The sequence below is a fragment of the Malus domestica genome, chromosome 13 (assembly GCF_042453785.1).
Source record: "Malus domestica chromosome 13, GDT2T_hap1".
In the NCBI taxonomy this organism is placed as follows: Eukaryota; Viridiplantae; Streptophyta; class Magnoliopsida; order Rosales; family Rosaceae; genus Malus; species Malus domestica.
In genome coordinates, this window is record NC_091673.1 from 33,924,839 (window position 1) to 34,069,017 (window position 144,179).

Sequence of the window (144,179 nt, forward strand, 5' to 3'; positions counted from 1 at the left end):
ATCATCTATGCCTTATATGTATATTCTCATTTCTACCTAGCACGAGGTCTTTTGGGAGCTCACTGGTTTGGGGTTCCATCAGAACTTCGAAGTTAAGCGAGTTCGCGTGAGAGCAATCCCATGATGTGTGACCCACTGGGAAGTTCTCATGTGAGTTCTCAGAAACAAAACAGTGAGGGCGTGCTTGGGGCCCAAAGCAGACAATATCGTACTACGACAGAGTCGAGCCCGGGATGTAGTGGAGGTCCGGGCCAGGATGTGACAGCATAACTCCTTACTTTGGTTCTTGATATTTAAAATCAATATAAGTGGCCCTTGAGATTATCTATCATCAATCATTTTAGTTCTTGGGTGAAAAATTAGGTTAAATAATGATCAACAACAACAACAAAGCATTTTCCTACTAAGTGGGGTCGGCTATGTGAATCCTAGAACGCCATTGCGCTCGGTTTTGTGTCATGTCCTCCGTTAGATCTAAGTACTCTAAGTCTTTTCTTAGGATCTCTTCCAAAGTTTTCCTAGGTCTTCCTCTACCCTTTCGGCCCTGAACCTCTGTCCCGTAGTCACATCTTCGAACTGGAGCGTCAGTAGGCCTTCTTTGCACATATCCAACCCACTCATTCTTAATCTTATCCTTTCTCGTGAGCCAACACCTCCAACGAAACATCCTCATCTTCGCTACACCCATTTTGTGTACGTGTTGATGCTTCCCCGCCCAACATTCTGTGCCATACAGCATCGCCGACCTTATTGCCGTCCTATAAAATTTTCCCTTGAGCTTCAGTGGCATACGACAGTTACACAACACGCCGGATGCACTCTTCCACTTCATCCATCCCGCTTGTATTCCATATATTATGTCTTTGATCGGCTTAGGCGAAGACCTTTAGATTCCAACACTTCTCTCCAAAGGTTAAGCTTCGCATTTACCCCTTCCTGAGTTTCATCTATCAACCCTATATCGTCTGCGAAAAGCATACACCAAGGAATAACATCTTGAATATGTCCTGTTAACTCATCCATTACCAATGCAAAAATGTAAGGACTTAAGGATTGTTGATGCACAAAATCAGTGAGGACTTTAGTACAACAGAAAGTATTAAGTTTGTGACCTTCGCTAGATTGCTCCGGTCATTAGTGTGGATAAGTATGTAAAAGGATAGAGACAGGAAAGCAAACACAAGATGTACGTGGTTCACCCAGATTGGCTACGTCCACAGTGTAGAGGAGTTCTCATTAATTGTGAAGGGTTTACATAAGTACATAGGTTCAAGCTCTCCTTTAGTGGATACAAGTGAATGATTAGGAAATATTTTGGGAGAATGATCTCCTTTTATAGAAGAGAGTTTCTCCTTTTATAGAAGAGAGTTTCTAGCCTTGATCTGACATTGACACGTGTCATATTGTGATTGGCTTTCGATGTTAACACATGTCGCGCTATGATAGTCATTGGATGAAAAATTATGTTAAATAAGGATCAAAATAATAAAATTACTCTTAATTTAATAAACAATAAACCAAAATGATTTGACAAAAATTGAGGATATTTTTGTCATATTACCCTTATTTGATGGATATTTTTCACAAAATGACCAAAATAATTGATTGTGGACAAACTTAGCGACTAAATTTATTGATTTAGAATCTCAAGGACCAAAGTGAGGAGTTATACAAATTTCATAGACCATTTTAGTTAACAGTCCTTTATTATTTAGGTGTGTAGGATTTTAGCATGCAATATTTGGTGTTGTAGACTTTTGCATGTTAAGTGCTCCATACAAATAGCATGCAAGTATGATAAAAAACTTAAGAGAAGAAACAGAAGAAGTGAAAAAGAAAATAGAGAAAAGGCAGAAGATAGAGCAGAGAAAAATATTGATAGTTATTTTTGTACTTCTATTAGTTCAGATAATGAAAGAAAGTACTATTGCTGTTCTGAGGACGTAGACACTCTCTCATAACGTACAAAATCCCAGAAAGATCCACCGATTAACTTAATCAAAGTCTTAGAAATACTGCTATAGATACAAAATTCACAGAAGTTGACAGCCATGTTAACGACTTTTAAACTCCAACTTCCTAACCTCATATTGTCACAGCCCATCCCGAAAGATATTCTTTGTGGGTGTGAAATGTCTAAATTACCCTTGGACGTCGAGTACATTATATAGTGGTGTGGTTTGAGCTTAATATTTTGACCAATTATTTCCTTTACTAAAGATTTGGAACTTAAGTTTTATTTATTTTTAGTTTGGTTGGCCAAACCTGGACCACACACACACACCAACCAATCATATTGACCATCTATCTCTCTCTCCATCTCGATTTTCTTCCATTATCCGTATAATACGTATGGTCAACCTTCGAACCTAGCTCACTAATCATGGATCGAGGTTTTGGAAGCCATCTTCATGTTCCTTGTGAGCTCAGGAACACACCCATACCATTTTTAGAACGTGAATCCTTCGAAAACTCGAGAACCCAGAAATCCAAGATTTTGAGCACTGTTCATGTGATCGTAATTGTTGAATTTTCAGCGAGTTTTAAGGTCATATGAAGCCTTAAAACATCTTCACGAAGCTCGAGGAGTAACTTTGGAGTGATTTGGATGTCGGGAAGCTCGGGTTCGACGAGTTGCAGAGGTGGCCAGATTATCGTGCTTTTTCCAGTAAGATTTCGTGGATTTTAGAGCTTAAAATTGGTAAGGTTTTGTTCTACTCGTTGTAAGCTTCATTGTGGTATAAAATTCTTGAATTTTGGTTGAAAAATGAAGAAGATATGAAGGTTTAAACTTTTTCCCAGTTTCCGGCAACGGTCTCCGGCGAACCAAGGAAGACGAAGGAGAAAATTCTATCAAGTCTGACGGAATATTCTAACGCCATCAACTTTTATTAAGGTTTTAACGGAATATTCCCAATGGCCGTTAGGCTCAGTTAGGGTTTGGCCGCACGTGGGGGCACGTCTGGTCGTGCCTTAGCCAGGGTGTGGGTGGTTGGAAAATTTTGCTAAAAATATGAGGATGTTTGTGGTGTTGAGTAGATCACGTTGATATATTCAAACACCCCATTTGAGCATTGTATGAGAAGTTATTAGCTAGTTTGGTTATATGCTTTAATAATGTTTATTTAGTTATTTCGTATATAGGTGGACCTATCCTGAGGATGAGTGCCATCAATCGAGGCTTGGGGGCTACGACCCTTTGACATATCAGTGAGTGGGCTTTTGGTTTTCCGTATATACCTATATACTTGAGATTTTTTCCTAGAAAATGAAATTGAATGATTGTACGTTTTGGAATGCGATGAAAAATATCTGCCTATTTTTATTTATGCGTTAGTAGTTGTATATATTTATGATTGGTGTTGCGGACGCACAAGTAAGTGCCAGGTAAGTTCATAAATTAAAGATATGAGATTGCTTCAGTTATGCAAGATATAATATGATGTATTGAGAGCTCATAAACCTGCATCTCGGTGTTAGTGCTCTCGCCTAGAGTTAGGGCACATTCCTTCATGTGATGTTCACCTTTCGCACCATATGCTCACCTTGGATCCAAGTTAGGTGCATAGGCTTGTCTTACAGACCATTATAGGTGGTTCTGACTTGTAGGTGACCCGTGATCATTCGCATAGTCTTCATGTGATCGTAGCACTAGAGTATATTTATTTTACACCTAGTCTTGTCGTACATACCACTTTAGGTGATTCCGACTTGTGTGCAGGATTTGATATGGTTAAGATTGATTATGAGCTATAGACTCAGCCATGCAGGTTAAGTTAGGTGGATCCGGCTGATATGGTATCTAGCATTGATATATTTTAACTAGATTACTTATAACATTTTATTAAGATACTTTGGCATGATATATTTCTATGGATTTCCATCCTGAGCATGATTTCTGATATAGCATATATTATATTTTCTGGGAAATTATACAGGTTTTACGGCGAGGGTTAGAACTTTTGAGAAATGAAATGATTTTGAAAACCTTTGTTTTTGCCCACTCACACTTTCTGTTTTGCGCCCCTCCAAGTTTTAGGTAGAAGTGCTTGGTGGCTCATGGGGATTTCGGCAGTGGTTCTGACAGAACATCATAAATGTAGGATCACCTTTAGGCGTTATATAATTAATACTTGTCCAGTCGGACTGCACTTAGGCTATTTATGCTCTGATTGTGTATTTCACACTTAATCTCGCACTAGCACTTATCTTATCCATTACTGCTAGTAGTTGGTTTTTATTTACTCATATTTCTCTATATCAATTTCGCTTCCGCACTGTGCACATGGTTACGTCACTCTCACGTAGCCAACACGCCCTGATTTAGGTCGGGATGTGTCACATATGCAAAACGCTTTCTTCATTGATGTTGTTCATTATCCCTATAATTCGCAGACATTACTCTTTGATACATGACTTGTCACATCCCAGTCTCGGCTCCGCAGTAGCACGATATTGTCCGCTTTGGGCCATGCCCTCACGGTTTTGTTTCTGGGAACTTAGACAAGAACTTCCCAGTGGGTCACCTATCTTGAGAATGCTCTTACTCGAACTCGCTTAACTTTGGAGTTTCGATGGAATCCAAAGCCAGTGAGTCCCCAAAAGGCCTCATGCTCTATGGAGGTGGGCATGTACATATAAGGCACATCACCCCCTCTCCGTTGGTCGATGTGGGATATTACATGACTACTGTTAGAAAAGAGAAAGGGAGTATAGTAAGCTAATACTTTTCCCTTATTTTTATTAATTTTGTTATTAAAATGAATAGTGCAGTATAAATACGTGATGGCACGACACCGTTGCCCTTCTTATAATAACAATTATTATCTTTAACCTTTACTCATTTAAAACAATTTATTTATAGTAGCAGGAATTACTGCTCTTTGCTTTAGTTTATTTAGGGGTTTTTGAACACTAGTCCTTGCAAAGGATTCTAATTTAAAATAAAAACCTAGTGCTATGATACGAAATTTAACTTAACACACAAATTAAACCCTCTTGTATCAATTGTAGTAAAGAATGTAAGTAGGGATCGTTCTGGACCGGAAATTAGGAGGGCATGCTAATAACCTCTAAACTAACTTGAAAACAAATAAACAAAGTTAAAAACACTAAACTAGACTCAAAGAAATCAAAACAAACTCAAAGAACTCAAAACAAGCTAAAAACGCTCAAATCTGCCTAAAAACACAAACTGGGCAGATTTGGACTCTAAACACACTTTTGGACGAATTTTGGTTTTAACTTGGTTCGAAACACTTAAAAACATAAACTAAATCAGTTTCTAACTAATATGACTCAACAAGGTAGAGGGGGTTTTGGTTTCGACGAATTTGAAAACAAAACAAGTAAATTAAAGAACTAATGAAATATGCATGAATTTGAGTAAATTGAATGGATGGAAGGCTAGCTAGGAGGTTCTTCTCCACACATGACACACTTGCAAACAAAACGATTTCCAGTTGCTTTTCAATAAACTACGAATTCTCAACGCCCTAGATTAACTGTGAATTGCACTAATTAACCCTCAGATTTTCCTAATTTCATTGAATTGGATGATTGCATACAACAACCCAAAGCATTCCCCACAAGCTCCCAACATGAATTGCATAATAGAGATACAAGCAAGAATCATTAAGTTCTATGAAAATCATAAGTATTGACGAAACACTTGTAACTATGAATTGCATGAAACTTATGCCAAGAATTTACTTAACACGATTGTGACAAGCAACCTTTACTACTTGTGAATATAAGTTCATAACGATTAGGTGAAACTCCCTTATATCCTCGCATCAGATTTATGCATGAAAATTAAGCGTGCACTCTCAACCAACGTACACAAATCAGTTTTAATTCAAATGGATAAGTAAACTGAATTCACAACTTATGAATCACAACTAAAGGTAATCAAATCATATTGCAAGCATGAACATGGTTTCGAATTCCCCCCTAGCTAAGGGGGGTTTAGTTCCTCATACTTACAAAGCAACGATAAACAAATTTAGACATTGAAAACAAAAGAAAGAAGACACCTAAACGCTCCAACGATCCAAGTTGGACATCATACACGTCCAAGCATTTTCCTTCCCTTCCTTTGCTACGGCACAAGGTGTTGGTGAGTGTTTGAAGGTTTGGTTGTATGGTGGAATGGATGTGTTTGGATGAAAGTTGTATTGGAATGGGGATGAATTCTCAAGCAAAAACTGAATGTAATGGCTGCCACACACACTTCCTTTTATAGAGGAAGTGCACGGCATGGAGGAATGGATGGTGGTGTGAGCAATGATTCAAAGGTGAAAGTAAAGTAATGATGCAAAGCATGGGGGGTGAAATGGAGTGGTGTTGCAGCTATGAATGCAAGTAGGGAACATGAATGATTGTGCACATGGTAGATAAAGGAAAGAGAGGTGGAATGGTGCAGAAATGAGTCATAGGTGCAGGTTGATTCATGATGCACGGCATGGGCAAGGAAAGTGAAGGAGTGGTGCATCAATGAGTGCATGTAGTGGAGGTAAAAGTGAATGAAATCTGATGGGTGAAGGGGACAAGGGATGTTCACCAATTGAGTGCAATGATTCAATGTAATGGTGTATGAAAACAGAAATAATACAGGGGACAAGGGTGATGCATGGCATGGGCAAGGAAATGTGATGGATAACACCCCTTTGCAGCTGTCCATGTGCCTTCAAACTTGATTTTCTGCACTCTTTGCCATGTGTTCCAGCTCACTTCTCATGTGTGTGTGCTGTCATGTAATCATCATTTCCACATAACATCATTTCAGCTAGCAATCAAGTCCATGCCGTGTATGAATGCTGTCTCTCTGTTCTTTGCATGTGTGTGTGTTGTTTTCTATCTGTATTTCCACATGTACCAGCTATTACACTTGCACACACATATGTTCTTCTTTATTTTAGCTAGCAATCAACATATTTTCTACCCATGCCGTGTATGAATATTTGTAGTTGTAGGTCAACACACTTGCACACACACATGCTGATTTCTAGCCTTCTAATCTTCAAAAATGTCCATCCTCATGTCTCCATGCTTGCACCATCCAATCTTAGCCCAAAAATGCTCCAAATAGCACTTTGTTGCCAACTTTGTTATTTGAACCTACAAACACACGAAAATAGCTTAAAGTACTAAAATAACTAGAATTAAACTAAGTAAATGCCAAGAAACAAGCTAACTAAGTTGTATAAATATGCACCTATCAAATTCCCCCACACTTAGCTTTTGCTAGTCCTCGAGCAAAACAAAAGAAACAAAACGAAACAAACAAAACAAACAAAACACAACCTAGACCTTCCAACATTTGCCTCAGGGATTTTCAATGAAACATGACATGTTAAAAATCATCATTCCCACAGATTTTGGTCATCTTTACACTTAAGCACATACTTAATCACATTCACCACTTACTAGTTCACAATTAACCAATTAAAATGATGTTTTGAATGTAGTAACATGCCTTAGAGAATTTGCTCAATTTCTTACAAGATACTCTCTATTTTCACACACAATTTCTAACTACACACCTTACACTAGTACACGTGAGAAGATTAATGGAAGCACGAAAGACTAGGACTCACATATGTTATAACAAAAAAAAGCAATTTTTTGGAGTTATTAAGCATGGTTAGATATGATCTCATGAATGGAATGCTACTACTTAGATGCGAGAACCAGTGACACCATATGCTCATACAAATTTCGAACTCCACAAATTGAAAACACAACACTCAAAATTGAAGTCAAAGGTTGTAACAGGGCTTGGGGTAATGGCTAATAAAGAAAGGGTAGGAATAACAAACGTTCTTAAAGCGATAGCAAGCAAAGCAATGAAATAGACACTTGGAATTCACTTTAGAATGTAGAATCAACTTTTATATACAAAGGGAAGATTCATGCAACACTTAGGGCCGAATTCAATGTTTTGGACCCTTTTTTAACAAACAACACTTTAGAGCTTTTTTTCATACTCTTTTTTTTTTCTTTTCTACCCGTGCCTTATTAAGGACTTTGGCACACACACACACAAAAGAATCACTTCCCCCACACTGCTTTCTGCAATACATTGATAAAAAAGGAGTTCATTTTAAGTCATGTTTTACTATGCTTCAAGAATAAGGGTATGGATGGTCCTAAAACTAGGTTAGGTAAGGATAGTGTGGGTTAACAAAGAACATAGGCTTAACAAGGTTCAACGGGGTTAAACTTAAACACATAATGAAATAGGGGCACGACAATTTGGCTTTGGTGGTCACTACACAACTTCATCTTGAATATGTGTTATGCAAATCAATAGCATGCTTTGAATGAAATAGGCATGAGTTCTAGCATTTGGAACTAAATGATGAAACGCCTTCTAAATAGCAACCAAGCAAAGAATAATGAGATCATGCAACGACTTTAGAACACAATGGTGCACAAATTATTAACTCTCCAACTAAACATTTTAGGCTCAAGTCTCACAAGGTTGTAGTGTTCATTTGAGTTCCTTCCTTCAAGCATGTTACAAAAACTGAATTTCCCTTTATGATTGCAAGTGAATTTATAAATTATAACCACAACCAAGCATACACCAAAGAGTAAATCAAATTTTCATCCATGTTTATAACTCTCTTTAACAGTCATGTACTTAAAAACCAAATCCTCATCATTGTGTTGGAAGGTACCCTAAGACACAAATAAACACACAAAAACAACTCTTTTTGGGTTTTTCAAAACAATTTTTCAAATTTTTATGAGATTTTCAGATTTTTATGTCAAAACACACTAAAACACTCCAAAACAGCTTAAAAACACTTAAAAACAGCAAGGAACAACACTAGAAGTAATGGGTGATAAACTCCTACGAATTTCATGCAAAACAACTTGGTTACCCCCCCCACACTTAAATCAAACATTGTCCTCAATGTTTCAAGCATAAACTCACACAAAAATAAGCAAACAACAAACAACGAATAAACATGACAAGTATGGCAAAGTAAAAACCAAACATAGTAGAGTTTAAGAACGCAAATCTAGTTTTGGAGATAGATGATCTTGTTGACTTTCCACAGCTTTGATCTCGAACTGGTTTGGAATTCTGAGCGAGGAATATCAAAGTTCTTTGGTTTCAAATCAAACTCTTTTTGCTGGGTTGATTTGATTGTGCAGTCTTCATTCTTCTCTGCTTATTTCTTCTGCACGGTAGGCAGGCACGAGGTAGAGGTGATGGTCTGTTTCTTTCTTCAATCTTTCCAAGTGCCCACCTCTTGCTTTCTTTCTCCTTGTCCCTAACTGAGGATGAATTAGTGTTGAAAATGTGCCCTAAAGCCAATCATATGATGATACTTTACGGACATTTCACATGTTAAACTAATCTAGTTTAATATAAAGGGCAAAGATTATTGTTTGAGCCGTCTCATATAAATGTTATATGCTTAAACGATAAAGTCCAAGGAATATGTGATTGGGAGAATGTAATCTAATGAAGTTAGATTCATGAGACCATTCTTTCGTAGACACATCCTAAATGTTCCTGATCATAGGATTGCCAATTGGGCATTGACAGTCCGTCAAGATCGGTACGTGCTATGTCTTCTCTCAGGGAGAGTGACTAGTCTCGAGTCATTGGTGTGTGTGACATCAAGACAAGTACGTAGGTGCTCAATAGAGAATGAGTTCACTGAACGCGATCGACGAAGAGTTCTCATACTCATGTCACATGAGAACTCATGGTTGGGATAATGCAAAGTAGTCCTTTGACCTGAGGCATCATAGTTGTCTTGTGGTTAAGTCCTTGATCTTTGATTATGTCAAAGTCACTCCATCAGGAGGGTGTCCACGGCATCGTTGGGGTTAAGCTACTTAGCCATGGAGGCAAGTGAATGCGCAACAAGGGATCTCTAACCTTCAAACTGTTTGAGGGAGAATACTCTATGATATGATTTTGAATCTTTGGCCAGAGTATGAATGAGATTTGGGAATGCGTTCCGAATCACATTCAAGGTAATCATATAAGCACACGACTCACATTGGATAGTAGACATGAACAAATAAACTATCATACCAAACAATGTGGTCAAGAGTATTAGATTAGAGAAAGACCGTATTGCATTTGTAATCCCAAACTGAATAGGTTTTCTCTACCTCTTCTGATTAGCTTGGGTAACCATGATATGCTGCAAGGTGTCACTCATGGTTTGTGGAAGCCCTAAACGTGTGTAATCACTAAAGGGAGAATTGAAAGTAAGTTTCAATTCACAATCGATATAAAATGGTTTTAATCGCCCACTGCCTCGCTAAAAGGAACCTAATGGATCGCACACCGTGTAAGGTGGAGATTGAAGAAATAATGGAGATGAGTAAGAATGATTAAGGCCTCGTTTGGCAGCTCGGACTGTACTGACTATTTCTGTCGGATAGGATAAATAGCCATCGGATAGTACTGACTAAATTAGTCGGGCGTTTGGTGCAGTATCGGACTAATGACCGTATTATTTATACTGTGTTTGGTTTTATACCGGATAGGCTAAATCAAACTTAAAATTAAATTAAACTTATAAAAATAAAAAAAAAAAATCTGAAACCATCCCTTCTTCTTCCCCGTTCTCTCCGCCGCACCCCTCAAACGTCCTCCCTCTCACTCCCTTCTTCTTCCCCGCCTGCCTGCACATCTGGTGAGCAACCATGAGTCATCAGATCCACATCAACCCAAATCAAGAGTGCATGCTTCTTCGCAAGACCCAGTTGCAGGGGAGGACGACGACGGCGACGGGGAGGACGCCGATGGACGACGACGTCGACGGGGAGGACGAAGACGGCGACGGGGAGGACGCCGATGGTGAGAGAAGGTGACCGGGGGGGGGGGAGGACGACGACGCCTATAGAGAGAGAGAGAGGGCCGACTAATAATCCCGGCCTTTTGGTTGGTTTTATTAGTCCGGTGTATACCGTACTAAATAAACACACCGGTTAATTTAATCCGGCGCTTATTTAGTACGAGTGAACGCCAAACACCCGCGTCCGTATAATTAGTCCTATCCGATCCTCTATCCGATCTGCCAAACAGGGCCTAAATGGTTTAATCATTTATTTATGGCAAGGATTAATTAATATGTTAATTAATCAAACAAATAAGTTCGTTAAAGACCTCGGGATAGTTTTGGACATTAAGGCCCAATGGGCTTTGAACGTCAAGCCCATTGACTTAAGTTGTATGACAACTTAATGAATAATGATTCACAAAGGCCTAATTAGCCCAAAAATACCCTAGGGCCGGCCATGATGCTAAGGGTAGTGAACTTGGACTTATTTACAAGTTTGCCACTCAAATGAATAAAGGTATAAATATGACTTTATAGCCTAAAATTCATTAGGGTTTGTTTTGGAGAAAATTGGTGAGAACTTGTCTCTCCATTTCTCTCTAAAGAGGCCGGCCACCTTGGGGGGTGCATCTTGCAATCCCACTACTCCAAGGTCACTCATTTCTTCTCCAATCTCTCCTTGGTGAAGAGACTTAGAGGTTCTCAATTTTGGGAACTTGGAGAAACCTATTCATCCATCCAAATCCATAGATTTTAGATGCAAGGAATGAAGGCCCTCTCTTTGGGTGATTAGCCTTTGCTTATGCAAAGAGGAATCTACAAAGGTATAAATTTCAACTCACTTTGTTTTGAGTTGAGTTTTGGTTCACCAATCTACTAGGCTTTGAATTTCATGGTTAATGTTTTGTTTTTAAGTGCATGCAAGCATGATTCCGCCTTTAATTGTTAATTGCATGCTTATTGATGTTGCTTAAATGAACATGTTTTCACAAAATAATCCTTCAATTAGCACATTGTCTCCACATGCTTCGAGATATCATTTTCACTTCCCTTATCTGTTCCCCAGGCAGATGTGGTAGACGAAGAGGAAGCATAAGATGTTGAAGATGAGTACTCGAGAGCAAGGCTAGGTAAGCGATCAGGAAGGGGTTCCAGGCAGTCGGTTCCAGATCGGAAGATTGATACCAAATGATGGCTGGTTGCTCTCTTTCTCCTTGTCCCGCAGATGAAAACAACGACAAGGAGAAAGACAGGGAGAAAGCATGATATGAGATACTCTTGCTTTCAACCTTCATGATATGAAATACTTTTGCTTTGGATGAGTTGTTTGCAGAGGTAACACTGAGTGACTCGAGAGGCTTCGTTGGGAAGGCATTCTCGGAGATGAAGAAAGGTTATGTATGTCTGCCTTGCAATGGAGGGTGAAGGTTGACATTTATAGGAATTAATAACCGGTACTATTCTTTCACTCTTGTCGGCAACCGTTGGATGATTTAACAGTAAACTTCACGTGCTTTCTACTTCACAAGAGATCTTCGACAGATTGCCCATAATTTCCGCAAGGCTGAGTGTGCATGTGACAGGTCCTGACATGTCTGGAAAAGCAAGTGCCTCTTCGATATCTGGAATTGGCGTTTCGACAAACTCCTCGTGATTTTCACAAAGCTGAGTGTGCATGTGACAGATGCTGACACGTTTGGAAAAACATATGCCTTTCCGATTTCTGAGCTTGCCTCTTCGAGTTCTGGGCTCCGTCGAGTGCAGAGGTTGCATGTGACAAGTGCGGACAAATCTGGAAAATAAGATTGGCCCGTGGTTTCTGAGCAAGCCCAGCTTTTAAGAAAGTTAGCGCCTCTTCGATTTTTGAATTGGCCTCTTCGATTTCTGAGCTCGCCTCTTCGATCTCTGAAATCCCGTCGAGTGCTAATTTTTATAGAGGCACGCATTACGTTTCAAAGCACATTTGAATTTCTGCCTGTAGAAACTCCCTTCTTGCAATTCTACGATCTTGACTTGTCCGACCTCTTCTTTCTTCAACACCCTTGAAAATGTCTGGCCCCTCTGACCGTCATTTTGATTTGAACCTTGGTGAAGAGGCAGCCATGCCTTCTCCAGACAACATATGGCGCCCATCCTTCATATCCCCTACTGGTTCTCTTACCGTTGGGGATTCGGTGATGAAGAATGATATGACCACTGCGGTGGTGGCCCGGAACCTTGTCACTCCCAAAGATAACATACTCTTTTCCAAACGGTCTGATGAGTTGGTTGTTAAGGATTCTTTGGCTCTCAGTGTGTAGTGTGCGGGTTCTGTGTCTAATATGGCCCAACGCCTATTTGCTCGAACCCGTCAAGTTGAATCATTGGCGGCTGAAGTGATGAGTCTCAAGCAGGAGATTAGAGGGCTTAAGCATGAGAATAAACAGTTGCACAGGCTCGCACATAACTATGCTACAAACATGAAGAGGAAGATTGACCAGATGCAAGAATCTGATGGTCAGATTTTACTTGATCATCAGAGGTTTGTGGGTTTGTTCCAACAACATTTGCTTTAGTCTTCTGGGGCTGTACTGCGTAGTGAAGTTCCAAATGATCAACCTCTGATACCTCCTCCTTATGTAGCTCCGCCGACTACTGAGACCTCTCCCAAACAACCTTTGTGAACGCTCCCTCTTGTATTTTTCTATCTCCTGTTTATTTTCCACGAATTTTAATGTGAAAATACATTGCATATTTGTCAATGTCTCAAAAATAAACCCATACCCAAAAATAATTAAATGAGCAACAAATAAATAAAAAAAATGACAATCATGGCAAAATAAAAATGTAGAAAATGGAAGGTTTTTAGAAACACAAAACTAATTGTGGAGCGATTCAGAAATCTTCCTTATTTGAATACATGGGTTGCCTCCCAAGAAGCGCTTGCTTTAACGTCTTCCAGCCGGACGATACCTCCATTTAAGCTTGAACAGGGCCCACGGCATGGAGGGGTACATTCTCCACGACATGCTCCTCAAAGGCCTCATAATAGGCTTCAAACGATGCCCATTTACCTTGAATTCTTGTTGCGTCTTTAAACTTTGTATTTGGACTGCACCATGAGGAAAAACATTAGTAACCACAAAAGGACCAATCCCTTTGGAACACAACTTACTAGGAAACAAGCGAAGGCGGGAATTAAAGAGTAACACTTTCTACCCAATGAAGAATGATTTGCCTCGAATCATCTTGTCATGGAAAGCCTTCGTCTTCTCCTTGTAAATTCGAGCGTTTTCATAAGCCTCATGCCTAATCTCTTCAAGTTCATTTAATTTGAGCTTTCTATGAATTCCAGCGGCATCAAGGTCTATGTTGAATGTTTTGACGGCCTAATGCGCCTTGTGCTCCAATTCTACGGGAAGATGGCATGGTTTGCCATAGATGAGCCAAAATGGGGACATGCTAAGGGGTGTTTTATATGCCGTACAACATGCCCACAACGTGTCCTCCAAATGCAAGCTCCAATCCTTCCTTGTTGGCCCAATGGTCTTCTCTAGAATCTGCTTGATCTCCTTATTAGACACCTCGGCTTGCCCATTGGTTTGAGGATGATAAGGTGTTGAAACCTTATGTTTGACATTATACTTCCTCAATAGCGCCTCAATGGTTCGATTGCAAAAGTAAGAACCTCCATCACTTATGATTACTTTTGGCATTCCAAACCTTGCAAATAGGTTAGTTTTAATGAAATATGCAACTACTCGAGAATCATTAGTTCGGATGGCTTTTGCTTCCACCCATTTCGACACATAATCCATAGCAAGTAAGATATAAAGGAAGCCATGTGAGGAAGGGAAATGACCCATAAAATCAATACCCCAAAAGTAAAAAATTTCAACATTGAGGATGGAAACGTGCGGCATTTGATCCCTTGCACTTATATTTCCTGTTCTTTGGCATTTATCACATGTTAAGCAAAAAAATCTAGCATCCTTAAAGATACTAGGCCAATAGAACCCACATTGTAACACCTTAAGTGCTGTTCTTTATGTGCCAAAGTGACCACCACATGCATATGTATGAAAAAAGTTTAAAATGGAATGAAACTTAGAATCATGCACACATCGACAAATATTCTGATCCGGGCAATATTTCCACAAATATGGATCATCCCACACATAAAACCATGCATCATTTCTAAGCTTATCACGTTGGTGTCTAGTGAGAGTGCTTGGAATTTGTTAAGTTTACCAAATCAGCATACCAAGGTTCACTTACCTTAATGGACATCAATTGTTCATCAGGAAACGTTTCAGCAATGGGTAGGGACTCCTCCTTATGCATCATACGGCTTAGGTGGTCAGCCACCACGTTTTCACTTCCTTTTTTGTCTCGAATCTCAATATCGAACTCTTGAAGAAGTAATATCCATTGAATTAGCCTTGGCTTGGCTTCCTTCTTGGAGAGCAAGTACTTTAGAGCTGCATGATCAGTGAAAACAATTACTTTAGTACCAATTAAATATGATCAAAATTTGTCTAAAGCAAAGACAACAGCAAGAAGTTCTTTTTCTATTGTGGAATAGTTTAATTGGGCATCATTCAACGTCCGTGACACATAGTAGATGACATTCGGCCTCTTATCCTTCCTTTGTCCTAAAACAGCCCCTAAAGCATAATCGGATGCGTCACACATGAGCTCAAAAGGAAGGCTCCAATTCGATGGAACAACAATGGGAGCCGTGGTCAGCAACTCCTTGAGTTGTTTGAAGGATGCCGTGCACTCCTTATTAAAGTCAAACACCACATCTTTTTTAAGGAGACAGCAAAGAGGTTGGGAAACCATTGAGAAATCTTTCATAAATCTTCGATAGAAACTTGCATGTCCAAGAAAAGAACGAACCTCTCTAACCGAAGTAGGAGAGGGTAAGTGACGTACAAGATCGATCTTTGATTTATCAACCTCCATTCATTTTTCAGAGATGATATGTCCTAAAACTATGCCTTGTTTAACCATGAAATGACATTTTTCCCAATTGAGAACAAGGTTAGTTTCGACACATCGTTTTAAGATCAAAATGAGATTATGCAAACAACCATCAAATGAATCACCAAAAACGCTGAAATCATCCATAAAAACTTCAATAATCTTCTCAACATAATCAGAAAATATGCTCATCATGCATTTTTGAAATGTGGCAGGTGCATTACATAAACCAAATGGCATACGGCGATAAGCAAATGTACCAAAGGGGCATGTGAAAGTGGTTTTTTCTTGGTCCTCCGGTGTTATGAGAATTTGATTATAACCAGAATAACCATCAAGAAAACAATAGAAAGCATAACCCGCTAACCTCTCAAGCATTTGATCAATGAATGGCAAAGGGAAGTGGTCCTTCCTAGTGGTGGCGTTGAGCTTCCTATAATCGATACACACCCTCCAACTTGTTTGGATTCGAGTAGGCACAAGCTCATTTTCAGCATTTGTCACCACAGTTACTCCGGATTTCTTTGGAGCACATTGAACGGGCGAAACCCAATGACTATCAAAAATAGGATAGATCACTCCATAATCTAAAAGCTTGATTATTTCCTTCTTCACAACTTCCATCATTGGAGGGTTGAGTTGGCGTTGAGCCTCTCGAGATGTTTTAGACCCCTCTTCCAAAAGTATGTGATGCATGCAAGTGGTGGGACTGATTCCTTTTATGTCGGCCAATGTCCACCCAATTGCTGTTTTGTATTCCCTTAGCACCCTTACCAACTTGTCCTCCTCTTGTGCCGTGAGTGTGCTTGAGATGATGACGGGCAATGTCTCATCATCGCCCAAGAAAATGTACTTTAAATAGCTTGGCAATGGCTTAAGTTCAAGTGTAGGTGGCTGCATAACTAAGGGAAATAACTTATTAGCCGAAACTGAAATGGAAATTGGGTCCAAAAACTTACCAAATTGTAGTGGCAATGATTCGAGGGCAGTCACCATCCCAATCACGTCTTCATTAGGGGGCACGGTAAGGGAAAAATCATTCATGCCGTGGGGATGCATGGTTACTGCTTCATTATTTTGAATGTCCATTCCTCGTACAATGACCAATTCAAATGTATCGTCATTCAATTGTTCAAAATGGTCCTGCGCCAAAGAAGCAAATACATCAATAGAAAAACATGGGTGATCCTCACTAGGATACTTGATAGAATCAGAAAGATTGAAATTGATAACTTCCCCATCAAATTCCATCGTCAAAGTTCCATTAAACACATCAATCTTAGTACGGCAGTTTTCATGAATGGCCATCCAAGGAGGATGGGTAATGTAGGGTAGTGGTCCGACTCGTCCATTTCAAGCACGTAGAAATCCACTGGAAAGATTAAGTGATTGACCTGGACTAAAACATCTTCCAAAACTCCCTTTGGATAGGCATTAGATCTATCGGCCAATTGTATAATCACACCATCCTTTTTCAATTCGCCTAAGTGCATAGATGCATAGATTGAATAAGGCATGACATTTATAGATGCACCTAAGTCTAACATGGCAGATTCAAAATGAATATTCCCAATTACACAAGGAATGGTAAAACTACCCGGATCCTTGCATTTAGTGGGCAGTTTACGCTGTAAAACAGCAGAGACATTTTCACTTACCTTGACAACCTCCTTGCTCGAAATTCTCTTCCTAGTTGTGCAAAGTTCTTTCAAAAACTTGGCATACCTTGGAACTTGCTTAATTGTATCCAAAAGTGATATATTGACTTGAACTTTTCTAAACGTTTCCAAAATATCCTTTTCCGCGTCCTCCTTCTTTGATTGCATAAACCTACGAGGAAATGGTACATTTGGAGGAACAACGTTAGAATTAATCAAAATTGGAACTTCCTTACCTTTGTTGGCCGAATTGGATGGCTTAGGAGCTTTTGGGGCCTGCGGCAAAGATGTTTCCACCCTTGCCGTGGGGGTGCTTTGCCCCTCCTCTTCAATTATCAACTCTTCAACCTCGTTGGAACGTGAATTGGACGGTTGGGGATCAGATCCAACTTGTTTTCCATTTCGCAAACTTATGGCTTTTGCAGATTCGAATCCTCCCTTCGGGTTGACAACGGTTGAACTAGGCAACTTACCTTGCTCTCTGAATTGTCCTACAAACTCTGCAATCTGCCCAATTTGCTTCTCCATTTGGTCCACCCTTTTGTCTTGGTTTTGCATTGCTTTGGCTTGATTTTCTTGCCCCTGAGACAAATTGGTGAGTAACTTAAGAAGTGTGTCATTATCTAAAGATGTACCTGAGGTGTTTTGGGCAGGTTGTTATGGGGCTTGTGTTGGTGCGTATTGCTTGGTATAGAAGCCCAAAGGTTGTTACCTAAAGCTTCCTTGTTCTTGGGGTTGTTGGGGCTCCCTCCACTTGAAATTTGGATGGTTTTTCCAACCTGGATTATACGTATTAGAATATGGATCGTTCCTTGGCTGGTTGTGGCCTTGAAATTCAATTGCATTGGCGCCTTCTCATCCACCATTTTCAATCAATTGAGGGCACTTTTCAGTGGCATGTCTTTGGATATAACACACACCACATACATTTGGTTTTTTCATCCTCATTCCTTCAGCCATCTGAGACACAATGGAAGTAAGATTAGCTAACTACGATTGAATGTCGGATGTGGAACTTACCTCATTCACTTGCTGTCGTGGGGTGTCCCTTTGACCAACGCCTTTATATTGTTGAGCATTCAATGCTCGGTTAGCAATTAAGGTCTTGGCAGCCATGGGTGTTTTGTCCACCAAAGCTCTTCCTGCTGAGGCATCTAGCATTTGTCGTTCAATTGGTAGAAGCCCTTCGTAGAAATATTGAAGAAGAAGCTCCTATTTCATCTGGTGCTGTGGACATGAAGCAACAAGGGTTTTAAAACGCTCATAGTAAGTGGGAAATGATTCACCTTGGTTTTGTTGAATGCCACTAATCCCTTTGCGTAGTAGAATGACTCGAGAAGTTGGGAAAAACTTCTTTAAAAATGCCCGTTTCATACTCTCCCATGATGTGACAGTTCCGGGGGCTAGCTCATACAACCAATATTTAGCCTTTTCTAAGAAAGAAAAGGGAAAAGCCTTCATTTTCAGAATGCTCCCATCAACATTCACAGGGGTCATGCTCGAACAAACAACCTCGAACTCCTTCAAGTGTTTATTAGGATCTTCCATGGACATCCCGTGGAACTTAGGAATGTGATGCAACAAACTTGATTTCAATTCGAACTCATCCGTCTTCCCTAAGGCAGCCAGGGGGTATTGGATGCATAGGGGAGCGGCATTGTCCAATCCCGAAGCGGAAAGCTCATTGATTGTTCGATTGTCCGCTGCCATGTTGGGATATTCCTCTTTTTCTTCAAGTGGATGTTCTTCAAACTCAGGTTTAGGAATAGGTGGGTTACGATCTTGCTGATTCCTATTCCTTCTCAAAGTCCTCTCAAAATCATCTTCAAAGTCCAAGATATGCTCACAAATCGGATGAGAACTCCGAGTCATAAACTAGTATCTAAAACAAGAAAACAAACAAGGTCAGTAACTAACATAAAAACACACGAAAATAAACAAAAACACAACCTAGACCTTCCAACATTTGCCTCAGGGATTTTCAATGAAACACGACATGTTAAAAATCATCATTCCCACAAATTTTGGTCATCTTTACACTTGAGCACATACTTAATCACAGTCACCACTTACTAGTTCACAATTAACAAACAACACTTTAGAGCTCTTTTTCATACTTTTTTTTTTTCTACCCGTGCCTTATTAAGGACTTTGGCACACACACACACACAAGAATCACTTCCCCCACACTTGCTTTTTGCAATACATTGATAAAAAAGGAGTTCATTTTAAGTCATGCTTTACTATGCTTCAAGAATAAGGGTATGGATGGTCCTAAAACTAGGCTAGGTAAGGATAGTGTGGGTTAACAAAGAACATAGGCTTAACAAGGTTCAACGGGGTTAAACTTAAACACATATTGAAATAGGGGTATGGCAATTTGGCTTTGGTGGTCACTACACAACTTCATCTTGAATATGTGTTATGCAAATCAATAGCATGCTTTGAATGAAATAGGCATGAGTTCTAGCATTTGGAACTAAATGATGAAACACCTTCTAAGTAGCAACCAAGCAAAGAATAATGAGATCATGCAACGACTTTAGAACACAATGGTGCACAGATTATTAACTCTCCAACTAAACGTTTTAGGCTCAAGTCTCACAAGGTTGTAGCATTCATTTGAGTTCTTTCCTTCAAGCATGTTACAAAAACTGAATTTCCCTTTATGATTACAGGTGAATTTATAAATTATAACCACAACCAAGCATACACCAAAGAGTAAATCAAATTTTCATCCATGTTTATATCTTTCTTTAACAGTCATGTACTTAAAAACCAAATCCTCATCATTGTGTTGGAAGGTACCCTAAGACACAAATAAACACACAAAAACAACTCTTTTTGAGTTTTTCAAAACAATTTTTCAAATTTTTATGAGATTTTCGGATTTTTATGTCAAAACACACTAAAACACTCCAAAACAGCAAGGAACAACACTAGAAGTAATGGGTGATAAACTCCTACGAATTTCATGGAAAACAACGAATTTCATGCAAAACAACTTGGTTAACAATTTGATAGGTGCATATTTATGCAACTTAGTTAGCTTGTTTCTTGGCATTTACTTAGTTTAATTCTAGTTATTTTAGTACTTTAAGCTATTTTCGTGTGTTTGTAGGTTCAAATAACAAAGTTGGCAACAAAGTGCTATTTGGAGCATTTTTGGGCCAAGATTGGATAGTGCAAGCATGGAGACATGAGGATGGACGTTTTTTAAGATTAGAAGGCTAGAAATCAGCATGTGTGTGTGCAAGTGTGTTGACCTACAACTACAAACATTCATACACGGCATGGGTAGAAAATATGTTGATTGCTAGCTAAAATAATGAAGAACATATGTGTGTGCAAGTGTAATAGTTGGTACATGTGGAAATAAAGATAGAAAACAGCACACACACATGTAAAGAACAGAGAGACAACATTCATACATGGCATGGACTTGATTGCTAGCTGAAATGATGTTATGTGGAAATGATGATTACATGATAGCGCACACACATGAGAAGTGACTTGGAACACATGGCAAAGAGTGTAGAAAATCAAGTTTGAAGGCACATGGACAGCTACAAAGGGGTGTTATCCATCACATTTCCTTGCCCATGCCGTGCATCACCCTTGTCCCCTTTATTATTTCTGTTTTCATACACCATTACATTGAATCATTGCACATCCCATGTCCCCTTCACTCATCAAATTTCATTCACTTTTACCTCCACTACATGCACTCATTGATGCATCATTCCTTCACTTTCCTTGCCCATGTCGTGCATCATGAATCAACCTGCACCTATGACTCATTTCTGCACCATTCCACCTCCCTTTCCTTTATCTACCATATACACAATCATTCATGTTCCCTACTTGCATTCATAGTTGCAACACCACTCCATTTCACCCCCCATGTTTTGCATCATTACTTCACTTTCACCTTTGAATCATTGCTCACACCAACATCCATCCCTCCATGCCGTGCACTTCCTCTATAAAAGGAAGTGTGTGTGGCAGCCATTACATTCAGTTTTTGCTTGAGAATTCATCCCCATTCCAATACAACTTTCATCCAAACACATCCATTCATCTTCACATCCATTCCTCCATACAACCAAACCTTCAAACACTCACCAACACCTTGTGCCGTAGCAAAGGAAGGGAAGGAAAGTGCTTGGATTTGCATGTTGTCCAACTTGGATCGTTGGAGCGTTTAGATGTCTTCTTTCTTTTGTTTTCAATGTCTAAATTTGTTTATCGTTGCTTTGTAAGTATGAGGAACTAAACCCCCTTTAGCTAGGGGGGAATTCGAAACCATGTTCATGCTTGCAATATGATTTGATTACCTTCAGTTGTGATTCATAAGTTGTGAATTCAATTTACTTATCCATTTGAATTAAAACTGATTTGTGTATGTTGGTTGAGAGTGCACGCTTAATTTTCATGCATAAATCTGATGTGAGGATATAAGTGGAAACTAAATAAATATATAAAATATAAGTGGAAACAACGAAGCCAAGGTTTCCTTTTCTCCCTCATTACACAATGGCACCGCCAATGTTCAAGACTTTCTTTGACGATTTCTTGCCATTCCCGGCAAAGCTAAGCCTAAAAAATTCCCAAGATCTTCGTGGATCATGTTTAGAAGTACAATTAGGATTTTTTGAGATGTTTTGGTGTTATTTGGATGCAGAGATAACTCGGGGGAAACTTCCTCAGCTTTTCGACGAGGAACCCGGTCTTTGTAGGCATTTTTCTGCCAACTTTGGCTACGACTCAGTCTCATTTAGGTATATTTTGAATTTTGATCTCCCTAGCTTCATTTCGGCTTTTGAATGGATTAAAATGGTTGAGTTTTGAACCCATTATGGCCCTTTGAAGTTTTTCGGCCATCCCTTTACGAGTTCCGGTTTTCTTCTTCGCAGAAATCGGCCGACCCGTAGCCTAGATCGGGTCAACCCTACTTGATACAAAAAAATGCCAAACCCAGATCCCAACCAGGATCTATTTAGGAATCTGGCTGGAATATTTCATTAACTTCTAGTTAAGTTTAATAGAATATTCCCTTAAAGTTAACTGTTGACCATTAGTTGACTTTTGTTGACTTTTAAAGAATTTTCTCGAAATTCCTTGTAGGCTAATTTTGATGCCTCAAGTCCTTTTTTGGCATCCATTTAGTGAAATTTTGAAGTTTTAATGTAGTTGACTGCCTCGGCGGCTTAGTTGACTTTTTTGTTGACTTTTTACAAAATTTGCCCGAGACTCTTCTTAGGGTATTTCAACGTCCTAATTCCAAATCCACGTTCCGTTTTCCCAAATTTTATCATTTTAGTTGAGTTTTACGAATGAGTCTCATCATTATGCTTAGGTGCGATTACTCTTGGAGACTTCGGCTTTCCTAGTCCGAATAGCTGCGACCTCGCAAATATTTGTGAGTGAGTCTTTACTTTTAAATATTTTATATATTTATTTAGTTTCCACATATATATATATATATATATATATATTTTTTATAAAGTATCTTCTATGTATGCCCATATTACACTAATGTTTATAAGAATTAGCAAAATGATGGAATTTACGAAATTATGCTAAATCCTACAGGATGCACATACATGCATACTATTATGGAATTTTATTTACGGCCATGATTAATATTCTATTAAATAGTATTATGTCGACTAGAATTATAGATTTACCATTGTATCTGCTCATCGTGTGCTACACTGGTGTTAGTACTCACCCGGGTCAGGGCCAGTCTTCACGTGTATGTTCACATTGCACCGTACGCTCACTTTGGATCCATGCAGGTGCCAATCATATCCTAGATTGATATAGGCAATTAGGACTTATATGTGATGCGCCTAACGCCAATCTTCACGTGATTGTAGTTTTAGAATATAAATCATTATTACACCCATCATGTTCATGTCAAAATATCTTTGCATGAACTCGTGTGTCAACATATGTTGATGAACACTCGATATGATACGTTTGTTTATGCGATATATTGTGATTACCGGACGTTATGTGTTTATTTACGAAATATTGTGAAGTATTGCATTCTCGAGATATTACTGTCAACGGTGAGTATTTTCATACTTTACGTAGTATGTTATATTTGCAAACTATACTTGTTTTACAGTAAGGGGTTTTTATTTTTCAAAAACGTTTTACAAAACTTTATTTTCAGGCCCGCTCGCCCGTGTTTTTCACCCCTCCAGGTTTTAGTGGTAGAGCTCTTTTGTCGACGAGGATTCTTGGCAAATGTTAGTATAGGGGAGTACCTTCGATAGTATAATCCTTATCCTACTTTTACTGTACTTTGCTTATGCTCTAACATAACGTGTGAAATGAGTTCAATCTCACTCACATGTGCACTCTTGCATTTAGTCACTTTTAGGTTTAAATTTACTTGCATTTTCCACATCACCACTACACCTTGTGTCTTCGTCACCTTCCTGGTGTTGGCCAGCAAGGCTCGACTCGAAGTCCAAGTGGACATTCTGGGTTGGTGTGTGTCAATATAGATTTGGAAGATTTTAGAAGATTCATATAACATATTGCTATGGATTTTGATAGACTTTGCAACTTTGAATCTTTACCATCAAATAAATCAAAGGGTGATAAATGTATCTTCAGCTAACCAAATTTTGAAAACAAATACAATTTCGTTTGATTTTCAACAAATACAAAATTGGGCATGAGATAAAATGATCCTTATAACAAGTCTCTGAAATTTTTAATTTTCGACAAATACAAAATTAAGCATGAGATAAAGATTACTGGTTTGAAGGAACCCAACAATGAAATGAGACATGCCGACCACACACTATACCAATTACCAATTACCAATTACCAAACAAGCTGATGAAGGAAAACGATGAACCCAACATCATATTTATCCTTAAATGACTTAAATGAAGGAACCCAGCAACCCATATACAACCCATATGAGAAATGATGCAACCTAGCATCCTATTTATCCATAAATGATGCAACCCAGCAATGAAAATTGAAGAAAAAATTGCAGGGATGAAAGAAGAAGAGCAAACAAAGTGGCAGGAGACGAAGAGAGAGCCATATTTGAAATTCTATGGGGTGAGATAGGATTCTAATTGGTCTTGGTTATATATACTTCTTGCTCTCAAATCCTACAATATCCACAACATAATGAAATTCTACAAAATGCTTAATTTTTTTTAATACACCTAGATTTGGGTGGACTTTAAAAATAACTATTAAAATTTCGATTGATTACACCTAGATTTGCATGGATTCTAAAAATCATTTAAAATATGTTAGTTGACTACTCCAGGATTTTAAATTTTTTTAAATCCCCTCAAATCTGAGTTTGACTACACCCTCCTTATAATCAAATTTATTGCATATGTGGCATATTTTTATAGAGTGTTGAGTCTCACATATGTTTCTGTAGGCCATCTATAAGTTTGGGGGCCAAAAGAGAGTCCAGAAATCAAAATGGAATGAATTTTATGGGGAATAAAGTGGTGACTTTTGAGTTACAAGGGCAAAGTAAGATCAAAACGAAGTTTCAGGGGCATAGCTAAAAATAAGTTATAATTGACTCGAACTTTTTACATATCATTTATATGTTATGACTTTGTCACCTTTTAGGTGTCGACTAGCATGCCTCAATTTCGGTTTCCACTTAAATATTCGGATTAGGGTGTGCCATTTTGCATAGCAGAACACTGGTGCGAAAATTACATCCACAAATCGGTGGTTTCAATGAGAATTTGAGTAATACTTAATCGTTCTTGAGGTAAGAAATTATATATATACTAAACGCCTAACTATCTGGTTAATTCCCTTTGTATCCTTTTTACTGTTCATTCGCCAGTGTTCTTCCGTTTTTACCCTTTGGTTGTTCTTTAAGTTTAGCTTTTTGTGTTTATTATACAGTAAAATGGCGTTTTTGTCCCTGCTGTGCGATAGAAATCTCCCGATTTCTTCAAGAAGTCGAGCCCCTGATATCCACGCATCCTCTGCTTCTATGAGATGTCGACGCGTTGCATGGTTCCAGAAGTTCTCGAGCCTTCCTTTTTTGATTTCGATTTCGATCTTTGCCTCACAAAAGCTCTTCGTGCTCTGATGGCTCTCCGATCTCCAGTTCTCTCTCTCTCTCTCTTGCTAAAAACCATGATTAGCAACCTCAAGCGAGAAACTCAGTTTTCTCTTCCTTCCTGCTCGACTTGATTCGATCAAAAAATCTCTTGCACGAAATCAATTTTCTCCCCATCACCGATTTCGACTGCATGCACACCTATCAAGCCCTAGAATCCAACCGAACTCACCCCCTTCAAGCCCGTTTCTGCTCTTCCACTCGCTGCCCAGTAAATCAAGTTCTCAAGGTTCGATGTTTCATCAATTTCCTCCCCCTCAAAGATTATTATGGTCTTTCGTGCATACTGATTTTTTATTTCTATTAATTTTGGTTGTGTGATTAGTGATTTTTGTTCTTAATTTTACTAAAAATTTTGAGTTTTTCTTTCTGTTGTTTCTATGGTTTTTTGTTCTGCATATTTCAATTACTCTCTCTTGCAGCGGAACCACCGCGACCAGTAGAGGCCACTGCCGCGTTAAATTACGGGCTTTAATCGTTTTCTAAAACCTTCTGTACTCATGGTAAGTTATTCTAGGTTTTATTCCATATTCAGATCATCCCCAATTTCGAAAGTTTAGGGAATTGATTCGTTTCCGTGTTGCATGTTTAACATTCTTCTGTGTGATGCTGAGTTGAGGCTATATGAACTGGATTTTCTATAAAATTCCCTGTATATTTATTATTTGTTTCCAACAACAGGTAATCTGGAGTTTTATTTGATCTTCTCTATGCTGAACCAAAAAGACCTTGGAATCACACAGTAAATCAATAATGCAAATGGACATATCCCATCAAGCACTCTGTTACCCCTTTGTTACATGATTTCGTACATCCGCTATATGCTATCTCCTGAACGCTTATCTACCTACTGCCTATTACTATGGAGGTAAAATTTATGGCTGAACTCTTTTTGCTTGAGATTAGTTTATTGGTGGATTATTAGATTCTCTTGAAATCCATGTGTAATTTTTTAAAACGAAATTGATGTGTGTTCATGAGAATATGTATGAGCTTCGGCATGATGTGCAATATGAATTATTTCTTTCTACTTCCATTCAAGACTTATAAAAGGAAGCTTCTCCTGATGGTAATTTCATCTTTTATAGCCTCACCTGCACACCATTCATCACTGAATTTGTTAAAATACAGGAAGAAAGAAAGCAGCCTACAATTTTATAAACTATTGTCAGTATGCATTTTTAATGGTATCAATGGTAAGTTGACAGTTAATGTAATTTCACACTTTCATTATGTTGTGCATTAAGTTTATAACTAACTTTATATTTTGTTTTCTTCCTATAGAAGGCACCCTTCTCAACAGAAAAAGTCAATTAGTTTAACAACTATGAAAGCTCTTAAAAAATCTTATCAATGGTTGTAACAGCATTGATAGCGAGTAGAAAAGTAAGAACAATTTCTTTCTTCATAATAATTATTACCATAAATTATTGGTCTACAATTTTTCTTTTCTTTTGCAATTATTGCTTTCTTTGCTTGAATGAATTTGTATTTTTTTTCCTTTGCAAATATGAATCTTTGCCATTTGTAAATGTTTTTATGCATAATTTACAAAGTTTGTTTTCTGGAAGTTCTGTAGTCTATAGTGTGCATATTCATTGAATAATATGTGACGATTCCTTTACAGCACCGCAGGGCATGCAGCTTCTGGAACCGGTGAGAAATTGCAACTTCCCTAGGCTCGATCCATTTTAGATTTTGGGGGTCTGATTTGGAGGAAAAGAAAAGAAATAAAAGTTGGGTTTTGGATTGATGTGGTGTTTAATTTTATTTAATTTTTATTCTTGCATGTTTGATTTGTTTTGAATTTTTGCATGTTTGATTATTATTATTTTTTTAATTTTCACTGTTTCTTTTGTTCATTGCAGGCTTACAATGTTTTATTAATTTCTATGGGGTGAGTTGCTAATATTTCCTCTATTTATTCATGTTGTTTTATGAATGCTTAAATGTTCTTTATCTAATCTTACTAACACTTTGAGTGTATTTTTAACAATGGTTGTCACTATTTTTTCCTTTTAATTTTTAAGTCTCTGTGTTTTTCACTGCAAACTTTGGACATCGATCTGTTTTGTTGGTGGTTTGATATGTTTTGTGTTGTGTTTTTCAGTCAATTGACTCAATTCATATGATTAATTCCCATGGTTTTCATGCCATATTGGTTGAATTTATTATAATTTTATTTGATTTTGTTGCAGCGATATCCTCATATAAACAAGTGGAAGGTTTACAGGACATTAACCAATCAATTGAGATATTAGGTCGTTTACTTTCTGCTGTCCCTGGTTGGAGTGAGAAAATGTTTAGGTACTTTATAGTTTTGAATTTTTAGTTAGGAAGATTTAACAATACCTTTTTTTGTTTGCTTTACTTTGTTATGTCTTGATAAATGCAGGTTCAGCAACAGGTTGCTGAAATTATCACTTATATAGCCTCCACTTGAAAATAGTAGTACTTTTGGTTTAGAGCCTTGAATTATGCATCCTAAACTGATACTACATATTGATTCGTTTGCATTATACTGGATATTTTGTTTTTTAATATCAGGTTTGGGTGCCCCTCTGAATGTAGCTAAATGAAAAATTATCCTCAGTTGCTGTTTATTGGCCTCGCTGTAAGTTTTGAATAACTTTGTTGATCCCAAATTCTTTGTTCTAATAAATTGCATTTATTTTCTTTTCCGTATTTATATTGATACATGCATGATCTAGGCTACTGAAGGTGTAAGAATTTTTGGGGCGCGACTGAGTATTGGGGTGGATCGGTGGACTTGAAGCCCAAGAGGTTTGACGAAGGTATTTATTTTTTTATTTTTTACATTTGGATTTGGTTTAACAGGTAGTTTAGTGGAAAAACACAAACGTATTTTTGCTTAAACATTCTTTTCCTGGTCATAACTAAGAAATTTGGAGTAAATGAATTTGTGAATTTGAGTGACAATGACAAACCAGTGCACGAGATGAAAAATGATTTGCTATTGTTATTATGTGTTGGACATGAATCAACATAGATAGTTAAGTTATAACTCTATAAGTTTATTTTCTTCTGCTTCTCATCTACCCAAGTCTACAATGTACATGCAGCTAAGGAGAAGACCGAGACATCAACCAGTGCAGAAGTTCCTGATAAGACTAATTGCAAATAGCACTACAAATGAGCACCACAAATTTAAGCTTGATGTTGGTATGTGATTTCCACTCCATCTCATTTTTTTTTAATGTCAGTTTAATTTTCAAACCTTTTGTACGTTTCAAGTAATTCTTCACATAATTGAATAATGGCCGTTTTTTTTGTTTCTGTTTTCTCCCTCCATCAATTCATTGGTTAAATAGATGCTTTGTATATATATGAAAACTTGGTTTTGATAGGCATCAAAAGTTTGGCCATAATAATTTGTCATTACAGTAAGATTAATGATTTAATGGGGTTGTGTTTAATTTTTCTGGAGTTTAAATTAAAGGGTTGAGCTTGATGGCTTTACTCTTTTCTTTTGTCTTTCCTTTGCTGCATTATGTGTAAAATTCAAATGCGTTCTTCAATTTTTTTTTATTTTTATTTTTTTAGTTTTTTGGAGTGTTCTTGGGTAAAGTTCGGTTTTTTATGGTGAGTTCTAAACTGGGTTTTGCTTATTTTTTTGTCTCCAAATATAAGTTGCTTTTCTTTGTTTTCCTCTAATTTTTTTAATTTATTTTTGTTGTTATTTGTGTGAGAAAATGGCTTCAAAATTGGAATTTCCATTATCTGGGCAAAGGAAAACAGGAAGAGAACACCAATGGTGCTGACGATGGAGAATCCCTTATTTGCAGTGGAAATTGACAGTCTATGTGCAACATTTAGCCCAGTTTATAAGAGCAGGGGTCAAAATGAAGAACCAATGACATGGGGATTTGTTTAATTTTATCGAGTTTGTATTGAGGTAAAACTCCCCTCATTTAACGTAGTTTTAAATGCTGAATTAGTATGTGTGTAAATAGGATTTGTGAGTATGGTTGTATATATGTAGTAGTAGAATTAGAAACATTGTTGTAATTATGTGTAACTAGAGTTGTAAACCCGCGGCATCGCGCGGGCTTTTTAGCTTGTTTTATCTATTTCTCTACTTTAATTTGATTTCACCTTTTCGCCATTCAAACTCACTTTTGAATAAAATGGTGGAAACTTGACGAACAACTAGCAAGAACATGAACGCAAAATTCTCCAGCACAAAGCCAAGAATTCCTCATGTACCACACGTGGGAGGGGTGCAATCATACGTGCAATCACCCCTACAATCCGTAATCATCATATCCACCATATCAATTCTGACAATCAACGATATAACTAGGTTGAATAAGCCAGACAACCCAATAAACGGGTTCTTTCAACACAAAGCAACATGTTTGAACCATCCTAGTTTACAATTGGTCCTTATATATCCTCCCTCCCTCCCTCCCTCCCTCCCTCCGTAGCTGTCATCAAAGTTGGAAAGGAAAATATGACGACCATTACAAATTTTGGTGATAAGAAGATAAACTTGACTTGGTTTACAAATTAAGTTTGACTTGTGTTTGTGGCACTAAACTTATCGGATCCAATATTCCAAGTCTCCTCGAATGCTTGTGTACAAAATGGGATGACCGAAAATCGCAAACGGCATGCACATGCCGTAACTCATGACGTATTTTCTAATACACTCAAATATTTTAGGGAAAACATATGTGAAAAAGACTTAAAAACTTTGAGTTTTAACGATAAGGACAAAATAAAAGATAAAATGAATAGTATCGGAATTGACATTTTAGTGTAAAAGTATGGTTTTTCATTAAAGTGGACAGTATCAGAAACTTTTCGTTAAAGTTCCAAATATTTTTCTTGTGACTAATTAACACCATATAAATTATTCATATTTTGTCCAATTAATATGGAATGGTTAATTAATAAAACAAGCACGTACAGAATCTTCGAGAAAATTGTTTCTTCGCTCTTCGCGATTAAAATTTCCAGGGACTTTGAAACCTACATCCAAAACGATAAATGTATGTCCCAATTTCGTGTGTGCGAATATAGGTTTATTGTGTTTGTAAATGTATGTCCCAATTTCGTGTGTGCGAATATAGGTTTATTGTGTTTGTGGTAGCTATTTAAGGGATCACCATTTATGTTTATTTGGTTGTGTTTGTAGTAGCTATTTAAGGGATCACCATTTATGTTTATTTGTGCAAATTATTTTTAGATCAATGTATTAATTGGTCGCCAAAAAAAGTGTACCCATGTGACATATACTTGTTTATCAATGAAATGTCTCTATCGCTTCATGTACATTGCATATGTTTTAGAGATAAAGAAACATATGAATGAATTATGTCACCGAGTTACAATACATTACAAAATAAACCCTACATTTGCATATCAAAATATTTATTAAAAACGTGTGTTCCTAAATCCTATATATATATATATATATATATATATATAGGTTATCAGTCAGTCTAGGTTGGATCCGGTTGAGCCTAGACGGTCCTCTCACAAAAATCGTCTAGTGGTCTATCTCATGTTTCACATGTGGTTTTTTTTGGACAACATGTTTCACATGTTTTTTTTTTTTTTGGACTAAGTGTTTCACGTGGATTAATTTTGGGATGTGCTATCCACACACTTCATTTTACTTCTTACACATCCCTTGATAATTTATGTCCGTTGATCTTCTTCAATTCATCCGATCCGACGAACGAAAATTAAAAAGGTGTGTGAAAAGTAAAATGGGGTTTGTGGATATTACACCCCTTAATTTTCCAAATTTCATTGCTGAAGTTCATAATTTTCTTGGGAAGTGGATTGGGGGTGTGCGTGTTCGACATATATCGTGAAAATATTGTGCACACGTGATGTGATTCAATGTCTATATTATGACTTTTATTCATATATGTAAGTTTAAACTTTAAGGATCATAGGGCTTTAAGTCCTATCTGACATCTTTTAAAAAGCAAAAGGGTACGTATCCGATATCCGACAAGTGCCTAGTTCAGGTACATAATCAATAAGCTTTTAGGCCATCTCTAATGGAGATGACAATATTATCATAGGGCAATGTGAATAAAATGTTTAGCCCATTTTTTTTAACAAAATTCAACTTCAATGGAGGGCTGAGCCAAACACAAGTGGATCTCATCAAGTCAAATTAAAGCATTTTGGCCATCGGGTTGGGCATTTTAAGCCCGCCTGGTAGCCCGTTTGTTGGGATTTTTTTCTTTTTTTTTTTCCATAACTTTTTTTCGTGGAAATAAATTGTACACAATGACTTTTCTTCCATAATTTAATGTGCGACCATGATTTTTCAAGGCCGAAGTAAGCCGAATCTGAATACACATACTTCAAAAGGCAGATCATCGACTCAATAGCCTCTAATGCGGAGTTGACTAAACAGAGCAGCGATGTCTTCAGCATCCTGTTCCGGAATCAGCAGGTGAAGTCCGACGACTTCGCTGAGATTGACCATGCATGCTTGTTTCGCAAGATACAAAAGCTTAATCCTGCAAAGAATCAGCGAGTTTTCTATGGTCTTGGAGTCCTTACAATCTAAGGATTGGTGTGCACCGCAAGTAATCACACTCTTAAGAATGTGCAATGTCTACTTCCTAGATATCATATAGGATTCTCCCGGTTTAATAAGGATCCTATTATCCTAAAAGACAATCTCCTCAATTGGTATAAATACACCATTTTAGAGTTCATCTCTGGTAACATAATTCTTACATACTTATTATTTCGCCTGCTGCTTGATTCTTAATATTACTTACTAACTTGACCGTCAGAGAGCCTTTGATCGGCACACCCCTCTGCCCGGTTTTTGGCTTGCTTACGGTTGTTTGCTTTTTTATAGGTACTTGGATTGAGCATCTCCACTCTCTACAGCGGTGCATAAATTCAGTTCCAGTAATTGTTGCTTTCAATAAGAGTGAACTCATATTCCTCATGACCAAATCACTCCACTACTGCTATGACTAATTCAACCCGACCACACTATTCCACTGCCTCTAGACACGACACCATTTTCATTAACAAAGATGTTCCCCCAAGAAGAAAATTTGGGAAAGTCTATTGCAGATCTATACTACTGTAGACAAGCTTCAAAGAGATTCACGAATTAGATAGCAAACATATAAATGGAGTAAGGCAAGGATGGTCTTGATGACGCTAGACAGATCTATTCCCAAACAAGCTCTGAAGCTTAGATTTAAGGCTAGCAACAACGAACCATGATATGAGGCATTGCTCGCCAGGCTAAGGATTGCGGTAGAATTGCAAGTCAAGGAAAGGTCAGTCCATTGCAACTCAATGCTGATAGTTAACCAAGTTAAGGGTGACTACGCAGTTCATCATCTGACGATGAACTCTACCTCGCCAAGGCGCTGCTCGAGTACCTTGCTTCCTTGAGCATTGACGAACCTGAACCAAAAGTAGTCGCCATTATCGACATAAGGGAGAACTGTATGGACGAGATCATTGACTATATCCAAGACAAAAAGTTTTCTGAAGATTGCCACTTGGCCAGGAAACTGGTCCAAAAGACCTCACGATATACAATTATTCGGTAGCTCTATCGACGTTTATACTTTTGACCCTACACTGTATATATCACCTCGAAGATGGACCTACATATCCTAAGTGACATCCATATGCAGGAACCATGCTAGTGGAAGATCAATCACACATAAGGCATTGACAGTAGGATACTATTGGCCCACCATGTGACAAGATATCGTAGATTGCACTCAGCCTTATGATAAATGTCAAAGGTATGCTCCCATGAACGATCAACATGATGAAGAAATTAGTACTCTAATAGGGGCATGGACTTTCATGCAATTAGGAATCCATCTAGTCGGACCACTGAAGAAAGCTTAAGGAAATAAGGAATACTTGATAGTTGCCACAAATTACTTCTCTTAGTGGATTGAGGTAGAACCTTTATCTAGGATCACCAAGGCAGATGTGAAACATTTTGTTTGGAAGAACATTATTTGTCATTTTGGAATTCCCCATATCATACTTACAGATAATGGGCTACAATTTACTAGCTCTAAAGTCATGAACTGGTACAAGAAACTCAGCATTTGCCATCTCACCTTCATCTTTCGTTCTACCCTCAAGGCAATGGGTAGGTGAAAGCTTCAAACAAAACCATCTTACAATACTTGAAGAAAATGCTAGAATAGAAGAACAAGTGGCCAGAAGAACTGCCTGGAGTTTTATGGGTATACTGGACAACCACTCGAAAAGCAACTGGAGAAACTCCTTTCTTTATGGCTTACAGAACATAAGTCGTCATTCTAGTCCAAGTTACTGCGATGCTTGTTGGAAATGTGCCTTAAAAGCCAATCAGATGATGATACTTTATGGACATTTCACATGTTAAACTAATCTAGTTTAATATAAGGGAAAAAATTATTGTTTAAAGCCGTCTCATATAAATGTTATATGCTTGAACAATAAGTCCAAGGAATATGTAATTGGGAGAACGTGATATAAAGAAGTTAGATTTATGAGACCGTTCTCTTTTGTACACATATCCTAAACGTTCATGATCATAGGATTGCCAATTGGACATTGACAGTCGTTAAGATCAGTACGTGTTATGTCTTCTCTCACGGAGAGTGACTAGTCTCGAGTCATTAGTGTGACTGATACCAAGACAAGTATGTAGGTGCTCAATAGAGAATGAGTCCACTGAATGCGAATAACAAGGATTTGTCGTACTCATATCACATGAGAACTCATGGTTAGGATAATGCAAAGTAGTCATTTGACCTGAGGCATCATAGTTGTCTTGTGGTTAGGTCCTTAATCTTTGACTATGTCAAAGGCACTTCGTTAGAGGGTGTCCACGACATAGTTGGGGTTAAGCTACTTAACCATAGAGGTAGGTGAATGTGCAACAAAGGATCTCTAACCTTCAAAATGTTGAAGGAAAATACTATATGATATGATTAAGAATCTCTAACTAGAATATGAATGAGATTTAGGAAGTCGTTCCAAATTACATTCAAGGTAATCATATAAGTAAGAGAATCACATTGGATAGTAGACATAAATAAACTATCAAACTAAATAATAGGGTCAGGAGTATTGTATTAGAGAAAGACCATTTTGCATTTGTAATCTGAAACTGAATAGGTTCTCCAACCTCTTCTGACTAGCTTGAGAGCCATGACATACTGCTAGGTGTCACTCATGGCTTGTGAAAGCCATAATGGTATATAATCACTTAAAGGAGAATTGAACGTAAGTTTCAATTCATAATCGATTAGTAAGAGTTCTAATTGCCCATTGCCTTGCTAAAAGGAACCTAATAGATCACACACCATGCAAGGTAATGACTGAAGGAAATAACAAAGATGTGTAAGGACAATTAAATAGTTTAATTGTATATAGAAATGATTAATTAAAGTTAATTAATCAAGAACGAAAGGTTCGTCTTAGGCTTTAAGGTGGGTTTCGGGACTCAAAAGGGTTTTGATCCATAAGGCACATAAGGTTTAAGTTGTGTGACAACTAATACAAAATGGGCAATTAACTCGCCAACAATTTGGAGGCCAGCTTTGCATAGAGAGAAAGTGGTTTTGGACTTATTACAAGTTTGCTACTCCATTGAAGATATGTATAAAAGTATCTTTATAGCATTTTCTTCATTTATGGTTTCTTTGAGGAAAGATGAGAGAACACAAGCTCTCTCTTTCTCTCTAGGAGGCTGGACACTATGGGTGAAGATTGCTATCATTTTCTTTATCCATAGTCACTCATCTTCTTCCTTCACCATCCTTGGTGTCGAAAATTAGAGGTCTCAAACTTTGGAGACTTTTGGAGAATCCATTCACCCTCCTTCTCCAAGAAATCGTGGAGCAAATTAGAAGCAAGGAATGAAGGCCCGGCCTCTCTCTTGGGTGATTAGTCTTTCCTTATGCAAAGAGGATTCAATAAAGGTATAAAAGTTTCTCAACTCTCTTTGTGTTTTGAGTTGAGTTTTGGTTCACCACAACTACTAGGCTTTGAATTTCATGGTTTAAGTTTTGTTTTAAAGTGCTTAGAAACATGTTTCCACCATTTAATCATTAAATGCATGAATTATAACAATAATATGGTTCAAATTCGCTTTTGGCGAAAATTGAATATAAGACCTCTCACTTATAAGTGAAGAGGATTCAATAAAGGTATAAAAGTTTCTCAACTCTCTTTGTGTTTTGAGTTGAGTTTTGGTTCACCACAACTACTAGGCTTTGAATTTCATGGTTCAAGTTTTGTTTTAAAGTGCTTAGAAACATGTTTCCACCATTTAATCATTAAATGCATGAATTATAACAATAATGTGGTTCAAATTCGCTTTTGGCGAAAATTGAATATAAGACCTCTCACTTATAAGTGAAGAGAAATACCATTAAACCGTAGTAATGGCTATTCAATTAATTGTTTAATGAGATGTTTAGGTGACATCGCCCACATGATGTTGGACCATTGATAAAGTAAACCTCGTGGGCAATGGACAGTGGTGAAGCTAGGAATTGACGGGAGGAGGGGCGAACTTAAGAGAGTGCAAGGTTCAAGAAAAAAAAAATCTTAGACTCTTAATCCTATAGTGGACTATGCTAATATGCCTAATAACTAATCCAACCAACAATTCAATTAACCAATACCAATAAGCATACAAATTATTCAATAAATAACAATTTAATTCAACTAATCGTATGAATAATTGTATACATTAATTAATAATTCAATTAATTAATCAATAATCAAGATTTCAAATTTTAATTTTTACCCAAAACAATAATTTCATAATTTCATTCATCAATAATCATAGAATTCTTATCAAGAACCAATAACCAATAACCATATTAGTGCATTACCATAAGATTCTATACCAATTAAACAATAAATAATAAATTAGGGTTAGGGATCATAGATTTAGGAATTAAAAAATTTACCTAAAGAATGGCTGCAGCTGGCGGCTAAAGAGTGGTTGGAGCTTGGAGGAGTGGCTGGCGTGGAAGCAAAAAGCCAAATGGAACTTGCTGCTGGGAATTTGGGGGGGGGGGGGGAAGAGCACTTTGCTCTCTGTCTCTGATTGGCAAAGCCTCTTACTGAAGAAGATAGAGAATGGGGAAAGGGGGATATTTATACATATATTTTTTCTTCAAACATATACGAAATGGCGTTGTTTCGTTTGATTTTTTTTGTTACAAGACCAAAACAACGTCATTTTGGCCTAGATTTAAAAAAATAAAATAAAATTGGTAATCAGATTCAATTCTGCGCAGCAGCAGCAGAACACCAGAAATCAGCCATGGGAGGGGCACTGGGGCTGAGTTTTCCGGCGAGGGAAGGGGCTGAACCACTGCTCCAGTCTTATTTTTCGGCGAGGAGAGTGGTGGCCACCACTCCTTGCCCTCACATAGCTTTGCCACTGGCAATGGATATGTAAATTCTCTTTTTTAATTTTAACAAAATTAATGAAAATACTATGCTTTCTAATTTCCCCTGTGTGTGTGTGTGTGTGGAAGATAGCTGTCATCGCACTCCATAAAACACACATGTTTCCTGAGAGAATTGGGCATTTCTCAACAACACACATATCACATGCAACAACCAATAGAAGATGGTATTGTTACTATTGTACACGCATCTAATCGTCAATGCTGTCGATCAAAATAGAAAGGTGTTGCATACATGCATATTTTTTCCTAGTTGTTATTATATATTGTACACGCATCTATTGTACACGCTAAACACACATACCCATTTTAGTTTTATATGTACTCCTGTTTAATTTTGCTAGTTGTTTTCGTTTGAATTTTTCAATCCAACGACTCAAAATATAAAAGGGTGTGTGAGAAGTTAAAATTGATGTATTACATGAGAAAACCTTACATGAAACGAGTTTACTGCCACCATAACATTCCGTTCCAATAATACACAAATGTCACTGATTTAGTAGATAGGGATGCTTCATGGCGGTGAACTTATTTCCATATATGTACTCTCCTATTACAGAGGTAATATAATGTGATTTATTAAAATTCGGTCTCTTTGGTAAATCACGTTACCATTACCATTGTGGTGACCACCACCACCGCCTACCATCACCACCACCAACACACACCACTATCAATACCACCACCACCACCACCACCACCCACCACCATCATTCACCACTATCATCACCCACCATCATCATAACATCTCCACGTCGCCACCACCACATACCGTTGTCGCCATTGCCGCTATTGCCATCATCACCAACTATCGTCACCGCCATCGCCGTCACACCACTAGCATAGTTTCTAATTATATCTCCCAGTTATATATTAATAACTCTATACACATATTAATTTTCATATTATTCTTTTAGGTTAGCAAAACAAGACAATTCACAAATTTAAAAAAAAAAATTCCGACATTTCAATTTTCGTCAATTTGAATTTTTTTAATAATCTTAAGTTTTTTCATCCAAACGCAATCTTAGTATTGTCCTGTATAATATCAGACAACCCAAATTTCAACTTTGCTTAGTAATAAAATACTGGTTGCTTTTGTTGATCACACAAAAAATAAAAGTCAGAAATATTTAACGCTTCAAATGTTAAAGCAAAAGGCTACTAGTAATTCCCATGCATCTTCCCATAGAAAAGCTAGCTACCATCGGACGATTAGGAATAAAGTAAATTTATAGCCATATAAATCTCTTTTCTTTGGTCACGTGGACGAAATCAAAAAGGAAAAACGCAAAACGTTTGGTGTGCGATAGTTCTTCATCAAACTTATTATTGACCAGTTCAGTAGTATTGACGATTGAGTCAAATTTAATTAATTTCCAGGTTTCCATTAATTTCCCAATTGCATTGGAAAAAACCATATCCAACCATTTCAAAAATATAACCCACATTTGGTTGGGCAGTTGTATTTCCTTTGATAACAACGTTGTGTTACACAATTGTGTTTGGTTTTGCTCACCATCATTCTAATCTGTAGGTCCCTCTTGTCCTTGACTTATTATCCATATGAAAACTTTTAATATTCCAAAATTAATGAAATCGGGGTTTGACCAAAACAAAAAAGATGTAAATTTGAGTTTAGACATGTAGGCTAGAATAGTGTGCTCCACCAATCTGCAATCAAGTTCAAATCACTTTTCTGAGTTAAGATGAAATTAGAGTAATTATCTATCCTTATTGTTGTAAAAATAATAATAATAAGGAATGCATTCACACACTTATTTTTTATCTCTTACACATCTTTGTTAATTTTTTGTCATTAATCTTCTTTAACTCATTTGACTCGGCAAATAATTGAGAGGATGTATGGATAGCACTAATAATAGTGAAGTTCATTTATAGTAGAGAGAGGCAATACAAAGTAATTGCAATGTGACCTCACAAAAATGTGATATCTCTAGCATTACGTGTCTAAATAGCATTCATTTTTTTATACAACTATTTGCACTAGCAAGTTAAAAAGAATACTACTAGACCGTAGAACTAAGTGACTAATAATTTTCTTAAATAAAAAAATAAAAAACAAAGAAATTTCCAAGTGAAAACCCTTTCTATATGGCCCCAGATATCAACGGCTACCTTCCATTCAAAACACGTTCACAGTTCATACCAAACTGTCAAACTGTAGTTTCCATGCAGCGACTCTCTCTCTCAAACTGTCAAACTGTCAAATAAAATGGGAAACTCTTCTTCCTTTGTAGCTAGCATTATTTAAGAACCGCAACTAGTCCCCGAAGTGTAGCCCTCATAATATCAAATTATTTAATATCACCAATTCAGCACCATAAGTATGGGATGGCAGCTACTACAAATAAACACCAACTACTTGCCAAGTTTGATTTGTTCCATTCAATATTCAAACAAGAGTTGCAGCAGCAGCGGTCATATAACAATTCAAGAAACATTTGCAGGAGATTTATTTAGGAACAAGAATAAATTGTTTGTTGGCAGACAAGAAGCAGGAGTATGTCGCATTAGTTTATGATTCGGTTTCTCTGAGAATTCGCTTCAGAAACATGGGATTTGCCAGCAACGTAGGGAAGTACCAGCTCGGGCGAACGATTGGAGAAGGTACTTTCGCCAAGGTGAAGCTGGCACTCGACAGCACCAATGGCAAGTATGTTGCAATCAAGATCCTGGATAAGCATATGGTCATGCAAACCAATCTCAAGAATCAGGCATGTTTCCAAACCTTTCAGTTTTTCTTCTTTTTGATTTATTGTTTTGGAGAAATTAAATAAAAACAGAACAAATTGTTGCCCAAAATTACAGGTCCAGAGAGAAATTAGAACAATGAAGCTTCTCAACCACTCCAACATTGTTCGCATTCACGAGGTATGTATCTTTACGCCTTAAAAGATTATCGGTTGTATATATTTTGCATCAATTTTTTCTTCAATTAATTTGTTTCTCAAAATTTTCACTTACAGGTCATAGGAACAAAGACAAAAATTTACATAGTTATGGAACATGTATCTGGAGGTCAACTCGCAGACAAGATGGTGAGTTAGTTTACTTTTCGTGTCCGATTTTAAATCTGGTGATTCGGGTTGCTTTTGATTGAAGTGAACAAGTTTAGCTAATTTTGTTTCAAACTCTTTAAAAGTTGTATGCCAAAAGATTTAGTGAAGGGGAGGCAAGAAAGCTGTTTCAGCAATTGATTGATGCAATGGACTACTGTCACAACAGAGGTGTCTATCACAGAGATCTAAAGGTGAGTAAAACCTAAATTTACAACTTTTTTTTTCACAATTGGAGCTTCCTCAACTGACTATGGTGTCATATGCAGCCTGAAAACTTGCTTCTAGCCAGTAATGGAACGCTGAAGATGTCCGATTTTGGACTCAGCGCACTGCGTAAGGTAGCAACATAAATCCTTATGTTCTCGAGCCGTTGTTCAGTTATTTTAATTTTACTGTTGAAAGCTGACGATTTGTGTTGGTGCTTGCGCGAAACTTTGATGATCGACAGCCTGGTGACCTTTTGTCAACAAAATGTGGCTCTCCAAGTTATGTAGCTCCCGAGGTATGCAGGTTATCGATACATACAAAAATCATACCCTGAGTTTCATTTCATCAGATGGTTTGACGATTTCAATATTCGTGAACAGCTGATCCTGAGTAAGGTGTACGATGGAGCAGCTGCAGATGTTTGGTCTTCTGGAGTGATTCTTTTCGAATTATTAGCTGGTCATCTACCATTTGATGAATCTAGCCTGATGAGCTTATACAAAAAGATATCCAGAGCAGAATACACATTTCCGCAGTGGTTTACACAAGACCAGAAGAAGCTCATCTCCAGAATACTTGATCCAAATCCTAGAACGGTATAGCTCTGATGCTTAAATTCCACGCTCTTAAGCATTTTGCGATAGCGTGTTGGGATTCATTACACGGCCTCATATATATGTTCCTTTTATCAATGCAGCGGATAACAATACCAGAGATTATCGAAAATGAATGGTTTCAACAAGATTATGTGCCCACATATGGAAATGATAGTGACGAAAAAATCTACCTTGATGATGTTAATGCCGCATTTGATTCAATTGAGGTAAAAGCTCCGCATGATTGTAACGCAGAGAAAAATGCTAGAATCTCACCTTCACTGCACATACATATCTGATTTTGCACAATTGTTATTTGTTCCATGCAGGAGAATGTGGCGGAGACAAAAATTCCAAAATCCTCAAGTTTTATAAATGCATTCCAATTGATAGCCATGTCAAATGATCTCGATCTGTCAGGTCTTTTCGAGGAACAGGCAAGTTCACAATGAAGGAAAAGATATCCTAAAATATTTATAATCCTACTGTTTTTTTTTTTCTCGCTTATAACAAGTAATAATGCTAAACCGTGCTCTTAATTTAGGATGAGAACAAGCATAAAACAAGGATTGGATCCAAGCATACCATTACTGAAACCATGAAGAAAATAGAAGCTGCTGCAACGGATGCGAGCCTTTCAGTAGCAAGAACAAACAACTTCAGGGTACACGAAAATCATATTCGATTGCTTCTTTATCCACTTATCAAAGTTCTTTCCTGCCAACTCATGGTGAATTTTTTTTTTTTTTTCATCAGATGAAAATGCATGCAAAACAGATTATGACTAGATGCTGTAGATCATACATTGACATATCAGCAGAGGTAAGAAATTGCCATACATTTGAATGAGTCGTGAATAGAGGATTTTAAGTTCGATCTCTGACCATCCAGGCGAAAATGGCAGGTGATTGAAGTTGCTCCCACGAATTGTGTCGTTGAAATATCAAGATCTGCAGGGGAGCTTAGACTGTACAAAGAAGTATGATCACCATATCCATTAGCTAAATATGCACTTATGATAAAAAATGTTTACTTACTGAGACAATATTCTGTTGAAAATGATCTCAGTTCTGTAAAAGTTTATCAAGTCAGCTGACAGACAAAGCCGCTGCTTCATCACCGAAGCAAGAATCTGAGGCTGTCAACACCGATAGAGAAAGTATCGAAGAAAAAGAACGGTAATCCGAAACTATTCTGCAATGTGTCAAGATAACGGTATACCATAGATTGCTGCAGCTGGCTGACTAGTTGTATTTTCGATAATTATATGCAGCTCTGAGGAGACGAATTCCAGAACAATCAAAGACTACCGCGGTTATTCATCGTCTTGACGAGCTTCTGTTTTTTCGTTCAAGACGAAGTTCCTGAGGGATCGTAAAGGAAGATGTAAATCTAGAGTAGAAAAACCTGATTCTTTTGCAAAGCTTTCTCCTTACAAGCAGAAAAGAAAGAAGAGGAACGTTTCTTGCATGCTTCAAAATTCAAATGTAATTGTGTATTTAATTTTAACAATTTCCCATTCACTTTTGATACAAAATAAGTTATCAAAGATGACAAAGGATCACAGTGTCTGTGATTCTCCATTTGTACTGTATTTGAAAGGATATAAATATTAATTTTCCCGAAAGCATATTTATTTCTTTCTCCAGAGAAAGATTTCGTATCCAAGCAAGGACATGTTTCTGAAACTTTCAAACGCAATCGATTGTACTAGTTTGGGACAGAGTTGCACGAATCTAATTCGCGTGGAACAGAATTCGTGCGATCTCTAATTCGTGCAACTCTGTTCCACGTTTGGCACCGCATACCCCTGAAAGTTGGAGTGTTCATAAAAGTGCAACCTAGGGTGGTTGTGGGCAGACAATTGCGGCCGTGGCGGTGGAGGCGGGTAAATGGCGCAATGCGGTCTTTATCACATATTCGGGTGGATTCTAAATTTGCAATTATATAACACCAATGTCTACGTTTTCTTCCACATACAGCTACGCTTTCCAACTCCCTTAAAATCTTAGTTGTAAACATCTCCTAAATCCCAAGATTTATATGCCAACCGTACAAAATTCCAACTTCTCCTAGAGCATCTACTCTAGTTTCTTATCCAACACGCTGTGATTTTCTGACTTTCAGGAATTGTCTCTGTTGTCTGAAGGGTTCATTTGATAAGCATTTTCGCTCTGAGTTTTTCATTTTTTGTGTTAGAGGTTGAGGGAAATACATGGGAGAAATGAGGGATGTAGAAGAAATTGCACAAAATCAATCCCTCTTCTTCATCCATTGTTTTACCCATATACTTTCCTAATATCTCGAGCACCCAAAAATTGAAAACTAAAAACAAAATGGTAATCAAACAGACCTTAAGGTGGAGAGCCTCACGTTAGAAGACCTTGTACATGCGTTCACGTAGGAGCTGACAATTCGGAACTGGCTTGAAAACATAGTGAAAAATTACACATCTCTGCATTTACATTTGACGTCAAATATACATCACATTACCTTCAAGGTGGGCAATGTACCTGATAAGCTTTATAAATGATAAAAATTACAATAAAGTAGCAGTCTAATCCGTTGTTGAATCGCCAATCAGAAAAAAATAAAAAATAAAAACTTCTACAAGCCTTAGAGAAGGAAGGAATCTATGATATGGAAAACCACATCCGCACCATCAGAATTCAACCAATAGCTCTTCACCTGTATGTATGAGGGAGTAGATATATGTAAGAAAAAGAAAACACAGAACACAACACGCTTCTTTACGAGACTATGTTGTTACTAGTTACTAGTACATCTAATTGGGAACTTTACGAGTATTAATGCAGCCAACCAAAACTTGCCTGAATAGTATTATGAGCAATGTATCGTTGTGTACTTTTTTGAAAGCTGACATCCACACGTTCCCAAGGTATCTGAGTAAGACCTCTAATCATCTCCTCTACACACAATAAAGGACAAACGCTATTTAAAACTGAAAGTAAACTTTGAATATATGAAAATCATAATAAGAAACAAGATCACGAGGTCAATAATAAGGGACACAGAGAAAATACTTGTAACAGCCATAAAATGCATGCTGGAAAGGAAAATTAATATGTATTCGGTGATGAATACATATAATAAGAAACAATACTCTGTGCTTCCCCTGACGACCACTCCTCTTTTTCCCTTATCCAAATAACCGCCAACCCACACTATTACTTTCCAACACCTTTCTCTCTCCAATCCATAAAAGTAGCCAGTATGTTTTTTTGGTTGTAATCGTAACAGAACACACATAATAAATGATCTGCAGATCACCAACTATGATGCATATAGATAGTGTGTCCAACACATTTACGGAATGTTCAAGAAGTATCTATATGTGCTGACTGCTGACATAACATGAAGAGTATTTACATAACACACCAATTGCTAACAAGATCAACTTTTAAAGCACCGAGTCCACACAAATTGAAAACGTATGTCCTTATAACATTGGTGGAAAGAAATAAACTTAGGATTGAACTAGTCCCCACTCATCCCTCATCACCATTTGGGCCAAAGCTCAGGTCGTAATTTTTTTTCCAATAGTTACGCACAACTCAGAAGATAAGTTTGACAAACCTTCCAAGTCTATTTTTACGTCATGAGCAGATGAAGAAGCTTTCATATGAATATCATCAAAAGTTTCTCGCTTGATATATACGATATGTGGATATCTCTCATCGGTTACAAGTAGATTGGACTGCAAATAAGAATTGGAAGGCAAAAAAACAGAAAAAAAAAATGGAGTGAGTTTGGAACCATAACAGATAGGCACACCCTGAATAGGCAATTGAAGAGAAAACAAGAAGACTTACCTTTGGAAGTTCATCTTGACGCCGGATTGATGATGTTCTCCATCCAACCATATCTTGAAACTAAGTCAACATAAACAAGTTTCAACTGGTTCCAAAGTGAAAATACACAAATATACCATATAATCAAATTTTGATAGCAAAATAAACAGGAAAAAGGATACGATCATAATTTGCATTAGCATATGCTACACGGCGCTTAAATGCACGCAAAGCCGATCTGCACAGGCAAGAAAAAGATATATTACCATCTACAAAATTATTATAATTCAATCTTTTGGGAAATCATGGAGAATTATGGACATACTAATACTAACATGAATTTTAGGTCATCACAGTCATTAACCATTCGAAGAAGAAGAGGAGGTCTGCCATCATCATCGTCTGTTAGGAAGAGATGCTTCCCAGATCTCCCAACAATAAAGTGTGCAGTTTGAGAAGCTCTTCTCTCGAGAAAAGGAAGACCACAGAGAAATGGGAGCTGCGGAAACAAAGTTAAAAAATTCACGTTCACAAGATTCCTCCCATATTTTCTTACAAGATTCTCTAATGTAGAATGAAAGTAATAAAAGGAATTCTTCAATTCGCAGCTACTTTTCATCACTGCATTCTATATAGTCATCATATGTGCGTGTAAATTGCTCAATTTTGTTTATCCATAGCAAATATGAAGAAAATAAGCATTTCCTACCTGTTTATTTCCCCTTGAACCAAGATGTGGTGTTGCAACCGTTATAAAGTTCATTGCTTCCAGTCCAGCAATTGTACCATGGTGAGGCTGGTCAATGGATTGTGTCAACTTATTTGTATGCCCTTCAATTAAGCAATTACCATTTTGACCTGAGGGTTCTGATTTTGGAAAAGGTTCATACAGCCTTCCGACGGCATACCTTGCAACCAACCCCCCTAAGGAATGAGCCACAAAAGATATTTTCCGCACCTCAGACCTCCTTCTGACAACAGCTAATACCTGCATTGCTTTTAGCTCTGGAATTTAAGATTTGCCCAAAGTTTGAAATAAATAACTTTATAATATTGAGATTTATCTTTGCAGTTCTCTTATACACTGGTGAGTACCATAAGCATTTTATTATGGTTCAAAAAATGCCCACTTTAGTATCATAAACCAAGACATGCTATGCTAAAATATGCGGACTAATATGCCATTACCAAATACCTCTTCAGCTAGCCTCTCACCCATCAAGTCAACACCGTCAAATGTCAGTCTTGAAGAGTTACATTCACTACCTGCTGGGAAAATTCTAAGTCAGACAGATCATGTATTTTGGAAATAATATGATTCCTAAAGTAAATTTGCAGCAAACAAGGAGGAGCTTGCATATTTACAAGTTTTAATCACTAACAGATCCTCCCCAATTAAATAAATTTTACAAATTGGAAATATACTAAGATACTTAGTTACTTAGTGAATAAGACTCTTCGGCGCACTTGTAAGAAAAAATCACAAGTGAAAAGAAGCACTCACGGTGCACAATTACTTTATCAGGAAGCTTTTTCACAAACTGATCTGCGGCGTATCTCCAGTCTGAAGCACTGAAATCATGGAAAAAGAATTTCACATGACATGCAAAAAAAAAAAGGTTTACAAAATGACAGAAAATATTAGTCAGGGAAAGACAAAAATAAGAATTTAGGCCTCGTTTGGTCACTAGGATTGAATTGGAATAGATAACTCACTATATTCAAGGTATATTGAAGGTAGAGGTTAATGATTTTTCATTTTGAGGGCATTAGACATGAAGAAAACTTATCCCTCCTAATCCTACCATTTTGGTTAATGATTGGAATGGAGAAGTTTTCTTAATAAGTAATCCACCTACATTCAAGTTGGACACAATTCATTCATTTCTTCCTTCAAACATACCTTCAATACTGTGGGTTATCCATTCCAATCAAGTTCTAGACACCAAGCGAGGCCTTAAAATGAGAATATCTTCAATTAAATAGAGACTGATATTTGAAGAGAAGTCTGTCAAAAGCTCAAACATAGGAAGAATAACTATTTGAAACCACAGATAGGCACACAAAGTACGGGCACAAAAATTATTTAAGGGATGCGATTCAACTCTTGTTCATCTGTACATCCTCTTTGAGGGCAGGTTTGAGCGCTACACCGTTTTATGTAGTGTTTGTTTTTATGCAAGGCTCTACTTATGTTAAACCAATGAGATTCCCAAAGAGGCAATGCAGAGGGGTGTAAATGATCTAAATCAAGCTAAGTATTGGGATGATTAGGCATGGCTTGACTGAATTATGCTGGAGTCAAGCTCGGGTTGAGCATTGCTTTCCGAGGTTGAGCTTGGTTTCCTTTGTATATAGGACGAGACAATCCTGAGCTCATCTTGGCTTGGTTTGGACACGAGAAAACAACGATTCTTACAAGTCAAGCTCAATTGAATTATCCGTCACTCAAGTCAAAGTCAAGTGATCTCAACCTGATGAAACTTGAACTGCCTATACAAAGTTGAGATTGATTTTAACAAGCTCAATATTTTGTTCGATTTTGGCGTATCTCTTTTGTGAGTTGAGCACAATACGAACCCAAGTTTCTGTATCGGTCTAGCCTAGTCAATAACATAAATAAATCATCTTGCCATTAGATTTACCACAAATCCACTTCTCTACTATATATGGCAGCTCAATATTATCACATAATGTTACACTATAATTCTACACATGCATTTATTGAAAAATTGGGAAGAAGAGGTACCTGCCGATGATTCCATTGACCATTATGACTAGATGTTCCGGCACGCCACTGCCCTTGGGGTCGGCGGCAAATACATCTTTGCCGCCGCTATCGATCTCCACCTTTATCCCCTGGTGATCGGGGTCACGGACGCATCCTCCGGTGACAAATCGGCGGAGCAAGTCCATCCGGGTCCGAGTGATAAACAACCCACGCTCGGAGGAGCTAAAACTTAGGTGGTTGCTGGAGCACAGGGGCTCGAAAGAGCAGTGCTTTCGGGTCGGGTCGGCGGTGCGGAGGACGGGGATTGCGGAATTGAGCGGAGAATTGGCGGCGATCATGTGTTTTTAGAGAGAGAGAGAGAGAGAGAGAGATTTGGGGTTTGATAAAGTGTTTGAGTAAAGTTACGACAGATTTTGAGATGAGCAGGGAAACGGAAGCTGCTGTCGAATGAATGAATCATGAATGTAGGCGCCGCGGGGAGATCACCGGAATTTTTTTGGCGGTTTTCTATCATTTGTGTCTGTCTCTTTTACGTTTTTTCATTTTGTTTTCTTGCTAATATCTTGACACGTTTTATCTAGATATATAAAGGCAGAAGATTAGTTTGGTGAAGCATTGGATAACCCCTAAAATACCCTTACTTAATGACTGCGTAAATCAAGGATTTAATACCAAAAGAAGGATAAAGAGGTAATAACATTAACTACAGAATTTGGAACCTAATGGAAAGTGAAAAGGAAGACAGTTGCCAGTTTAGTTATCAGTTCTACTCCAACTTCCCACGATCGAAACCAGAGAACAGTTTAACGATTCCCACGATGAAACCAGAGAGTAGTTTAATGATTCCCACGATCTGAGTTCAGTTGAAGGTTCAACAATAACTGCCCACATACCACCGCCATATACAGATGAATAATCGAAAAGATCCCAATTTTGAAACCAGATTTCTGGACGTCGTCTTGGAGCCCATCCTCTTCACACCTTTGATCTCGGACACCCACTTTCAGGAGCCCAATCTCCTGGCTGTTGCTCATCTTCCCTTCTCTTTTCTGATCACCATATTTAAGTCAGTTTTCCATTTTGTGCAAATCCCTAACCCCAACTTTCCTTACCATTTAGCTTTTGATTTCAACTTTTGATTCAAGATTTTTTCCAATTGTAGTTTTTTTATTTGGTCCCATCATCTTCACACTTTTTATTTTCTATCTTTCCTTATGTGTCCTTAGTAGATTCCATCACTCTTGCTCTCTCAAAGATTGCACTCAGGCAAAACACGCACTCACTCAAAGACAATCTGGTAACCATTTTCTTTTTATATGATACTGTCTTAAAGATTTTTTGTATTTTCCTTGGTTTTTGGGGGGGTTTGTTCGAGTTCTCGAGGGATTTCAAGTTTTTGGGTTGATGATTGAATGTGGAGCTTAATGTGTATTTTTTTTGTGGCATTTTTTATGGAGGTAATTTCTTGGTGGGTTTTGTGTTTACTGTAGTCAATTTTGGGTTTTGTAGATTGAGACAGCAAGACTGAAACTCGAAGACGAACAAGCAGAGGAGGAGGTCGGTGAAGAAAAGAGAAGCAAAAGTAAAAGGAAAAAAACATGAGTTATTTTTTTATTATTCTCCCTTATGAAGAGCAATTTTTGGATTTTTTTTAATTAGTGTTTGATGGGAGGTTCAACACTAACCAATTGCTCACCACCAATATTTAGAGATGAGTAATCGGAAGGCGGCTAAGTTTGGTTTTCAGGAGTTCGTTGTGTGGTTTTAGAAGCATGAGATGAATGAATATGTCCTCTTTGTACATGATATTTTTTTATATCCTGCATCTCTGTTTAATGCCGACTTTGTTTTGATATATTTTTTTTATTGTTAATTTCAGGGTACTACTAGTTTAATGCCGACTCTGATTCCACACTTCAGAAAGGTATGCCTCTAATGTATGATAAATTTTGCCAACTTGCTTCTCTTGATTTGGGTATGACTCCAATCACTTTGTTTTCCAAAGCCATCTTAGCATCAGCATCACCAATTGTAGAACAAAAGCTAATCCAATTGATAATCTTAGCATCTGCTTCACCAATTCACCATCATCTTTTGATTTTGAGTGCCTTTATCTGATAGAGGGCAAGTACATAGTTTTATATCTTTCGTATACAATATTAGTACTGATTTCTTTTGTGAACTAAATACATGCATAATATGTGGTTGGTTTGAACTTTGTTATACATGCACTGATTTCCTTCTCTGCCGAGCATACTACATAATCTTTCCAATTTTCACTAAAATTATCTCACAACTCATTTGCAGGCTATAAGGAACTGGATTTAGAGAGGGCCTACCAAATAGAGATTTCTTTTACAGTAAAACCTATTTCTCTCGGTAATGCTACACTTTCAAATTTGAAAATTTCGTGAGATAATCGCTTGAAGAAAACCTTAATTGATTGTTGATCTTGATTGAAAACTGTTGATTTCAGCAAGCTAACTCTCAAAGAGTTTAAAAAGGAGGAGCATGAGCAGTATGTATATCTTTTTCTTTTTTCTTAATTTTTTATAAATGATTTGGGGGTAAACATTGAACCTTATATCTCCTCCATCCACCAATATCAATTTCCATCTTTGTTCTTCCACTTCCTTTCCACCTCTCTCTGGTACTTTTTAATTTAAAAATGTATCTGTAAATTTTTTTCTGAATTTTATTTGCTTTCTGCAGTGTTTCGAATCTTCCGATTGCATCAGAAATGAATTAATATCTGCACATTTGATTTTTCATTTACTGGCTTTTTTCTGGTAATGGGTTTTATTCATGAACATTCTCATAGCTGCAAATTTGATTAATTGTTTTTTGAACCTTTGGATGTTACCAAGATTTGATTTTTGCTAAAGGATCTATCTAATTACATTGGTTTGTGTTTTTTTTTAGTTGATCTTTCTTTTAATTTAATCATCTTGAAATAAAATTGGAATAACTGCATGTTTTCCTTTCACAGTTTACTTTTGAAGTTTTTGGATAGATTGACTTGACCTTCACATTTCTGTGAATTTTTGCGTTAGTTGGTATGCCTTTCTTCCTTATCATACTACACAAAGTGTGACAGCCCGTCCTAGATATTTTTATCGGTGGTGTGGAATGACTAAAGTACCCCTAGACGTTGTGTAGTAGTGTGGTTTAAGTTTGGGTTTTATACTAAGCTAGTTAGTTTCTCAGTTTTTGGAACTTAAAGTTAGTGGTTTTGTTGTGTTAGTAAACCAAAATTGGACCACACACTTTCACACACCCATACCCTTACCAGTTGATCTTTCTCTCTCCTCCCTCTCTTGAACTTCTTTCCATTTCCGTACGATTGTACGGACAAACTTCAAACCATATCATTTCTTCACGGATCAAGGTTTTGGAAGCCATCTTTGTGTTCCTTGTGAACTCAGGAACACATCCATACCATTTTTAGAACGTGAGAGCTTGTAAAACCCGAGAACCCATAATCTCATATTTGGGTCACTGTTCATGCAGTCGTAAACGTGGACCTTTCAGCGAGTTTTAAGGTCATAGGAAGCCTTAAAACATCTTCACGAAGCTCGGGGAATAACTTTTGAGTGATTTGGACGTCGAGAGGCTCGAGTTCAACGAGTTGCAGTTTTGGCCGGATTATCAAGGTTTCTCCGGCGAGATTCCGTGGATTTTAGAACTTAAAATTGGTAAGGTTTGTTCTACTCGTTGTAAGCTTCATTTTGAGACAAATTTCATGAAGTTTGGTTAAGAAATAAAGAAGATATAAAGGTTTCAATATTTTTCCAGTTTTCGGCGATCGTAGCAGCACCGGCGCCGGACTCCGACGAACCAAGGAAGAAGGAGGAGAATATTCCATCAAAGTTGACGGAATATTCTAACGCCGTCAGGTAATTCTAAAGGTATATGCGGTTTTTTAACAGAATATTCCCTAACACCGTTAGGGAATCCGTTTGTGTGCCAGGCAAGTGCCTGCGCGTGAGCTGCACGTCTGGCCGTGCAATGTATGAGAAGTTATGGTGGTATATGTTTCTAAAAATATGGGGATGTTCTTGAGGTTGAGTAGGTCATGGTGGTATATTAAAATACCCCATTTTAACAATGTATGAGAAGTTACTTCCTAGTTTTATGTATGTACTTTAAATAACGTTTATTTAGTTATTTCGCATATAGGTGAGACCTATTCGGAGGACGAGCGCTATCAATCGAGGTTCGGGGGCTACGACCCTTCGACATATCAGTGAGTGGCCTTTTGGTTTTTCATATATACCTATATATACTTGAGATTTTTCTCAAAAAATAAAATTTAATGATTATACGTTTTGAAATGCCATGCAAAGTATCTGCCTACTTTATTTATGCACTGCATATGTTTATGATTGGTGTTGTGGACGCACAGGTAAAGGCCAGGTAAGTTCATGAATTAAAGATATGAGATTAATTCAGTTATGCGAGATATGATGTGATATATTGAGAGCTTATAAACCTGCACCTCGGTGTTAGTGCTCCCGCCCAGAGTTAGGGCACAGTCATTCATGTGATGTTCACCTCCCCCACCATATGCTCACCTTGGATCCAAGTTAGGTGCACAGGCTTGTTGTACAGACCACATTAGGTGGTTCCGGCTTGTAGGTGACCCGTGATTTATCGCACAACCTTTAAGTGATTGTAGCATTATAGCATATTTATTTTAGACCTAGTCTAGTCGTACAGACCACTTTAGGTGGTTCCGACTCGTGTGTAGAATTTGATATGATTGAGATTGGTTATGAGTTATATACTTAGCCGTACAAGTATTTTAGTTGGATTCGGCTGATATGATATCTAGCATTGATATATTTTAGTTGGATTACTTATGGCATTTCATTGAGATACTTTGGCATGGTATATTCCTATGGATTTTCATCCTGAGCATGATATTTGATATAGCATATATTATATTTCTGGAAAATTATACAGGTTTTACGGCGAGGGGTTCAAACTTTTGAGAAATGAGATGATTTTGAAAAACTTTGTTTATGCCCACTCACACTTTCAGTTTTGTGCCCCTCTAGGTTTTAGGTAGAAGTGCTTTGGTGGCTCACGAGGATTTCGACGGTGGTTCTGACAGAACATCACAAATGTAGGATCACCTTTGGGTGTTATATCTAGTACTTGTTCAGTCGGACAGCACTTAGGCAATTTATGCTCTGATTGTGTATTTCACACTTAATTTCGCACTTGCACCTTATCTTAATTAGTACTGCTAATAGTTGGATTTTTTATTTATTCATATTTCTCTATATCAATTTTGCTTTCGCACTATGCACATTGTTACGTGACTCTCACGTGACGACCAGCATGCTATGATTCAGGTCGGGGTGTGTCATAAAGGGTGATGAACAAATGGGGGGAATTTGTGTCTAAAATTACCTTCTCGATGTTATATGTTTCCTTATTATTGAAGTCATGGTATTCTATAGTTGCAGTTGGTTAGGTGCTTACGATCTTTTGCAGGAAACATCAAATGTATAAACTCTCTGTACCATCAAATGTATAATTAACTTTATATTTTGACTTTCAAGTTGTTTTGTGTTTTGGTACCAATACTTGATGTTTCAGTTGGCACCTCAGTCCTCCCCCTCAATTATTTCAGTTGGCACCTCAGTCATCCCCCTCTTTTTTATCCTACAACTTACTATGTTGTCATGTTTTCTTTTTTCGGGCTCTTTCGAATTTTATAAATCTGATTCAAGTTATTAAAACACATACAATTCATGTTTTTTTATGGTTTTACAGACTCATTGGTTGCAGACCTATTCATCGGTGATCGAAGAAAAGGAAAGGTGGGAAAGTCCATTCTTGCTGTAGAGGTCATGTTGGCAGTGAGCCTTGAAGAAAACGAAAGGTGAGAATAGCAGAACAATTGGCTTTTTTTTCTTTTAGCACCGAGTTATTTCCAAAAATTCCCCTAACCTTAATTACCATTGGCACTTTCGACACTTTCAAAATGTGTTTGCATTTTATGAATGGCCTTCTATGTTATACATGCAAATAGTTATAGTTATCAGAACATCTATCTGATGTTTTCTACCTCATCCAACAGCTTAATTACACTCCCACTATTTTGGTTAGAAGTTAATTAGAAGAGTCTTCATTCCATCGACATCCTTTCCTTTACAATTTATGCTGAAAATTAATTGCAACATGTAATATGAAAGGTTTAGTTGACATGTTAACTTTCAGAAGCATGAGATGATCAACATTAAATGTGCATGATACCTTTTTTTTATCCTACTGGGTTGTCTTCATCTTCAGTGCAAGAGGGTAAACCAATTCCCCAACACCCATTTGGGTCTGCCCTCCAGTAGGAAAGGATAAACTAATTGCTCTCCAGTGTGAGAGGGTAAACCAATTCTCCGACACCCATATGGGTCTGCTCTCCAATGCGATAGGGTAAACCAATTCCTCGACACCCATATGGGTAATCTCTCCAGTACAAGAGGGTAAACTAATTGCTCTTCAGTGCGAAAGGGTAAACTAATTGCTCTCCAGTGTGTGAGGGTAAACTAATTCCCCGACACCCAGCTAGGTAAGCTCTCCAGTGAGAGAAGGCCACATAGCTCAAAAGATTAAATGCTTAAAGACCAACTAGGCAGCGAATGGTCAGAGGGCAACAACCACTTTGCAATCAACAGTTCACTTATTCGTCACTTCATCTTTAGCATCTTCGATCTTGGCAGCTCCATCTACAGCATCTGAGAAATCAAACTCGAGCAGTTTCCTCATTTTTGGCAAGCAACCCAGACGAGGCAACCCAAACCGTGGCCTATGTCGAGCTAGTCCTTACCTTCAGTCAAGCCGGCATAAGCAATGGCCCTTGCCACACTACCTCCTTGGCCCATGCTAAGCCAACTCTTGGCCCCTACTAGCCAACGTGCCGCACCATCCCAACGGTTGCCCCGTGGTAGCACCACCCAAAAAGAAGACAAGGAGAATTAAGTTTTTCTTACATCGGTGCGACGCATAGAAGACAAAGAAATCAAAGGAAGACGGTTCTTTACACAGGCAAGCAAAGAAGAGTGTTAGGGGAGGGGGAACAAATATCCTCTAGTTTTCTCTCCTTCTTGTAAGGACAAATAGTTATCCTTCGAAGTTGATTTAATCCCCTACTTAAGGTAGGCTTAAATAGGCTTTGGATGCGATTTATTTCCCTTTCCTAGAAAAATCTAATTCCAAGTCCAAGTGAGAATCTGCATCAAAACTGGAGTAGACCTGCTGCCCTTTCTTGTGAGCAGCCCAATAGGTGTGGGTGGGGGCATTTGTGAAGTAAAAAATAATCAAGAAAATTATGGAGGCGACACATATACTTTCAGGTGAAAAAGGACAATATTACCCTCAAGGCACACCTGAACTTCTACACGCAAGCAGCAGACAATCATGGCACAATCAAGGTCAAAAGTGATCAAAATATGTATTTGTTCAAAACCTATTTCATCCATCCTCATCAAATCCTCCCCACAAGGTAACCTTCAATTATTCATTCAAAATAGGATTAATTACCTAAATTAATTGATTAATTTCCTAATTAATTAATTAATTATCTAATTAGTTTCCTAATTGATTGCAAGATATTATTTTGACATAATATCTTGCAATTACACAAAAAAAACCACCATATGTGGCTGATTCCCATCTCTCCAAAGGGGGCCGGCCACACCCCTATAAATACCACCTCATTTCTCCAAAAACCTAATTCCAACTCTCTAGCAAAATTCTCCAAAATTCTCTACACTTTTCCCTCAAATTCTAACTTTGGCATCGAAGGTTCTTTGGCAAAAGTCCCCCCCCCCCCAATTCATCGTGGGCATGCGAGGCTTTTGGCCTTGGCCTAAGGTGTTAATTGTTTTGTAGGTGCATTTTCGTCCAAGAAGGAGAAGGCGGAAATTTGCATCCACAATAATGCATACACAATTTATGTAGAATCTAAAATTCGAAAAACGTAAAGTTGGGTCATGCAATGCTCATGCTATCAGGGCTACAAAAATATCGAGATAAAAACCGTTGTTTTGAAAGAACCTGATTGTGTGATAATATTGATGAACTGGTTTGATGCCGAAAACTTCCACATCATATTCCTAAGCGCATCGGTAGGAGCGTGCTGATAACGTGTTGTGGTCTATATTTAACTGACGGGGAAAAGGGGCCGGAGAAAATATAGAGAGAGATGTGTTTGTAAGATTGTATAGAGGATGTGTTATTCCCCGCATTTATTCATTTCATTAGTTTGATATTTTCATTTAGCTTCGTGTTCACCGATGATGGTGCTGCTGTTCATGAAAAAATCAAACATATTATTACATGCACATTCGATAAACCAAACCAACACGTGCGGTAATTTTTGATTGTTTCCGTCGAAGCTGACCCAACAAGCAAGCAAAGATACACATGTTTGTTTGATCCATTCTACCAATTGAAGGCAAGATTTTGCAACTATTTTCACAACCAAGGTATAAAATATCGATGATATCGGAAATATCGGTAGTTCAAAAATACGGAAATTTCGATAGAAATACCGGGATATTATCGATATCGATAAAAATTGAATAAAAACCACGGAAATTGTAAGAAAAACTTGGAAATTTTTATTGAAACTTTGCAGGATGTTTATTTAGTCAATTATTTATTAGTTTATCACAAAAAAATTGGAAGGAAATGCTGTGAACACGGAAAATTCCTGAAACGAAAGAGACAAGAACAACGTGCACAAACAAAATATTTGTATTTGATGATTTTGGGTTACAATCTCTCTCTAATTTGATCCTCTGATTCGATCTCCGTAAGGTGTTGATTGGTGGGTGTTTCGTTGATCCAAGGGCCGTCGAGGCTTGATCTTGGATGAACAGTTGGAAGTTTCTTCAAAGGGCCGTGGGCTTGATCTTTGAAGGTGGATTTGAGCGGATCTTCAAGGGCTTTTGAGCTTGATCTTGAAGGACGGTTGGATGTGTGGATTTGTCGACGTTTGTTGATCCAAAGGGCCGTTGGGGCTTGATCTTGGAAGAACGATGAACGAAGAACACTTTCTTCAAGGGCCGTCGGGGCTTGATCTTGAAGGTGGATGATTGTTGATCCAAAGGGCCGTTGGGGCTTGATCTTGGATGAACGGATGATGAACGATGGTGCTTTCTTCAAGGGCCGTCGGGGCTTGATCTTGAAAGAGCGATGGACGAAGAACGAAGGACGAAGAGAGCTTTCTTGATTCTTCGGGAACCTGGATGCTTGAGAGCTTCGGAGTTTCAGAGCTTCAGAGCTTCAAGGTGTAATATGAATTCGTCTCCTCAAATGAATGAAATTGGCTTATATTTATAGAGTTTTCCAAGGCCTAATTTTGAATATAATATCCCAGATGAAATAAGTCGTTTCTGCCAGGTGTTGACACGTGTCCTATTTGATGACTTTTCCAACTCATTTCAATTTTCGTTGAGTCACACGCTACGTGTGAAATTTATGTAATACATGAGCGTTGACACTTTGATTTATCGGTCAACATTTATTTACCGAAATTTCGATGTCTACAAATGCATTGCATGATAGATATAACTTATTTAAGTTGATTATATAGCGAGCTGGCAAACATTGTGAATGTAGAAAATATGTAGTAATTAATGAAAGAAGTTTAAACACACCATAATCATTTATATATAATGAATTAGTACAATTTTTTACACTTTATACATTGCATAGTAAGATACATGGATGACTTAGCAAGGTCTAAAATATCGATGATATCGGAAATATCGGTAGTCCAAAAACACAGAAATTTCGATGGAAATATCGGGATATTATGGATATTTTAGACCATGTTCACAACAATATTATCCTAATATTTTTATAGGGATTAAGAATATTAAGTTATCTCCGTGATTTCTCCATCTAAAATGAATTCGAAAAAATGTGCAAGGTTGTTATCCATATTTTCATTCAGCGTTTATTGAATTTGGAGAGTTGTCTAAGAAATTTATGTCGCGCGTTATTAAACTATAATCTATTGTTAATTGAGGTTGTCATCCATATTACCTCCAAACACACTTTGACTATATTTTGCTAATTTAAGCATAAGAGGCTCTTCGGTTGGTGGTGTTCGTTGGTACTTATCACCCATATCTACCCATTGATTGAAGTACACATGTGGAGTCAACTTCACCATATTGTTCGTTGGTCTAATTGTGTGCTTCAACATTTAATGGTAAAAGAAGATACATGAGGGAGTGTGTGATGAAGAATGGTAGATATGAATGATGTGAGAAGTTTACGAAAAAGAAAAAGAATGGTGTGAGAAACGTAGAACAAATATAAAAGAAAAAACATACAAAATGACCACTTTGTCCTCGTCATGATCACCAGTTCAGTAATGAGAATTCTGCAAAATTTTATCATTTACCTCATTTATTTCCCATAAAACTATATGGTTGAAAAGTGTATGAAATTTTATGGAGTAATATTCAGTAAAAGTCTAAATTCATGAAAGTCTATCAACTTCAAAAACTCAACAAAAATCCATATAAAACTTAATACACTGCATCTTCAGTTTTCACTTTCAAGATTTTGCTTTCATTCATTCTTGCTTATTTCTTTTTTAGTTTACTATGAAGAAAAAAATCAAAAAGGTTGAACTACCTACTAATTATTCAAAGGTACAATCAATTTAAATGGAGGAATTTAACTCTCCCATCATTATTCTTCACTTATAAATTCTCTCATATATTTTTCTCTTATCTAAAACATAAAAAGTGAAATTCAAAAACTAAAAACAAAATGGTTATGTACTAACTTCCACAAATTTCAGACTTTTTCCATTAGGATGGGCCCCATTTATAATTTAATAGTTACCCAAATTGACTAAATGGGTTTAAATACAAAAAATAAAAAATTGGTTAAAGAATTGTCTGCTTATTCTATCCTATCTCGAAACTTCATCTCTCTCAATCCCAAAACCAATTCTACTAATCTCTCCAGGTCGCCATGGCCTCATATGAGAAGGAAAAGAGCAAAGATCTCGACGATTAGGCATGGTGGTCACAAGGGGCCAAGACCATCTGGTCATTAAGTGGTTCCCCTACTGTCTAGTGTTTGGTATGTTTGAATGGAAAGAGGTGAGTGTCGATTCCATTTCTAACTTGGGTAATGGCTTTTTCTTTTTTGTTTTTTTGTTTTTTGTTAAAAGTTACTTTAATAACTAAATTACACAATTAGAGGCACAAATACGATATTCACATAAGCAAAAGAATAGACCTTAATAGTAACCCAAAAGCCCAAAATAGAAAAAACACAGAAGCTAACCCTAACTACTTCCTTCCAATGCCGCCGCCGAAAGCACAGGAACAACACTCCACGACGATCACAAACCTACACAACCAACTATAACTAGGCACCCACATGAGAGATGGAAAGAAGAAGAATTTTGTCTTCCGTCAGATAACATCTCACCGATTGCACCCACTGAGTAAAAGAAACCAAAGAAGTCCGTGGGAGTTTGTGTGAACATTGGAACTCTAGGCACCTTTTCAATTGAAGACCGCAACAGTTTGCAATTAAAATTGATTGCAGATTGAAACAAAGATGGTATCGGTGGAAGCCAGATGAAGGACATGTATATGGATGGATGGATGATTTGATCTGAGGGTAGTAGGAAAGAATTTGTGATAATCCGGGTGGAAAGGTAAGCAAAATGGAAGGAAAGCAGGGAAAAACAATAGGAAAAGAAAGAAAAAAAAAAGAAAAAAGAAAGAGGAAGCATAGAGGAATAAGGAAGGGCTACCTCCGACCCTAATTGGAATTAGGGGTGGCTGCTAAAAGAAAAACTTTAGTTTTGGTCTCTCACTCTCGGAGAAAAAGGAAAGTACTAATCAAACTTGGGTAATACTATGAAGATTAAAAGTGTAGACTTCGTAAACAAATAATATGAAAGTTGATGAATTATTACTTAAATGTTTATTAACGTGTTTATTTTTTATTAGTGATACATCATTTAGTTCGCAATTTGAGTCTACCTAAAATTACTCTTTTAACTTAATCACATGTGCAACATGTATGGTTTTACAAAATAAATTCTCAATGTAGCGATCATTCAATGTAACTTGTATTTGATTCGGTCAAGTTTTCGACTTGAGACTTAAAAAAATGCATAGGAGAGATAGGTGGGCTTAGTATGGATGTATGTATGATTACCTTTTCATTATCTTTAGGTCCTTGGAGGTCAAGGTCGACCCTGGCTTTTTGTGGCTCATGCGCAATACAAAATGAGGCACTTCCTTCACCCGGCCAATGGTTGAAGATTGAAATGTCGGATTTTTGATATAACTAAATTGTATGAAAAAAAGGAAAAGATCTCTGAGTCTCTACATTTATTATTCGTATATTTACGTGTATTTAGATAAATATTGACCATTCATGTCCAATGAATTTAATCATCTCACGTCATATTAAAATAAAATGTACGTTTTACACCTAGCATTAGTACATCTCTCTACGAGCTTTCTCTTTGTCCTTTTTGTGGATGCAAACTTCCGCCGTCTCTTCCTTTGACGAAAATGCACTTGCAAAATAATAACACTTAAGATTAAGGCCAAAAGCCTCACGCACCCAAGATGAATTGGAAAGGGGGGGGGGGAGAGGGGCTTTGGTTGAAGAATCTTCGATGCCAAAGTTAGAATTCTAAAAAAAAAAATGTGTTTAGAAGTTTGTGAGTAGCAAAAGCCCCCTGCATTTTGGAGATAAAGTGGGTATTTATAGGAGAGATGGAGGAAATGGGCCGGCCCTCTAGGGTTTAGGGGTGGTCCGGCCCTAGGCTTGTGTTTAAGTGAGAATATTCCAAGATATTTGTGTAAATAAATATCTTGGAGTAATTAGGTAAATATCCTAAATAAATGGAATTATGATTACTTACTTAAAAGAGGTATTCTCTTATTAGGAATGTATTTATGATAATAATAAAGAATTATCCTATCATAAATACCTTTAACTTTTCCTACGGGCAATGGTGCCTTGAGCAGTCGTTGATCTTTGTCTGCTTCACCTTAGCTGCGCGTGGTGAATGATAATATTTCATGCTCATTTAATAGGGGCATATTTCTTAGGAAATAATCCACATGTCAGCTCCATGATTTTTGAAATTGTTTTTGGCTCCACACTTCTTTCCCACTTTTCTTCCGCTGCACAAATGCCAACTAGTTGAAAGGCTACAATTGTTGGTTGAATATTGTCTAAATTAAGAATTAATTCAAAGAAGCCTTTCAATTGAGAATTTGAGAGAGATATAATAGTTACGGAAATTAGCCCACACCTACACCCTCTTGTAGATAATATCGTTTGTTAAAATAAAAATAATAGTTACGGAAATTAATGTTTTGATAATCAAATAGATATAAATAAAGAAATAAAATCTTGTTTTTGTTGCAGTCCTATAAGATTAGGAATGTGATTGTGTAAATCCTAGTATATCTAGAAGTATCTAGTTTATTCCTATTAGGAGTTGATTACCTATTAAGAGAAGTAATCCTAAAAGGGTAAGGATTCTACCTATCCTACTACTATAAATAAAGGCATAAGAGGGTGATACATCACACACCTCAGAATTAATTCTCTCTCTTCTCTCTCTATTGTCGCCAGCCCTTCTCCCACTCTGTCCTTTATACAGTTCAATCAAATAGGCCTACAACACGTTATCAGCACGCTCTTACCAGAAGCTAAGGAACTGAAGGATCGTAGGAGAAGACTATCTTCTACAAATTCAAAGGCTTTCAATTGTTTTCTGTCAATCATGTTCTTCTAAAATAAATTAAGATATTTGAAAAAACCTTGAAGCATGAAAACATTCACCATGATGCATGAACCCCCTATATGTATAGTTTCTTTCCAATTATATATATCGTATATATGTTCATATATTTTGTCAATATATAATTGTTCATGCATTACACATATATGCTATGTGGAATTGTGAGTCAACGAATCGAAATTAATTTAGAAGCAATTAAGGTTTTTAACCTTAGAATTTGAAAAAAAAAAATTTGGGATTTTCCAGCACCACATTGCTGACCTGAATCCTAGTTGTATGGCGATAGACCTCGGGATGGTGTCTCTGACGCCCTAGACATGCAGCCCTTTGGACTTGCTACTTCTCTTGGAACTCAACCAAGCCTCGGCCTGGGTTCGCTACACATGGGCCTGTAGCCCTAGTCTAAACCCGACCCAACACGCATGTTAAAAGCATGATGGGCCTATCCCCTAACAAGGGCTTGAAACCCCGGCCCGTCTGCAACAGCTTTCTTGGCTTGCTGGATCGGTTCTTAGTTTTGGCCCACGCCAGCAGCTTTGCTGCCGACTTAGACTTAGCCACGGCCCTTGCGATTAGCCAGCCCATAGGGCTAGGCTTGTCCTTGCGGCCCAAGTCTCAATCTATTGAATTAATTAAAGTGATCAACAGTCCATTAATCTGACAATCAATCCAATATTATTGGCCTGAAGTCCACTTTCTAGCATTAACGATTCAATAAATTATTTCGTTTCTTTGAACCGTTGACTATCTTTCGTAGTCCTAAAGCACTCACACTTGGGTTCATGAAGCAATCCACAAATCCACTACACTTTATTGAATATTGTATTATGTGTTCTTGTAAGTACCCCTATATGAACTAAACGTTCATAACTAAATCAAACTTGTAGTTTCAAATTTAGTGTCTTTGAAAACCCGAAGTTTTCATTCAAAACTTACCACATGAAACCTATAGCTTTCATGCATAAATTAAACCAATACATGTCTGTAGAATCGAATGTTCTACGATATATATCTATGGCTTTCCATATGACTAACCACGTTTTGTGTGTACCCTCTATTTAGGGACATGTCGAACTTGAACAAGCACGATTTCACTACTCTAAAAGTCTCCGGAAGAAACTACCTGAAGTGGGTTCAAGATGTGAAGCTCCATCTTACGGCAAAGAGACTTAGAGCTACCATCGAGGAACCAATTGAAGATGAACCCGTTGACGAAGCTCAGAAGGCTATTGCTATTATCTTCATCCGAAGACACATCCATAACGCACTGCAGACTGAGTACCTCACAAAGGAGGATCCCCGTACCTTCTAGCTCACCCTGGCAGATCGCTTTGATCACCAAGAAGACATTTACTTGCCTGAAGCAAGGCACGACTGGCAGCATTTATGCTTCCAAGACTTTAAGTCTGTGAATGAATACAACTCTAAAGTTTGTAGAATTTGATCACTGCTTAAGTTCTGTAACGAGGACTTAACAGAATAGGATCTCTTGGAGAAAACCTATTCGACCATCAATGCCACCAATATTATCCTACAACAATAATATAGGGCACATAAGTTTACCAAATTTTTGGATTTGATATTTGTTCTACTTCTCACTGAAAAGCAGAACCATCTTTTGATGAAGAATCATCAAGCTCGACCTACTAGCTCGAACACCGCGCCTGTAGCGCATGTGACAAATTCTAGCAGCCACAACTGATGGACATCTTGTCATGGCCATGGAAAAAGGTGGCAAGGCCCACCACGGGCCCAAGTTCCACCGAACAAAGGCCCATCCAAGGGAGGAAACTTGACCCAGAAGCGCCAACACAACAAGGGAAAAACTATTGTTTAATCAGATTCCACTGAAATGGATATGTGCTACCACTGTGGATTAAGAGATCATTGGTCACGCGTATGCCAAGCTAACCCCGAGGCCATTGCCAAGTATCATTTCCTTCTTGAGTCTAACTTTGTGCATGTAGAAATCCCCGAAGTGGCTACTACATCTTTGGAGGTTTCAGATTTTCAAGAGGCATACGCTCCTATGGAAGAATAAATTTTAGACATGTTTTTAGGGCATTTTAACCCCTAGTGGCCGAATCCACTAGGAGTGGCCGAACCCCCTCCCTATTTTCTAGGTTTATAGTTTAATTTTCGGATAATTTTTCTAATTCTTTGGAATTATTTGTTTGGTTTTGGTTTGTTTGGAACTATGGACAATTATTTTATGGATATTATTTCTCGAATTGATTAATTGAATAAATGGAATTATATTTATGCATGTGACCAATTCAATTAATTTATTTGTAGGTATGACTAGTGGGGAAGTTAGTTGTCTGGCCGTTAGTGCAACTGCGAACACCATATTGTGTGTGAGGCACTATTTTACTAACTTCGTACCTAAGAATGCATCTCTGACAACCCTCTCAAGCTTATCCAACTTGATAGAAGGATACAGAAAGGCCTGTATAATGTTGTCAAATGGTACTGAATTAACCATTAAAGAGACACTCTTTTCTCCACGTTCCGGAAGAACGTTGTTGAGTTTTAGAGATATTCGAGATAATCAATATCGTGTTGAAACCACTGAAGAGAATGATTCTTAATTTCTTTGTATCACTTCTTACGAATATGGCTGGAAGCGTATTCATGAGAAGTTGGAACGTCTCCCGAGTGGGTTGTACATAACAACCATTCAAGCCCCTAAGACACACCATGTGGCCGGTCCTAGTGTTGGGTTCCAGGGCACTTTGCTACTTTGGCATGACTGAATGGGACACCCCGAACGAGATATGATGCGCCGTATCCACAAAGTATCTCATAGGCATTACTTGAAATCTTATCATGGCCATCCGCCTTGCAATGCATGTTCCCTGGAGAAGTTGAACATTCAACCCTCAATTACAAAGATTATTCACGACCCCCCTAAATTTCTTTAAAGGATTCAAGGGGATATTTGTAGACCTATCCAACTAACATGCAAACCATTTAGATACTTCATGGTGTTGGTTAATGCATTGACACGATGGTCACATTTCTGTTTGTTGTCCACACGTAATGCAGCATATGTGAAACTCCTAGCACAAATTATTAAGCTTAGGGCTCACCATCTTGATTATCCAATCAAGCCGATTCGACAGGATAATGCTGGAGAGTTTACGTCACAGACCTTTGATGATTATTGCATGTCTGTTAGGATTGAAGTTGAACATCTTGTACCCCCATGTTCACACCTAAAATAGTATGGCATAAGTTTTCATAAAGTGCCTTCAAACGATAGCTCGAACTTTGGTTATGCGAACCAATTTGTCGTATCTGCCTAGGGCCATGAAATATTGCACGCAGCTATGTTGGTTTGCCTGAGGCCCACCGCTACCCAACCTTATTCACCATTACAGTTGGTTACTAGATATAAGTTTGACGTCTTGCATTTATGTGTGTTTGGGTGTGCAGTCTATGTGCCAATAACGCCGCCACTACGTACTAAAATGGGTCATCAGAGAAAAAGGAAATCTATGTCAGTTATGATTCGCCATCAATTATACGCTACTTAGAGCCCTTGACAAAAGATCTCTTTACTGCATGTTTTGCAGATTGTCACTTCGATGAGACAATATTCTCATCGTTAGAATGAGAGAAGATCAATAACATTCCTATAGAAAGCCTCAAATTGTCAAGGATTACTCCCACTATGTCTCATTATATCCCTACACCCCTCAGTCTAAAACTGAAGTGCGATGCATTCTAGATCTTTAGAGCATTGCTTAAAGCATGCCAAATACTTTTACTGATCTAGCAAAGGTGACGAGATCACATATACCTACTACAAACGCACCTGCAATGATAGACGTACTTAACGTAAGCCAAACAATCGCTGTGGAAGGCCGGACCAACCCCAAAGGTGGGGTGGCTACACCTCCCAATGGCATGGTTCAATGGTAGCTGGCCAATCACCTACTCCTACCCTGAAGCGTGGCAAGTTCCTGGTTTAAAGGATTCACAACCTAGAAAAAGAAAAACGGCACAAGCTAGTGACCCTAGTTTGAATTCGACAATTTATTACTCATCTATTCCAACGAATGAGGTTATTCTGGATTACGGTGATGTCTTAGACGAGACAACCCGGCCTCCCGAGAATCGTGAAATTTCAGTCCATTATGTAGTTTTGGTTGAGGTTTGGAATTGGAATGAGATGATAGTCAATGATGCATATGTGTATACCGTTGCTTCCGACATCATGCTTAGCGATGACATTGAACCATGCTTCATTGATGAATGTCGACGTAGAACGAATTGGTCAAACTGGAAACAAGCAATCCAGGTCGAACTCGATTCGCTCGTGAAACAAAAGTTGTTTGGGCCTGTAGCTCCTACTCCACCATATGTAAAGCCCATGGGCTACAAGTAGGTCTTCGTGAGGAAGCGTAATGAGAAGAATGAAATAGTGCGGTACAAAGCACACCTCATAGCGCAAGGCTTCTCCCAATGTCCTGGGATTAATTACGAGGAGACGTATTTCTATGTAATGGACGTCATAACGTTCTGATACCTTATCAATTTGGTACTTCTGAAAAACTGAATATACAGCTTATGGACGTGGTAACCGCGTATCTTTATGGGGATCTAGATACGAAAATCTACATCAAAGTTTCAGAATGACTTCCATTGACTTGCTCAAATAGTTCTAGACCATGGAACACTCTCTCGATTAGATTGAAAAGGTCACTCTACGAATTGAAACAATTTGGGTGGATGTGGTATAACCGTCTGGGTGAATATTTGACAACTCATGGTTATGTGAACAACGAACTATGCGTGTTCACTAAGAAGTCACATTCCAGATTTGCGTTCGTTGCAGTTTATGTCAACGACATGAACCTTATTGGAGCTCCAGTAGAGCTTGAGGAAATTGTCGCACTTGAAATCAAAATTTGAGATGAAAGATCTTAGGAAAACTCGATATTGTCTTGACCTGGAGATCGAGCATTATTCGGATGGAATCCTAGTATATCAATCGAACTACACCCAGAATGTGTTGCGACATTTTAATGAGGATAAAGTGAAGCCTTCGAGTACTCATGTGGTCGTTCGGACTCTAGATGCTAAACGAGATCCCTTCCATCTGAAGGAGGATGAATAAGAGATTTTAGGGCCTGAAGTTCCATACCTAAGTGCAATTGGTGCTTTATTATACTTGGCTCAATGCACTAGACCTGACATCTCCTTCACTGTTAATCTTTTGGCTAGACACAACAACGCTCATACACACAGACACTGGAATGATGTTAAGGACATTTTCCGCTACCTCAAGGGTACGACGGATTTGGGCTTGTTCAAAACCCACGAATCCTGGAAAGGAGTCGTCATCCCTCTGGGTGCTCGGGTTGATTCTCGCCTCGTTGGTTACGCAGATGTTGGTTATCTGCCTGACCCACATAGGGCACGTTCTCAAACAGGTTATGTCTTTACCGTTGGAGACATCGCTATATCTTGGAGGTTTACCAAGCAAACGCTAGTTGCGACTTCTTCAAATCATGTTGAGATTCTTGCCCTGCATGAAGCCTCACAAAAGTGTTTTTGGTTGAGAGCAGTTATGGAACGTATTCGAAGCACTAATGGTCTTACTTCTATCGTTGACCTTCCTACGACAATCTTTGAAGATAATGTAGCATGTATCGAGCAGTTAAAGAAGGGATACATTAAGGGAGATCACACCAAGTACATAGTCCCGAAGTTCTTTTATTCTCACCAGTAACAATAGCATCAAAACATTGAAGTTAAGCAAATTCATTCCCAAGACAACCTGGCCGACCTCTTCACGAAGTTATTGCCCAAGTCTACTTTTCAGAAGCTCGTCTAAGGAATCGGTATGCATAAATTATCTAAATTGAATCGCTTGCAGTTCTCTTATTTGTAAGTTATGTCTAACTCAGGGGGAATATCCTAGAGCATACTCACTTGATCTTAATGTACTTTTTTTCATACGATTAGGAGCATTTTCCCCACTGGGTTTTTGCTATGTAACAAGGTTTTGATGAGGCACCCCTCCCGAGATGATCATACTCCGTTAAGTTCACTACTTTCATCCTGTTTGACGTTTATTTTACAGATTGTGCATACTTCTCACCTTTCTCCTTAGTCTATGGGTTTTCCCTATGCCTTGGGTTTTACCATAACGAGGTTTTGTGAGTTTTACTACCAGTGCATACTTACTTACTTGCATTTGAGACTCGCGTTCACCCTTTGTGCCGACGACTTCATCAACTGTTCTACCTCATCTGTTGAAGATCTGATGCAACTTTTTGTTTAAGTATTTACACACTCAAGGGGGGAGTGTTGCAATCCTATCGCATTAGGAATGTGATTGTGTAAATCCTAGTATGTCTAGGAGTATCTAGTTTATTCCTTTTAGGAGTTGATTACCCATTAAAAAATGTAATCCTAAAAAGGTAAGGATTCTACTTGTCCTACTACTATAAATAAAGGCATAAGAGGGTGATACAACACATACCTCAAAATTAAATCTCTCTCTTCTCTCTCTGTTACAGCCGGCCCCTCTCCCTCTGTCTTTTATACAGTTTAGTCAAATAGGCCTACAACAGTTCTTTGATTGTTTTTATATTTTTATTTTATCAATCTTGTTCTTCAACTGGCTTGTTTGAGAAGGGATTATTGATGTTAGTCATCACCCCAAAAAGTTTTGGGCTAAGAAAGCTAAAACCATATGTGCCTTGTGCCTTGATGAAAGACAAGTATATAGTTGGGTATTGCACAATAAACAATTTTAATCCGAATCTGACGGGGAGGATTGGATTCCATTAGAGTAGGTGAATGATCAAAATTTGTCTAAATGCACAAATGGTAAATCCAGAGACTAGGAATTAAAAAAAAAATGTTACAACATAAAAAATTAACACAAACAAACTCATTTGCTATCCCAAAAATGTGTTACATACCACACATGCTCATCGGTCATGATTTGGAGAGCAATTATGGTATGAGTTCATTATCACAGTTACATCACGTGATAGAGTTTATTTAGAGAAAAACTTAACACATGATTGGACCATGTATATTTATTCAGTGTTCATTAGCCTAACGTTACCTAGAGCTTGTATTTTGTGCCACGTACCATGTTCTAGAGAGGCCCATGGTGAGCGCAATGTCGTCTAATAAAACAACACAGACCTCACGGGTACAATATAGCCATTCACGAGAGCAGCTTCAATCATACCAGATTATATATAGTACATACGACATGCAAACAAAACCATAATATTTCACCACGTTCCACTATGCTGTTTCTACAACACCTTCCAATGATCAGTACCCAAATTCTTCTATCCACCACCAAATAAGATCGATTGTGCTCCACACAAACCCTAATGCGCGTGGCTCTTCATCCTCCGTCTCCTCCAAGTTTTTTATATAGTAGCAGTGTCACAAACGAGAAATCCCTAGGAGAGTCTAAGATAACTGAAAGAAATGAAGGCACAATTCCTCTTTATCCTCTTTGCTCTCTACCTTACTGACGTCGGCTCAGCTACTTCTGCACATGAACAAAAGCCGAACAACGAGACCGTCTGGAGGGTCTCAAAGCAACTATGCTGGGGTTGCATAGGAGAGTCCTTAGAATTTTTGTTCCAAAACAATTTGGTGAGGGCAGCAAAGTGGGAGATGCCATTGATGTGGGACTTTCAACTCGAGAAATATGCTAGGTGGTGGGCAGGCCAGAGAAAATCCGATTGCAAATTGCAGCATTCGTTCCCGGAAGACGGGTTCAAGCTAGGAGAAAACATATACTGGGGCAGCGGCTCGACATGGACTCCAAGCGACGCAGTGAAGACATGGGCTGCTGAAGAGAAGTACTACAGTTACATGACGAATACGTGCGAGGCTGGTCAAATGTGCGGACATTATACTCAAATTGTGTGGAAGACTACGACGAGACTCGGGTGTGCTAGGGTTGTGTGTGACGATGGAGATGTGTTTATGACTTGTAATTATGATCCTCCTGGGAATTATATTGGTGAGAGGCCATACTAGCTATCGAAGTTTAATTTAAGATATATTGGATGTGTTTCATTTTTAATATAATATTGGACGTATATATGGTCTTCTAGCTAAAAGGGAAGTCTTGTATAAGTGCATATAAATTGGCTGTCAGCAGGGACAAAGCCAAAAATAATGTTGAATGGGGCATCTTCAAGTAATAAAGTAACATTAAAATTACATATGTTTAAAAATCAGACTACTCGGTTGTCTAGATTACCAAAGACAACCCATAAATATTATCAAATATGGTTACCTTTGTATGTGACCATGATATTTTCATTTATATCTGATCTTTCATCTGATTTCACAACCATTCTATAATTTCTTTCAGGTCTTTGTATGTGAGTTAATAATTAAACCTGAGCGGGGTGTTGTCAATATTAACAAGAATTTTTTTTTTTCATTGAAGTGCTTTTAATTGGGCTGTATTACTTAGGGCTAGTTGGTATTGTTGTGCCTTTTATAAAATTGTTTCTAATGTGCTGTGAGAATAACAAGTTGTAAAATAAATTTCTTGAGTGTTTGGTAATATTTTTTTTATTATTATTATTTTTTTTGTTAAAGGCACAAATAAATTTCTTGAGTGTTTGGTAATATTTTTATTATTATTATTATTATTTTTGTAAAAGTGCCTTTAACAAAAAAATAATAATAATAGTGTCTGAGTGTTTGGTAAACTTTTATATAAATTGTTATGAATATGTTAATTGACTAAAAAAGATATGATATTCAATGTGATATAATAATTGCCAAAGAGAATAATGTAGGGGCAAAGATTATAATTTTGTAAAATATGTGAAGGTATATTTGTCATTTGAAAATTTCATTAAATGAACACTGATTACTATGCTTTGGAAAGAAAAAAACATTTTTTAAAAGCATGGTAGACCTTGCTTCTGCTCATCTATGTTTTTCTATTATCATTGACTGAAGTTTTTTTTTTTAATTAATTTATTTATTTATTTTTATTTTTTATTTTTTTATAGAGGTCGCACTTGGTAAGATGGCAAGTGCCTTCGCCCATGAGCGGTAGGTCTCGGGTTCGAGACTTGGGAGCAGCCTCTCCATAAATGGGGGTAAGGCTAGCCGACATTCACCTCTCCCAGACCCTGCTTAAAGCGGGAGCCTTGTGCACTGGGTACGACCTTTTTTTATTTTATTTATTTTTTTATAAACTTTTTTCTTTTGTTCTACCAAACACATTTGATGTTCTAGATATTTTAATAAACTGTTTTTTTTTTTTTAAAGCACTATAATTCCAAACCAACCCTTAGCCATAAGCACTACGTACAATATCAAACCAGTCTTTAGCCATGTAATATTACATGTAGTTTTTTTTTTCTTTCAAAATAATAAATTAGTGGGACTGGGGGCATTTGCCTCCATTAGCTCTCCATGGTTGTCAATATGAAATGAGAACATATATATTATCTAGGAATTATATTAACATTCCAAAAATCTCGTTCTATACTCCTCATAAGTGTATTTTTCTTTCGAATTATAGAAAGCGTGGAGTGCAAAATAAGACTTTGGAGTGCCATAACAATTCTCATATTATCTGTTACAAGCTTTCCTACATTCTTTGTGGATAATTTTGATGTACAAGTAGTCAAATATGAAACGCATAATATGTACAAGTTCCAAAGATTTTTTTTGTATACAATGATCAAGGACTATAGTTTGTTTTCGAACTTGTCATGCATGAAATTCAAATATAAGAATTCTAACTTGTAATTTGTAGAATTTTAATTAGTGGAAGAATGAAGACGATAGGCTTTGAGAACTACTATGGGTCCTGAGAGGGTATGCAAGAACTTCTAGGACGCATTTGTTTGGTCTCATTAAGTTCCTCTGCGACGCCTCTGACGCCTAAATCACCCTTGTCGCGAACTCTGACACTCGCGCAAATAGACCTCGTTGCCTAAATCAACCTCATGCTAGAAATTTCCTACTTGCCTGACGAATTGGTTTCAAACGGGTCGATCGTCTGATCAAAATCTCCCATTTTCTCGGAAAACCCATCCTCAAATTCTTGGCATTTCTCTAAAACCAGCTGGAAAGATTGAATTCTGATATGGGGTTTTCACAAAAAGGGTGTTTGAGGATGGGCGTTCGCAATTGTATCGGTGAGGATGGACAAGGAGATATGCATGTGTTAGAGAAGTGGATTTGGTGGCCAAGTTGATTTTTGGGTTAACTACAATTTACACCCTCCAGTTGGGATGCCATCACAATCGTATACTTCATTTTTTAAATATTACCTTGTCATACTTATGAAATTGTTGAAATGTCATACTTTCGTTAAAAAAATATGTTAAATTGGCCATTATCTCACAACGTGGAAAAAGTGAGTCCCCTGTTGAGTAAAATTTTTTACACAATATGTAAACAAACTCGACATAATTTCACCCTCGTTCATTTTTCCGAAGAGGATTTTATTAATTTGAGTTTGACCCATTCTAAGCTACACGCCTATTAATTACAACCTTTCTTTTGGGAAAGGAATACCTTTTGATTCTAATATGAATAAATCGTAACTTGGGGATTTGGAGGTTTATTTGATTTTGTGACTGCACTTAGGTAGAGCCCTAGATTGACTACGTACCCTCGTTGAGGATCAAGTCACTCGTAGTTCCTTATGTGTTTTGTTGGGGTTTGATGCCTTGTGCAGTTTCAGCTCATGCAGGTAAGGAGCATTTGATGTCTTTTGCAGTTTTAGCTCATGCAGGTTAGGACTTTAAACCATTGGAGCGTTAATGCCTTGTGCAGTTTTAGCTCGCCATTGGAGCATTTGATGCCTTGTGCAGTTTTAGCTCATGCGGGCGAGGACTTTAAACCATTGGAGCGTTAATGCCTTGTGCAATTTTAGCTCATGCGGGTGAGGACTTCAAGCCATGCTTTGTGCAGTTTTAGCTCATGCGGGCGAGGACTTTAAGCCATTGGAGCATTTAATGCCTTGTGCAGTTTTATCTCGTGCAGACGAGGACTTTGAGCCATTGGAGCATTTAATGCCTTGTGCAGTTTTAGCTCGTGCGGGCGAGGACTTTGAGCCATTGGAGCGATTGATGCCTTGTGCAGTTTTTAGCTTGTGCAGGCGAGGACTTTAAGATGTTGGAGCATTTGATGCCTTGTCCAGTTTTAGCTCATGCGGGCGAGGAGCATTTCGTAGCTTCGTGATTTTTGAGACTCGTTGCGGCTTTGTGCCATTTGATATTCGACACAGCTTCATGCAATTTGAGATTTTGTCGCGGAGTACCATCGATCTTTGTGCTCTGAGATGGTTCGCCTCACGATGTTTGAAGTGATGCTTGTCTACCAACTTGATGCCGACATTATCTTCATAATGTTGATATTGTCTTTATATTTCTTTTCGTCTTGGAATGCACCATTCCCTTGCCATTTAATACTTGGTCAAAATTCAAATTCATGGGGTTACTCACTGACATAGCCCATATAAATTTTGATGGGGAGCTGTGGCTTTCCTTTGTTCTAAATAAGCAACATTCCCACATGAGTGGCATTCCAAATTTTAGAGAAGCTTTTATTTCCCTCCCTTGCTGTTTCTTCTCTTTGTTTGTCTTCTAATGCATGGATGAACATGTCTTCTTTTCTTTTGAGTTTTAAACTCATTTCTTCCTTTTGTTGTGGGGAGGAATTTATTTGGAAGACATTTGCCCACCTTTTTCCAAAGTGACCACGTGCATGATTTTGAGAAGAAAAAAAGCCATCTTTGCAGTCACAAATTTGATTGGTGACAGTGCACCCTTTTTTTTTTTTTTTTTTTTTTTGCTTCAGATGGATAGCGAAGATCACAAACTTAATATTTACTTGTGCATCTCCACCAGTTAAAAATACCACCCCTGGAGGGAGGAAGAGTACTTCCAAAGAAGATGCCACATCTACCTATGAGACAGATAAGGCAAGTGAAGACGATACCACACTTCGGTACTTAAAAGTTTCGTGATTACGAGATCATTCTTCCACAATATTTCCTAATGTCATTTGTACTAAATCATTCACTTGTACTCACTAAAGGAGAGCTTGAACCTATATACTGTGTAAACCCTTCACAATTAATGAAAACTCCTTTACTCCGTGGACGTAGCCAATCTGGGTGAACCACGTACATCTGGTGTTTGCTTCCCGTCTCTATCCATTTACATACTTATCCACACTAATGACCGGAGCAATCTAGCGAAGATCACAAACTTAATATTTAAGATGATATTCTTTGGTGTATGCTTTTCGCAAACGATATAGTGTTGATAGATGAAACGCAGGAAGGGGTAAACGCGAAGCTTAACCTTTGGAGAGAAGTGTTGGAATCTAAAGGTCCTCGCCTAAGCCGATCAAAGACAGAATATATGGAGTGCAAGTTCAGTGCAAACGGAGGCCAAAATGAGTTAGGGGTGATGATCGGAGATCAGGAAATACCAAAGAGCGACCGTTCTCACCCATAAAATACAAGCTGGATGGATGAAGTGGAAGAGTGCATCCGGCGTGTTGTGTGACCGTCGTAGGCCACTGAAGCTCAAGGGAAAATTTTATAGGACGGCAATAAGGCCGGCAATGCTGTATGACATAGAATGTTGGGCGGTAAAGCATCAACACGTAGGTGTAGTGGAGATGAGGATGCTTCGTTGGATGTGTGGGCACACGAGAAAGGATAAGATTAGGAATGAGGATATCCGAGGTAAAGTAGGAGTAGCCGAAATTGAAGGAAAGAGGAGAGAAAATCGGTTACGATGGTTTGGACATGTGCAAAGAAGGCCTACTGACGCTCCGGTTCGAAGATGTGACCACGGGACAGAGGTTCAGGGCCGAAGGGGTAGAGGAAGACCTAGGAAAACTTTGGAAGAGACCCTAAGAAAAGACTTAGAGTACTTGGATCTAACGGAGGACATGACACAAAACCGAGCGCAATGGCGTTCTAGGATTCATATAGCCGACCCCACTTAGTGGGAAAAGGCTTTGTTGTTGTTGTTGTTGTTGTTGCTTCAGATGGATAGCCTTAAAGTTATCAAGTTCCTTGTAACTTGCATTTGTTTCGTCTTATATACTGCAACTTCAGATCATCTTCGATTCACCTCACGTGTTGGCTTTGGGTCGAGAACAACCACATCATATTTTGGTATATCTTCGTGATTTGCATGGACTCTCTCTTGCTTTTGCTGTGACTTTTCTAATTGTAGGAAGACATCATCTTTGACTTTACCACTGAAGCTTGCTAACACCCATGTGATGAACATTTTCTTTTTGACTGTACCACTGAAGCTTGCTGACACCCATGTGATGAACAATACGTTTTCTTCTTTTCACTCTTTATTTTGTAGCATCTGTCAATCTTACTCACCTTTCCTTTGCAAACCTTCTTCACCATTTTTTTCTTATCTTTCGAATTCCTGACATTACTTTTCCTTTACAAACTTTCTTGAATCCAAGCAGCCCTTTGTGTTCTCTCCTCCATTTTTCTCCTTGCTTCCTAAAAGCTCTTTTGTCGTTTCCCCCTTGCTATGTGTTGCTGGCTGCTTTCGTCTCTTATTGCCTGCTTGTCGCCTGATGTCACTTCGCCGCGGCTGCTGCCCACCGTTGTTTCGAGGCTTCCACTGGTTGTTGCATCTACTACTCATTTGGCGCCATCAATGGGCGGTGGTGTTGGAGTGGTGATCTACAGCTACAGGTGTAGTTTGTACGATTGCTGCACTTCGCTGGGCTCGTGGAATCGAACGGTAATCGTAATTACAGCGGGAGCAGATCATCACCACTGGGCAGAGAGGGAGACGAAATTATTGCAGTCGTGGGTTCTACACTGTTGGAGATTGGCGGTTTGGGGTGTGAGTTTTAACGGCTTGGAGGTCCCTGATATTGCTGTGACCATTGGGTTGAGAGGATAGATGAAGATCTTCTTCCTCGTTAGCTTCTGGGCAATGGATTTTGGCAAAGGATTGTAGAGAAGTCGAAGGGTGTCAGCAACATGGTAACGGCGGCTCTTGGTCTCTTCTTCCATTGACACAACTTCCTTCAGGTTCTTCTGGTTTTATGTGACATGGCATCACCAAACCCATCTCCTTCAAGCTGCAAAATGCACGAATTTCTTTTAGAAGACCGCCATTATGCAACATTGCATCATCAAATCTTTTTCCTTCAAGTTGAATAGTGCACGGATTCCATCTGGAAAATCATCGGAGATGACGGTTGGAGACGTGGTACGACTGCTACTTCTGTTTGGGTTTTTGTCTAACGTCGGCGGTTGCTAGCATATAAATTGTCGTTGCCAACCAAGGTTTTTAAAGACAACGTTTGCCTGCAAAATAAATTTACTGGAGAGAAAATGAAGAGAAAAAAAACATAGTTTTGTACTTTCTGGTTGTTGCTTGTAGTTTGCTTCTGAATCGCTGGTAATGGAATTACTTCGTCTTCTCTTCCAGCAGTACTTCGTTGCTTTTTTCCTCTCTCAATTTCTATCTCAATTTCTGCAGCGTATCTCTTCCTATTTTTTCTATGTCTTCTCCCCCCGTTTGCTTTGGTTTGATGCCTTTTTATAGGCGAATGGTGGACATGGCAGTTGAAGTTGGTGGGATGCTATTTTCCTGGGGTGTGGAGATGCTGAGAGAAAGCCATCACTTGAGTGGAGAACATGGGAGTTTTGGAGAGTTCTAGACACATATGATCTCTATATTTGGTTGCCACGTAGATGACAAACTCCATTAGACTTGTCATAGTCCACGTGTGTGCGGGTGTAGAGTTTTTTTTTTAATTTTCCTAAGTCTCCCTGTTTTTAATAAGACTTAGCTAATATATTTTGTTTGTGAAAATATATAGCTCAACACCCCCTTCTATTGACAGAGATGCCAAATATGCGCAAGTTAGACAAAAAGAAAATTTTATTTTATTTAGCAAAGAAAAAAAATTTGGTAAAAGAAAAAAGAAAATAGAAAAATTTGGCAAAGAAAAAAATTTGGTAAAAGAAAAAAGAAAATAGAAAAATTTAGCAAAGAAAAAAAATTTGGCAAAAGAAGCTCAACGAAAGACACAAGGCTAAGTACTGGTTTGGAGGAACAAAACGCCGAACCAGCGAACCCAGGGATGCATCTGTCAATCCCTCATCCTCTCGATCCCGTCACGTTTCTAATCCGCCGCTTAGAATCGATTAGAGCTCGCATAACCATTCATCTTTCGACGATGCTAGTCTCACCGCAGGCGGGCACCGCCGCCAGCAGTGTCGATTTGTTGACGCCATCACTTCCGTTGTTGAAAGACGAAGAGAGAGTGGCAGTCAAGAGGCACTAGGTTGTCGAACAACCTGAGCTGGAGATCGCAACGATGTCGTTTCGAGGTGTCATCTTCCTCGATTATTCTGCCTCCCTCAGTCGCGCCTGAAGCACATGAGGATTGGGTTGTAGTGACCATTAGTCGCCGATTGACATCCAGGAAGAGCACGTCAAGGACGAGATGAAGAATCTAAACAGGGGAGCTGTTTCGCGCATAAGAGGAGGCCAACAGGATCCAATTGGTGTCGCTCGTCATCGGGTAATTCATGGAGATGGTCGATCAGAACAACGAGATTATGGGCTCTACCACTAGGTCCAATACTATATTAGGATTCTCAGCACCATCAATCAGGAGCTCCTCAAGCCTTTGGTTGCTTAAATCTTTTCAGATTTTACAACTCTAATTCAATATTGGGTTTTAGCGTTCTAGGGATTTCTCCTCATTTCTCTGCTTCATATTCGATATTTCTTTAAAATTTTGGAATTTTCCATCTGTTCATCCAATCAGCAAAGTATATTATACATATACTAAAACTCAGCTTGGCTGGAACAGTGAAATGACGGAAATGCCCTTTGTTTCTTCTAATCCCACTTTTTGTTGTTTGCTTGGTACAGTAAAATTCCAATTTTACCCTTTTTTGCCACGGGTCGATCATCGTTGAAAGGCTACGCTCAGACTTTCTTCTCGACTTTTCCTTCCATTTCCATTTCTCTCTCTGCGGTCTTCTCTTTTCTCCTCTCCTCATCTCTCTATTCCGTTTACCTTTTCCCTGCCATCAACCCTCCCTTCCTTTTTCTCTCGCTCACAGCCACCGCAAAACCCCTCAAGCCCTCATATCCTCAAACCAACAAATTTAATTCCACAATCTCTCACACTTAATTTAAACCCTCGAACCAAAAACTCGATTTCAAGTATCAAGCAGCCAGGTTTTTGGGTGTTGGAATTTCGGCGAATTGTTTCTTGCCATTATTACCAATCTTCATGGCTTTGTCTCTCAGGTTCGATGCTCAAATTTAAGGTATGAGAATCTGAGTCTGAGGTTTCAAAATCAGGGAGGGTTTTGTTTAATTTCAATATCAATGAGGCTTTTTTTAACAAGGGCTTCAATTCAATTAGGGTTTCAGTTAATTTCAATTTCATTTTTTGATATGATTTTTAATTTTGCATTTAATATAATTATTTTGATTACAATTCAAAAAATTTGTGTAAAGTAGGTTTTTTGTTGGAGAAGTGGTGGACCTTTTAATTGTGCCTACTGTGTTGGTGGTCGTTGCTAGACCGGCAAGAAAAAGTCTACTGTGCATAACACCATGCCTGCATTTTTGCAGCAAGGACCAAATCAAGTAGAACTGTTTGGGTATTTATCCTAAACCTAATTATTCTAATTTAAATGGTGTCTACTCTAACAGATACGAATTTGTATTATGTTATCAAATTTTATTTTTCTAATTTTTGATTTTGGGGTTTTGCAGGAACTGCTAATATACTGATTTTGTGGAATTTTTGTTCTTTGCAAGGTTTTTTTGGCTGATATAATACTTTTGCCATCACTCTCCAGGTATGATTATGTTTATGTTTTTTTCTATTTCCAAATTATGTATTCTGAATATTTAAGGTAGGTATTTAAACTTAAATTGGTATTACTTGAACTGGAAGAAGGTTTTCTTAAACGAAAAACAATCTGACATGAAGCTTGATGATCTAATTGCGCATTGAGTTTTTTGTGTAAGGGATTTCGGGTTTTTCACCAAGTCTCTCTCTTATTTTTAGTTTTTGAGTTGCATGTAATACTTTATGGTCAATGAATATTGGTGTGTGTGTGTGTGTGTGTGTATAAAACTTAGAACCTATCACACTGTTCCTATTGCTTTCCCCTGCCTCTCTTCTCTAAAGAAGAGAAGTGTGTTTAACCAAATGCTAAGCATTTCAATGCACTTGCTATACACATTAACCACAAAATTATTTAAAAATCTTTATTATTGATTTTTGCATTATTTGTTGGGATATTTCCATTCCCCTTTGTGCTTATAATTTTTAATGCAAGGAAAACAAGCAAGTTGAGAAATATTTTTGAGTTCCTTAAAAAAAATTAAGATTACTGATTTATTTCCCTTATTTTAATGTTAATGCAGCTACGTAAAATCTACTTAACTAATGGAAAGGACCTAGCGTTTGGCTGTGGTAAAGTTTTGGTTGGTAAGTTCCTATTATGACTCATGTGAATCTGTTGCAGAGTGGTTTTAGTGTGTGAATTTCATCTTTCAAGCATTATCTAAATTGCTTGAGTGCTTGAGTGCTTCAATGTTTGAATTTGATCTTTCAAATTGTATTTGCATCGGTCCATTAGGAAATTTTTTATTCTAATGTAATGGATGGCTTTGGTTAATAATGCATATCAAGACCTTTGAATCTATTGATTCAGATGTTTGAACACAGTTGAAGCTCACTATGTTGTTTTTGCAGTTTGATTAGCAATTGTTAATTAGAGTTGCCTAATTTTTTTACTAAGAGTTTAGGGCCAATTAACAAAAGTATTGAGTGATATGTAAGAGTCTAGAAGCAAACCTTTTGGAGAAGTTGAAGTCATTTAGAGTAAACTAATAAAATTTGACTATCCTGGCTAACATGTTTTTTTTTTTACTATTGACAACTTCGCAACCATATTTACTGATTGCAAGAACTGGTTGGATTTGAAACCCGCAGCATCGCGCGAGCAATTTTTGCTAGTAGTTATCTAAAGTTGGGAAAGTGACCACTTTCGTCACTCGAATTTGGTGTTGAATTGAGAAGTAGTACCAATTTTGATATAGGTTTGTATTTGCAGTGAGTTATTTTGAAAAGAATGAAATCGATTTGGAAGGTGAAAAATTCGAAAGAGATTTCCATTGTTGTACGAGCTTCTTCTTCTCCTTCTTTTTCTTCTTCAGCATAAGAAGCTTGAGTGGAAAATTTGAAAACAGATTTGGAAGGTTAACCACTAATGCAACAGAGAGAGAGCTCGAGCTTCTTCTCCTTAGCTTAATTAATGGAAAAAAATAAAATAAAATCGTAGTTGGGATAAGATATTGCAATATTCAAAAGGTGAGGTATGTGTTTGTTATGTGACTAAAAGTTAAGGTAATAAATGTAATTTACCCTTGATTTTTCAATCCGGGCTTGGAAGAAGAGAAAGCAAATGAAAAAAAGAAAAAGGAAAGGAATGGTAGAGTGATGAGGGTGAGTAAACCTGACATTTGTGTTGTGTTTTTCATGTTTGTGTCATTTTCATGACATATCCGATATCTTAACGGGTCGTGTCGTATAACACCCGTTAAAGTAAACGGGTAATATGACTCGACTCGAAATCGACCTGTTAATATTATCATGTAATATGACCCGACCTGTTACTCATTAAAGAAAATATATTTTAAATCGATAAATAATAAAAATGAAAAACATAATTTGACCCCCAAAAAATGGTAAACATAATATTAAATTAGTATATGCATATCATATTGTCACACAAATATTACTTACAAACATTAAAAGAAGAAAAAAAGCACTTGTCTTTCAAGTATTACATACTCCAAAATAAGAGCCTAATGAAAAAACATTAGTACATTACTATAAATGGTGAAGTGCCGATTTAGTCCCTGAACTATCACCTCAGTGAAATAAGTGACACACCCCTATCGAGATCAAGGCATGCCGGCCGTCACGTGAGAGTGACGTAGCCGTGTGCACATTGCGAAAGCAATAAAGATAAGAATTATACGAATAATTAAGAACCAAATTACTAGAGTGCACTACTAAACAGAAAGTGATAGGAGTTAGTTACAACAGTAAACACTCCTAATCATAGCATAAAGTCTAAGTGCAGTCCGGTAGGACAAGTACCAGTTATACAGTACCAAGAATGTCCTACTATTATTTCGATAAGTCAGAACTGCCGACGTCCTCAAGCCACCAACAACAAGCTTACTTAAAACTTGGAGGGGTGAAAAACATAAAACGTGAGTGGGCAAAACAATTGTTTTACAAAATCATTTTCTTTTATCAACTTACTAACCCCTCACTGTAAAACATGTAAAATTTTCCTAGAATCAAGATATAAGCATATACACACACACATATATATATATATATATCTGAAATCATATCAATTCAGTTTGTTTGTACCATACTTGACCAATTCCGAAACTACTGAGCACCGGTCAACGTTATACCGTCAAGGACCCAGAAGAGTTTCCCTCCAACCAAGAGGCTAATCACAGCGCAGCACGTGTTGACATCAGAAGCCAATCATAGCGCGACACGTGTTAACATCAGAAGCCAATCACAACACAACACATGTCAATGTCAGAATGAAACTAGAAACTCTCTTCTATAAATAGATATCATTCTCTCACAATATTCCATAACGTCATTTGTACTAAATCATTCACTAGTACTCACTAAAGGAGAGCTTGAACCAATGTACTTGTGTAAACCCTTCACAATTAATGAGAACTCTTCTACTCCGTGGACGTAGCCAATCTAGATGAACCACGTACATCTTGTGTTTGCTTCCCTGTCTCTATCCATTTACATACTTATCCACACTAGTGACCGGAGCAATCTAGCAAAGGTTACAAACTTAACACTTTCTGTTGTACCAAAGTCCTCACTGATTTTGTGCATCAACATTTGGTGCCGTCTGTGGGAACGACACTTATTCCCACTCTCTTCAGCTTTGTCAAGCTGGTTTTCACCATTCATACACTCTTTTTTGACCAGGCATCCCTTTCCAACATGGGGAGCGAAGGAAGCCACAACACACAGAATGACACCCCTCTTGCACCTAGTGCGAAGCAACGAAAGAAGGAAGGAAAAAAGGTTGCTCTTCAAGCTAAAGTCGATGAGCTAGAAGCTCAAAACAACAAGATAGCAATGAAGAATGAGGTCCTCCAGGAGCAGTATGAAAAGCTCTTTAAGACGCTCCATGAAACTATGCGTACTTAAACACGTGAGCTTGTTGCCCCTGTGGACATTAACCATCATCTGGGTGCCCCCCAACACGGAGGGTCACCTTCATTCGACATGGGTATCCCTGATGAGGAGCGAGCTAATCATCAAAACATTGATCAACATGAGACTTCTCTCAACCTAGCTGCTTCGACCCGAAGTAGGAGAAGTGGAGGAATACACCTCCTTGCAGAAGGGTTGGAAGGATCGAAAGCCGTTTATCGTGACTGCCGAGACTTCCTAAAGCAACGTCGTAAGAATCTCCTCCACATATGCTCGAAGATCAATGACCCAAGGGTTTCTGAAAGACTCAGTCCCCTCCCACGACCTAGGCTAGCTGCCAATCTAGGGAAGGAACAACATGTCTTAGAGGAACATGCAGGTACAGAGGACTCTGAGGTATTCCGACAGACTTGCCATAGAAGTCAGTACGGCGAGTCCAAGGAAAAATCACACGCCCTTGCTCAAACTTTCCTACTTCCAAGAGGCGATGGAGACTTACGAAAGAAAATCCCAGTGGTATATGACTCCACTCAAGACCTCCTTATCCTACAGCTTTTTGAGGAAGTAAACAAGTTGAAGGCCGAACGTCAGGCCGAGATACCTGACTGGAACCAACCCAGGCCTGGCCCTCTCACAAGGATGATCCTTGACACCCCCTTCAAGCGAAGACAAAACAAAAGCCTTGTTTACAACTCTATATTGGAAGGGAAGACCCAATTGAACACCTTAACCTCTTTGAGTCCACCCTGGCATATCGGATGCACATCGACGAAGAGCGATGCCTTCTCTTCCCCTCCACCCTCTTTGGCAGAGCTCTAAATTGGTATTGCCGTTTTCCACCTGAGACAGTAGACTCATTTGAAGAACTGAGGAAACTGTTTGTCGCTCAACACATCTTACAGACCGATCGCTTGCATTCTGCAGATGACTTGTACACTATTCGCCAGAAGCCGGACGAGTCACTACAAGAGTATGCTGGTCATTTCAGCCATAAGTATTCTCGTTGCACTGAGGCAGATGACAAGACCGCCCTCAAGGCCTTCACGGCAGGCCTACGTGATTGTTTCTTCAAGTACATGATCAATGCCAACCCTTGGAAGACTTACTCTGAGGTGATGGCACAGGTTTACAAGCATGCCTTCGCCGAGGCAAGGACATATCAAGGGAAACCCCCCACAACCACCCCTTATCAGCAAGTAGGGAGTGGAAGCCAGATCCAACCAAATGAGAAGACCTCGACCTTCCAAACGGCAGCGGTGCCTTCCCCCTGCCTTACTTAATACTTTGCCAAGTCAACAGACATATCAATCTCAGGGCAAAAGGAAAGATTTCCATCCTCACCAGTCTCATTTTAGTAAAAGGAGTAAGGGACACTACCGTGATAACCAAAGGTATCGCCATGATAATCCCCGACCCCAGGCAGTCAACACAGTGGGTCAATCACGTGTCAGGACAACCCCTACCCCAAGGTATGAGACATACACACCTTTGAACGCCACATGCATGGCCATTTACCCTAGCATAGCACACTTGATACCGAAGCCAAAGTCGAGGCACCCGGATTATAAGCCCATAAAGAACACGTGCATGTTTTGCTGCTACCACGAGCATAACGGCCATGACGGTGAGAAGTGTATCACCCTTCGTGATTATATTGAAGCTTTGGCACGTGAAGGAAAAATTGATCAATTCCTCATTCACCCTCCAAGGGGTAATCGTAACCAACGCTAGGTAAATGTGATATATTCCATGAGTGGTGGCAAACCCATATCTAAATCTTCCAACAGGGCCATGAAAAATAGTGAACGAGCTTTAAGGTCTGGCCACCAAGTGTTTCACATGGAAGACATCAGGGGAGGTAAGTATCAAAAGCCTAACGGGATCCAATATGTTTCTACCCTGAGGAAGAAAGAGGTATCATCTACCTTCACAACGACCCATTGATCGTGGAAGCTCACATAGCCAACTTTGAAGTACGACGAATTGATGCGATGAGAGTTAAGCACTCAAATTAAACCCTCTTTTGACAATTGTAGTATATGTATAAGTAGGGATCGTTCTGGACCGGGGATTAGGAGGGATTGCTAATCTAAACTAAACTGACTTACAAAAAGAAACTTAAAAACACTTAACTAGACTCTATAGACTCAAAACACTTAAAAATATAAACTAAAACAGATTCTAACTAATTAGACACACTAAAGTAAAGGGGGATTGGGTTTTGGACGAAAATAAAGTAAAACAAAACAGAAACTAGAACTAAACAGATTTGCACGAAATTGGTTGTTTTGGATGGATGATGGGCTAGCTAGAAGGTCTTTCTCCACACATGACACACTTGCATACAAATCAATCTCCAATTGCTTTTCAATAAACTATGATGCTCAACACCCCAGATTAACCGTGATGCACAAATTAACCCTCAGATTTTCCTTTACTCATTGAATTGGATGAATGCATGCGACAACCCAAATCATTCTCTAAAAGTCCCCTATATGAATGCATAATAGAGATACAATTAAAGATCATTAAGTTCCATGAAAATCATAAGCGTTGACGAGGCAATTGTAACTATGAATGCATGATACGTTTGCCAAGAATTCAATTAACGCGATTGTGACAAGCAACCTTCACTACTCATGAATATAAACTTGTAACGATTAGGTGAAACTTGTTTATATCCTAGCATCAAATTCATGCATGAAAACTAAGTATGCATCCTTAATAAACATACATAAATCCGTTATGAATAAAATAGATAATTGAATTGCAATCACAACTTATCAAATCACAATTGGAAGAAATCAATTCATATTGCAAATATATTCATGGTTTCGAATTCTCCTCTAGCCAAAAGAGGTTTAGTTCCTCATACTTGCAATTAAACAGAAACAATTGAAATTAAACATTGAAAACCAAAGTAGAATACACCTAGAATGCTCCAGTAATCCAAATTGAATGACAAGCACAGCTCCAAGCAATCCTCTTTCCTTGCAAATATGCGGCACCAAGGTGTGAGTGGTGAATGAATGGTCTCTTGTGGTGGTGGATGGATATAGGTGAGTTATGGTGAAGGGTGGAGAGTTGTGTAGATGATGTGGTGTCTTTGGATGATGGCCCCCAAATTATGGTGAAGGGTGGATGTATTTATAGGCTAGGGAGATGAGTGTATGAAGTTGTAATGAGTGGATGTAATGGGTGTAGTGGGTGAGTGTTGTGGTAATGAGTGGATGTAATGGGTGTAGTGGGTGGATGTTTTGTAATGAGTGGATGTAATGGGTGTAATGGATGAGTGTTTGGTAATGAGTGGATGTAATGGGTGTAGTGGGTGAGTGTTGTGGTAATGAGTGGATGTAATGGGTGTAGTGGGTGGATGTTTGGTAATGAGTGGATGTAATGGGTGTAGTGGATGAGTGTTTGGTAAAGAGTGGATGTAATGGGTGTAGTGGGTGGATGTTTGGTAATGAGTGGATGTAATAGGTGTAATGGATGAGTGTTTGGTAATGAGTGGATGTAATAGGTGTAGTGGATGGATGTAATGGGTGTAGTGGATGGATGTTTGGAGTTGTAGGTCAACACACTTGCACACACATATGTTGATTTCTAGCCTTCAAATGTTCAAAAACGTCCATCCTCATGTCTCCATGCTTGCACTATCCAATCTTGGCTAAAAAATGCTCTAAAATGCTCCAAAATGCACTTTCTTGCCAACTTTGTTATTTGACCTACAAACACACGAAAATAGCTTAAAATACATAATTAACTAAGAAATAACAACACAAATGCACAAGAACAAGCTAACTAAGTCACATAAATATGTTCCTCTCACGAATCTTGGTAGACACGGGGGCTTTGGTCAATATCATGTTTGCTAAAGCTTTCAGGGCATTTAATATAGCTGAACACTTGCTCGATTGCTTGATTTCCCCTCTAATAAGTTTCTCTGGTTATCGTCCAACCTTTGGGGAGCATACACTTACCTTTCACCATTGGTACAGGCCTTTACACGGCTACCATTACCACTAACTTCCTGGTGGTTGATTGCCCAACGACATACAATGTCATCTTCGGACGCACATGCATCAATGATCTCAAGGCCATGGTATCTACACATATGTTGTTGATGAAATTTCCAACCCCCTATGGCAATGGTTACATTAGAGGAGATCAACTTAGTGCACGATCATGTTACAACACTTCGGTCAAGCAATAACATCTACCTGTGCCCAAGGAAACCTTTTTTATACATGACCAAGTCATAAAGATCAGCCTAGACGAAGCTAACTTGGATCTTCACGGTGGCAACAGTCAACCCGACGATCATCGAGATGACTCTTTCACCCAGCAAGCACAACCCGCTGAAGAGTTGGAGAAGGTCTCTATCTCAAAAGATTATCCGGATCGCTTGGTGAAGATTGGCACCACCTTGTCACCACCCATTCGGTTAGCATTAATCTCTTTTTTGCAAGAGAACACTGAGGTCTTCGCCTGGCCATACGAGGACATGCCAGGCATCTCTCCTGATATTATTTGTCATCGCTTAAGTATTGACCCCAAGACCAAACCAGGGAGACAGAAGCGAAGATCTTATGACGTTGAACAGTATGAGGCAATGAAGGTAGAAGTTGAAAAACTCAAAGGCATAGGTTTCATCCACGAAGTCAATTATCCAACGTGGGTAGCAAATGTTGTCCTTGTTAAGAAGAATCCGACCAAGGAAAGTCTCCTGCTCTAAAAGTTCTTGTGGAGAATGTGTGTTGATTACACCGACCTAAACAAAGGATGCCCGAAGGATAGTTTTCCTCTTCCTCTCATAGACAAACTTATAGACTCTATGGCAGGGTGTGAACTCCTGAGCTTCATGGATGTTTACTCAGGATACAACCAAATCCTCATGACCCTTCGGACCAAGAACACACAGCCTTCACTACTGACAGGGGACTATATTGCTATAAAGTCATGCCATTTGGCCTAAAGAATGCAGGAGCGACTTGTCAGAGACTGATCAATTCAATGTTCACCGAACAGATTGGGAAGAGCATGGAAGTTTATGTTGATGATATGCTAGTCAAGAGAAAACATGCTGACCAACACATCACCAACGTATCTGAAACCTTCACCATTCTGAAGAGGTATCGAATGAGGTTGAACCTTAACAAATGTGCCTTCGGTGTAGGCTTTGGCAAATTCTTAGGCTTCATGATAAGCCAACAAGGCATTGAGGTTAATCCCTAGAAGATCAAAGCAATCCTCGACATGAAGGAACCGGTAACCTTAAAAGACATCCAGAGCCTTACTGGCAAGGTAGTAGCCTTAACTAGGTTCATCTTTAAGGCCACTAACAAATGTGCTCTTTTCTTCAAAGCACTTAAGGGAAGTAAGAAGTACATTACATGGACTGATGAATGTGTTGAGACATTCAAGAACCTCAAAGACTACATGAGTAAAGCCCATTTGCTCTCCAAACCTGAGGTTGGTGACACTCTCATTATCTATCTGTCGGTATCGGCTTCAGCAGTAAGTTCCGTTCTCATTCGAAATGATGGTAATGTCGAACGGCCTGTCTACTGCGCTAGCAAGGCCTTACAAGATGCAGAGACACGATACTCCAACATTGAGAAATTGGCTCTAGCATTGGTCATGTCTGCTCGAAAACTTCGCCCTTACTTCCAAGAACACTCTATCATCGTGCTTATCAATCATCCTCTTCGACAGATACTCCAAAGTCCTGACACTTCCGGGCGAATGATCAAATGGGCGATAGCATTGGGTGAGTTTGACATCTCCTACCAACCAAAGGCAGCTGAGAAGGGCCAACCAGTGGCAGACTTCATCGCCGACTTCACATATCCTGTTGACATTGTTTCTACACCTAAAGAAGTAGTTTCATTGCCCTCGGAAGCTTAGAAAATAGAACCAACAGACCCAGTATGGAGTCTATATGTTGATGGCTCGTCCAACCAACAGGGTTGTGGAGCAGGACTAGTCCTTACGACCTCTGACAAAGTGGCGATGGAGTATGCTCTTCGTTTCAAATTCAAGGCGTCGAACAATGAAGCCGAATATGAAGCCCTCTTAGCAGGCTTACGTTTGGCCAAACACCTTGGGGTTAAACGAATTGATATCTTCAGTGACTCCCAATTGGTGGATAACCAGGTCACCAACAACTTTGACGCTAAGGATAGCTCCATGGCAGCATATCTGGCATAAACATAATTATTGCTCAAGCACTTCCACTACCAGATCACCCAAATTCCTCGAGCGGCAAACAGTCATGCAGATGCTTTGGCTTGCCTCGCCTCAGCAGTGGAAGACAAGATTGGGAGAAAAATTCAGGTTGAATTGTTGGCAGCACCAAGCACCATAGCTGCAAAAGTGTGCAACTTACAACAAGGAAATAGTTGGATTACCCCGATTTATAGATTCTTTGCTCATGGCACCCTTCCAAATGACAAAGTCCAAGCTAAGTAGATTCGATACAAGACTACCCGTTACTTGATCATTAATCACCAACTCTACAAGCGAAGTTTTAACCTATCAAACCTAAGATGCCTTACGCCCGTAGAGGCGAAAACTATCATTCGGGAAATACATGAAGGAGTCTGCAGAGATCATGCTGGATCTCGATCCCTAGCACACAAGGCTTTTCGCCAAGGATATTACTGGCTAACACTCCACCAAAATTCCATCAGAATATCCCGCTTATGTGATAAGTGTCAACGCTACGCAACTATTCCTCACTCCCCTCCCGAGCCGCTCACTTCTATGATCAGCCATTGGCCCTTCGCCCAATAGGGACTTGATTTGATCGGCCCAATGTTTGCAGGGAAGGGCAAGGTTCGCTATGCAATTGTTGCAGTTGACTACTTCACAAAGTGGGCCGAAGTAGAACCCTTGGCAACCATTACTGAGGCAAAAATAGAAGACTTCGTATGGAAGAACATCCTTTGCAGATTCGGCATTCCCAATGCTATAGTCACTGATAACGGGCGACAGTTCGACAACAATAAGTTCAGGATGTTCTGTTCTAAGTTCAACATCAACTTATGTTTTACCTTCCCAGCCCATCCCCAGTCTAATGGATAAGTTGAAGCCATCAACAAAATAATCAAGCGAACTTTGAAAACCAGCTTGGACAAGGCTAAAGGTTGTTGGCCAGAATTTGTACCCTAAGTTCTTTGGTCATACCGCACTTCGTATCGGACATCAACTGGAGAAACCCCATTCTCACTTACCTTTGGTACAGAGGCAGTTGTCCCAATTAAGCTTGAGAAAGCAACGTTCTGAGTTCAGAACTACATGCAAAGTGAAAATGACAAACAACTTACCCTCAACTTAGATCTAGTCGAGGAACACAGAAACCAGGCTCACTTGAGGAATGTCGCCTACAAGCAGTGCATCTCCAACTACTATGACTCAAGGGTCAAACCTCGTTCTTTCAAAGTGGGGGACTGGGTATTGAAGAAAAGATTACTCTGCGACAGAGTCCCGAGTGAAGGAACACTTAGTCCAAACTGGGATGGACCGTTTGAAGTTATTGGCGTCAGTCGCCCTGGCTCCTACAAGCTTAGAAGCTCCGATGGCAAGACCCTTGGCCATCCATGGAACGTTGATCACTTGAAGTACTATTACAAGTAAACTCACATTGTACAAGTGTTAAGCTTCAGCCGTTCGACATCCTATGTAACGAAGACTATTTGGCATGAATTCAATAAAGAGGTGATTTAGACAACTTGATCCTAATCCTCTTACATTCCTAGCAATGAAACACTCGGGTTCAAAGCTTTAACATGAATGCTTCCAACATGAAACAAAGTCTAAGTATAGGTCAACAAGACTATACAAATAAATGAACAGCTTCATAGTATATTCCTTCAATCATATATTCCAACACATTCATACATAAACCAACTATGCTTTGAAATGGTTCAACATATTTTGTGTCATTCGACACTTGCTACAATGTGCCTAGACACCTTGCCCTTATTCTTACCAACCAGGTGATGAAATGTGAAGAAGGAACTCATTTTCATGCCACTAACCGGTGATGAAACGTATAACCCGTACTCTCCTTCATGCCACCAACCAGGTGATGAAATGTGCAACCCGTACTCTAATAACATTTGGCAACTTGCCATTCATGCCACCAACCAGGTGAAGAAGGAACTCATCTTTATGCCACCAACCAGGTGATGAAATGTACAACCCGTACTCTCCTTCATGCCACCAACCAGGTGATGAAATATGCAACCCGTACTCTAATATCATTTGGCAACTTGCCATTCATGCCACCAACCAGGTGATGAAATGTACAACCCGTACTCTAATATCATTTGGTAACTTGCCACTCATGCCACCAACCAGATGAAGAAATAACTCATCTTCATGCCACCAACCAGGTGATGAAATGTACAACCTGTACTCTTCTTCATGCCACCAACTAGGTGATGAAATGTACAACCCGTATTCTAATATCATTTGGCAACTTGCCATTCATGCCACCAACCAGGGGAAGAAGGAACTCATCTTTGTACCACCAACCAAGTGATGAAAGCAATTCACCATTCATTCCACCTATCAGAAGACGAGTGGTACAACTTGTACATGTGAACTCCTAGCATTCACAAATAATCAAAAACCCTCAAGCTTGACAACTCAACTAGGGGAGCACTTATGCTCAACAAGAGTTATAGTCACTAACAAAGTCTTATTGCAAGCCAACAACAACTTTAGTGCATGGCATACGAAGATCAAGCTATTCAGCCCTCTTACATCTGCTTCAAACATTTCCCCTCTGTAACAATGCAAACACTACAACTCGTAGAAAGCTTCACACACTCTTGATCAAGACAATGTGAAGCAAAACCAATTTATGGTGCAAACAATAGCTTCATCAATAGAGGGCAACCACAATTCTCAAAAGCTTCACACACTCTTGATCAAGACAGTGTGAAGCAAAACCAATTTATGGTGCCAACAAGAGCTTCATCAAAGGAGTTCACCCACAATTCTTAAAAGCTTCATACACTCTTGATCAAGACAGTGTGAAGCAAAACCAATTTATGGTGCCAACAAGAGCTTCATCAATGGAGGGCAACCATAATTCTCAAAAGCTTCACACACTCTTGATCAAGACAGTGTGAAGCAAAACCAATTTATGGTGCCAACAAAAACTTCATCAAAGGAGTTCAACCACAATTCTCAAAGCTTTACACACTCTTGATCAAGACAATGTGAAGCAAAACCAATTTATGGTGCCAACAAAAGCTTCATCAATGGAGGGCAACTACAATTCTCAGACCTTTGAAGCAAATTCAATTTATATGGTTCATCCAAACCTTCGACTACTACAAGGTGTGGCTTGCATCACGATCTCTTGCTCAACAGTGTGGAAGAAAAATTTGTATATGTTGTCTCTCCCACATTTTCAAATTTCTAGTTTCCCAAAAAAAAAAAAACAAAAAAAGAAAAAAAAAAAGGAAATTCAACAAAGCTTCATCAATGGAGGACAACTACAAATTCTCAAAAGCTTCACACTATCTTGATGAAGATGGTGTGAAGCAAAATCAATTCATGGTACCCAACAAAAGCTTCATTAATGGAGGACAACTACAAATTCTCAAAAGCTTCACACTATCTTGATCAAGATAGTGTGAAGCAAAATCAATTCATGGTACCCAACAAAAGCTTCAACTCCAAAGCTTTACCTACAAAAGCTTCAACACAAAAGCTTCACCCACAAAAGCTTCAACACAAAAGCTTCACCTACGAAAGCTTGACCTACAAAAGCTTGACCCACAAAAGCTTCAACACAAAAGCTTCACCTACGAAAACTTGACCTACAAAAGCTTGACCCACAAAAGCTTCACCCACAAAAGCTTCACCTACAAAAGCTTGACCCATAAAAGCTTGACCCACAAAAGCTTGACCTACAAAAGCTTCACTCACAAAAGCTTCACCTACAAAAGCTTCACCCATAAAAGCTTCACCCACAAAAGCTTGACCCACAAAAGCCTCACCTATAAAAGCTTGACCCACAAAAGCCTCACCTATAAAAGCTTGACCCACAAAAACTTAACCCACAAAAGCTTCACCTACAAAGCTTCACCTACAAAGCTTCAACACCAAAGCTTCATCTACAAAGCTTTAATATATATATATATATTTATTTATTTTTTCGGAATTTCGAAAATTCAAAAATTCGAAAATTCGAAAATTCAAAAATTCAGAAATTCAAAAATTCGAAAATTTGAAAAAAAAAAATTGCCTAGGCCTCCTCTTCTTTGGGCCTAACAACTTTCATAACAAATATACATGAAGAAGGAGTTTTGGGCTACCACTTAGAAAGGAAATGCCTCATTCGTCAACTCCCTCGACCGGAGACTTGGGAGGACTCCTACCATATGCTACTGCACCTTGATACTCAGAAGTCTCACGACTACTCAGTGACTTGGATTTTTCAAGTCTCCAAACGAGAAGTTTTCCTCACTCGGGAAATGAAGGGAGCACTACCTCAACCTACAGGCTTCACTCACAAAGCTTCAACATACAAGCTTCAACAAAAGGAAAAATTCAAAGAACTTAGTGAAGAAGGCCTTGGTGTATTTAACACAATACGTTGAAATGAAGCAAAACTTGTTTATTGATATCTCCGATAAGTTACAAATATGTACATATACATGAATCAAAATAAACAAACAAGAAGGAACTTTCACAAAGGTTGCTTAGGAGAAGTCTCAGCAGTCGACAGAGCCCCAGAAAGAGAAGGCACCAGAGAGTGATTATTCGGAGCCTCAGTATTAGGCAGAACCCCAGAAGGAGGAGGCACCAAAGGTTGATCATTTGGAGCTTCATTACGCGGTACAGCCCCTGAAGACGAAAGCAATAAATGCCTTTGGAATAAACCCACAAACCTCTAATGATCAAGTAAAATCTGACAATCAGATTCCTGCAGCTGGTCAAGCTTCCTCTTCATGTTTGTAGCATAGTCATGTGCGAGCCTGTGCAACTGTTTATTCTCATGCTTGAGCCCTCTGATATCCTGTTTGAGACTTATTACTTCAGCCGCCAATGAATCAACTTGGCGAGTTCGAGCAAATATGCGTTGGGCCATATTAGACACATAACCTGCACACTGAACACTGAGAGCTAAAGAATCCTTCACAGCCAACTCATCAGACCGTTTGGAAAGTATTATGTTATCTTTGGGAGTGAGAAGGTTCCTGGCACCACCGTAGCGGTCATTTCATTCTTCATCACAGAATCCCCAACTGTAAGAGGACCAGTAGGGGATAAGAAGGATGGGTGCCATATGTTATCTTGAGAAGGCATGGCTGCCTCTTCACCAAAGTTCAAGTCAAAACGACGGTCGGATGGGCCGGACATTCTCAGAAATGATGAAGGAGAAATGAGGTGCAATAAATCTCTGAAGTAAGGGGAAAATTCCTACAAGCAATAACTCTCTGAATGTATTCCTTGCACACAATTGGTGCCCTTATAAAAGAAAGGGCAACATGGCCGTTGATTCAAAAATCAAAGAGGCACCACTCTCTGGATTCCGAAGAGACACCACTCTCCGGATTTCGAAGAGGCACCACTTTCCACACGCAACATCAGCTCCTCGGGTACCACAGATAACTTTTTCAAAGATCTCTGACAAAGTTTAGACACATAAATTTTTAAGGTCCAGCTACCCTACTATTACCCACAAGGGTAAAGGAACAGCACCACTGCTTGATAACTAGAAAGTCCTAATGTGTGTCAACCTCCGTGCTCCGTGGCAAGGCAGACTAGCAAAAATGCCCAACCTTTACTCACATTTGAGAAAACACTCCCAACAAGATTACTTTCTCAAAAATCGAAGAGACACTGCTCTCCGAATCTCAAGAGTCAGACTCCCAACAGGATTGTTTTCTCAAAAATCAAAGAGGCATCATTCTCCGAATCTCGAGAGCCAGATCCCCGACAGGATTGCTTGTTCGAAAACCAAAGAGGCATCGCTCTCCGAACTTCGAGAGCCAAATTTCCTTGGATAAAGCTTGTCTACATTCTTCACACGCAATATAGCTTTCCAGATACCACATACCACTTTTTCAAAGTGCTCTGACAAAGTTAAAACACGTGGAGCTTGTAGCTCCCACTACATTGCTATGACCAAGAAGGGTAAAGGAATAGCATTACTACTTGTTGTTAAGGAGACTCCTATATATGTCGACCTTCATCCTCCACAGACAGGCAGACCTGCAAAAATGGTCAACCCTTCCTTATATCTGAGAGGGCACTCCCAATGAAGCCTCTTGAAATACTCAGCTTTTTTCCCCCTTCAATAATACCTATGCAAACTAGCCACACAAGAGCAAGAGTATCTCATATCATAAGGGTCAAAAGAAAGAGTATCCCATATCATGCTTTTTCCCTGTCTTTTCCTTTGCCATTGTTCTTACCTGCAAGATAAGGAGAAAGAGAGCAATCAGTCAGCACTTGGAATTAAGCTTCCAGTTAGGAACTGACTGCCTGGAACCCCTTGCCTGATTACTTACCTGGCATTGCTCTCGAGTACTCATCTTCAACATCTTATGCTTCCAAAAAAGATGCCACATATGCCTGAGGAACAGACAGGGCAAGTGAGAAGGATACAAGGAAGCATGTGGAGACAAGCGCAACAGAACACGTGCCGATTCATCTATTACTTCGTCAACAACAAAAGTATCCCATATCATCAAGGTCGAACGCACTCTTGATTTGATGGACTTGTTTTGACCCTCAAATTCTTGAGTCGGCCTTAACTCTTGAGGAAACCAGAACACCTTTAAGCCCAGTTCAAGAATAAGCTTGTGGAAAGTTACTTCTTCAAAAGCAAAAGTATCTCATATCATCTCTTCTCCATTTGCTTCTCCTTATCATTGTTGCTGTTTACGACACAAGGAGAATGAGCACAATCAACCGGAAGCCGAAGTTGAACCTCCGATCCAGGTTGCTTGCTTGGAAGTCTGATTGCTTACCTTATCTGTTACCTCTTTCGGCAAATCTCCTAGCTCGGCGACTTGGGGGACTCCTACTATAGGGTTTTGTATCGCACTTGACCAAGCCTAAAACAACAAGTAAGCTTCAAGTGAAATTGATACATTACCTTGTGCATCTTCATCGGTTAAAGATACCACCCCTCGATGGAGGAAAAGTACTTCCAGAGAAGATGCCTCATCTATGTATGAGACAGATAAGGCAAGTGAAAATGATACCACACTTTGGTAGTTAGAAGTTTTGTGATTACTCAATGGCTTGGATCTTGTAAGTCCCCAACCGAGGAACTTCCCTCACTCGGGAACTTAGGGGAGCACTGTTTGTACCATACTTGACCAATCCCGAAACTACTGAGCATCGGTCAACGTTATACCGTCAAGGACCCATAAGAGTTTCCCTTCAACCAAGAGGCCAATCACAACGTGACACGTGTCGACATCAGAAGCTAATCATAGCGCGACACGTGTCAACATCAGAAGCCAATCACAACACGACACGTGTCAATGTCAGAATGAAACTAGAAACTCTCTTCTATAAATAGATATCATTCTCTCACAATATTCCCTAATATCATTTGTACTAAATCATTCACTAGTACTCACTAAAGGAGAGCTTGAACCTATGTACTTATGTAAACCCTTCACAATTAATGAGAACTCCTCTATTCCATGGACGTAGCCAATCTGGGTGAACCACGTACATCTTGTGTTTGTTTCCCTGTCTCTATCCATTTACATACTTATCCACACTAGTGACCGGAGCAATCTAGCGAAGGTTGCAAACTTAACATTTTCTGTTGTACCAAAGTCCTCATTGATTTTGTGCATTAACACAGTTCATGCTTTACATAATCATATTCATATGTATGCCATGCCAAAATATAACAAAGTAAACAATCCAGGTAAGAATGATTTCATGGAAATATGATATGTTAGCTGGAACCCCTGAGGTGTCTGTATGGCTGAATTCATAGCTCGAAATGTCAATCTAGCCGGAGTCACTACAATGACCTATACGGCAATATACTGCATATAAGTCGGAACCACTAAAACAAAGGTATGTACGAGAAGATTGGGTGAAATATAATTATGCTCAATTCTATTCTCTCATAATAGCCGGGCGATAAATCGCTAGTTACCTACAAGTCGGAACTATAAATAAGGTATGTAGGACAAGACTGTACACTTAAGTTGGATCCAATATGAGCATATAGTGCGGGAGGTGACGTAAATAAACAGGCCTGTACTTCATATCTCTGGCTAAATCACAATCACCCTAGGTGCAGTTTTATGAGCTCAACAATATTCAATCACATATCCCATCATCGATAATTCACATAATTAAACATAACTTACCTAAACTTACCTGCGCCTCCACAGCTCCACATTTATATATATATATATATATATATATATATATACAACCATGGAATGCATATTCCGAATATAAAAGTATTTGGCATATTAATTTAAAGCATATTTTCCTTAAAACGTATTTCTGAGAAATATATCAAGTATATAAGCATATATTGAAAACAAAAGCCCACTCACTGATATGTCGACGGGTCGTAACCCCCGAGTCGCCCCTGGATACGCTCGTCCTCGGGATAAGTCTCACCTATATGCGAATTAACTATAAAAACATTATTTTAAAGCACATAGACAAAACTAGCTAAAAACTTCTCATACATTGCTCAATTTTGGTATTTGAATATGCCAACGTGACCTACACAACCTCACGAACATTGTGATATTTTTAGAAAAAAATTTCTATGGCTCACGCGCCCTCATGCCCCGGGAAGGGCACGGCCTCATGTGCATCACCTTTAACCTCCAAACGCCGGAAATGTGTCACCTGTGTCGGATTCTGGGTAGACCTGCAGCTGCCCATTTCTCACTCGTTTTTGCACCATTTTCATGAAATTTGAACCATTATAAAGCTAACAACATGAAGAACACGAACATACTAATTTAAAGTTATAAAAGTCACGGAATCTCACCGGAAAATTCCAAGAAAACCGGCCAAACTTCGTCGACACAATCCCGACGTCTAAATCCTTCAAGCAAAGCACTCTGAGCTTCCTTGGGACCTCACTAAGCTTCCTACAAGCTTCAAATTCCCAAAAACATCCATAATTACATGTGCATGAATAGTGCACAAATCGGGGGTTATGAAAAACTTGGGTTTTTGTCAGTATCCTTACCTGAAATGGGTACCAACCAACTCGAAATGGCACGAGGAATGCAATGGTGCCTTTAGAATCTTCGATCTGCGATTGGGAAGCTCACTTCGAGCTTGGTCCGTACGAGGAAGAAGAGAGAGAGAGTGAGTCCGAGAGAGATGAGGGCACGGGAAGGAAGAGAGAGAAGGGAGAGGTGATGTATGTGGTCCACAACTAGTCAACATTCAATCATAACCAAGGTTTCTTAATTCCTAAGTGGTTCCAAAAACTTAGGAAAATTCAATTAATCCCATTTCAAAACAAATCACACACCACGCACTTTAATGTCCAAGGGCGAAATTGTCATTTCACATCAACGAAAATTAGTTATTTGGGACGGGCTGTGACAATAAGTCCCTAAATTCAATTAAAAATTATTGATTGCGTCCCTATTATTATATTCAAAGCTATTTTATCCTATTTTTTGTCAACTTAGGTCACTTGACACCCTTTAGAGTCTAATACTGTCATTTTCTAACCTATATGCCTTTAACATTTCATATAGGTTGCGATTCTAACGTCTAAGTTCCCCTCCGAAGTTAACTTACACTATTTCTTATGGAAAATTACTAATTTAACCTCCAAAGTTAACTCTCTACAATATTTCTTTATGAAAAACTACCAATCTACCCTTCAATGTGTATTACATGCGAGTAACGTGACTTAGAAAATTGAATATAGTAGATTCAAATATAATATTAGGGATGCAATTGACAGATTTTTATAATTCAATGACTAATTTTTCTGAAAAAAGTAGTTTAGGGACCTAATTTTCACTGAGGTGATAATTCAGAGACTAAATTAGCAGTTCACCCTACTATATAATACCAAATGTTCAAGGATATGCACAAGAAAGGGTAGGGGTGGGCAAATTGGTCTTGGACTTGCAGGTTAGGGTGGTTGCATACGGTTAGGGGCGGGTACGGGACGGGTCCAAAAATTCGAAACACAAAATGGGGCGGGTTTACGAAATTAGCAGGGCGAGACGGGTCCAAAATTAAAGCGACACCGTGGACCTCGACTTACAAGGTCGCCCACCAAATTGGACCAGATTTGGGAGGCCTTCCAGAAGGTCTCTAGAACCAATATGTAGCTCTCGTCTTAGAGCATTTTTATATGATTTAATTAAATCCAAATCTCCAACATTTTTCCCCTCATCTTAGAGACTTTCATCAATCTCCCATTTTCCATTTATTCACACTTGAGCTTGTGTCAAGTTCTTGACATCAGTCACCTAGACCATCATCGCCTCATGACCACCACGACTGCGCCGCCTTCAAACTCTTGTTGAAGTGGCTGGATTATCAGATCTCAGCAATTGACCACCCAATAAGGTAATTACTAGTTCAGACTCCCAGATCTTTGCCGTGGCCCTTAAGCTTGTTTCAAATTAGAGACGAAGATGGCTTGTTGCAGATCGAAGATGAAGATGCTTGTTGTAGATCGGTGAAGACGAAAATGGCTTGTTGCAAATCAGAGATGAAGATGGCTTGTTGCAGGTCGGAGAAAACGGTGGGCACGAGGCTCAAGATTGGAGAAGACAGTGGGTTCAAATGATTTATATGATTGTTTTTCTTTGAAAAAGGTTTTCGGATTTAGTAGGAGATATTGGAGGTTTTGGGATTTGAATTTATATGATTCATTTGGTTAATTTGTAAGCATGTCAACTATTTTGAGGCAAGTGGGTGTAGTAGGAGATACTGGAAATCCCAAAACAAGCAAAATACTACTGCTTTGAGAACCATGGGTCGTTCAAATTCTTGTTGCAGATTATCCTAATGCTACTACTTGCGATTTGAGCATCTAGGTTATCGACAGAGGAAGACGAACGACGAGTTAAAAAATCGTAATCGAACTTGTGGACCCGGACTCAATTAGCCTGTTTCAAACAGGCCGAGTTGGGTTTGGTTCGAAATTTAGAAATGGCATTACTCGACTCGGCCCGCCTCGTTGCATTTTAAAACGGGTCCAGTTCGATTATTTCAAATTTGGGCCTGACAAGGCCCGTTCCCACCCATAATGAAATGAGTTACAATTCAAGGTTAAGGAACCTTGCACGTTTATATGCTTTCACATTTTTCAGACTTGTAAATTAATGATTATAAATTTTATTTATTTTGTACTCCCTTAAAAATTCTATTCATGAGGATTTTATGGCTTTAACGACGATGTAACCATACTTAAAGCTAGAGGATGTGATCATGAGCGTTTTCATATTTTTTTTTTCACATTTCGCACTTGTAAATTAATTATTATAATTTTTTTTAAAACACTTGGTATTTTTAAATTACTTGATATTTTTATTTTTATTTTGTTTTATAATTTTTTTAATCTCACTCTTTGCCTATAATATACTATAACAATAAATAAATAAATAAATAAAAATTAATTTTTTTTAAATTTATATAGAATAATAATACAATAATACATACTTAATATACAATATATACAAGTACATTTCGGCCATTGTATTTTATAGTAAGTTTTTTTTAGTAGTTTAGAAAATTAAAATCATCAAAATAACTTTTTTCTTAACATGTCGAAACAGGTTACTCGCCTATCACTTACGTGTAAATTTGTTAATGACCCGTTATTAATGGGTTCTTACTTTGTGACCTGACAACGACTCAATTAGTTATTGTGTTGACCCGAAACCCGTTATTTTCGTGTATTTACATGTCGTGTTAATAGGTCATGTAAGAAATTGCCAGGTTTAGGGGAGAGAGAGTTAAGTAATAAAAAAAGTGTGGATTAATAAAAAAAAATGAATAAGATGAATTGAAAAATTACCCAAAAAAAATGAATTCCAAAATGAATTTAGTCCGACATTGCACCAAACACATCATTATCCTTATACTACTTAGCTAGTCAAGTTCATTTTTTATGTGACAACTTGTCCCTAATTTTACAATTTTATTAATTTTATATGAGTGAATTGACGAGAATGCCCCTAGAGGTGAGATTGTTGACTTTTGTTGACCGTCTTTTTGTGATGCGTACGAGCTGCTATTTTACTGTATTATCGAAGTACTCGGTGGTACGAACGCGTAGGCGCAAGCGAAATCGAAATCGGAGTTATGATGGAAGTTTTACATAATTATGAATCTGAAAAATACTTTGTAAAAATACTATTTATTATTTTATATATTTTTCATAATTATTATATTACTATTGTAACAATATTATATTATTATATATTTATTTTTAATATTATTTGGTGGATATTTTAATATTTTAATAAGTTAATTATGGGTCCACACCTCAACTTTCCATTTCTCTCTTGCCGCGTGGCTCTCTAGAAATCTCTCTCGAACTCTCTCCTTCTCTCAGTTCTCCATTACTCTCTCACTCATTCTCTTTCTTTTTGTGAGTCAACACCACCACCACCATTTTGCCGTCATCTCCAGCAAGCATCACCACTCTGTCATCACCATCCAAATGTGCAGCCAGAGACGAGGAACATACCCTTGAGCTCGTTTGTTTCTCTCTCTCGTCTCTCTCATTTGCAAATGGAAACAAATCGCCGACGACACCATGCTCTCTCAAGAAACCTCTGCTTTCCGACTAAGGGTAAGCCTTAGGAACCCCCTCTCTCTTTATTTTTCGTTGTTTAGTATCAAATTTAGGTGTGGTGTGTGATTTTTGGACTGGTTTAATGGAATGAAACATATTGCAAAGTTTTCCCAAATTTTTTGGCAAACCTGAGAATGTTGCAGGTCATTTTTGACCAACTCTGACCACGGTTGGTCCTTGAATGGGTATAGTTTGAGTCCTTGTCTCCCTAGCTTCGTTTTGATTTTTAAAGAGTATTGAGGCAGAACGCAGTCTTTGTGACTCCAACCTAATCCGAGCTTCTTCTTCGTTGGGTCCGGCGACCCGCGAGCCCAAACGGGTTAACCCTCCTTAGTACAGAAAAAAGGGGCTTAAGCCTAAACCCAGCCCAAACCTTAAGACCAAGTTGTTCCAGCCTGGTCTATTTCCGAAATGGGCTCAGAATATTCCCAAAATATTCTTGGAATATTCTTCATGTTGACATTTTTGAAATTTTCTTGGAAACCCTCCTCAGCTAATTTCGATGTCCCGAGTCCATTTTTTACATTCATTTAGTCAAATTCCAAAGTTTTAACATAGTTGACCACCGAGGCCGCTCGGTTGGCTTTTTAGGGTTGACCGTTAACTTTTCGTAGACTTGTTACAAAATTTACCCGGGACCCTTCTTAGCGTATTTCGACGCATTAATTCCGAATCCACCATCCATTTCTCCAAATTCAAACATTTTAATTGAGTTTTATTAATGGATCTCTATTATGCTTAGGTACGATTAGCATCGGTGATCTGAATTTACTCGTTCGAACGGCTGCGACCTTGCAAGTACCTATGAGTGGGTCCCTTCATTTGTATAGTGTGTGTGTATGTGTGTGTGTGTGTGTGTATTTGTTAGTTTCCATTTATATATTTGATAAAGAATTTTCTACATTACACCTAGATTGGGTTAACGTATATCAAAATTAGCGTATTGACGAAATCCATGAAATTATATTATGTCCTACAAGATGCACAGGTATGCATATTAATATAGATACTTTAATTGTATTTACAGTCATGAATAGTATTTCATTGATTAGAATTATTGAATTATCGATTACCATTGCATGATCATACTTACGTTATCTGTTCATCGACTGTTACACTGGTGTTTGTACTCACCCAGAGCCAGGGCCATTCTTTCACGTGTATGTTCACAATGCACCGTATGATCACTTTGGATCCATTGTAGGTGCCAGTCTTGTCCTAGATTGCTATAGGCAATTAGGACTCGTATGTGATGCGCTTAGCGCCAGTCTTCACGTGATTGTAGTACAAGAGCGTAAATCATTATTACACCAAATTTTGTTCATGTTAGAATATCTCTACATGAACTCATGTGTCAACATATATGCATGAGCACTTGATATGATATGTTCATTTATGTGAGATTATGTGATTTTTGGATGTTAGATGTTTATTTACAAAATATTGTGACGTATTGAATTCTTGAGATATTGCAGGCTACGGTAAGTATTTTCATACTATACGTAGTATGTATATTTTGGAAACTATACTTGTTTTACGACAAGGGGTTATTATGTTTTGAAAAGATTTTTACAAAACTTTATTTTTAGGCCACCCACCTTTGTTTTTTTGTCGCCCTTCCAGGTTTTAGTAGCTAAGCTTTCTTATCGACGAGGATTCTTGGGAAATCTTGGTATTGGAGGTTACCTTTGATGGTATAATTCTCATTCTACTTTTACTGTACCTTACTTATGCTCTGGCATCACGTGTGAAATGGGTTCATTCCTACTCACATGTGCACTCTTCCATTTAGGCAATTCTAGGTTTAAATTTACTCACATTTTCCATCACTACACTTTGTGGCTTCGTCACCTTCTTAGTGTCGGCCAGCACAACTCAATTCAAGTCTAGGTGGACATTCTAGTTTAGGGTGTGTTAGTTTGGTATTAAAGCATAAGTTTAGGCAGTATTGTGTTAATCACATGCGTGATGTAGGCATTCTCAATTTATAAACCTAATGTCGGATCTTGCCACCTCGTCGAGCACGAAAAATGTGTTAGCTTTTCCTAAGTTTTGGGCAATTTAGATGACTTATTGACTCTCTAGAAGATTGTTTTGGTGAACGCCTTTAGATTTTAAGTGAAGAATTTCCCTGCCAAGGAAAGATTTAGGTTGGAGACAAGTTGATGGCCCCCCAAGCAAGGCTACTGTATCGATAGCTATGCACCACCGAGATTTATCAATTAATCACATCACTATTCTTCAGCCATCATTACCAAACCTTTCGAAATGGAAACCACAATTAGTTTTGATTCTTTGGTTGTACCCCTTAGTATACCACCTATTAGAATTCCTACAAAGCTTTACTTTTCGTCGACATCTCTGAAAATGTCTCGAATGACAATGTGGTGCTAAAATGGTAGCACTTGACAGAAGAACTTCTGAGGGATTGTCACTTTTGGTCACCGATGGCATTAATCCTTCAAATGTACTAGCATAGTTTCGAATCTTCAAGAGGAAGATCGAATCTCTTTAAGCCCATTCTAAAGTAAGCTATTAGCAAATTTCTGTTTCCAGCCTTAGGACATTTCAACTAACACTAGTTCCCATAATTCATTTCGATGTTGTACTCATCAATTACGATGAGTATAGTCATAGGGGTATGAGTTGTTATACCTTCAGTTAACAAAAATCCTACAAGTAGTAACCAATTTCCCCTAGAATCAATGAAACCATCTTATAGGATCAATTCCTTACAAATTATTTGAAAACCATCCACCCGAGCGGGCTCTAACCTGTAATCATCCAACGCTGGTGCTACTAATTGACAATATTGTTTGATATCCAGAAGCTGTCAACTAGTATTTAGGTGGTATGATTTCTGATATCAAACACATGCTAGTATCTAGGAATGATACATTTGTGCCAAAATGCTGGTTCATAGTTTCAGGGTAACGAACAATATCAAAATATCTTCAATGCATTGATTAGTGGCGCGGCTGATAGACTGTGTAACAATGACTACCGAAGCCGAAGAAATTACAATCATGTAAACTTAGGAGCAAGCCTTGTATTAGGACAATAAACTTATAGTTGTGTAAACAATGTTACTTAGTTAGGTAACTTGAACATTCTCGACCAGTCATTCTTGTGGTCATATCAGCCAACAAATAATAGATTTGAAGCACGAGTTAAATTTTGCTATAAAAGCGAATTGAGTATCAAGAAAGGTGTGAAGACCTATTAGTATGTGTTGTAGAGAAAGAAAGTAGTGTTATACGTTTCAATGATGCCTATCATTAACGTCATTTCTCAAAATTTTACCTAAGATACCACTGATGCGGGAAGTCGAATACACCATCGATCCACTTTCTCGTACTAATACAAATTTTCCTTGCATCTTCTTGAAAAACTCTGATATCATTGAGAAACTTAGTTACAAAAACTTACCGATTAGAAATTTACCCAACCAAACACTTTATCTAGGGAACCTCAAACCTATTTGTAAAGGCGAAAGACTGAACCTTAGGATTGTACCTAGACTTCTGGAAATTCAATTAAAACCGTTAACCCATATTTCGAATTGATGGTCTCTCCAACCAACTTTTTGAGCCTGAGTTTTCTTTCATAGCTTGACGAATTCGAAGTAGTCGTGTCAACGACTTTGTCACCTACCCCAGCAACGAGATCAAATTTTCTGAACATCGACAATCAGCTTTAGATCAATGTCCTCAAATGTTAGCTTTGTTTAAATTGGTACTTTTCTTGGTCCATTGAATGCTGTGACTGCGTACCCATGTAGCGACACATAGTATTGCTTATGCTTCCCCATGGTTGAAATCGTACTAAATGAACCATCTTATTCATGACCTAGAGTTAACAATTACCATCCTTACGTGAAAACCGGATGACACTTCTCTGTGGAGAAACATGTCCAAAATCTTTACCAACCTTAGATCTCTCTAATACATCTTCATTTGAAAGGAACTAGGTTTCTGACAACGATGATGGAATAATCAAATCCACTCCTACAATTGCACTATCGTGTATCACCCTAGTTGTGCAAATGTAGTTACTATTTACCACAGTAAAAGACATCTACCCTTGAACATCTTCAGCCTGTCCTATTCCATTTCAGTTGGAATTCATGAGTAATGATATAACGTTACCTACAAATCATCAAGAAATTGTCCGAGTAGTTATTATCATTTTTCGTATCCAAATGGAGATGGGAAATATCTTCATAAGCTCTCAGTATGAGATATTTTGTACATGTAGAGATCATGATGATGTTTCAGTGATTATCGACCGACTTGACATGTCAACTCACTTTCTGTTAGTCTAGAGGGACGACATTTTAAACGACTTGGTAAAATACCTCATTCTTGAAATTATCAGATTTTCTGGTGTTTTTATTAGCGTATATTCTGACTATGATTCCATAATCTCCTCATTGTGTTGGAAAACATTCTAGTCAACCTTAAGTATGTGTTTACCCTACTACACTTCATATTAATTTTTTAGGCAGACGGACTATCTAGGCGAACCTGTTGGGCATTTAAACTTTAGTTGTGACCATTAATTCCTCAATCACCTAACAAATATTATGCTAAACGAATCCTTACTGTTGGTGATTGAATCTCCTGAAAGCTACCGTTGTAGCGAGATGTCATGCATTTAATCCAGTTAGTTGTATTCTAGATTTGATGGACTTGTTTTGACCCTCAAATTCTTGATTGTTCTTTTACTTTTCTCGACATAGTTTTTCGCTTAATTCGAGAGAAATTGACTATAAATTTGCTCGCTAAGGCATTGTGAACTACATTGTTCAGCTACATGGTGTGTATGTCATTATTGTATCTCACAGTGATACTCGTTTCACTTCTAAATCTTGGAAAGTCTTCTTGAAAGCTATGGGTACTAAGTTGTTATTCAATACCACATTTCACCCTCAGACTAACGGCCAGTCTAAATGAGCTATCTGGACTTTAGAGAACAAATAGCTTTTGTCTGTTATGCAATTTTTGCATGGTTATGATAGATATCTACCTCTGTTAAGTTGCGTAGAACGATAGTTATTATTTTGGTTTAGCTTTTGTACTGTTTGAGCCATGGTATAAAGATTTTATGCACAGTACATGTTTGACATTGCAAAAAGGTATTCGAACGATCGAGATTACGATATAGGAAATTGTGTAATGTTGACGTTGTCGCCCGAGAGGGTATTACGTGAGCGCGATCGAGGCACTAATTAGATGATTTATGTGTATTTCCCAATGAAGGGCATGATGGTAATATTGCACCCTCGGGAATTTCTTACTTGAGCACTCGATTAACGAGCCCAACGAATAAGTTATCGATATTATGTCTGCAGCCCGCAATACGGACACTTTATGTTGTCTTGATAAGCAAGTAAGAAAGTAGGCCCGTATACATTCGTATTTTTATTTATTGCTTGGACTTGTGTAACATCCCACATCACCCAGGGGTATGGATCATGTAAACTTTATCTGTATATTCCCATCTTTACCTAGCACGAGGCCTTCTTAGGGGCCTGACGTCCTCGTCAGCACGCTTCTAGCCAGGGATTAGCTCTGATACCAAATTGTCACATCCCAGTTCGAGGCCCCACCACATCCTGGGCTTGAGTCCACCGTAGCAAGATATTGTCTGCTTTGGGCCTCGGCTACGCCTTCACGGTTTTACTTTTAGGAACTCACACGAGAACTTCCCAGTGGGTCACCTATCCTGAGATTGCTCTTGCACGAACTCGCTTAACTTCGGAGTTCTGATGGAACCCGAAGCTAGTGAGCTCCCAAAATACCTCGTGCTAGGTACATATGGGAATATACATATAAGGCTTACAGGATCCACACCCCTGGGCAATGTGGGATGTTACAACTTGACCCAAATATACTACAAGCTTATTCTCGGAGTACATGATGCTACGAGTGCATAGGCGAAATTTTCTATGTTGAATTTTGACTTTAGGAGAACTATTTTAACTTAACTTTATTATGTATTTATTTTGACGTTATGTTATTATATATCTAATATTTGACTTTATGTTTTTATAAAAAAGATTATATTATAGTATCGTACTAAAGGAGAAGGAAAGTTTGAGTTTGGAGGCATGAAAGACAAATCATTGCAATCTGATCGCGACAAAATGATATTCTCTTTTATGCAACTTCTCTAATTTGAAATCTCCTTTATATATATTTTTCTTTTGCTATCCTTTCACTATTTTTGCATTACAATTTAATTCAAATTTCGGGGACAAAATTTTTTAAGTTGGGTAAATTATGACAACCTTGAAGGAAATTTTGTAAAAAACATGTTCATTTAAGCAACATCTATAGCATGCAATTAACAAATTAAAGGCAGAATCATGCTTGTATGCACTTAAAAATAATTCATTAACCATGAAATTCAAAGCCTAGTAGTTGGGTGAACCAAGACTCAACTCAAAACAAAGTGAGTTGAGAAATTTATACCTTTGTTGATTCCTCTTTGCATAAGCAAAGGATAATCACCCAAGAGATAGGGCCTTCATTCCTTGCTTCTTAGATCCATGGATTTGGATGGAAGAATAGGTTTCTCCAAGTTCCCAAAATTGAGAACCTCTAAGTCTCCACACCAAGGTAAGATGCGAAGAAGAGATGAGTGACCTTGGAGGAGAAAGATTACTAGCTAATCCCTCAAGGGTGGCCGGCCTCTATAGAGAGAAAAGAGAGTTTGTGTTCTCATCTTTTCTCCAAAAGAAACCCTAAATGAATTTTGGCTATAAAGTCATATTTATACCTTTATTCATTGGAGTGGCAAACTTGTAATTAAGTCCAAAACCCACTCCTTTAACAAAATGGCCGGCCATAGGGTTTCATTGGGCTTTTAAGGCCTTCGTGAATTATTTGTCATTAAGTTGTCATACAACTTAAGTCAATGGGCTTGACGTTCGAAGCCCATTGGGCCTTGAGGCCCAAAACTAACCCGTGGTCTTTTAACGAACTTTATTCGTTTGATTAATTAACATATTAATTAATCCTTGCCATAAATAATTAAACCATTTAATTATGCTTACTCATCTCCGTTGTTTCTTCAATCTCCACCTTACACGGTGTACGATCCATTAGGTTCCTTTTAGCGAGGCAGTGGGCGATTAAAACTCTTTCAAATCGATTGTGAATTGAAACTTACTTTCAATTCTCCCTTTAGTGTTTATACACGTTTAGGGCTTCCACAAACCATGAGTGATACCTAGCAGCATATCATGGTTACCCAAGCTAATCAGAAAAGGTGGAGAACCTATTCAGTTTAGGATTACAATGCAATACGGTATTTCTCTAATACAATACTCTTGACCACATTGTTTGGTTTGATAGTTTATTCATGTCTACTATCCAATGTGATTCATTTACTTATATGATTATCTTGAATGTGATTTGGAACGACTTCCTAAATCTCATTCATACTCTGGCCAGAGATTCTTAATCATATCATAGAGTATTCTCCCTCAAACAGTTTGAAGGTTAGAGATCCTTTGTTGCGCATTCATTTGCCTCCATGGCTAAGTGGCTTAACCCCAACTATGCTGTGGACACCCGCGAATGGAGTGACTTTGACATAATCAAAGATCAAGGACCTAACCACAAGACAACTATGATGCCTCAGGTCAAAGGACTACTTTGCATTATCCCAACCATGAGTTCTCATGTGACATGAGTATGAGAACTCTTCGTTGATCGTGTTCAGTGAACTCATTCACTATTGAGCACCTACATGCTTGTCTTGGTGTCAATCACACCAATGACTCGAGACTAGTCACTCTCCCTAAGAGAAGACATAGCATATACTGATCTTAACGGATTGTCAATGCCCAATTGGCAATCCTATGATCAGGAACGTTTAGGATATGTATACGAAAGGGAATGGTCTCATAAATCTAACTTGTTTAAATTACATTCTCCTAATTACATATTCCTTGGACTTATCGTTTAAGCATATAACATTTATATGAGACGACTTAAAACAATAATCTTTGCCCTTGATATTAAACTAGATTAGTTTAACATGTGAAATATCCGTAAAGTATCATCACATGATTGGTTTTAGGGCACATTTCCAACAATCTCCCAATTGCACTAGAGCCAATCAGCTTGGTCATCACTGATGATACCTCTTCTGTAGTCATTTCAAAAATGGCTGAGTAGTAAGCCTAGACAATGGATATCTATATGTTATCCATAGAAGAAACCTTGAGAATAACGACGTCACCATTATACATGATTCTCAATCATGTGGTTCAGTCTCTCATTTGAGTTCGGATCGTGATGAGACCTTGATTCCATGGCTTGAGCTATCGCCCCATTAGTGTCGTAGTGTCAGTACACTAGAGACACTTTCTGGTTGGAACCGAATAGAGAGTTCATAAATGAACTTTCCCATCCAAACAACATTGTTGTAAGCTTCTATATGGCAATATATTTTGCATTCACAATGGAACACACTAAAGTCATTACTTTTAATGTTTCCATCCAAATATCTCTTTTAGTCATAATAAAGAGATATCTGATTATCTCTTCATTCATAATGAAGAAACATCCAATGATGGATTAGATTCATAATCTAATACATTTACGCTTCCATTACATTACTCTAATTCTTCCTCATTCTTTGAGGAATCTATCCTTTAGTATTTCTTAAATACTCAAGGACTCACTTGACAGTTGCCATGGTTCTGATCCTAGGCTTGCACTGATATTGTCTTGTACCTTTCTAGGTACAACTCATATCAATGTTTTTCATACAATATGAAATACATAAATCACCTTTCTGCGTATGCATAAAGGATTCTATTTACGCATTATTTCTTTGGGAGTCAAAGGGTACGTTCCCTTTGAAAAGGGCAACTTGCTAGTCTCACCAGAGTCGTCCTTCTAATTGAAGTTTATCATCATATGAGAAACTTCGTAGCATCTTTTGTCTATTATTAGGGATTGAAATAATCGAATTATATCTTGAAATATATCATTATAGATTTCTATCCCATGTATTTAGACTATATCTCCCATATACATTCTATCGTTATAGAATGTTTAAAGTCATAACTTTAACGAAGAAATATTCTTTTCATTTCCAAAATTAATATATCATATATGTGTATATATATATATATATATATATATTTAAATTTAGGAATATGATTAACTCCCACTAATCTTTTGTAAACCTAGTAAACAAAAGATTCATTCACATCTTTATGAGAAAACAAACGATTTGATCTTTCTCTCATAAGACGCTTATAGCTCCCACTAGCTTGCTAAGATCCATGATGGATGGATCTCTACAACTTACATGTCTTGTGATTCATAGTTTTAGACATATATATTATCAAGACTATCTTAATAATGGTTTCGGAAACCCATATAATGTCCAAACATTGAATCACCATTTAGTTGTAGCTAGCAATCTTTGAATTAATTGAAACCAAGACTACATCAAAGATGGTTTCTTCCAAGTCAACCAATATCTTTGATTGTAGTCACCTTAAGCTACCAATTAGCTATTAAAGGTTTCACTTATTTCGGGTCAAATGGTACTTTACCATTTCCTTGAGTATAAATCCTATATACACTCAATGTAGTTATAAGGATTTATCATTCTTATTTCTTTCGAATTAAGAGTTGCAACTCTATGACATAGTCATAAAGTTGAAACCATTCAACCGAGACGGTTTATAAATCCTTCTCGACTACCTAGGAGCTTGTGGTAAAGGAACTAGGTTGTTATATTTGTTGATCACTATCTTGTTTCTCAAAGAACCCATTCTTTGAGTTCTATCTCTCGTTCATTTGCGCTATCTTAGGCAAATCCTAGTGTAGGATTACAATGAACTACCCAACAAACAACATTTGTTAGTTGGTTTATAGAAGTGATATCCAAATGTTAATTTAAGGATACCCACAAGATAATTTTTAAACAAATATTGCTTATTAGCACACAACCCCAAATCTTAACATGATTAAGATTTGTCTTTCTTTCCAATTACATCCTATGGAGTCATGAAAATTTTTGGAAGATCTTCTAATTGACAATCATATTGTCTTAGAAGCATATATCCTATATATGGGTAATTGATAACATCCAACGAACTAAATCTTATTCAAGTTCGTTCTTCTCCTAATGGAGAAATCCATTATCTTTTGATGCTTCTTTCCTTGATATTTTTCAAGGAAACTGTTCTAAAGTGTTATCTTTCCTTGGATCAAATCTAAGGAGGCAAATACTTTAGACGTCTTACTCATCAACTTACATTTCTTGAATTCTTTGAAACCTTTTGCAAAGTATTCAGACTTGTGTTTATTCAAAATAAACTATAGTCCAACCGAGAGTGATCTTCGGTGAATGTCATACAACATGAGTAGTATTATGTTGTGGACAAGTGCCACTAACATCTAAGTGAATTAACCTCAACAACTTTGTGATTCTTTCTTCTTTCCAAAAGAATAAAGATTCGAACATTTTGCCTCTATACAATTTTAACAAGAAGGTATTGGATCCGGATCTAACGATCCAAAGTATCCATCTATGACCAACTCGTAATTTATGTTTTAGAGGTATCACAACTCAGTTGGGATTAGTCACTACCTTGCAACCTTTTGGGTTTTAAGCATCGTTATATTCTAAACAGTTAACACTACCATATCATCTCTACCATAGAGACAATCAATTAGATTACTATAATCCAATCATTGACTAATAAAGAACAATGTTTTGTCAAACAAAACATTCATCCATCTCTACTATAGTGACGGAATTAAGTTCCTTAAAATTGGAATGTAAAGACAATCTTTGTTTTTCCATTTTCTTTGGTAGTTCATATGAGAAAGTAAGTACTATCTGCTTTCGCAGAGATCTACATTTAATTCACGTTCCGAATGTGAAGTACTTTCTCTTCTCTCATTAATCTTCTACTTCTTATTAGCCACACTTTTACAACGATTGTAAAACATAGTTACTAATACGGAATCAAGCATTCAAGTAGAAGAGCTAACTGTTTTGAACTTTTCAAGAACAATTTACAACACCTTCGAAAGTTGTGTTCTTGACATTTGCAAGACATTTCTTGCAAATACCCCTTCCAATGTCCATCCTTTTATAAAGAAAGTTTGTTCCCTTGGAGTTATTTCGCTTTCTTCATTTGACTTCTCCTTTGTCTACAATAGTCATGGTCCCTAAACTCCCACTGTCTCTCTTGAAACTTATTTCAATTGTGTTATACACATCAAACGATTTGGAGAGCGTGTGGTTATTGTTCACTATATAGTTTACAACAAACTTAGTGAACCATTTGGATAAGGACACAAAGGTGAAGTCCTTGCCTAGTTTCCGTCTCTAGAAGTGGTTTAACACTTCAACACTCAATGATTCAAAATCATCATAAGTCCATGTTGATGGACAATTTTTGTCAAACAACCATTATGTTCTAAACATAATTACAAACTTTCAAGAGTTGTTCAAGGCAACTCTCATTTCTTCATACAACAATTTGTAAGTGAAGAATCATGGCACATAAAGTGTCCATGCCCTTGTGCTTACTTCTAAAGTTCCTTGTTCATGTAACAAAGAAACAAGCATTAATGTTTGCATTTAACTAAGAGTTGTTCAAAGCAACTCTTATTTCTTCATACAACAAATTGTAATTGAAGAATTATGACATTAAAAGTATTGTCCTCTTTATGATAGACTTTTTCTAACATATTCTTCTAATGATATATTATCAATAGGAAGATTGTGAGGATGAGACTACTTAGGTACATTTACAAGCCATTAAAGACAATCTATGGTTTTGTAGTACCAAGTCCGGAAACTAAAGCTTTCGGCTTTTATTTGTCAAGTGTTGGATAGCGTTTGCAAATATATTAGTAAATAAATACATAACGAATATAAATCGATTGATTTTAAGCCATTTGATTCAGGTCTTTAAATCAAATAGCACCACCCACTATTTTTGGCAAATTCCATATCCCTCATTGGAATTCGAGAGTTTTGGAGGAAACTCTTAGTAGGGTATGGGAGACTCACCATTACCAAGCCCACTTCAGAAGAATATCATATTGGCTAGCAACAATAATGATGAGAGGATAACGCTTTAGCCATTTACAACTTTTGTAATTACCCATCTAATTTGGCCTCTAGAAAATGATGCCTCAGAAGAATATCATATTGGCACCATTGCACTTAGTTAAGTCATTCCCACCATGCTAGTTCAAGTAGGGGTTCAAGAATGGCCTTAGAAGAATATCATATTGACCATACTCGTTGCCTACCTTCACTTCATCATATGTTTATAGGCTTCTCCTGAATGTAAGCACATACTTTGCATACCCCAGAACTGGACGAATACGGTGTATGAGTCACAAAAGATTGAAACCTACCATGGTGGAAGGCCTACGAAGAGATGTTCAAAGCATCTCTCACTTATCAACTTAATAATGGTTTTGTTGAGGGTTTTAGGTCTCATCACATATAAACATACATTTTAATCTTATTAAAACAATTTGGTCCTATTACAACTATTGGTCCATTTGATTGTTTTTAGTTGTATATAATACTCCCACTATGCTTATAAAACGGTTTTTAAAGCAAGAGTATACGATACTACTAACATAAGGTTTGCATTCATTGATGGACTATATAGTTGCCTTAGGGCCTTAGGATGACTATGAACCTTTGATTAGATCCAACATGAGCCTAGTGTTGAATCTCGGTCTAGGGATGGTGATTGATTTTAGTTACGCGTTGAATCATATTAAGGCGTGTTGTCTTATTGGGCGTTGGACCCGCTACTCCATTTTCATGCATATCAAATAACACAAGAAAGGAGTACTTTAAAGTAAAGATGAGCTTATGCTCTTTACAACATTTGAATAATACAAATTACTTTAAAGTAAAGAAGAGCTTATGCTCTTTTACAACATTTGATCATATCAAATTACAACCAAAATCTAATCTACACATTCCCATGGTTTAAACAAATTTGAGACGGCCTTTCATATAGCTCAATTATAATAGGCTTAGGTTCATAATCACCCTTTCTTTAATTAATTAACGCTTTACCAATTAAACTTGAATGCAACATTTTCATTTGGTTTTTGTATCCATAGAATTGATTTAAATGGAGCTAAATGAAATGAAAATCCAATTCTCATTTAAAGAGACAAAACCATTTTGTTCTCAACCTAATTTGGGCCAAAATGCAATAACCTCAACTTTTGGGCTATATTGCAAAAACATAAACTTTTGGGGTCACTTTGTAAAAACACAAAAGTCCACTACTTCATGTAATTACAACTAGAACCCAAAAATTTCAACAAATGCAAAAACTTCATTAAAGGAGCAAAACAATTTGTCCTTTAGCGTTTTTGGGCCTAAACGTAAAAACGTAAACTTTTGGGCCAAAGTGCAAATACACAAAAGTATCAAAACTTTATGTATTTGCATAAAAGCCCCAAAAGTACTCCATTGAGGGAGTGGCTGGTTTTGGAGAGGTAAAAGGAGTGATGTGTGTGTTGATTGGTAAGTTTGACATAACGCATGCAAGTGGTGCAAGTGGTGTGTGTGAAAGGGAATTAATCCTTACACACCCACCAATAATTCCATCACCTTTCTAAACAAATATCTAATACATTTAAACATATAAAAAACATAAAACATAAACTTTATGAAATAAATCAAAACTTTGAATCAAAACACCAAACTTTTTGTTCTTGGCAAAAATGTCAAGAACAATGAAGAACACTCATGAAAAACTCAAAAATTTCCATGAACATTTTTCACCCAAAACCATTCAAACTTAAGGGAAATAACATATAACCAAACTAGGGTACATAGGGGTTCCAAAAGTCACTTGAAAACACTTTTAACAAGTCAAACATGAACCCAAAAATCCACCCTTTGGATTTGGCCGAATTTTCCCAAAAACATGGCACCAAATTTTAGCTCCAATATTCATGCTCATATGAACTACATCTACAACATTTGAGATGGCAAATTTTCTAACAAAATTTACATTCAAAGAAGCAAGAATAAAGCTTGTAACATATTACAACATTTAAATCAAAGACTATGAACTACAAAACCCAAAAGGATTCACCAACTACTAGACCTAGGCTCTGATACCACTTGAAGGAAATTTTGTGAAAAACATGTTCATTTAAGCAACATCTATAGCATGCAATTAACAAATTAAAGGCGGAATCATGCTTGTATGCACTTAAAAACAAAACATTAACCATGAAATTCAAAGCCTAGTAGTTGGGTGAACCAAGACTCAACTCAAAACAAAGTGAGTTGAGAAATTTATTCCTTTGTTTATTCCTCTTTGCATAAGCAAAGGATAATCACCCAAGAGATAGGGCCTTCATTCCTTGCTTCTTAGATCCATGGATTTGGATGGAAGAATAGGTTTCTCCAAGTTCCCAAAATTGAGAACCTCTAAGTCTCCACACCAAGGTAAGATGTGAAGAAGAGATGAGTGACCTTGGAGGAGAAAGATTACTAGCTAATCCCTCCAAGGGTGGCCGGCCTCTTTAGAGAGAAAAGAGAGTTTGTGTTCTCATCTTTTCTCCAAAAGAAACCCTAAATGAATTTTGGCTATAAAGTCATATTTATACCTTTATTCATTGGAGTGGCAAACTTGTAATTAAGTCCAAAACCCACTCCTTTAACAAAATGGCCGGCCATAGGGTTTCATTGGGCTTTTAAGGCCTTTGTGAATTATTTGTCATTAAGTTGTCATACAACTTAAGTCAATAGGCTTGACGTTCGAAGCCCATTGGGCCTTGAGGCCCAAAACTAACCCGTGGTCTTTTAACGAACTTTATTCGTTTGATTAATTAACATATTAATTAATCCTTGCCATAAATAATTAAACCATCTCTCTTGCTGCATGGCTCTCTCCCCGAGCTCTCCATCTCTTGCCGTTGCCTTCGATGAGCTTCACCACTCTATCATCACCACCCAAATGTGCAACCAAAGATGAGGAGCAGAGCTTTGAGCTCGCTTGTTTCTCTCTCTCGTCTCTCTCATCAACAAATGGAAACAAGCCGATAGCGACACCATGTTCTTCGATGAAACCTCTGCTTTCCAACTAGGGGTAAGTCTTAGGAACCCTCTCCCTCTTTTCCTTTTTCGTCGTTTAGTATCAAATTTAAGTGTGGTGTGTGATTTTTGGACTGGTTTAATGGAAGGAAACACATCGAAAAGTTTTCCTAGATTTTTGGCAAACCTGAGAATGTTGCAGGCCATTTCTGGCTAACTTCGGCCACGGCTGGGCCTTGAATGGTATAGTTCGAATCCTTGTCTCCCTAGCTTCGTTTTGGTTTTAAAATTTTTAATTTTGGTTGAGTATTAAGGCTGAATGCAGCCTCTATGATTCTAGCTGAATCCAGCCTTCTTCTTCGTTCCGTCAGGCAACCTATGAGCCCAAACGAGTCAACCCGACCTGGTACAGGAAAAAAAATAAAAGGAGGCTTAAGCCCAAACCCAGCCCAAACCTTAAGCCTAAGTTGTTCTAGCTCGGTCCATTTCCGAAATAGGCTTAGAATATTCTTTTAAATATTCCTCGTGTTGACTTTTTCGAAATTTTCTCGAAAACCCTATTAGGTTAATTTCAATGTCCCGAGTCTGTTTTTGACATCCATGTAGTGAAATTTCAAAGTTTTAACGTAGTTGACCGCCGATGTGGTTCGGTTGATTGTTTTAGGGTTGACCATTGACTTTTCATTGACTTTTTACAAAATTTGTCCAAGACTCTTCTTAGCGTATTTCAACGCACTGATCCGAATCCATCCATTTCTCCAGATTTAAACGTTTTAATTGAGTTTTACTAATGGGTTTCTATTATGCTTAGGTACGATTATCATCGGTGATCCGTATTTACTCGTTTGAACTGCTGCAACCTCGCAAGTACCTATGAGTCTTTTATATAGTACATATATATTTGTTAGTTTCCATTTATATATTTGATAAAGAATTTTCTACGTTAGACCTAGATTTGGTTAACATATATACATGTAGTGAAATTTGATGCGTAAATTATACTATGTCCTACAAGATGCACATGTATGCATATTAGTACGGATACTTTAATTGTATTTACGATCATGAATAGTATTTCATTGATTAGAATTATTGAATTATCGAATTATCAATTACCATTGCATGATCATATTTACGTTATTTGCTCATCGTGTGCTGCACTGGTGTTATTACTCGCCTAGAGCCAGGGCCAATCTTTCACGTGTATGTTCACATTGCACCGTACGCTCACTTTGGATCCATTATAAGTGCCAATCCTGTCATAAATTGCTATAGGCAATTAGAACTCGTATGTGATGTGTATAGGGTCAGTCTTCACGTGATTGTAGTACTAGAGCGTAAATCATTATTACACCCTGTCATGTTCATGTCATAATATCTCTGCATGAACTCGTGTGTCAGCATATATCAATGAGCACTCGATATGATATGTTTATTTATGCGAGATTATGTGATTTTCGGACGTTAGATGTTTATTTACGAAATATTGTGACGTATTGAACTCTTGAGATATTGCAGGCTACGGTAAGTATTTTAATACTATACGTTGTATGTATATTTTGGAAACTATAATTGTTTTACAATGAGGAGTTAATATGCTTTGAAAAGATTGTTACAAAACTTTATTTTTAGGCCCAGTCACCTTTGTTTTTTTCGCCCTTCCAGGTTTTGGTAGCTGAGCTTTCATATCAATGAGGATTCTCGGCAAATCTTGGTATTGGAGGCTACATTCGATGGTATAATTCTCATTCTACTTTTACTATACTTTACTTATGCTTGGGCATCATGTGTGATATTGGTTCATTCCCGCTCACATGCGCACTCTTCCATTAGGCACTTCTAGGTTTAAATTTACTCACATCTTCCACATCATTACACTTTATGACTTCGTCTTCTTCCCGGTGTCGGCCATCACAGTTCTATTCGGGGTCCAGGTGGACATTCCGGTTCGGGGTGTGTCATTTTATCTCCAACACTACTCTTTATTTTAACAAGCATTAGCATATGCCTACACCCTTTATGCATGTGAACATTTTTATTTTTGTTTTTGAAATGCGAAGGAGAGAGGGAGATAGAGAATGTGGGAGTAGGAGCGAGGAGTTGGGAGAGGGGTTTTTGTTTCATATTTTTTTTAATATTAGATTTATTCTAAAATCACATGTAGAAGAATTTTAAATGAAAAACAACAAAATTTAGTTTTGTGGAATCACATTACCGCCCATAATTTGTTCGTTGTGATAGAATACTAAATAGCCTTTTCATCATCTTGACAAAAAAGGATTTTGTTAATAAGTGGTTTAAATTGGAATATTTTATTATTTACCAATTTAATCTTTTTATATTCATTCATTTTACTTACCAAAAAAACCTGCTTTCTAGAATGGAAAGGGATCATCGGATCCCTTCCACCAAGTCCTAGGGAACAATCAATTCAGACCCTTAAAATTTGATTAAATGGCTACAAATATGAGTCAACTTTCAAAATTTTAATAACTTTAACCGTTAAATCAAATTTTAAAGATCCGGATTTATGGATCCTAGGACTTGGTGGAAGGGATCCAAAGAGGATCCCTTTCCTTATAGAACCACCAGTTCTCCTATTTATGGTCCTCTCATTTCCTTTCCTCCTTTTATCACTATGTTTAATCCATCGCTCTCTGTTCTCTCTCCCTTAAATGAAAGTTGAAAGTTGCCGCTCCCTCTCTTATTTTCTTCCGTTAGTGTCTTCTCCTTTTATTTTTTTATTTTTTTGTTCTTCCGTTATACGATAGATTTGTTGAATTAGACGTTAAATTAGAGAGTTAACGGAATTCGAACTGATACAACAATAATGCAAAGACAACACTTCTCTTCATCACTGTGGTAGATGGTCATTTGTAGCTATTCTCTCTAGTCTCAAAAGATTATAAAATGTTGATCTTCAGCTGGATAAGACAACGAAACGAATCCCTCAAGCGACAGTCCCAATGAAACCTATCCTTCCCAAATCTGACTTGTTCTGAATATAAAAATGAGAAATTAAAGAAGAAACATTTTTGTGGGACGGAAGACCATAAAAGTTTCTTTTCATCGGTAAAGCTTTAATTAAATGCAATAAAGAACTAGGATGGATGCATGTTTTATTCAGAATTTGTCGTGACAACTGATTCTTTGTTGAGAGTAAGAAGTGCGGAGTTTGGTGGATACTTCATATATTGCTCGTTATTCCACCTCAATTCTGAGGGTTGAGGTTTGTATTTTGGCTGGATATATGCAGGTCTCGCGCTAATAACGTTGTGTTAGTATATTTTCACCGCCAACACCGTTAACCCAAATTTAGGCAGCCTCCAATGCAGTGCACGTCTTTCACAACCCTATGAAATTTAGTCCCTCTGAGAGGATGAGGATCCTCTCCGGATTCACTTTATGAGGATTCTAAAGATCCTCAAATCTTAGTAGTTTATCGTATTTTATGTAATCAGTTTTTGTTAGTTATTATTGGTGTTTAATTTTAAATAATAAAATTTAAATGATTTTTTACCACACGATGTGTGAAGAATGACTAAGATGTGAGGATCCTTAGAATTCTCACAATTTGGCTCTAGGTGGGATCCAAATCCCCTTTGGGACTCGCTTGGGGGCTTGATGAAATAAGTTGTGACCATTTTTTTTTTTTTTGAACAAATGATATTATCTACAAACTACAGTAAGGGGGGGATGGTGGGCTTAGTCTCTTAATGAGCTATCAATAATGTGACTCTAATTCACCTTTGTAAGAATCGAACCTAAGACCTCTCGCTTACAAGTGAAGATGAATACCACTAAAATGTAGTACTAAATGGCAAATTGTGAGCAATTAAAATAGACTTGAGTATAGTCTATTGTTTGTGGTATCAAAATATGAAATGGACATGATTGAACAAGATGAATTATGAATTTACAATAAAGTGAATTATCTAACTTCTTTATACAAAAGATACAAGTCATGTCTTAAGATCTAATCCCATCTAGCCGCAGAGGATGACTCCACATATCGATTGCTTTTTCTCCCGTGCACAGGACACGAAGCTTTCTCCTTATTCAATTGGATTATGTTGTAAATATTATGTGGATGGCCCACATGAATAGTTTGTTACTATTTATTCACATTATTTTCACTATTCATTTGTGGAAAATTTGTAAGGTGAATAGTGTCCTCTTTGATTATAAAATGAATGAGAAGAAGAGGAAGAAAGGGGTTCACGGGAGAGATAAGAAGAAAAGAAAGAAAGAAAGAGAGGAAGGAAGGAAGAGGAAGAGAGAGAAGGAAGAGGAAGAGAGAAAATAGAGAAAGATGAGAGGAGATAATAGAGAGAGAGTTATCTTTGTACTCCTATTATTTCAAATTATAATGAAAGCACCACTGCTGCCCCGAGGACGTACTCCAGTCACACTGACTGTAGAGGAACCTCGTAAATTTTGTGTCTTGTTTCATTTATTCCACTGCACCCACAGTCGATTTTACAACACGTTATCAGCACGAGAAGCTCTCATGTTAGTGGAAAGCACAACGCCACAAATCATGTTCACCTCCTTCAGCTGGAATCTCACAGATAAGAAAATCTTTTCATTTCATCTTCAAATCTCAATACAATTGATTTTCTTGAACCAACTATATATATTGTTGTATGACTGTATATCATCTTTTGCAGAAGCAAAAGAGTACAGACTCAAAATTCGTAGAGAATTTGACGGCCATGTAAACAGCCTCGGAACTCTAACTTGCGGACCTCGGATTGAAATACTTTCTTCTTGAAAGTTGTTCGTCTGCTCAGTATCTACAACGTATCAAAATTTCAGAAAACTTTAACGGTGGGATTGTCACAGATGTTTGAAATACCAAACCAGTTTCCAATTTCCGTAGAGAACTGGACAGCCACCTTATGAGTACCACAACTCCATTTCTGTAGCTCAGATCGAAATTATTTCTTCACGAAAGTTGTTCGGTATCCTCTTATCCATATCATACTAAAATTTGAGCTAAATCTAACGGTTTGATCTTTTCATAAATTGCAGACACTCTTGACTCCAAAACTTATGGGAACCGTTTTGACTTTTTCGAAACTCACCGGAGGAGGAACACCAATTGGAACCTATTGTTACTATTACTTTCTGAGTAACCAAAATAACTTCAGAGCTGTGAAATAAAAAATAAAAATAAAAGGAATCAAACAAAAGAAATGGCAGACCAAGAAAAAGAAAAAGCAAAAGATGAGGACTTAATCATTGCATTTTCTATTTTGGAATATTTATGTGCATGATGTTGGTTTAAAGCTCATGTCACAAGTTCTATTTATTTAAAGCAATTTATTTACAGTGGGTAGAATTATTACCCTTTGCTTTAAAGCTTTGATATTTATGTGAATGGTGCTGAATCAAAGCCCTTGTCACAAGCTTTATTTACTTTACAGCAATTTATTTACTATGGACGGTTATACCGCCTATTGCTTTAAGTTTTAAAGGTGCTGAATTAAAGCCCTTATCACAAGATTTATTTACTTAAATGCAATTTATTCATTACGGCTGGAATTACCGCATATTGCTTTAATTTATTTATTGTACTTATCTTTTGTTACAATGAGTATATATATAGGACCTGAAGTTTCTTGATCCTCATCATATATAAAATGATTGGACCTGAAGTTCCATCATGCATAAGGATCAAGCATGAAGTCCCTTGATCCTGAAGATCAGGACATGAAATTCCTTGATGAGTATCATAAGTCTGAAGTGCCATAGTACCTCAACTTAATTGTAATAAAGGACATAAGAGTCTCAGTTCACAGACCATTAAACAAGGACCAGAAGTTCCTCATGTCCATACTCAAAATGGTTTAGCAAAAGCATTTATTAAGTGGGTGAAATTGATTACCAATACTCTGCTCATGAAAACGAAATTGCCAGTTTTGTACATGGGGATATGTTTACTGCGTGGTTTGCAGAATATCATTTTAATAAGACAATTTTCTTGTTGTTAGGAGAGAAAATAACATCGTTCCAGAAGAACAATGAGAAAATATCATTCCAGAAGAATGATAAGAAAAGACCGTTCCAGAAGAACGAAGAGAATTTGTCTTATTTTGATTCACGAAGCAATCAATGAGAAAATGAAATAGGAATAATTAAATGATGCAACGAAAGTGATGAAATCATATATACTTACTACAAATGTGTCTACAAGAATTGATGTCCCTGTTGGACAAAATAATGAGACAGTAAATGATTTATCTGTTGTACGCCTGAAGCGTGTCAGATTTTTAGACTCAAAAGGTTCAGTTATTCGAAAGAAGAATAATATGGCACTACTGAACTATTGCATTCCCGAAGCATAACTGTTGTGCATGCCAGAAGCATGACAGTCACCGCATGGATACACGTCCCAGATAGGACAATCCACAGACATGGGATTATTAATGTCTCATGCATGTAGCATGATAGACGTATATGTTCCAAAGACTCAACTCCCGAAAGTGGAGATTAAAATTCAAGCTCTATAATGCTCAAGAGGAGGTTATGATCTACATGCTCTAAATTATGACTATCCTGGAAGAGATAGCGCCATGCCCTTGAAGAGGCAATGGATATCCAAAGAAATGAAAAGTTTTTATGCATGCGCATGCACATGAGAATATGGGATCACGGATTGATGATAACTAATGGTAATTTTGGTTTTTACAAGTAGCTACTAAATTCATCAATGAACTGTGTTAATATTGAGTCACGTTCTTTTGTTCGTCGACAAAAGAAAAATTATTGGCCAAAATGGAGAAAGACAATTCCATTACAATTTTGTAAGAACGTGGACAAATGAACCTATATATATTTGAATGTAATACAAATAGCCAAAAGATGTTGAACCAAGGAGGTTACATATGGGCATTTGTAATACAGTGTAATACACTCACATGATATGACACAAGGTTACTAATTGAAACCTGAAATTATACTCTTGTAAACGAGTTCATATAAATGGAGAATTATATACTAAGGGTTGTGAGTAGCCCACATTATATCTCCATAAGTAAATCCCTCAAGTATACATGGGAGCAAATTGCTCTGTATAAATTCCAAAGGAAAATGTGTCATAAAGTGTAGAAAATCCCTAAAGGATTCAAATTGCTTGAAGTATGCCCTCGAAGGGTAAAGTATAAAATATGTACTCAATACCAATGGATGGTATAAATTGCCTTAGTGAGTACTATCATTATGATATTGTTGCAACATACTAAAATCTCTTGCAAGAGTCAATAACATTAAATTAGAAATCTTGAAGAGTTGATGATATTAAATTGGGACTCCTGAAGAGTCTAGAAAAATTATAAAGTGTTGAAGGAATTATTGTCTCGAGCTGCAGATCGAACAATCTACCAACACGAATCTTATCCATGATATTTATGATATTAAAAGAACCATATGGATTGAAGATTATGAGTTGAATACTCAAATGATGAAAACACTAAGAATAATCATTTATCTTCGTGAGGGTAAAGATAAATTAATATTTGGTCCAGAAGTACCACATCTTAGTGAAGTATATGCTTTATTGTATTTGGCACAATACATTGAATGAAATAAAGCTTATTTATTAATATCTCCAAGAAATTACAGATATGTACATACACATGAGTTAAAACAAACAAACAGGATGGAGCCTTCACAAAGGTTGCTCATGTGAAGCCTCAGTACTCGGAAGTACCCCAAAAGGGGGAGGCACTGGAGATTGATCATGTGGCACCCAGTACTTAGCAAAATACCAGAAGGGGAATGCATCAGTTGCTTTCGGAATCTAGCAACGAACCTCTGGTGATCACTTTGAATTCGACTTTCGGATTCCTGCAGTTGGTTGAGCTTTCTTTTCATGCTCGTAGAGTAATTATTTGCAAGCACGTGTAACACCCTATTCTCGTGCTTGAGCCCTCTGATCTCTTGTTTAAGATTTGCCACCTCCGCCATCAATGATTCAACTTGGCGAATTTGAGCAAGTAGGCGTTGGCCCATATTGGAAACAGAGCCAGCACACTGAACACTGAGAGCCAAGGAGTCTTGAACGGCCGACTCTTCAGACCGTTCTGAAAGGATCTTGTTATCCCTTGGAGTGAGAAGATTCCTAGCTACCACAGTAACGGTTATGTTATTCTTCATCACAGAGTCCCCAACCGTAAGAGGACCATTAGAAGATAAGAAGGACGGGCGCCATATATTATCCTGACGCTGCTCGTCTGTATCACTCCTAAGACTCAAATCTAAGCAAATGTTAGATGGGCAAGTCATTTTACAGAAATGATGAAGGAAAAACAGAGGTCAAATAAAAATTCAGAAGTGCAAGATATGGGAAATTTCTACATGCAGCAACTTTCTGAGCATACTCTTGAACACAATTGATGTCTCTATAAAAGAAGAGGCAACAGAGCCACTTGTTCAAAGATCGAAGAGGCACCGCTCTCCGAATTTCAAAAGCCAGATTTTCCTAAATAAAGTTCGTTGGCATTTTTCAGACGTAATCTCAGCTTTTTCAGATATCGCATGCAACTTTGTCAAATATCTCTGACAAAGTTGAAAACGCGTAAATCTTACTGTTCTATTTACACCACAGTTGTTGACAAGAGTAAAAGCACAGCACCACCACTTGCTATTTAGAAATCTCTATATATGTCGACCTCTGTTCTCCATAACAAGGCAGACCTGCAACACTGCAAGAATACCCAACTCTTCCTCATCTCCGAGAATGCATCTTCAACATAGCATCTCGAAATACTCAGTTTTCTTCCTCTCCGAGAATACCTCTTCAAACATGTCACACCAGAGCAAGATTATCACATATCTTCAGGGACCAAAGCAAGATTATCTCATATCATGCAATCTCCCTGTCCTTTCCTTTGTCCTTGTTCTTGCCTGCAAAGACAAGGATAAAGAAAGCAATATGTCGGAACCTCCACTCAAACTCCCGATAAGGAACCGACTGCCTGGAACCTTTCCTGATTGCTTACCTAGTATTGCTCTCGAGTAGTCATCTTCAACGGTTGGAGCTGAGTCTCCAGTCACCAAGAAGTGATGAACCATTCAAATGTAAGGGTTTGCATTCCTCTCCTGCATCAGGGGACAAATCCTAAAAGAGAAGATGTCACACATGTAGGGGAAAACCAAGGAAAATACTACTTAAGCAAGGGGAGCAAGTAAGGAAAGTGAAAATGATACATTGGAGCATGTGGAGACAAGCACAACAAACACGTGCTAATTCATCCCTGACAAAGTCGAAGATCACTTGCCACGTGAAGCTCTTCACGGTACAACTTTATTCAAGATCAAGCCTCGGAGGTCCTTGAAGAAATCACAAGTCCGATTCAAGATCAAGTGTCCACCACTTTTGAATCAAATTCCGCTCCAGATAAAAGGAGTAAATTCAGATCTTCGATTCTAGTCTAGCAGAAGGCCCTCTAGCCCAGTTCAAGAACAAGCCTGTGGAAAGTTAACAACAAGTAAAGCAACTATTTCAACAACTCTTCTTACTAAGAGACTAAAGCATAACGATCAACGATCAACCTAAATGATTTGAAATCAGGGGGAGATATTCATCAGGGGGAGCATCCAAGACAGATCAAGATTTTAACGAGTCAATCGAAGACTTGTGGCCATCCAAGGGGGAGTGTTGTAAATATTATGTGGATGGCCCACATGAATAGTTTGTTACTATTTATTCACATTATTTTCACTATTCATTTGTGGAAAATTTGTAAGGTGAATAGTGTCCTCTTTGATTATAAAATGAATGAGAAGAAGAGGAAGAAAGGGGTTCACGGGAGAGATAAGAAGAAAAGAAAGAAAGAAAGAGAGGAAGGAAGGAAGAGGAAGAGAGAGAAGGAAGAGGAAGAGAGAAAATAGAGGAAGATGAGAGGAGATAATAGAGAGAGAGTTATCTTTGTACTCCTATTATTTCAAATTATAATGAAAGCACCACTGCTGCCCCGAGGACGTACTCCAGTCACACTGACTGTAGAGGAACCTCGTAAATTTTGTGTCTTGTTTCATTTATTCCACTGCACCCACAGTCGATTTTACAACAGATTATAATTTTTCCCAATTTGTCGCCTTATAATTCTATTTTTAAAGAAAACTCTCCGATTCACCATGATTGTAATAAGCCCACTAAAAAATTAATTTCATTCCGAAGAAAACAACCAAAATTGAAAACAGTACGCGTTATACATAAATAAAAAAAAAAAAAAAAGGAAAAGAAGAATATATTGCACAGGGTGCTGGTGTAACTCTAAATTATATAGGGTCCAAATTTAGCCATAAATGTAAGGAAAATTTCATGAAAAGAACTTGAGCTAAGTTTATTTTAATAAAAAATCATGCTAAATTTTATTTAATTAAAAAGACTTAAATTTTAATTAAAAACCTTCAAATTTTAATAAAAATGACAAAAGAACTTAAATTTTAATAAAAAAGACAAAATTTTAATATTAAAAACAAATTTGAAGAAACAAATCTGAGGCGCGAACCCACACGTCCTCATACAGATTGTTTATGAAACTTTCTACACTGTTTAAGAAACTTACTACATTGTTTATGAAACTTTTGACACTGTTTATGAAACTGACTGCACTGTTTATGAAAACTTATGACACTATTTATGAAACTTACTACACTGTTTATGAAACTTAACGGTACTACATTGTTTATGAAATTTAACGATGCTACACTGTTTATGAAACTTAACAGTACTACATTCTTCTCTCTCATCTTCATGAATTTTCTTGGCACATTCTCACCTTCCAAACTCATTTTCTTCGATACTCTTTAAATTTTATTTGTATCTCTTCAATTTCTTAACTTTCTACACCAATTACTTAATTTTGTTCTATTGTCCAATCATCTGCGGCTTCCTCTTCTTCTCCACCTACAATCTTAACTTTCTACACCACGTGTTATTATGTAAGCGGTGGACAATTTTATTTTTTAACACAAGAATCTCACCACTTGTATTGACACAGTTTGACTCAGAATGTCCACCTGGACTTCAAATCGAGCTGTGCTGGTCGGCACTAGGAGGGTGACGAATCCATAAAGTGTAGTGATGTGGAAAATGTGAGTTAATTTAAGTCTAAAGCGAGAATGAACCAGTTTCACACGTGATGTTAGAGCATAAGTAAAGTACAGTAAAATTAGAATAAGAATTATACCATTAGGAGTAGTCTTCGATATCAGCATTAGCCATAAATCCTCTTCGACACAAACACTGCCACTAAATCCTAGAAGGGTGAAAAACAAGGGTGAGTACGCCTAAAAATAAAGTTTTGTAAACATATTTTTAAAATGTTATAACCCCTTGCCATAAAACAAGTATAGTTTCCAAAATATACATACTACGTATAGTATGAAATTGCTTACAATAACCTGCAATATCTCAAGAATTCAATACGTCACAATATTTTGTAAATACACATCTAACGTCTGGTAATCACATAATCTCGCATACACAAACATATCATATCAAGTGCTCATCGACATATGCTGACACAGGAGTTCATGTAGAGATATTTTGACATGAACATGACTAGGTGTCATAATGATATACGCTCTAGTACTACAATCACGCGAAGATTGGCACTATGTGCATCACATACGAATCCTAATTGCCTACAACAATCTAGGACAGGACTGACACCTACAATGGATCCAAAGTGAGCGTATAGTACGATGTGAACATACATGTGAAAGATTGGCCTTGGCCTGGGCTAGTACTAACACAGATGCAACAATGATGATCAGATAATATAAACATAATCATAGAGCGGTAAATCAATAATTTATGTCAACATAATACTATTCACTGTCATAATATATAAATAAGGCATCTCGTAAAATATGCATACCTGTGCATCATGTAGGATTCATAATAATCTCACAATTTCAATCATCGCGACAATTCTTATAACATCAATTTAATTATGGCATCACTTAGAAAATGCATTATCAATCTATGTATGGAAACTCAAATAATATACACACACACACACACACACGCACACACATACACTATATAAAAGAAAAGACTCACTCATAGATATTTGCAAGGTCCCAGCTGTTCAAACTAGGAAAGCCGGAGTCTATGATGGTAATCGCACCTAAGCATAACATTGGGACCCATTAATAAAACTCAACTTAAACGATCAAATTTAGGAAAAATGAGTACGGATTTGGAATCAGAACGTCGAAATACACTAAGAGGGGTTATAGGAAAATTTTGTAAAAAGTCAACGATCAACCCTAAAAGGTCAACCAAGACGCCTGACAGTCAACTAGGTTAAAACTTTAGAATTTCACTAATGGATGCCAAAAATGGACTCAGGACGTCGAAATTAGCCTACGAGGATTTCCGAGAAAATTTTGAAAAAGTTAATGAAGGAATATTACAGATCAATTTTTAGAAATGGGCCAAATTGGTTCAACAACCCAAAGGCTTGAGCGGGGCTTGGATCAGGTTTTCGGCCGAGTTTGGGCTTAAGGCCCTTTTTTTTTCTTTTTCTTTTTTCAAAAAATTGGGCCGAGTGGGATCTGATTGGGTTCAAGGGTTGCACCCTCCGGACCAATGAAGAAGAACACCGGTTTCTAGAAAATTTGATCAACAAACTTCCTCAACTCCGATTTGGGTTCAAAACTTAACCAAAACTAGCATACTTAGAACATGAGGAAACAATAATAATAATTGACACACCCCGACCCGAAATGTTCACTAGGATCCCGAATCAAGCCGTGATGGCCGACACCTGAAAGATGACGAAGCCATAAAGTGTGATAATGTATAAAATGTGAATAAATTAAAATCTAAAAGTGCCTAAGTACACCAGTGCGCTGTGAGCGGGTTTGGACCCATTTCACGCATGATACAGAGCATAAGTAAAGTATTGTAAGGTAAGATAATGATTATACCATCATAAGAAGCCACCTACACTGAGAGGTGCCACGAATCCTCGTCGATACGGAACTCTGCTGCTAGAACCTGGAGGGGTACAAAAATAGAAAATGTGAGTGAGTGAAAAAAAACTCTTCAAACCAATTCCAACTACCAAAGATAGTAGCCCCTCACCGCAATATCTGCTTAATTTCCCAGAAAATAACAGGCATGACTATAAATCAAGACCATAACCAAAATGATAGTCTTACGGTTATGCTATGTCAATTATCTTAACAGGAATGAGTAACCCAGGTAAATTAAACCAATAGGAAATGGCATGTTAGCCGGATCCACCCATCATGTACGGTTGAATAAATATTTCATCCCATATATGCTAGCATCTCATCACATATCTCATCATAAATATATGCTAGCATCTCATCATATATCACCTCATATATGCTAGCATTTCATCACATATCTCATCATAAATATATGCTAGCATTTCATCACATATCTCATCATAAATATATGCTAGCATCTCATCATATATCACCACATTTATGTAGCATTTCATCACATATCTCATCATAAATATATGCTAGCATCTCATCATATATCACCACATTTATGCTAACATTTCATCACATATCTCATCATAAATATATGCTAGCATTTCATCACATATCTCATCATAAATATATGCTAGCATCTCATCATATATCACCACATATATGCTAGCATTTCATCACATATCTCATCATAAATATATGCTAGCATTTCATCACAAATCTCATTATAAATATATGCTAGTATTTCATCACATATCTCATCATAAATATATGCTAGCATCTCATCATATATCATCACATTTATGCTAGCATTTCATCACATATCTTGTTGATGCACAAAATCAGTGACGACTTTGGTACAACAGAAAGTGTCAAGTTTGTGACCTTCGCTAGATTGCTTTGGTCACTAGTGTGGATAGTATGTAAATGGATAGAGACAGGGAAGCAAACACAAGATGTACATGGTTCACCCAGATTGGCTACGTCCACGGAGTAGAGGAGTTCTCATTAATTGTGAAGGGCTTACACAAGTACATAGGTTTAAGCTCTCCTTTAGTGAGTACTAGTGAATGATGTAGTATAAATGACATTAGGAAATATTGTAAGAGAATGATCTCTATTTATAGAAGAGAGTTTCTAGTTTCATTCTGACATTGACACGTGTCGTGTTATGATTGGCTTCTGATGTTGACACATGTCGCGCTATGATTGGCTTCTGATGTTGACACGTGTCGCGCTTTGATTAGCCTCTTGGTTGAAGGGAAGCTCTTCTGGGTCCTTGACGGTATAACGTTGACCGGTGCTCAGTAGTTTCAAGATTGGTCAAGTATGGTAGAAACAGTGCTCCCCTAAGTTCTCGAGTGAGGGAAGCTCCTTGGTTGGGGACTTGCAAGATCCAAGCCATTGAGTAATCACGAAACTTCTAAGTACCGAAGTGTGGTATCATTTTCACTTGCCTTATCTGTCTTATATGTAGATGTGGCATCTTCTCTGGAAGTACTTTTCTTTCATCCAGGGGTGGTATCTTTAACCGATGAAGATGCACAAGGTAATGTATCAATTTCACTTGAAGCTTACTTGTAGTTTCAGGCTTGGTCAAGTGCGATACAAACCCTATAGTAGGAGTCCCCCAAGTCACCGAGTTAGGAGATTTGTCGAATGAGGTAACTGACAAGGTAAGCAATCAGACTTCCAAGCAAGCAACCTCAATCGAAGGTTCGACTTCGGCTTCCGATTGATTGTTCTCCTTCTCCTTGTGTTGTAAACAGCAGCAAGGATAAAGACAAGAAAATGGAGAAGAGATGATGTGAGATACTTTTGCTTTTGAAGAAGTAACTTTCCACAGGCTTATTCTTGAACTGGGCTGTAGGGTTTTCTGGTTTTCTCCAGAGTATATGGTCGACTCAAGAATTTGAGGGTCAAAACAAGTCCGTCAAATCTCGAGTACGTTCGTCCCTGATGATATGGGATACTTTTATTGTTGACAAAGTAGTGGATGTATCGACATGTGTTCTGTTACGCTTGTCTCCACATACTTCCGTGTATCCTTCTCACTTGCCCTATCTGTTCCTCAGGCAGATGTTGTATCTTCTCAGGAAGCATAAGATGTTGAAGATGAGTACTCGAGAGCAATGCTAGGTAAGTAATCAGACAAAGGGTTCCAAGCAGTCAGTTCCTTACTAGAAGCTTGATTCCAAATGCTGACTGATTGCTCTCTTTCTCCTTGTCTTGCAGGTAAGAACAAGGCCAAAGGAAAAGACAGGGAAAAAGCATGTTATGGGATACTCTTGCTTTTAACCCTAATGATATGAGATACTATTACTCTGGTGGGGCTAGTTTGTAGAGGTATTATTGGGGGGAAAGGAAACTAAGTACTTCGAGAGACTCTGCTAATAGTGCCCTCTCGGATGTGAAGAAAAGTTGAGCATTTTTTTTATTTGCAGGTATGCCTGGCTGTGGAGGATGGAGGTCGACATATATAAGAGTCCCCCTAACAACAAGTAGTAATGCTATTCTTTTACCCTTCTTGGTCATCGCAATGTAGTGGGAGCTACTAGCTTCACGTGTTTTAACTTTGTCAGAGCACTTTGAAAATGTGGTCTGTGGTATCTGGACAGCTAATGTTGCGTGTGAAGATTGCAGACAAGCTTTATCCAAGGAAATTTAGCTCTCGAAGTTCGGAAAGCGGTGCCTCTTCAGTTTTCGAACAAGCAATCCTGTCGGGGATCTGGCTCTCGAGATTCAGAGAACGGTGCCTCTTTGATTTTTGAGAAAGCAAACCTGTTAGGAGTCTGACTCTTGAGATTCGGAGAGCAATGTCTCTTCGATTTTTGATAAAGTAATCTTGTTGGAAGTCTGGCTCTCGAGATTCGGAGGGTGGTGCCTCTTTGATTTTTGAGCACGTAATCCTGTTGGGAGTCTGGAAGATTGCTTTAGGAAATCTCGATAGTTGCGAAAGACGGCTTTCGATCCTTCCACTCATTTTGTAAGGATGTGTCTTCCTCCACTTCTCTTACTTTAGGTCGAAGCAGTTGGGTTGAGCGAAGTCTCATGTTGATCAATGTTTTGATGATTAGCTCGCTCCTCATCAAGGATACCCATGTCGAAGGAAGGCGACCCTCCGTGTTGAGGGGCACCCAGATGATGGTTGATGTCCACAGGGGTAACGAGCTCGTGTGTTTAAGTATGCCTAGTTTCGTGGAACGTCTCAAAGTGCTTCTCATATTGCTCCTAGATGACCTCATTCTTCATTGCTATCTTGTTGTTATGAGCTTCTAGCTCATCGACTTTAGCTTGAAGAGCAACCCTCTTTCCTTCCTTCTTTCGTTGCCTCGCACCAAGTGCAAGAGGGGTGTCATTCTGTGCGTTGTGGCTTCTTTCGCTCCCCATGTTGGAGAGGGATGCCTAGTCAAAAGAGAGTGTATAAATGGTGGAAACCAGCTTAACAAAACTGAAGAGAGTGGGAATAAGTATCGTTCCCATAGACGGCGCCAAATGTTGATGCACAAAATCAGTGAGGACTATTGGTACAATAGAAAGTGTCAAGTTTGTGACCCTCACTAGATTGCTCCGGTCACTAGTGTGGATAAGTATGTAAATGGATAGAGACAGGGAAGCAAACACAAGATGTACGTAGTTCACCCAGATTGGCTACGTCCACGGAGTAGATGAGTTCTCATTAATTGTGAAGGGCTTACACAAGTATATAGGTTCAAGCTCTCCTTTAATGAGTACTAGTGAATGATTTAGTACAAATGACATTAGGAAATATTGTGAGAGAGTGATCTCTATTTATAGAAGAGAGTTTCTAGTTTCATTCTGACATTGACACGTGTCGTGTTGTGATTGGCTTCTGATGTTGACACGTGTTGCGCTATGATTGGCTTCTGATGTCGACACGTGTCGCACTATGATTGGCCTCCTGGTTGGAAGAAAGCTCTTCTGGGTCCTTGACGGTATAACGTTGACCGGTGCTTAGTAGTTTCGGGATTGATCAAGTATGGTACAAACATATCTCATCATAAATATATGCTAGCATCTCATCATATATCATCACATTTATGCTAGCATTTCATTACATATCTCATCATATATCTCATCAATCATGGCTAGCATATAAGTCGGAGTTACTTTTAGTGACATGTACGACATATTCATATCTCATCATATATCCCATCAATCCTACCACATTATATACTCACCTGAACTTACCTTAGCCTCCGCATTGGTGTGCAACACTGTGCAAGGTTGTACTAAATCACGTACTAAAATGTAGACTAATTATGGCATGGCATTTATAAAACATAAAACCACAATTTCTCGTTTCCTCATACATTGATTTATAACCAACATATATTCACCCAAAACATAGGGTTAAATCTCACGTTTTTCACCAGATTCCTTCACATTGCTCATTTTCCCAAACAAAGCTTTTGTCTCGATTATTTAATCTCACTTATTGTATGACTGCATCTAACGTCTCATTAGACTGCCTACGTACCCTAAACAGGGATCAAGCCATTCGTAGTTCACATTAGTACTTCAAAGCATTGACATTAATTATATGAAATATTCAATTTATAAATGTTTGAGGAGATGTCAATCTTTTATATATATATACATACATTATAGAAGAGAAAAGACCTACTCACCTTAGGTCCGCGCTACGACTCCCTCACACGAATATCGAGACATCACGAACTATCGTCGCCTGTGACCAAGTATCAAATCACGTCTCAAAGTTCTTACCGATAGAATACATAATTTATATAAAACATATCCTCAAGGACCTTCAAGAATAATTTGAGACCCATTGACCAAGAGTCAACCACCGATCTTTGATCAACAGTTGGATCCAACCCTGTATAATGCGACCCGGAAGATCCGCACATCAGATTTCCAATCCACAACTTCTAAAAATTCACATTATGCTTCTAGAATAACTTACTAAAATTTCATTACGATCCAACGGTTGGATCTCCGCCAATTGCCCAAAACCATGTGGCGGTTAACATTTATTTTATAAATTTACAAATCCAATTCGTAAAGATCCATATATCGGATTCCCGATCCGTAAGTTTCTATGGTGCTCAAATATTACGTACTATAATGTATTAAAGTTTGGTGACGATCCAACGGTCGGATTGTCGATTACTATCCTAATCAAGTGGTGGACCTTATTGGAATGCCGGATTATGCAGATTTTGCAGATTTCCTGGGCGATTTTTGGAACTCCATATCTCACTTACTTTTCAACCAAATTCAACCCATTATATACCAAATCAAAGCTAGAGAAATGTAGAACAAAATTATACCAGCTTGGAGTCCAAATGGTGGACGGAGGTGGTCAGAAAATGGTCTGAAAGATGGCTATCCACGGGAAAACTGGTAACTCGCCGGAATTTCTGGGCAACCTTTCAATGTTCATAACTTTGTCACTACTCAACGAAAATAGGTGATTCAAAAATGGAAATCATAGTTCTCGACACTACGAAGAGATTGGTACCTTAACGATGGATAACTATCCGTGATTTAGCCGAAAAACGCCGCGAAAGTGGCGGAGGTCGCCGGAAATTGGGCAACCTTAAAATCGTTATAACTATCTCATTTCTCCACCAAATGAAACGATCCAAACATGAGAATTCATCTACAAAACATGAGGAATCAATTTATACCTGCTACTAAGGCCAATTGGGCCGAGAAACAACTCAAATCGCCACGAACCGTACGAAACCCTTGAATTTGGGTGTGCTCCATTCGACGTCGAACGAACTCTGACACCCCAAAATTTGTTTGGGCTTTATTCCAGACCTCATGAGGATGCTATAGGTGGTGGTAATTGGTGAAAATCGTTTCAATAATAGGAGAATCGACGGTAAAGGTTTCCCGCATCCACCGGTGTGGGTTTCATACCTTCATGGCTAAATTTCTACAATTTTGGGTTGTTATGGGTAGAGGGAAGGTCGTGGAACATTTTCCAGGGGGTTAGATAACTTGGTTTGCCGGAAAAACCGAAAAAAAACCAACGGAGAAGATGAAAAGGACCGGGTCGGGTCGGAAAATGGAACCTGGTCAACGGATCCCCCGCTCCCCTCTTCTCTCCTTTTTCCTCCTTTCCTTTGTTTCTGATTGGGCCATCCTAACTCTCGCCTCTCCCTATTAGTCACACACTTCCTCTCTTTTTTTCTGTTATCTTCTTTCCTTTACATCTCCACCATCCATTCCTCATTTCCTTTAATCTGGGCCACCCATGTGGCACTCCAGATTTTCCCCTCAACAAAATCTGAAATTAATTAATTTACTAAAATATCCTTAACTTTAAATATTAATAACTCATTCGTTATAGCTTCAAATCATGTCCTGTTTGCGCCCACACGTCCGTAGCGACGAGTAACACGAGAATACGCCAAGAAAATGAGTCTCACATGACACGACGCGATAGTCAACACAAGTCAACACTTTGCCTCGAAGGGCATCTTCATAACTCACGTATTAAAATTTTAAAATCATCATTTTTAAGGACGGACTCTTACAATAATAATTATAATAATAATAATAATAATAATAATAATAATCCTGATCCTTTAATAAATAACTCAAACCTCATCAGAAACCAATCTTGATCTCAAAATAGTCATACTTCATCCAAAACTTGATTGAATCATAATCAAATCCTGATTCTTAAACAATCCCAATTGTCCCAGGACTCGGTCGAACCATCAGCATCTCTCCACTGGGCCGAGACTTGCAGTTACCTTTCTGGACTGACTTGAATTGATCAAAAATGTGAATTTCGGGTCTAAACAGGATCATATTAGCATCTCGCCTTAAATTTAGTTATATTAGCAAGAAAAATATAGATATATAATTAATAATCATGAAATTTTTTACAGTACTCTTAAAAAAGTGCTAATACTTTTTGTCATAGTAAAATTATCAGTGAACGTGTATGTTAAGGCAGTTCCATATTGCTCCCCTCGTTGGAATTTTGAATCATTATCCTTAGGTTAAACTAAATAAGCTTAATGTGTAAATGTCCAATAAATTTATGAATTTCGAAATTGTATTCCAATCCGGAGTTGTTGGAATAGAAATCGGAAACCTTGTTTTCAATCTTATCGTTCTGAAAATTGCCCCTAAAATGGATGTTAGGAAACTATCCATATTTTAGGACTTCTTACCTTCATGCTTAATTATGTGAAGTCATGACGTTAACGTATAATTTTGAGAGGAACTTGGCTCCTTAAGATTGAGAAGGAATTCCTTCTCAATCTACTTCGTGTTTGATTAAAAAAAAACTTCGTATTTATGATCAAAACCGTTTATATTATAAGTAACTTTGCAAATATCGTCTCTACGAAAAATCAATTAAAACTAAGGTCATTTAGTCATTTAACTATAGAAAATAAATAGAAGGCTCATAATGCTTTTACCGAATCCATTCATTTGTTTTATATAGGTTGATAACTAAACGATTTCATAATTTATTTAATTTTTGCATAGAAAATCATTATAAATTTGATTTATAACATCAATGGTTCAGATCATGAGCCCGAAGTTTCATAATGGATCACGAAGTGAATTGAGGAGGAACTCCTCCTCAACCAATAAGGGGCCAAGTTAATTCCTTCAATTGTTTAAAAGAAAATTGTAAGATTACATTATAATCGTCATGTAATAATTATGGGCCCATAACACGTGGTAATCAGGTGGTTAGAATGACTAGAAAGCCCTTAGAGTAAGATTAGAGCCACATAGGTATTTCAGAGGACTACCATAGGTCATTTTAGTCTAGCATGGCTCCATTAGGTTTTAGCCCATTAAAGAATATTTCTTATCTCCTAAGTAACGAAATCCTGATTCGTGTCAAATTGTGATATCTTGAGGATTAGGCAACGAATCATAATCTTAGGAGGATTTTATATTTTTTCCTATATTCCCTCCTAGATAGCCTTCGAATTTAATAGGGATCACTCTATCAAGATCTCTATAAATACTCTAGCATGTGTGTTTATCAAGGACTCTCTCCTCCAATGATCTCTTTGATCTCCAATGATCTTGTATTCTTTACAAGATCTTCAACACCCACATTCTTTACACCTAACATAGGCTCACACATTCTCTACACGCCATTCATATAGGCATAGACATGGAAAAGCATCTCTTCCGCGCCTAAGCCAAGAGACCTTCGTCAAGGATGTATTCTGATGTAGCACACATCATACTACTTCTTTCGTAGAACTATACCAGTGATTTGATTCGCCTTTCCCAAGATATGCAGGCAATCCAATCATGATTCAATCACACCCCAACAACCTTATTCTCCCCTCACCGGAGTTCATGGGCAATTTCAACTGATTACGCCTCCATCCGTGGATGTGCGCGATTTTGATTCCAACAATAATAAGATTGTAATTCATAACACAAAAGATATTTATTATAACAATAACAAAAGTTTATATTTACGTCGTGAAAATCTTATTACACTCTCAAAATACAATTGCTATACGTGAGTTGTTGTGGCTTATTTAATCTGACAAGGGGGAGAGAGAGGGCGCGATAGAGAGAGAAGATGGAGAGATGTGCTGTGGTGAGGGTGTGTTACTCACTCTACATATTGCCTTTATTTATAGTAATAAGGGGGGAGAAAAATCCTTGTCCTCCAACGAAATACAATCCTAATAGGGAGAGAATAACTAATAGTCAAATCTAATCTAGGATTTCCACAATCACACTTCAATATAATTTCTATAACACTGCCCCTTGAGTGTGTAATTACTCAAGTAGATTCGTGATCAGGTAGAGTTGAGAAAGTTGACTCATCAACATTGATTCTAGGAACACAATACTAAGTCTCACAAAAACCCAATTACTATGGTAAAACCCGAGGGGGTGACAAAAATCCATAGTCTAAGGAAAAGTACATGAGAAAGTGCAAAATCAAATGAAACGTCTATGGGATGTACATCAGGGATATGACCAACCCAAGATAGGTGCCTCGTCAAAACCTTGTTAGATAGCAAAAACCCAAAGGGAAAAATGCTCTTAATTGTAGGGAAAATAGTATATTATGATCATGCGAACATACTTCAAGATATTCCCCTAAGTTTGACATAATTCTAAAGAAAACTAACAATGTTACAACTCATAATGTTTACGCATAACTATTCCCTGAACAAGCTTCTGAAATGTCATCTTTAGCAGTGATTTGGTGAAGAGGTTGACCAAGTTGTCTTAAGAATGGATTTGCTTGACTTCAATCTTCTGATGCTCTTGTTGTTGATGTGAGAAGAAATTTTTTGGTGCAATGTGCTTGGTGTTTTCTCCTTTGATATAAGCCTTCTTGAGTTGTTTGATACATGCTATGTTATCTCAATAGATCATCATATGGACATCAACGACCGGGTAGAGATCGCAGGTGCTTTGAATATGGCCCACAATTGCTCTCAGCCAGAAGCATTGTTGAGTAGCTTCATGCAAGGCAAGTATCTCAACATGGTTCAAAGAAGACTAAGATCTGTTTGGTTTATCTACAAGATATTGTAGCATCTCCAATGGTAAAGACGTAACCCATTTTAGAGCGCGCTTTCTACGGTTAGATAAGTACCTTGTGTCGCATACCTAACAAGGCGGGAATCGATTCGAGAACTGAAGTGGTTGCAGTACCTCTTAAGGATTCGTAGTGTTGGAACAAACCCAAATCTGTCATACCCTTAAGGTAGCGAAAGATGTCTGTAACACCTATCTAGTGTCTGCGTGTTGGTTCATCATTGTATCTTGCCAAAAGATTAATAGTGAAAGAGATGTCGGGTTTAGTGCATTAAGCTAAGTACAATAAAGCGTCTATCGCACTTAGATAAGGAACTTCGTGTTCCAAAATCTCTTCCTCAGCCTCATTCGGACGGAAATGATCTTGTTTTGCATCTAGCAATCAAACGACCATAGGAGTACTCGAAGGCTTCGCTTAATCCTTATTAAAACAGCGCACCTTCTGGTGTAGTTCGATTGATGTACTAAGATTCCATCCAAACAATGCTCTATCTCAAAACCGAGACAGTATCGAATTTTCCCAAGATCTTTCATCTCAAATTCCGACTTTAGGTGCTCGACAATTTTCTATAGCTCCTTAGGAGTTCCGATGAAATTCATGTCGTCAGCATAAGTTACAACAATCACAAAACTAGAAAGTGACTTGTTAATGAACACGCAAGGCATATTTTGTTGTTCCCATATCCCTACTCACTTAGATGGTTATACCACAACCCTCGGATTGCTTCAATTTGAAAATTGAACGCTTCAGCCAAATTGAAAGCGTGCTCCATGGTCTAGAACTATTTGAACCAGTCAATGTAAGTCATTTGGGAACATTCATGTAGATTTTCATATCAAGATCCTCATAAAGAAATGCGGTTACCACGTCCATAAGCTGCATATCTAGTTTTTCGGAATCAACCAAACTGATATGTGAAATCCCATCCCCGGATTTCACTGTTTAAAATTACATATTACGTATTTTGTATTCTTATTCATAGTTTCGAAGCATTTGAACTTGAGGCGTATAATTTCTTTTTCCAATAAGTAAAAGGATGAAAACATCCTAGTCGATTAAACAGAATTCTACGAGGTCATATTTGATCCTTATGTATTTTCCCACCTATCTTTACATATTTGGATAGTACTCGTCAATACAAACGCGTGGGTGTAGACAAAATGTGATTCGAAATTATAACAAAGATTTTACGAAGCTTGAAATGGTGAGGGTATTTCGGTAAATTTCCATTTGAAACATATGTTGAATTGGGGTTGTGTGCCATGTGGGACACACAGATTGGTCCTTAATCTTCTGGAACTCTCTCCTTCTCTAAAAATTCTAAAAAATTACAAAAAAAAGGATCTCAAAGAGTAGAACAAACTTTATACCTGTAACCAAGGTCAATTTGGCCTGAAAAGGCTCCAATTTCATCGAACCCGGGAAAACCCTATGATTTGGGTGTTTCCAATTTGACTCCAAAACCGTTCCAACGCCCTAACCAATGCTTGGGCTCTGTTCCACAGTTCCAGGAGAACCTAATGGTGGAGGAAATTGATGGGGTTTCATTCAGGATTTGACGAATTTTCGCCAAGAGTCCCGCGGCACCGTGGCCACCATACACAATGAAAAGGACATCCTTGCTTCGAATCTAAGGATGATTAACTAAGGAGGAGGAGCATGATGATGGTTTTAGGTGAGGGAAGTCCCAATTCGCTGGAAAAATGGTGAATATTGCTTCGAATTCAACTCGGGGTGACCGGTTTTGGAAATGGGTCACGAGTTGGGGATGGGTCGAGGAGAAAGGGCCCGGGTTGGGTGCTCTGCACCTCCCTCCTTTCCTCTCCATTTCCCTCATCTCATTGGTCTCTCTGTAACTTTTCCTTCTCCCCCCATTGGGCAATCCCCTTTTTCCCCCAGTTTTCTTATTCTCCTTCCCCCTGCCACTCCCGTGGCTTTTCTTAATTTTTTTTTAACCAAATGATGGGTGCATATTTTCATATATTTTTATCATATATTTCCTTTGGATTTTGTATATATGAAGGGGGTTAAATGCACTAATTTATTTTGTTTTAATTTATAGGCATTCAATACGGGAGTTACGTGGAAAAAAGTGGAAAATGAGCTTTTAGGTGTCTAAAGTAATTCCAGTGGAACAAGAGGCTAACTAGCTGTGCGAATACATGTGCATTACAACAAGAAGATGAGACTGCAACGGTTTTGGAAATCAAATGGACATGGGAATGCTATTCAATGGACTTTAGGAGGGACTTAATTTCTAGTTTTTATTATTTCCGTTTATTTTTCCTTTTCTTTAATAAGGTTTTAAAGTCCATTATGCTTAAAAGTTTAGTGGGGTTTTAATTGGATTTCAATTAGCTTTATATGCCCTTTGCCGTGGGTGTTATATTAAGGAGATCCATTCTCCTTGTTTAAGGAGCCACAAAAACAAAACAAAAAAAAAAAAAAAAAATCAGCTATTCATATTTCAAAGGGGGCTGCAGCAAGAAGTGAGAAAAAGGGCAGAGTTTTCCTTGTTTTTTTTCTTTCTTTGCTAGGGCTACGATGTAGCCTAATCGGGAATGCTTAATTGCCTTGTGGCATTGATATATTCAAGTTTTTCTTCCTTATTGAGTATCTTTTGTTATTCGTAATGCACTTGATTTTTATTTAGATGCTTGATCACCATCTAGGTTTAAATTAGGTTGATTTGATGCAAGTTAGAGTAGATGCCATACTTAACTTGGGTTTAGCTTCTAGCAATTGATACCATAACCACCTATTTGTAGATGCCATACAATTAGGGTTTGTGTGATTTTCCAACGATTTCCATAGAGCTTAATGGGTTCTTACTTGTTTAAATTCATCTAGATGCCATAGAGGGTTAACAAGTAAGGATACTTTTGATGCAACCAAATGCCATGGCCGTTGAATAATTTAGGGAAAATCGATCATCAATATTGGGGAAATACTTGAGCATAACATATTAAGGGAATTAAGTAGAATTGGTTTCGGTGAATTCGGATGCCCTAGGTTTTATTTTCTTATATTTTTAATTTTATTATTTCATGCATTTTATTTTCAAGTCATATTTCTTTTTTAGTTTAAATTCAAATTTTCTCTCTACTCCATTAAAGCTTCTCAATTACAATTTGTTTCAATTTAGTTAGTAAGATTTTTAGAATCAATTCGATCTCTGTGAGACGATATCCGTGCTTATATGCTATACAACCATCCGATTCGTATACTTGCGAGCACTAAAATTCGAGACTTAATGAGTTTAATTTTTGTTATCTAATTTTCGCAACACCAAATATATCTAAAAATAATATATAAAAACTAATAAATAGTACTCATACAAAGTACTTCACAAATTGTAGTTATGCAAAACCTCCTTTGTAAATTCGATTTCCATTATGCTTATGTCTACACGTCTGTATTGTCGAGTACTTCGAAAATACACTAAAAAAGAAGCTCATACACATCACGGAAGGACGATTAACGGAAGTCAATATTCTCGCCTCTAGGGCATTTTCGTGAATTCATGCTTTTAAAATTATAACAACCATAATTTTTATGGATGGGTTATCACAATCTACCCTCCTTAAAAAAAATTTGTTGATGCACAAAACCAGTGAGGACTTTGGTACAACCAAAAGTGTTAAGTTTGTGACCTTCGCTAGATTGCTCCGGTCACTAGTGTGGATAAGTATGTAAATGGATAGGGACAGGGAAGCAAACACAAGATGTACGTGGTTCACCCAGATTGGCTACATCCACGGAGTAGAGGAGTTCTCATTAATTGTGAAGGGTTTACACAAGTACATGGGTTCAAGCTCTCCTTTAGTGAGTACAAGTGAATGATTTAGTACAAACGACATTAGGAAATATTGTGAGAGAATGATCTCTATTTATAGAAGAGAGTTTCTAGTTTCATTCTGACATTGACACGTGTCGTGTTGTGATTAGCTTCTGATGTTGACACATGTCGCGCTATGATTGGCTTCTGATGTCGACACGTGTCGCGCTGTGATTGGGCTCCTGGTTGGAGGGAAACTCTTCTGGGTCCTTGATGGTATAACGTTGATCGGTGCTCAGTAGTTTCGGGATTGGTTAAGTATGGTAGAAACAGTGCTCCCCTAAGTTCCCGAGTAAGGGAAGCTTCTCGGTTGGGGACTTGCAAGATCCAAGCCATTGAGTAATCACGAAACTTCTAAGTACCAAAGTGTGGTATCATTTTCACTTGCCTTATTTGTCTCATACGTAGATGTGGCATCTTCTCTGGAAGTACTTTTCCTCCATCTAGGGGTGGTATCTTTAACCGATAAAGATACACAAGGTAATTTATCAATTTCACTTGAAGCTTACTTGTAGTTTCGGGCTTGGTCAAGTGCGATACAAAACCCTATAGTAGGAGTCCCCCAAGTCGCCGAGCTAAGAGATTTGCCTAAAGAGGTAATAGACAAGGTAAGCAATCAGACTTCCAAGCAAACAACCTGGATCGGAGGTTCGACTTCAGCTTCCGGTTGATTGTTCTCCTTCTCCTTGTGTCGTAAACAACAACAAGGATAACGAGAAGCAAATGGTGAAGAGATGATATGAGATACTTTTGCTTTTGAAGAAGTAACTTTCCATATGCTTATTCTTGAACTTGGCTGGAGGGTTTTTTGGTTTCCTCCAGAGTATAAGGCCGACTCAAGAATTTGAGGGTCAAAACAAGTTCATCTAATCAAGAGTGCGTTCAACCTTGATGATATGGGATACTTTTTCTGTTGACGAAGTAATAGATGAATCGGCATGTGTTCTGTTACGCTTGTCTCCACATGCTTCCTTGTATCCTTCTCACTTGCCCTATATGTTCCTCAGGCATATGTGGTATCTTTTCTGGAAGCATAAGATGTTGAAGATGCGTACTCGAGAGCAATTCCAGGTAAGTAATTAGGCAAGGGGTTCCAGTCAGTCAGTTCCTGATTGGAAGCTTGATTCCAAGTGCTGACTGATTGCTCTCTTTCTCATTGTCTTGCAGGTAAGAACAAGGGCAAAAGAAAAGCCAGGGAAAAAGCATGATATGGGATACTCTTGCTTTTGACCCTGATGATATGAGATACTCTTGCTCTGGTGTGGCTGGTTTGCATAGGTATTATTAGGGGGAAGAAAACTGAGTATTTCGAGAGGCTTCGTTGGGAGTGCCCTCTCAGATATGAGGAAGGGTTGAGCATTTTTCCAGGTCTGCCTATTCGTGGAGGATGAAGGTCAACATATGTAGGAGTCTCCTTAACAACAAGTAGTAATGGTATTCCTTTACCCTTCTTGGTCGTAGCAATGTAGTGGGAGCTGCAAGTTTCACGTGTTTTAACTTTGTCAGAGCACTTTGAAAAAGTGGTATGTGGTATCTAGAAAGCTGATGTTGCGTGTGAAGATTGCAGACAAGCTTTATCCAAGGAAATTTGGCTCTTGAAGTTCGGAGAGCGATGCCTCTTCGGTTTTCGAACAAGCAATCCTGTCGGGGATCTGGCTCTCGAGATTCAGAGAGCGGTGCCTCTTCGATTTTTGAGAAAGCAATCATGTGGGAGTCTGGCTCTTGAGATTCGGAGAGTGGTGCCTCTTTGATTTTGAGAAAGTAATCATGTTGGGAGTCTGGCTCTCGAGATTCGGAAGGCGTTGCCTCTTCGATTTTTGAGCAAGTAATAATGCTATTCCTTTGCCCTTCTTGATCATAGCAATATAGTAGGAGCTGCAAGCTTCACATGTTTTAACTTTGTCAGAGCGCTTTGAAAAAGTGGTCTGTGGTATCTGGAAAGCTGATGTTGTGTGTGAAGATTGCAGACAAGTTATATCCAAGGAAATCTGGTTTTCGAAGTTCGGAGAGCGGTGCCTCTTCGATTTTCGAACAAGCAATCCTGTCGAGGATCTGGCTCTCGAGATTCAGAGAACGGTGACTCTTCGATTATTGAGAAAGCAATCCTGTTGGGAGTCTAACTCTTAAGATTCAAAGAGCAGGAGAGCAGGTCTCTTCGATTTTTAAGAAAGTAATCCTGTTGGGAGTCTGGCTCTTGAGATTCGGAAAGTGGTTCCTCTTTGATTTTTGAGCAAGCAATCTTGTTGGGAATGTTTTCTCGAATGTGAGTAAAGGTTGGGCATTTTTGTCAGTCTGTATTGCCACGGAGCACGGAG

General features: G+C 38.0%; 4 protein-coding genes and 5 long non-coding RNA genes across 12 annotated transcripts; 6 read left to right on the forward strand and 3 right to left on the reverse strand.

The window, feature by feature from the left end:
• Positions 1 to 13,613: 13,613 nt before the first annotated feature.
• On the reverse strand, positions 13,614 to 19,375 carry LOC108171293 (uncharacterized). Its single transcript, XM_029091650.2, has 3 exons — positions 16,153 to 19,375; positions 14,019 to 15,280; positions 13,614 to 13,911 (listed from the first exon to the last, which is right to left on the reverse strand). Exons 1-2 carry the CDS (start codon positions 17,091 to 17,093, stop codon positions 15,199 to 15,201), a joined length of 1,023 nt encoding a protein of 340 aa, XP_028947483.1. The 5' UTR covers positions 17,094 to 19,375; the 3' UTR covers positions 13,614 to 13,911; positions 14,019 to 15,198.
• Positions 19,376 to 26,214: 6,839 nt separating this feature from the next.
• On the reverse strand, positions 26,215 to 37,157 carry LOC114820572 (uncharacterized). The gene is made up of 2 exons (XR_003768005.2): positions 36,539 to 37,157; positions 26,215 to 26,674 (listed from the first exon to the last, which is right to left on the reverse strand). It is a non-coding gene; the product is annotated as an uncharacterized lncRNA (long non-coding RNA).
• LOC114820571 (uncharacterized) lies at positions 26,737 to 29,440 on the forward strand. Of its 4 annotated transcripts, none has more exons than XR_011574460.1 (5): positions 27,395 to 27,477; positions 27,779 to 27,887; positions 27,976 to 28,194; positions 28,292 to 28,375; positions 28,664 to 29,440. It is a non-coding gene; the product is annotated as an uncharacterized lncRNA (long non-coding RNA). The 4 variants fall into 4 exon arrangements; XR_011574461.1 differs by having other exon boundaries at positions 27,396 to 27,477; positions 27,779 to 27,865; XR_011574458.1 differs by having other exon boundaries at positions 26,737 to 27,887.
• Positions 37,158 to 39,621: 2,464 nt separating the features above from the next.
• Positions 39,622 to 42,262, forward strand: LOC103404104 (CBL-interacting serine/threonine-protein kinase 21). Its single transcript, NM_001328737.1, is given in 14 exon segments — positions 39,622 to 39,783; positions 39,878 to 39,940; positions 40,036 to 40,107; positions 40,212 to 40,319; positions 40,395 to 40,466; positions 40,577 to 40,630; positions 40,716 to 40,931; positions 41,033 to 41,158; positions 41,261 to 41,368; positions 41,476 to 41,595; positions 41,688 to 41,753; positions 41,836 to 41,910; positions 42,000 to 42,109; positions 42,205 to 42,262. Coding segments are annotated over 14 exon segments (1,410 nt in total).
• A 1,104-nt stretch (positions 42,263 to 43,366) lies between these two features.
• Positions 43,367 to 48,035, reverse strand: LOC103404102 (uncharacterized). The gene is made up of 10 exons (XM_008342959.4): positions 47,493 to 48,035; positions 46,248 to 46,315; positions 45,939 to 46,009; positions 45,453 to 45,731; positions 45,079 to 45,242; positions 44,926 to 44,981; positions 44,765 to 44,817; positions 44,529 to 44,649; positions 43,763 to 43,860; positions 43,367 to 43,619 (listed from the first exon to the last, which is right to left on the reverse strand). Exons 1-10 carry the CDS (start codon positions 47,810 to 47,812, stop codon positions 43,548 to 43,550), a joined length of 1,302 nt encoding a protein of 433 aa, XP_008341181.1. The 5' UTR covers positions 47,813 to 48,035; the 3' UTR covers positions 43,367 to 43,547.
• Positions 48,036 to 48,963: 928 nt separating this feature from the next.
• On the forward strand, positions 48,964 to 50,245 carry LOC139190328 (uncharacterized). Its single transcript, XR_011574476.1, has 2 exons — positions 48,964 to 49,853; positions 49,951 to 50,245. It is a non-coding gene; the product is annotated as an uncharacterized lncRNA (long non-coding RNA).
• Positions 50,246 to 58,413: 8,168 nt separating this feature from the next.
• On the forward strand, positions 58,414 to 59,969 carry LOC139190548 (uncharacterized). Its single transcript, XR_011574848.1, has 2 exons — positions 58,414 to 58,612; positions 59,705 to 59,969. It is a non-coding gene; the product is annotated as an uncharacterized lncRNA (long non-coding RNA).
• Positions 59,970 to 68,606: 8,637 nt separating this feature from the next.
• Positions 68,607 to 69,513, forward strand: LOC103404101 (pathogenesis-related protein PR-1-like). The gene has a single exon (XM_008342958.4). The coding sequence runs from the start codon at positions 68,767 to 68,769 to the stop codon at positions 69,325 to 69,327; it is 561 nt and encodes a 186-aa protein (XP_008341180.1). The 5' UTR covers positions 68,607 to 68,766; the 3' UTR covers positions 69,328 to 69,513.
• Positions 69,514 to 76,175: 6,662 nt separating this feature from the next.
• Positions 76,176 to 79,043, forward strand: LOC103404100 (uncharacterized). The gene is made up of 4 exons (XR_524282.4): positions 76,176 to 77,626; positions 77,823 to 77,965; positions 78,081 to 78,166; positions 78,741 to 79,043. It is a non-coding gene; the product is annotated as an uncharacterized lncRNA (long non-coding RNA).
• The last annotated feature ends 65,136 nt before the right edge of the window (positions 79,044 to 144,179 follow it).

Coding starts and splice junctions, on each gene's coding strand:
- LOC108171293 (XM_029091650.2), bottom strand. CDS start 17,093: ATGGCCATTCATGAAAACTGCCGTACTAAGATTGATGTGTTTAATGGA. Junction 15,281..16,152: donor ATTGATCAAATGCTTGAGAG/GTTAGCGGGTTA, acceptor CTGATCATGCAG/CTCTAAAGTACTTGCTCTCC.
- LOC103404102 (XM_008342959.4), bottom strand. CDS start 47,812: ATGATCGCCGCCAATTCTCCGCTCAATTCCGCAATCCCCGTCCTCCGC. Junction 46,010..46,247: donor TGATAAAGTAATTGTGCACC/GTGAGTGCTTCT, acceptor TTTTCCCAGCAG/GTAGTGAATGTAACTCTTCA. Junction 43,861..44,528: donor CGTAAAAATAGACTTGGAAG/GTTTGTCAAACT, acceptor TATTGTGTGTAG/AGGAGATGATTAGAGGTCTT.
- LOC103404101 (XM_008342958.4), top strand. CDS start 68,767: ATGAAGGCACAATTCCTCTTTATCCTCTTTGCTCTCTACCTTACTGAC.